Below are 124,388 nucleotides of genomic sequence, written 5' to 3'. Positions count from 1 at the left end.
GAGCCGTATGGGAAATTGAGGATTCCCAACCTTTAAGTATGGCGCGGAGCCGTATGGGAAATTGTGAGGATTCCCAGCCTATGGCGCGGAGCCGTATGGGAAATTGTGAGGATTCCCAGCCTATGGCGCGGAGCCGTATGGGAAATTGTGAGGATTCCCAGCCTATGGCGCGGAGCCGTATGGGAAATTGTGAGGATTCCCAGCTTTCAAAGTTTGAGCTAAGACTCATATTTTTGGGCTAAGGCCCTGACGTTTTAGAGTTAAGACTCGTCAATAGCGTTTGAGCTTGGAGCTCACGCATGTATGTTTTACTTCGCTTTCAATATAATGTTGTTATATTGCTCAAATTAGTAAAAGGAAGTGCGAAACATGTATGGGAAAACTTGTATGCGGTGGCGCGAATGCAAAACTGCTGCGCGCTGTGGCGCAGAGTAATTGCCTGGGCGCGCGCAGCGACCCGCTGTGGCGCAGAGTACTTGCCTGGGCGCGCGCGCACGACCCGCTGAGGCGCAGAGTAATTGCCTGAGCGCCGCTGCGCAGCGACCCGCTGAGGCGCAGAGTAATTGCCTGGGCGCGCCGCGCGACCCGCTGTGGCGCAGAGTAGTTGCCTGGGCGCGGCGCGCGCGACCCGCTGAGGCGCAGAGTAGTTGCCTGGGCGCGCGAGGCGCAGACCCGCTGAGGCGCAGAGTACTTGCCTGGGCGCGCGCGCGACCCAAAGGTTTTGAATATCCACATCAGGTAGGTTTTATGTAAAACCAACAGATCTGATAGCGTACTTGATGCTTGAGCATGCTTGCTGCTTGAGCATGCTTATTGCTTGAGCATAGCTTGCTGCTTGAGCATGCTTGATGCTTGAGCATGCTTGCTGCTTGAGCATTGCTTATTGCTTGAGCATGCTTGATGCTTGAGCATGCTTGATGCTTGAGCATGCTTGATGCTTTGAGCATGCTTGCTGCTTGAGCATGCTTATTGCTTGAGCATGCTTGCTGCTTGAGCATGCTTGCTGCTTGAGCATGCTTGATGCTTGAGCATGCTTATTGCTTGAGCATGCTCTGCCTTCATGTCTGGGGGCGCGCGCGACCCGCTGTGGCGCAGAGTAATCGCCTGGGCGCGCGCGCCGCGCTGTGGCGCAGAGTAATTGCCTGGGCGCGCGCGCCGCGACCCGCTGTGGCGCAGAGTAATCGCCTGGGCGCGCGCGCGACCCGCTGAGGCGCAGAGTAATCGCCTGGGCGCGCGCAGCGCGACCCGCTGAGGCGCAGAGTAATCGCCTGGGCGCGCGCGCGACCCAAAGGTTTTTGAATATCCACATCAGGTAGGTTTTATGTAAAACCAACAGATCTGATAGGGTTTATAAACCTATGAATATGAGGTGTGGCTGCTGCTCGGACGAACCCAGATCTGAAAACCCAGATCTGAGGGTTTTCCTCAAAAGCTCATTTTTCTTCCTGTTTCTTCCAGATCTGGAGGTATTTTCCAGGTCTGAAAACACAGATCTAAGGATTTTCCCCAAAAGCTTGGTGGTTTCCTCCTGCATCTTCCAGATCTGGAAGTATTTTCCAGATCTGAAAACATAGATCTAAGGGTTTTCCCCAAGAGCTCGGTGGTTCTTCCTGAGATTTTGATGAACGGATCGGAGGGCCGAGAAGAGAGGCCAGTGTGGTTCATTGCCGTCCCACGGATGGCGCCAATGTCGAAGCACGAAATGGAATCTGACCTGACTCATGACGGAGCTTCCACGGATTTCGAGATGAAATGAACCGCATCCTGGTCTGCTGATCCTCTCCACCGGCTGCTCGCGATCTGCAGTGGCGTTTTGGGGGTGTGGAGGTGATCGCTAAGAGATCTTCAGGATCTCTTGTTCACAGACACAAAAACTGGTGGTGGCACCTACTGAGCATGACCTCATGATAAGGAGGTGAAGACCTCCTTATATAGAGTCTCATGGCCACCATCATGATACCCTAATGGGCCTAGCCCAATTAGGGCTACCTCCACAAACCTCCTCAGCCCAATAACAAATGTATTAGCCCATATAATAAAACAAACCAAATATAATAAATTTAGGATTGTAAACCGGGTTTAATACCATACCCCTACAAAGTAGACATAGAAAGAGAATAGTTGAGGGCCCACAAAACAAGAGAAATGACTTGTTAACATGGTGGCAGTGGCACCCCTCGTCCACAATGTTTCTTTTAAAGCCTCGACGCCCCTACTCATAGTCTTATTAAAGACGATATGAAAATGAAAATATGTGCAACCTCGTTACCATGAAATGATGGAAAGAAACGAGGAGAAAGATCAAGGAGGCGTTCAGATGGTGGTTTGGACAGGAGACGGACTCTCAGATCACTAAAAACTATAAAAATACAAGGTTTTCTTCTTTTTTTTTTTTTTTTTATTGTTGTTGTTGTTGTAATGTTTAGTTTTTGTGGTGATTTTCAAACTTCAATAATCATTTTAGATACTAAAACAAAACTACAAATCATTTATTATAATCAATACCTATAAGACTATAAGTAAATATTTTTACTTAACTTTTGGTATGATGCTTATGACTTTCCTTGGTGACTTTCATTTTCAAACTTTGATTCATCATTCAAAAACCAACCTTTTTTTTCTTTTTTTCTTTTCATTTATATGTTGAGTTATGTGACATTGTGAACATATTGTCTTCTTATATATCCTATCCTCATCCCCTATAAAACCACCAATATCTACCATAAAAAAACAAGTGTATGTATATGTGTTTGTGACTTTGTGTAAATTAATCTCTATGGCTTCTAACCAACAAAACAAGCCACATGCCTTATTCATCCCAGCTCCAGCCCAAGGCCACCTCAACCCAATGTTAAAACTAGCCAAACTCCTTCACTCTAAAGGCTTCCTCATAACCTTTGTCAACACCGAATTCACCCACCGTCGTCTCCTCAAATCACAAGGCTTCGAAGCCCTTAACGCGATCCCCACGTTTTCGCTTCGAAGCCATTCCCGATGGCCTTACACCGCCTGAGAACACCGAGGTGACACAAAATGTGTATGACATATGTAGGTCCACACAAGAAAATTGTTTAGGGCCATTTAAAAGGCTTGTTGTTAAGTTGAGTGAGACGTTTGCACCGGTGACGTGTATAGTGTCTGATTTACTTATGGGGTTTACACTTGATGCTGCTAAAGAATTTGGTATTCCTGAGTTTATATTTTCTACTGGTGGAGTTGGTGCTTTGTTATGCAGTGAACAATTTCCAAGTCTACTTGAGAAGGGTTTGATGCCACTTAAAGGTAAGTTTTGAACTTTTTAATTTTTTAAAGGTTTTTGTATTATGTTATAAGTTGTGGTTGATAGGTATTGGGAAAAGTCATAGTATGGCTTGTATTATATTATTTTGATGGAAAGACAAGCAAATTTTGACTAGGCTACCAATATCTATAATAAAATGGTGAAAAGGATAGAAAATATACAATATTTTTTAGGTTTTTTTTACCAGCTCGGTTTTAAATAAATCTTATGTCGGCATGCAGATAAAAAAAACACGTCTCAATGATGTATTTGGATTTAGTAGAACTTTATATTTTAAAAGTTATAAAAGAAAAACTAATTACGAGTAAAATTAAATATAATAATATAATATTAAGAAAAATACAAAAAAATTCATAAAAACTCGTCCAGGCTATTTTTTTTTACCTAAACTCGTCAAAATACTCATCTTTAAATTTTTCTTAGCCTAAAATAGTCGTCGTGACTAGTTTTGTAAACTACTCATTGACACCAAGAAACTAGTCATCACGACTAGTTTAAAATACATAGTTTGAAATTCTTTATAAATGATACCTAAAACTTAAAATTTGTTTTTAAAAATACTTATTTTAAGAATTTTCCCTACTAATATTGTTGTATTTTATTATTTACAGATCCAAGTTATCTAGTAAATGGTTATTTGGACACAACAATAGATTCTATACCAGGCATGAAAGGTATACCTCTAAAATATATCCCACCCTTTATTAGACACATCAACCCTGGAGATGAATTCATGGTCGAATTCACAAATACACAAATCAAGAAAGCGAAAACGGCTTCGGGCATTATTTTCAACACGTTTGATGATCTAGAACGCGACGTTTTGGACTCACTAGAGTCGGTATTTCCACCATGTTATGGAATCGGTCCGTTACATTTACTAGAAAACAACATAGCTGATAAAACCCTAGCATCCATCGGGTCAAATCTTTGGAAAGACGAGCCCGAATGCTTAAAATGGCTAGACACACAAGCACCGTCCTCGGTTGTTTATGTAAATTTTGGTAGCATCACTGTCATGACACCTCAACAAGTGGTCGAGTTTTGTTGGGGCCTCGCGAATAGCAAACACCCCGTTTTTGTGGATAATGCGGTCGGGTCTAGTGGGTGGAGAGTCGGACGGGCTTGGGCTTCCACTAGAGTTTTTCCAAGAGACGAGTGGTCGAGGAATGCTGGCGGGATGGTGCCCACAAGAACAAGTTGTTAACCATCCGTCAGTAGGAGGGTTTTTGACGCATAGTGGATGGAACTCGACTGTTGAGAGTATTTCAAGTGGAGTGCCAATGATTTGTTGGCCGTTTTTCTCGGACCAGTACCCGAATTGTTGGTTATGTTGCACGAAATGGGGAGTTGCGATGGAGATCGATAGTGATGTTAAACGGGATGAAGTCGAGAGGCTTGTGATCGAGTTGATGGCCGGAGAAAAGGGGATGGTGATGAGGAAGAATGCTATGGATTGGAAGAACAAGGCTAATGATGCAAGTAGTGTTCCTAATGGTTCTTCTGTGATTAAGCTTGAGAAACTAATTCATCAACTAAAGCTAGCTCAATATTGATTGATGTTTCATTTATATAAGTGTCCTTAAACTGTTAATGTTGGCATCATGTTATGTTCTTCTTGTTCATGTCCGTTCATTAATAAAATGAGCGTGTCTGTGTTAATTTATGTTTGTTCATTAACGGTAGATTAACTGAGCTAAAACCAATTAAAAGTAAATTAACGTGAACAGTTTATTAGGCTCAAAGAGTTTAAAGAAGTAGACTATGTTGTAATGGGATAAAAATGAAAACAAGCGTAAACTAGCAAACATAAATGAACGTAAACAAACGAACTTACTTGAATGAATGAGACATATGCTCGTGTTCGTTTGTTTAAATAAATGAACAAAAATAATTATTTGTGATAATTTGTTTGTTTATTTAATAAACAAACGTAAATGAACGCTTCATGAACGTTCAGTTCGTTTAGAAGCCTAAACGTGGCATTTAAACATGCCTTTTGATAATTTTGACTCATCCTATATGTTGGCTTTGAGATTATGTTGCTGAATAGCAAGTTCAAAACATCAGCTCTAATTAATTTCCAGAAATCAATCGATTTCGAGTTCCATGCTGGTACCAGTTCTTGGTTATCAAAAGGCAAATGTTGAACATTCAAACACGCATTGAAGCCACAATGAGGTGGATGAGCGGGACATGGTGCGAAGAAAACCCATCCAGCGTTCGGGTTGGGTGGTTCATGCATAACCAAAGACCGAGGCAAGTGGTGTGATTTGTCCCAGAATGGAGATTAAGAAATTCGAAGACCTATTCGGTTTTCCCACAATAACAATGGTGGAGGTAGGCGACGCTTGTAGTGCTTGACTAGCTGACCCATAGCCGCTTAAGTAACCATAAATATTGTTCGCTTGGGTCGGTATCAAGCTACTCGTATGTTGAAATGTTGTTGTCTTAAAACTGTAGTGTTGCATTATACAAAAAGTTATTTGATGATTACCAACATGTTTCTTATCTACTACTTGTTTTAAAAAATACCTACATAAACAATGATTAATAATCAACACGTGATGTTAACTTATTATTTCTAAATGAAAAGATGTTTAAAGAAGATCAAATGTGAATGAAAAAAGAGTGGAAAGTACGATGTCATTTTTGACATAAATGAAGTTTACGGGGTCTTGGATAAGTCGATTATGCCGTTAACCCGTTAGAAGAGTCCTTATACCGCAATCCGATAAATGTGACATACATATAGAAGACCTTATTACTGGTTTTTGTGTTTTAAGGGAAGCGACGACAAGTAGCTATGTGAGCCAGCGAAAAAAAAGTGCGCAGGAGAATGATTGAATGGTTTGTGAAAATTAACCACACATAAGTGATATTAATAGCAAACTAAATAAACTTTAAATCATAATAAGATTATCCTTTTTGAGCTTAGCACTACTTTAGAGAAGAGTAAACTCACTCTGAAGTAGGTAAACAAGTTGTTCTAAACTGCATTATTTTTTGTATTTAGATGTTGAAATGTTAAGAAGATAATAAAAAAGAAGTCTTAGCAAGATGATGCTGTTAAGATGTCCTTTTCTCTTGATTAAGGTTTGATGGTTTATTAAAAAATAATATTCTTAAATTATTGTATATGGATGGATGGGTTGTTTGTAATATAAAAGAAGTTATACAATCACTTACCAATTTTAATCTAATAACTCTTTAACTAAATGGGTTTTTTTTAACACTATGTACAGTTGGATTGAGATTATCATGTTTGTGACTGATACTGGTTTCTTTAATTAGTTGTGTTATAGAAAAAAAATCATTCTTATTCTAAAAAAGATTAGGCTATAATCAAAATAAACATAATAATATATTATACTAAGTTTTAAAAAAACTATTTTGAAATAATGAAATCTATGTACACTTATTTATATACTAGGGCGGTCAATTTTACCCGAAACCTAAAACTCAATCCGAGAAAACCTGTATCCGGACCCGAACTAACCCAACTTGAGAAAAGACTAACTCAAACCCGAAGCAAAGTAATCTGGGTTGGTTATTGGGTCCGAATTCTAGGTTTCGGGTCAACCCGAATAAACTTTTAGTTTTAAAACCATATATATTTTTAAGTATTATATGCTAAGCCTTAGCCGCTGAGATTATCATAATTTAGTCCAAATTGATTGTTTTCATTCCACTTATTATGAATCAATGGTTTATTATTTATTAATATTTCAATTTATGACTAAAAGCAACTATAATCTAATACCCTAATCACGGCATACTGAAGACGATCATGTCTGTCTTGTTTGTTATGGTTGAACATTGTTAAATTTTACTCTTTTTAGGATGTTTTATCGGTTTATTTTTGTTTTGTTATTGGTTTATTTACATTACGAGTAGAGAAGAATACACTAAATTTAAATTTAGCAATGTAGTTTTTTTCCTAAGATACTCGAAACCCGATAACCCAACCCAAAAAAACCCGAACCCAAATTACCTGTAACACCCCGACCAAAGGCGGATTATACATCGGGGCGCCACATATTGTTTCATTACTCGTGACACTATTGGTGTCAATATTTATTAATACACATTTATCACGCACGCGCAGCGGGGTAAATAAATAACATAAATCAAACATAAATCAATATATTATAACATTCGAACAACATTAACTTGTCTTGATACATTTTAATTCTAGGTCCAAAAGTAAAAACTTCCTACGTGTCCACAAGCTCCAAAACAGCTACTGCAAACCTGAACATGTGTTAAAATAAACGTCAAACACTTGCGTGTTGGTGAGAAATCAAGTTTAATACAATACATAGATAACAATAAATCTGCGCGCAACATGTGTATGTCTGGTTTTCAACAAGGGTGTAATCTGATCGGGACCAACTCTAAGAGACAAGACTGCCAGTGCTCACAATTGAGCTCACAAACAAGACTAACTGTGCAAGTGTATACAAAAGAGAAAATCATAAACGATAGTTCTCCCGTGTTCATCTAATGGTACCATGAAAACTGCGGAATAGACCGTCCATACGGTTAATGATCCACACATACAAATAAACAGCCAAGTCTACGTCCTCAACACATGGGATACTGCGCGACTAAAGTTCATAAATAGTTTAAGACTCAAATTTTGTATGAACACATGAACATCCCAAAGCATTTAAAATAAAAAGGGATTAGATACGAGATAACTCACTTGATAAACGATGCGGTGAAAGATATGCAAGAATCAACTCTTAAACAAGCAAAGTTAACCTATAATTAAGATTATTGTTTTAATGATTTGTTTTAAGTCTTGATTATAAGTTAGCATAATTAAATAAGTAAATTATAATATATATTACCGGAAAAGCAGGAAGAACAAGGAGGAAGACGGAGGCAAGAGAGGAGGCGGCAGGAGGACAACGGCAGAGAGCAAAAAGGGAGGAAGAGATAATAAGAGAGATTAAGTGTTTTGTGTGTGATGTGTTATGAAAATATTATTATTATTTATAGAGAAACCCTAGGAGACATAAATCCAGAAAAAGGGGAAAAGATTCCAAGACAAACAGAACAAGACAAAACAAAAGATAACAAAAGATATCAAAAGATATGGCAGCTGCAGGGGGCAAGATAAAGCTGTCAGGGAAACAGTAAAAAGCATGGGCGGTTCAGATAAAGGTACTGGTCAAGCATGGCAAAAGCAGATCTCAAAAGATAATGTCAGTCACTTTTTCTACCAACCAATGGGGGTTGGTACGCATGCTGCGCCGAAAGTAACTATTCAGACATTAGATAGGTTAGGTCAACAGCACAACAGATAAGACAACACAAAAGCAACGGCTAGATTCAACACAAGAAAACTCAAAGGGGTACAGCGCGAGAAGGCTGAGTGCGCGAGCGCGAAGGCTGGCACAACAATCCTTAGCGCACTGCGGGAAGAATCACAAATCCTTAGCGTGCTGTGTGAACTAGAATTCTAAGCGCATCGCGGGAAGAACATACATTCTTAGCGCATCGCGGGAAGAACATGCATTCTTAGCGCGCTGCGAGAAGAGTTCTCTTCACGCATCGCAGGAACAAGATGTCTTCACGCAGGCTTCCATGTAAGGAGTCTGGCGCGTGGAGCTGCAGACATCCTTAGGCGGAAAGAACCAAAGGACAAGCAAAGAGTTGAGGGAAACAAGGCTTAAGGGTGGGACGGCGACAAGAGGGAAAAGAAGGCGGAAAGAGAGAGGGAGAAAGAGGCGGGCAGGAAATATATATTATTATTAAAAATAAAATACAAGTATAAATATTAAATAATAAAAGAAAGAGATCGGGTCAGAGAAACGGGTACCTGGGTCGGGTCGGATCAGGGCAGATGTCACAGTCTCCCCTACTTTAAGAAATTTCGTCCCGAAATTTATCTCGAAGTAGGTTGCGCAGAGAACAGGTGCGGGTACTTGATCTTCATCTGATCTTCCCTTTCCCATGTAAACTCGGCTCCGCGCTTGGACTCCCAACGAACTTTCACGATAGGGATACGACTGCGCTTGGTTTGCTTAACCTCGCGATCCATAATCTCAACAGGCTTCTCAATGAAATGCATGGATTCATCAACTTGAACTTCATCAAGTGGAATGTGAAGGTTCTGGTCAGCTAAACACTTCTTGAGATTGGATACATGGAACGTTGGATGCACATTACTGAGCGCGGGCGGCAGGTCAAGTCTATAGGCAACTTTTCCCACACGCGCGAGAATCTTGAATGGACCAACATAACGAGGAGCAAGCTTACCCTTCTTCCCAAAGCGGACAACTCCTTTCCAAGGCGACACCTTGAGGAGAACAAGATCACCAACTTGAAATTCGAGAGGCTTTCGCCTACGATCTGCGTAACTCTTCTGTCGGCTCCTGGCAGTCAGCAGATGATCACGGATCTTGGCGATTTTATCGGTTGTCTCTTGAACAAGTTCGGGTCCTGTGATTTGAGTTTCACCCACTTCGCTCCAACAGATCGGGGAGCGGCACTTACGACCGTAAAGTGCTTCAAATGGGGCCATACCGATACTGGAATGATAGCTGTTATTATAAGAGAACTCAATCAAAGGCAGGTGCGAATCCCAATTACCTCCAAAATCAAGAACACAAGATCGGAGCATATCCTCAAGAGTTTGAATAGTTCGCTCAGACTGTCCGTCAGTCTGAGGATGATATGCAGTACTCATGTCCAAGCGAGTTCCTAGCGCAGATTGGAGAGATTTCCAAAAGCGAGATATAAAACGGCCATCGCGATCGGATATGATGCTCAAAGGAGTACCATGGCGGCAGACAATTTCCTTGACATAAAGCCGCGCGAGCTGCTCAACACGGTAGTTTTCACGAATGGGCAGAAAGTGAGCAGATTTAGTCAATCGATCCACTACTACCCAAATGCTATCATGTTTGCTTGCAGTCAAAGGTAACTTGGTAATAAAGTCCATCGCTACACATTCCCATTTCCACGTAGGAATTTCTGGTTGTTCGAGCAAACCAGACGGGCGTTGGTGTTCAGCTTTTACTTTAGAACAAGTCAGACATTTAGCTACGAACACAGCAATATCCTTTTTCATACCGGGCCACCAATAAGTAATGCGCAAATCCTTGTACATCTTATCAGCGCCAGGATGAATAGAATACCGAGATTTGTGCGCTTCACTCAGGATATCAGCGCGAAGATTCTCATCAAAGGGGATCCAGATGCGATTGAGATAGCAGAGAATTCCACTCAGATTAGGGACAAAGAGTGCTTCCGCGCCACACGCTAACTCGGCGCGAAGGTTACCATTACTGATGGATGCGCGCTGCGCGTCACGAATACGCGATTCAAGGTTGCTTTGAATCGGCGCGAAGTGAAGCTGGGTGCGCGGCAAGATACAGCTAAGTTGGCAGGGTTTTCGGCTGAGCGCATCGGCTACCACATTAGCCTTACCAGGATGATACCGGATCTCACAATCGTAATCGCTGATGAGTTCGTTCCATCGGCGTTGCCTCATGTTAAGTTCCTTTTGATCAAAGATATGCTGAAGGCTTTTATGGTCAGTGTAGAGGATACACTTAGTACCATAAAGGTAGTGTCTCCAGATCTTCAAGGCAAAAACAACTGCACCAAGCTCGAGGTCGTGAGTTGTATAATTCCTTTCATGAACCTTGAGTTGCCTTGATGCGTAAGCGATAACCTTGCCTCGTTGCATAAGAACACAACCGAGACCTTGGTTGGATGCATCGCAATACACGACAAAATCATCATTACCCTCAGGTAGTGCAAGAACAGGAGCTTCACACAACAAACGCTTGAGCGTTAGAAAGGCTTCTTCTTGCTTCGAGCCCCAAATATACGGTTTACCTTTGTGCGTCAGAGCTGTTAAAGGCAAAGCGATCTTCGAGAAGTTCGAAATGAAGCGCCGGTAATAACCAGCTAAGCCCAGAAAGGAACGGATCTCAGAAGGAGAGGATGGCGTAATCCAGTTCTTGATTGCTTCAATCTTGGATGGGTCGACATGAATACCCATCTTGTTTACAACATGACCAAGAAACTGTACTTCATCAGACCAAAATTCACACTTGGAAAGCTTAGCATAGAGTTGCTCGGTTTGAAGCTTCTGCAACACCAACCGGAGATGTTGCTCATGCTCGGCCTTGGTCTTAGAATACACCAGAACATCATCGATAAACACGATCACGAATTTATCCAAGAAAGGCCTACACACCCGATTCATAAGATCCATGAAAACGGCGGGTGCGTTGGTTAAACCGAAGGACATGACCAAGAATTCAAAATGGCCATAACGAGTTCGAAAAGCAGTCTTCGGAACATCTTCATCGCGGATGCGCAACTGGTGATAGCCAGAGCGGAGATCAATCTTCGAGAAACAAGAGGCACCTTGGAGTTGATCAAAGAGGTCGTCAATACGCGGTAAGGGATACCGGTTTTTAATGGTGAGTTTGTTCAACTCGCGGTAATCAATACACATGCGAAACGATCCATCTTTCTTTTTAACGAACAACACCGGAGCACCCCAGGGCGAAGAGCTAGGGCGAATGAATCCTTTAGCAGTCAACTCTTGAAGTTGGCTTGCCAATTCTTGCATCTCAGCGGGCGCAAGACGGTAAGGAGATTTAGCTACGGGGGAAGCACCAGGGACAAGATCAATACGGAACTCGACTTCACGAGCGGGAGGGATACCAGGAAGATCATCAGGAAAAACTTCAGGAAAATCACGCACAACAGGGATATCGCGAAGCTTCTTTCCTTCATCGGGTTTAACCACATGGGCTAGAAATGCAATACACTTCTTCCGCATGAGTCTTTGGGCTTCGGCGCAAGACATAAGTTTAAGACCACTGGAGGGTTTTTCGCCGTAGATATGAAGATCACCATTTTCTCGAGGTATGCGAATCAATTTCTTGGCGCAAATAACTTCGGCGCGATTCTTCGAGAGCCAGTCCATACCAATAATAACATCAAAGCTCCCAAGAGGCATGGGGATGAGGTCGATCAGAAAATCGTTTTCGTTAAGGTTAAGCGTACAATCTTTAATCACCGAGTTAATTAAAACAGTTTCACCGTTAGCCAATTCAACTGAAAAATCTTCTTTTAAATCGTTGCGCGGTCGCGCAAGCTTCTGCTCGAAGGCGCGAGAGATAAAGCTTCGATCGGCGCCAGTATCAAAAAGTACAGAAGCATAAAATCCGTTAAGTAAAAATGTACCATTAACTACGTCATTATTCGCTTGCGCTTGGTGCGCGGTTATGTTAAAAGCTCGTCCACGCGTCACTTGGTTCGAAATCTGGTTCACCGGATTCGCTTGTGTGATTTGCACTTGCAGTCTCGGGCACGCGTTCCGGAAATGACTGGGATCACCGCAGTTAAAGCACGATCTGGGTCGTGGGTTTTGGTAGGTTGGTTGTGGGTTCTGCGGGTAGACTGGTGGTGTTGGCGCAATTGGATTGGCGAGAGGGACTCTACAGTTTTCTACAAGGTGACCAGTGCGGCCACATCGGGTACAAAGTCGACACGGGGTCTGGGTTGGGTGGTGAAATCTACAGGTTGGGCAAAAGGGATGGTTTCCTGTGTAAGGTTTCTTAGGGGGCGGGGCAGGGAGTGCGGGATTGGTTATGGCATAGTTGTGGCCTATAGGAGGTGTTGGGTAGGTTGACAGAGGTTGAGGGGCGTATGCTAGAGGCTGGTAAGCGGGTTGCTGGACTATGGGCGGGTTGGTAAGCGCGTAAGCTTGTCTGCGCCTACGTTTCTGGTTATGGTTTGAGGGTTCAGGTTTGGTTTCTGCGGGTTCAGGGGCAGTTTTGGTGGGTTTGGTCTTCTCAGATCCCCGCAGGAACAGGGTTCCTGCTCTGACATGGTTGTCGCTGAGCACAGCGGCCAACTCGATGGCGTCAGAGAGGGTAACTGGGTTTCTGGCCCATACAGAATCTTGAATTTCCATGGGGAGACCCCCAAGGAATTTCTCGATTGCTCGGCGTGAAGGGGTAACAAGGTGAGGGACCAGTAAGCTTAGCTCGTGGAAGCGCGTCGCGTACTCGCGCGCTTCACCGCTGTATTGCTTCAAGTTCCAGAATTCTTCCTCCAGGCGCTTAACTTCGTTGGGAGGGCAGAATTCTCGCGTAAGAATTTCCTTGAATTCCTCCCATGTCATGCTAGAAGCAGCTTCTGCGCCACGCGCATGGGCTACTCCATTCCACCATGTAAGCGCTCTGGATTCCAGGACACTGGAAGCATATAGGGTTCGTCTTTCTGAGGGGCATTGGGTGTGAAGGAAAGTGTTTTCTATTTTCTCAAGCCACTGGAGCATCACGGTGGCTCCTTCAAGACCTGTGAACTTTGGAGGGTTACCCGCGTTAAAGGATTTAATGTTATAACTCGAGGTGTTGGTATTGTTTTGGCTCAAAGCTTGGGCTATTGCGGCGGCCATTTCCTGTGAACGTTGCTGTCTACGCATGCGCGAGGCTTCTCTTCTCTGAAATCGGCGAGATAGCGGAGGCATTCTATAAAAGTTTTAATTTTAGTTAATATCTTGGTTTTATCGCAAAGTATAACTTTATAAAGCTTGGTTTCACGGAGTTAGATGCTATCAAAAGTTAAAGTAAAATAAATGACCCTAAATGCAGACTTAATAAAGGTAACAAATTCGAATCAGAAATCGACAATTCATGTATCACCATGACTTTCCGAATTCCCAATTTAAAATATACGAGTAAACGAGTATTGGAGATTGACGATTCATGTATCACCATGACTTTCCAATCTTCAATATAAAATATACAAGAAAATGAGTATTGGAGGTTGACAATTCATGTATCACCATGACTTTTCAAGTCTCCAACCTCAGAACATAATCGTAAATGGAAATTGAAAATCAACTATTCATGTATCACCATGACTTTTCGGATTTTCAAACCCAACAAACGAATATGTAAGAAAAATCAATAAAATCGAAATTCAACAAAAATCGAAACATCGCGAAATAAAACATAAAATCATATACTGCGCAAGCGCGAGCATATTCATAAATAACGAGTAATTAACAATAAGCGCGCAAACATGAGATTTCTCTCATGCGCGAGAAGGGACTCTTAGGTATTCTAGGCCGTTACGTCTAACCACCTATCCTAAAGTCAACGAGCTCTGATACCATTCTGTAACACCCCGACCAAAGGCGGATTATACATCGGGGCGCCACATATTGTTTCATTACTCGTGACACTATTGGTGTCAATATTTATTAATACACATTTATCACGCACGCGCAGCGGGGTAAATAAATAACATAAATCAAACATAAATCAATATATTATAACATTCGAACAACATTAACTTGTCTTGATACATTTTAATTCTAGGTCCAAAAGTAAAAACTTCCTACGTGTCCACAAGCTCCAAAACAGCTACTGCAAACCTGAACATGTGTTAAAATAAACGTCAAACACTTGCGTGTTGGTGAGAAATCAAGTTTAATACAATACATAGATAACAATAAATCTGCGCGCAACATGTGTATGTCTGGTTTTCAACAAGGGTGTAATCTGATCGGGACCAACTCTAAGAGACAAGACTGCCAGTGCTCACAATTGAGCTCACAAACAAGACTAACTGTGCAAGTGTATACAAAAGAGAAAATCATAAACGATAGTTCTCCCGTGTTCATCTAATGGTACCATGAAAACTGCGGAATAGACCGTCCATACGGTTAATGATCCACACATACAAATAAACAGCCAAGTCTACGTCCTCAACACATGGGATACTGCGCGACTAAAGTTCATAAATAGTTTAAGACTCAAGTTTTGTATGAACACATGAACATCCCAAAGCATTTAAAATAAAAAGGGATTAGATACGAGATAACTCACTTGATAAACGATGCGGTGAAAGATATGCAAGAATCAACTCTTAAACAAGCAAAGTTAACCTATAATTAAGATTATTGTTTTAATGATTTGTTTTAAGTCTTGATTATAAGTTAGCATAATTAAATAAGTAAATTATAATATATATTACTGGAAAAGCAGGAAGAACAAGGAGGAAGACGGAGGCAAGAGAGGAGGCGGCAGGAGGACAACGGCAGAGAGCAAAAAGGGAGGAAGAGATAATAAGAGAGATTAAGTGTTTTGTGTGTGATGTGTTATGAAAATATTATTATTATTTATAGAGAAACCCTAGGAGACATAAATCCAGAAAAAGGGGAAAAGATTCCAAGACAAACAGAACAAGACAAAACAAAAGATAACAAAAGATATCAAAAGATATGGCAGCTGCAGGGGGCAAGATAAAGCTGTCAGGGAAACAGTAAAAAGCATGGGCGGTTCAGATAAAGGTACTGGTCAAGCATGGCAAAAGCAGATCTCAAAAGATAATGTCAGTCACTTTTTCTACCAACCAATGGGGGTTGGTACGCATGCTGCGCCGAAAGTAACTATTCAGACATTAGATAGGTTAGGTCAACAGCACAACAGATAAGACAACACAAAAGCAACGGCTAGATTCAACACAAGAAAACTCAAAGGGGTACAGCGCGAGAAGGCTGAGTGCGCGAGCGCGAAGGCTGGCACAACAATCCTTAGCGCACTGCGGGAAGAATCACAAATCCTTAGCGTGCTGTGTGAACTAGAATTCTAAGCGCATCGCGGGAAGAACATACATTCTTAGCGCATCGCGGGAAGAACATGCATTCTTAGCGCGCTGCGAGAAGAGTTCTCTTCACGCATCGCAGGAACAAGATGTCTTCACGCAGGCTTCCATGTAAGGAGTCTGGCGCGTGGAGCTGCAGACATCCTTAGGCGGAAAGAACCAAAGGACAAGCAAAGAGTTGAGGGAAACAAGGCTTAAGGGTGGGACGGCGACAAGAGGGAAAAGAAGGCGGAAAGAGAGAGGGAGAAAGAGGCGGGCAGGAAATATATATTATTATTAAAAATAAAATACAAGTATAAATATTAAATAATAAAAGAAAGAGATCGGGTCAGAGAAACGGGTACCTGGGTCGGGTCGGATCAGGGCAGATGTCACATTACCTGAACTCGTAGAAACCATAAGAGATTTGGATTGGGTTTCGGGTCTAGGTTTTCAAGTCTCGGATCGATAATCAAACACAAACTAAACGAATAACTCTCGTTTATATTAATCAGAAAATATAACTCAATAAACTGATTACAACTCTCAAACCCTAACTCGGTTTGACTCTTGATGAACCCTAACCGGTTGCATCTAGATAAACCCTAACTCGGTTACGTCTCGCGTGTGTCTCTAGATGAACCCTAACTCGGTTGCAGATCACACCACAGACTCTATAATGTCTAACCTATCTTGGTTTTATATAGACTAACATAACTTGCTAGCCAAAACATTACCTATTATAATTACAATACAATTAGGAAACATATTATAATTAGGAAATATAACCAACTATGATCAGCTTGTCAACATTGGTCCTTCAAGTTCACCGATTTGTGACTTGGTGTCTGAAATTACTTCCAACAGATTTAAAACTTCAAAACCCGAAACCCGAAAAACTAACCCAGAGAACACCCCTATCACATATATGCGAGTTTCAATTAGTTACACAATTAACTCTCACAAATTTTAAATATGACAACCTCTAAAAGTTTCATTAATTACGCAATTAACCACATACACATCTACATATGGTACCCTTTCCAAGTTTTAAATATGGTACGAAATGATATTACTACAAACTGAACCGAACTAATACCGACGGACTGAGTTTCTGTTACGTCCCTATCACAACACGCGAGTTTAAATCAACTAGGTCTATTAATAGTCATGCCATTAATTCCACCACATATTATTGTCCTTCTCATTTTTAGTAATTTACCATAACATCCTTCCACCTAACCCTCTGCTCTATATCATGCTTGTTTCTTTGTGATTATATTATGACTATGATCTCTTATATATTATTATGATTTTTTGCAATTTTTAGAGTAGTTTTAATATTGCATAACTTTTAATATATTATGATTTTAAAATATTATACTTTTATTGGCAGCATGTTAAATTATTTAATGTGTTTAGGGTATTATAACTTTTCCACTTGATGTATATGTCCACCTACTCATTAAAGGGGTTTTGAGAAAAAACTTAATAAGTAGGGTGTGTGATATGGTTCGGTGCAGTTTTAAGCTAAACTCAAATTCAAAACGAAAACTTTAGATTTTGGATTTTTTTGAAACCGTTCAATTTTGGTTTTTGGGTTTCGTTTTAGCATGTACAACTTATTTGTCATAAGAGACAAATATATAATTTGTTGTTGTCAGTAGGTTAAAAATAAAAATTTACTTAGCCTAAGTATTTAAGTTATATAGTTTATTAGTTTTTGTAAGGGTTTAAGTTATATTTATAGAGTAGATAACCTCTCTACTTCGTTTCTTGACTTCTTCATTCATGTGAGACAAATAAATAAACAATGAGTAATGTTTTAACTTAAAAAAATAATAATATGTGTTTGAAGCATGACTTTAATTCTAGTTTTACATCCAAACTATGTACCAATTAATTATGATTAATCTACATTAACTGTTAGTAGGGTTGTAAACGAACCGGACGTACTTTGGTGGACATCGGGACGTCCGTTCAGTAAGAAGTTCATCCGTTTAATAAACGAACTGGACATGGACATAAAAAAATTTGTTCAGTATGTTTAACGGACGGACACTAACAGAGACCGCGTTCGTTCAATAGTGTTCGTGAACGTCCGATAACGTTCGCTAATGATTACACTTTTCGAAATTAATATGTAGTCGTTTATGTTCGTTTATTCGTTAGAGTCGCTTATGTATGTTTGTCCATTAGTGTTTGTTTGTGCATTAGTGTCAATTAATGTTCGTGTGTTCATTTCTCCATTTCTGTCCATTAGGGTCCATTTACAATATTAGCATACAGACACAGACAAAATCAATTCCTTAACGAACGGACACATACACGAATTTTCGTTCAGCGGAGTGTTTGTAAACCGTCCACTTGTCCGACAAAAGCTTAATAGACAAACATGGACAAGGTCTCGTCAGGTTCGATTTGATCCGTTAACAGCCCTAACTCGTCAAGTCAGATAATATATTTGAATGACGGCTAAATAGGATGTTAAAGTTATAATCACAAAAATATATGGTCATCAAAATTTTGTGTCCAAAAGATTGTCTAATAACCGACAAACATCCAACACATACGGCACGGTTAAGATGCTATATGGCCGTATAGCTCCGTACTAACAACTCAAATGACGTGTAAGGATCTAGTTGTGTGGAGTGCCTATAATAAATCAATATTATATAACCCCTCACTTCTTCTTCTTCTTCTTCTTCATCAGGCTGCTTCAAAGCTATAGCATTTGATCACACAACTTCTTCACAAAATGGCACTCACAACCACCAATTCTCTATTACCCGCCAAATCCTTCCAAACCCATGTCAGACCAATCAAACCCATCTCAGCCATCCACTCACCCACCCCATCATCCACCACCACCACCCCAAAACTCACCACCAACTCAAACTGGACAGTTGACAGCTGGAAGACCAAGAAAGCCATTCAACTACCAGAATACCCGGATCAAAAAGACCTTGACTCTGTCCTCCAAACCCTTGATTCTTTCCCGCCAATTGTGTTTGCAGGAGAAGCAAGACACCTGGAGGAAAGACTGGCTGAGGCTGCCATGGGCAATGCTTTTTTATTGCAGGGTGGTGACTGTGCTGAGAGCTTTAAGGAGTTTAATGCGAATAATATTAGGGATACTTTTAGGGTGGTTCTGCAGATGGGTGCTGTCTTGATGTTTGGTGGTCAAATGCCTGTTATCAAGGTTGAGGTTTTATTTTTTAATTTTTATTTTTTATTATGATAATTGAGGCCGAGCTCGGATTTTTCTAAACTTGTCTTTTCAAGCTTGGGCTCGACTCCTAATAATATTATTTATTTTCTGATTTCAAGTCTTTTTTTCTTTGAACTGACCCTTTTTAGTTTTATTGTAAAGTTGGAATCTTTTTATGATTCTGAAATGACCCTTTTTAGTTTTCTTGGTAATTTGTTTAATTTGATGATCGTTAGGCATAAAGAACATAAAGGGATTGTAAAGCTAAAATCTTTATGTATGTGTTGATGGTAATTTAGGGGTGTAAACGAGTCGAACTTGGATCGTTTTGAGCTCTTTTTCTAAAGCTAGAGCTCAACTCGTCAGCTGTTTTTTCAAGCTCGGGTTTGGCTCGTTTATTATTTATTAGCTAATTTATCTACGATTTTAATTATTTTTATATATTTTGAGAAAAAAAAATTAAATGAGCTCGTCTAGTACCTTAAACGAGCCATTCAGCTACGCAGTGTGAAATTAATACATAGAAGTTCAAAGGGGATATTGTAAAGTTGTAAAGTTAAAATTTTTATGCATGTCTTGATGGTAGGGGTGTAAACGAACTGAGCCCGAGACCGAGCTCGACTAGGATTGAGCTTGGATCGTTTCGAACTCTTTTTCTAAAGCTCGTCGGCTCGAGCTCGACTCACATTATTTATTAATTAATTTATATACGTTGTTTTTATTATTTATATATTTTGAGAAAAAACATTAAATGAGCCTAAGTTCGGCTCGAACTCGTGTAGTACCTTAAAACGAGACAAAGTTCATCTCGAGCTTGGCTTTGCAGTGTGAAATTAGTATATAGAAGTCCAAAAGAGGTTAAACTTAAAAATACACAACGCTCAGGCTCAGGCTCGATAACTAAACAAAGCTGTATTTGAGGCTCGGCCCAAGCTCGAAAAAGCTCGGCTTGTTTGCGAAAAAGCTCTGAATTTTTTATCTGATTTTGGATTATCTTGATTTGATGGAAACAGGTAGGAAGAATGGCGGGTCAGTTTGCGAAGCCAAGATCGGATCCTTTCGAGGAAAAAGATGGCGTGAAGTTACCAAGTTACAGAGGGGATAATGTAAATGGTGATGCTTTTGATTTGAAATCAAGAACACCCGACCCGCAAAGGTTAATTAGGGCGTACTGCCAATCCGCAGCCACTCTTAATCTTTTGCGGGCTTTTGCCACTGGTGGTTATGCTGCTATGCAAAGGGTTACTCAATGGAATCTTGATTTCACTGAGCATAGTGAAGCCGGTGATCGGTATGTCGTTTTATATATTATTTCAAGCATTCGAGTCTTTGAAAGAACTTTAATAAGCAATCCAAATATCCCCTTAAAAGTTCATGAAATATTTCTATTAATAAAGAAAACTCCGCTCGTTTGTACCCCTGTTTATATATAATAATAGCTATTATATAATTATATTAAATTATAGTTATATAACTAAACACCCTGTTTAGGCTCGCGGGCCAGCTCGAGCTCGGTATGTGAAGCTTGGGCTTGAGCTCATTTATTAATGAGCCTTTATAAAAGCTCGAGCTTGGATCAATTTTAGTTTTTAACAAGCCGATTTCAAGTAGCTCAGTTTGTTTACACCCGTTGTCATAAAGTTTTTTTTTTTTTTTAAGTGTAGAATAGACGGTTAAGATCTTTTATTGAATCTTGGAGTCCCAAAATTTGAAATTGATGAAGGGTATAATAGGCATGCAAGATCTTTTATTGCAGGGTATAATAGACATTTAAGTGATGGAGTGACCGAAACCGCCAACCTCTATATGATTTTCGTCTCTTGCTTATTTGTATGATTTGGACATATTGATGATAAAAGTTTTGTTTGGTGTCATAGGTATCAAGAGCTAGCTAGCCGAGTTGACTAGGCACTCGGGTTCATGTCAGCTATCGGGCTTACAACGGACCACCCTATTATGACCACCACCGATTTTTGGACATCACATGAATGCTTACACTTGCCTTATGAACAATCTCTTACTAGATTGGATTCAACTTCAAGCTTATACTATGATTGTTCGGCCCATTTCCTATGGGCCGGTGAGCGAACTCGCCAACTTGATGGCGCACACGTTGAGTTCCTTAGAGGAATTGCCAATCCACTCGGGATTAAGGTAAATTTTATTTTTTGATTCATCTTTCTTACACCCTATTATTTGAAAAACATGAACGCGTCGCTAAAATATCTGTTTTGGTCGTGTAGGTGAGCGACAAGATGGACCCGAATGAGTTGGTCAAGCTTATTGACATCTTGAACCCGCAAAACAAGCCGGGGAGGATTACGATCATAACAAGAATGGGAGCCGAAAACATGAGAGTCAAACTTCCACATCTTATTAGAGCCGTTAGAAGGGCGGGTCACATTGTCACATGGGTTAGTGATCCTATGCATGGCAACACCATCAAGGCTCCGTCTGGACTCAAAACTCGTCCGTTTGATGCTATTAGGGTACCTTATCTCGTTACTCATATCCGTTTTACCTTTATATGAATTTTTTGTTAATGTGAAGTATAAACGTGTAATAACAAGTTTATTATAACAGGCGGAAGTGAGAGCGTTCTTTGACGTTCACGAGTAAGAAGGAAGTCACCCGGGAGGAGTTCATCTTGAAATGACGGGTCAAAACGTGACTGAATGTATCGGTGGTTCAAGAACCGTGACCTTTGATGACCTTAGTTCACGTTACCACACCCATTGTGATCCTCGGCTCAATGCATCCCAGTCGTTAGAGCTCGCCTTCATCATAGCCGAGCGGCTCAGAAAGCAAAGAATGGGAACTACAAAATCTTTGTCCCCTTTCTAGTTAATTTTGTTATGTTAAGTTTGTTGTTATATAAGTTGTTTTTAATAAAAAGGAATCATGATCTTGTGTTGTATGTGTATACTTGAACAAGGCAGAGGCTTTTTAATAAAAACTTTACAATTTTGTGAAGTTTAACTTTGGTAGATTAAGAAAAATACATAAATAATATAAAAGATTATAATATTTAATCAGTCAAGTCTTTTGTCTTGTATACACATAATAATACCTTTGATTTAATTTAGGCTTTATGTTGTTTGAGCATACCATTTGGAAGCAATCTGCCTTCTGGTCTAAAGACATTAAGTTGGTAGTTAAAACTTAGAGATTTTTAAGGTCTCATATTCGAAACCTTTTCCCATAGTGAATAGTGATTAGTTTTCTATTTAACCTGGTGTCAAAATCATCAAAGAACACATTGAAGTAAACATGCTTGTTGGCTAAACACCTGTATGTGATGACAAAATGTATCTCTTTTCAAGATCATTTGTTCTATGTTGAGATATGATATCTACTTTTGTCTTTCATATGATCTAATGATACAATTGTTAGGTAAGAATACAATTATATCAATTTGTGTGTTTAGGCAGGTATGATCAAAGAATGATTTCAAAATTTAGTTTGTACCAAGCATTGGAAGTGAAGTGAAAATCTAGGCGCAAGACCACAAGGTGTCAAATTCGAATCGGATCTTGACCAACATTTACTGCAGTGGTCTTCGGGTAACGGGCTTCCTCGGAACAGGAGATTGCAGGCTTAGACTATCCAGCACTGTACGCAATCGTGGCATATGGGGTCGCCTTTTGCCTTTGGGTTACGTTAAAAAATGGTTCAAAAAACAGATAACAAATGCATAAAGAAAAAAAAATAGCAAATAACAAAATCCATCAAATAAAACAGCCATGATCCAGAAACACAACAAAATCATATCTATAACAAAAAACCAAACAATAATCCAACTTACCACCACAAAAAGAAACATAAGCACCATCAATCCTTTCATATCCAAATCATTATCAAACTATCATTTCGAAACTCGTTACCTTATGCTGCAATAGATGGTTTCGATGCAGCTGAAAGCCGAGACCTTTTCTTAGCCAAGCTCTCGCTTCGCCTTTCTCTCTGTTCCTTCAATCTTGTAGCCAAAAGCTTCTGGTACTCCGCAGCCTCGGATTTCGCCTTTGCAATTCTCTTCTTCTTATCAGCGATTCTTGCCCTCTTTCTTTGTAAAGTCAACGGAGTCACCAATCTTTGAATCTTCGGTGCTTTGCTAACTTCCTTTCCTGTCAAAGAAAAATTGAAAATCAACAATTTATCACCGAGTTTAGTTGCTGATGTGGCGCTAATTGAGTGAAAAAGTTACCAGCTTTGTTTGTGAAGGTTCTTCGGTATGTGTTAACATACTTTCTAACATCATCTTCTTTAGAAAGATTGAAAAGCTTGCGGATTTTTGAAGCCCGTTTTGGACCTCTCATCCTTGGCTTTTCAACATCGGTCAAACCCGGAAGATCATTTTCACCTTTCTTCACAATCACCAAGTTCAAAACCGAAAGGTCTTGGCTTACGATACAACCGCGAACCGACTTTCTCCTCCTCTCACCATTCCTTCTTCCGTACCCACGGAAGCAGGGCGTTCCTGTAATTTGCTAACTTGAGTGAATCTGGAAATTTAAATAAAGAAAATGAAAAAAAATATTGATGATGATAATGATATGAACCTCGAACGAGAAGAAGGCGAACACGCCCTGGAGTTAAGACTCCCTGTTTCATTGGGAAACCTTGCTTGTCACATCCGCCCATGATCTTAAAAACATACCCTTTGAATTCCTGGAAGATATAAAAATGATGAAACTTAGTTATTAATTAAGAAATGACTTAACAGAATTTAATTATGTTTGGAATAAACGGTTTTACCTCGCCAAGAGCATCTCCGCTAACTTCTTGTGAGATCCTCTTGTCGAAAAATGCTCGGCTACAAAATAATAAAAAAAACAACTTTAAATATGCTTGTTTAACATAATAAAACTATAACGAAATAAGAAAACATCAATTTTATGAACAAACAAAACAATTTGTGCTATGTACAAGCTTCATGATTAAACATAATAATTTGTGCCATGTACGGGCTTCATGAACAAATAATTTGTAAACATTATATGCCCTAACTATAAGTGAAATAAAAGACAACAAATATAAACAAAAAATCATTTTCATACAGCATGATTCTGACTATTTGAGGGTCAAATTCATCAAAACTAGTAAACAAATAGGATGTAAAAGCTGATTACCTAACTTCAATCAAATGATTATCTTACTTCTTAATTTATGACGAGTGTAAACGGAACGAGCTATTCGGGATCGACTAGTTAAAACTAAAGTTGATCCGAGCTATTCGGGATCGGCTCGTTAAAACTCAAATTGATCCGAGCTCGAGCTTTTATAAAGGCTCATTTAATGAACGAGCTCAAGCCCAAGCTTCACATATCAAGCTAGAGCTGGCTCGCGAGCCTAAACAGTCTTGTATAACTATTAATTAATATAATTATATAATAGCTAATTATTATAAATAAACAGGGGTGCAAACGAGCCAAGCTGCTAATAAGCAACTTGAGCTCGGATCAATAAGAAGCTCGAAACAAGCCGAGCCTTTTAAAGCTCGAGCCAAGCCCGAGCCTCTAACACAGCTTGTTTAGTTACTGATCCCGAGCTAAAGCCTTGTGTATCTTTAAATTTGACCTCTATTAGACTTCTGTATATCAATTTCACACTGCAAAACCAAGCACGAGCCAAGCTTTGGCTCGTTGAAGGTACTACACAAGCTCAAGCTGAGCTTAGACTCATTTAAAGTTTTTCTCAAAATATATAAAAATAATTAGAAACATACATAAACTTATTAATTCATAATAAACAAGCCATGCTCGATCTTAAGAAATAAACTCATAAGAGAAGCTCGTACTTCAGAAACTAAGCTCGAAACAAGTCAAGCTCTCATAAGTCAAAACAAGCACTAAAAATAATAATTATTAACATATAAGCAAATAATTATAAAAGCTATATATAAATAACAATTAACAATAAACGAGCTCGAACCATTTTAAACTTAAACCAGCCAAACTCGAGCCTTAACGAGTTCGCACTCCGCTCGTTTACACCCCGAGCACATATGACAGTCAATTAAAACCCTAAGTATATGTTCTAACATCTAAAAACAGTACAGATCGACAACTAAACCAAAACAGAATCTAAACTACAAATACAAAACGCTAACTTTCAAAACAATACACAATATACATCTTAAAACTAATAAATTCAGTAAATTCAATACGCAAATGCTCGTAATTAAAAATAAATCAACTCGTGAGCCGAGCTTGAGCTCTCATAAGTCAAAACAAGCTTTAAAAATAATAATTATACATATCTGTAAATAACATAAATTACTTAATACATAATAAACGAACCGAGCTCAAGCTCGAGTAAATCAAATGAAGCTTTAAAAATAACACTTTATAAACATACAAGTAAATTAACATAAATATTATATATAAGAAACAATTAATAATAATAAGCGAGCCGAACTCGAGCCGAGCACATATAACAATCATTTAAAGCCCTGAGTATATATTCCAACACCTAAAACCAGTACATATCTACAGACACACCAAACACAAAACCCTAATTTTCAAAATAATCCATAATTGGTAAAATTAAGATGCAAATGAATGAAATTAGAAGCTTAACTAGGCTTACAGCTTCTGATCATCGTCAATTTCAAGCTTCTTCTGGCATCCAGTGGTCGGATTAGCAATATTGAACTGCAATTACGTAAATTGATTAATAAGAAATTAAGAATCGTATGTGTTAGTGAAAACAGTAAGCTAATTGATGCAGATCTTGAATAATAATAATAATAATAATAATAATAGTAATAGTAATAGTAATGCATACCTTCATCTTCTTCGCTCAATTGGCGGCTAAGAGAATAATAATTAGGGTTTACTGCTTACCAGTTAAAAAGTGTGTGTTTGTATGTATATATAAATATATATAGTCTGTATAAGTCCTTGTTTTAGTTTGTAAGTGCAGTTAGACCCCTTGCAGTTTATTAACGTCTGTTTTGTATAGGATAACAAAAGTGGATACTTTTAGGTGCGGCTGGTTTTTGCGGGGGTAAAATGTTTGAGGTTTGTGGGTTAACTACGTAGACATCTGTGAAAGAAAAGGTGGAACAAACCTCAATAGTCTGCAAGAAGAAGACTGTTTGTTTTTTAATATTTGTAGACTGCTAAAATATACTGGTGGTGGTGTACAAATTGTTGTAGTGGGTGGTGGTGGTGGACGGTGGTAGTGGTAGTGGACGATGGTGGTGGTAATGGACAATGGTGAATGTGGTGGTGGTGGTGGACATTGGTAGACGGTGGACGGTGATGGTGGCAGTGGGTTGTGGTGGTGGTGGTGGCAATAGACGTGGTGGGTGGTGGTGATGGCGGACGGTGGGTGGTAGGTGATGGCGATGGTGGACAGTGGTGGGTGGTGGTGGACAGTGGGTGCTGGTAGGTGGTGGTGTTTAACCCTTTGCAGACCTTAAAAGATCTTAGAAGTGGATGAGTTAAGTCTGCACCAAGAAGAGTCCGCATAGACGTTTTTTAGTTGAAACATATTCGAAAAACCAAACAGTCTGCAGATAGTAATGTCTGCGCGACGCAGACAAAAGAGCATGCGCAGATTTTTTTTTATAAAATCAAACAACACCTTAGTTACCAAAGTGATTATAACTTATTCAGTTAGTTAGTTAGAGTAACCCGATGTTTTCTTTAACGGCCAATGAATTTTTTAAATGGGCTACTGGCTAAATTCATCACATCGGGATACACTAGTTTTTCGATCCGGGGAAAACCCTCACCTAAGGCCAACATTCGTGAACACTCGCTCGAATGCACGACAACACGGTGATATAAAACTCGTTCAGTTCAATGATCCAACTAGTGAACGCCACCTACTCGCCTCGTCTCCTATCAATCACCCTGATGTTGTTGAAAATATATGTTGGGGGCAGGAATCGAACCTGAGTCACATGGAACACTAAATCTCTCCTTTACCACTCCATCAAGTCTCACCAAGTCACCCGATGTGCATTATGTTTTCGCCTAAAAGCCCTATTTATATAGCATATATTTTATAACTTTTAGTTGTATGGGTCGATGCCTCATTTGCAATTCTCAATTTGGCCATTTTTTTTACATTTCATATTAGTTTCATTATTTTAAGAGATACATTATATGGTTATTGTTATTGATTGGGTTAGAACCTGAATAAGTATCGTCAGACACCAAAAACAGGATCGTCTAAGGGAATTCGATTTTAAGAATGAAGAGCCCATTATGTGAACGCAGAATTCGATTTTGAGAATGTGATTGAAGAAAAAGAAGCGAATCCTCATCTTCCTCTTCTCGCATTCTCTATTACATGCAAGGGAACGACCTTCCTTGGTGGCAGGCTAAAAAAATAACATGTATCTACGGTTGAAATAGAGCAACAAGCCAACAACCAACCAACCTTAGTGACAGGCTAGATAATTAACACGCATCAAGTGAAGACATGCATGAAACAACAATAACACACTATTCATGGTTTGTAATAAATGAACAGTAAAATCAAGACGCATAACAACATTATCATTTATAATTTATAATAATATATATAATGCTATTTTGTTATCTCATATATTAATTAAATTATACTTTCAGGGGCTATAAGTTATCCTGCACTATCTTCTAAATTCAGAAAGGATAACACAATGAATCTTAAAATATAACACAATATTAAACAAAATATAGCACAATGTTGACTTGTTGAGTAATATAACACAATGTCGAAGAAAAAAACACGATGACGAAAATAAACAAAAACACAATGATAAATAAAAAGACACAATGATTTGAACAAAAATTTTAAAATCTACAAGCTAGAAATCGAAAAGTGAAAACATAAAAATCTAATATGGTAGAGTTTGACGAGACGACTCCAATGCTACTAGTTTGAGTTAATTCAGAGCCCGTTTGATGCCCTGCCTATGACTCTTATTTTTTGATTTCGACGTACCCGATACTGATTATAAAGAAGCCATCGGGCTGTGTGGTGGTCAAGAGATTTTCCCAAAGGATTTCCTTATGGGGTGGTTCTGGGTTAGAATCTTTGGAGCGTCAAACTAATACTGGCCGGTTAAAATTCCGTCTCAGAACTCGAACTCGGGTACTGGTGATGAACATTAATATACAATAACATCCAACAGACAAAATAACATGTACAACAGCCAAATCCATCTTTGTTTTAGTAACTCTAAGTCACTAAATCTTAACTATTAATACCCAAGAAGTAAAACAAAAACAGGCCAAGCAATATATGTTATATCTTTTCTGTAGGTTTAATCATATAAATCAACCACCAAAATACACATATAATGAAATATAATGTGCAATGTGAATCTAGAACTCTAAGCAATGTTTTTCTTGACTTACTAATGGCTATGAGGATGCTGCTGCTTCGGCGTTTCACAATACTAATCGCGATACTATCAGGAGTGAAAGCAGAATCCCGAGTAGCTCAATCGTTGCCCGGCTGCTCAGATAAATGTGGGAATATTACTATTCCATATCCATTTGGGGTAGAAGAGGGCTGCTACCTGGACAAATACTATCGGGTAGATTGCACGAGTCTAACGTTGTACAGCAAGACCGAGTTTACACTTTTAGACATATCACTAGACTGTTTTATGCATGTCGTTTTGCCAATGGCGTACTCGTGTTACAATAGCACTCATAAAGTCAAGGGGTCAGACACTCAACTGAGGGGAAAGTTCTTTGTCTCGAGCACGATGAACCTTTTAACTACTGTTGGGTGCGACACTAGAGCCGACATCATGACAATCGACGGTAGAAGCTACATAGCAGGAGGTATATCAAGGAGCGAATGCGACAGGTTAGATGACGGTTTATGTTATGGCTACGGTTGCATGCAAGTACCACTCCCTTCTAGCATGAGAGCGTTTCGTATTCGCTCACAAAGAAACACGACGAAAGTAGGGAACTGGAGCTTTAATAACTGCTCGTATGCGTTTATTGTTCAGAAAGGTCGGTACACGTTTCACCAAACGGATTTTGATAACATGTTAAATCGGTCGTTGCCAGTGGTTCTTGAATGGACAGTTGGGCGTGATGATTGTAAACACGCGCAGGAGGATAAAAGGAGTTACATGTGTAAAGAGAATAGTGTATGCATTGATTCTTATTCCAGACGCGACGGGTATAATTGTCGTTGTGCTCCAGGGTACCGAGGTAACCCGTACATCCCAAATAGTTGTCAAGGTAATTGTTGTACGTGTTTAGTCAATACTATTAGAAGATTTCATTAACTAGCAACACATATGCACTTTTTAATGTTTTTCAGATATCAATGAGTGTGAAGGAGCTTTGCATGATTGCATATACGGCTGCGTTAACACGAATGGGAGTTACAATTGCTCATGCCCCTTAGGTAAGAGCGGCGACGGTAGTAAACATGGAAGTGGTTGTTCTTATATACAAGCAGCTAAGTCACTTGGAAATTATCCAATATATATAGGTGAGTATACATAGTACATTTTTTTTACAACTCCATGAATTTTTGGCGGTGGTGCCGAAAATGGGTCGGATTACTTAATAACATTTGCATTAGTTGTATCAAATTTGATAACTAAGTGAGGCCTGTTAATAAACTAGAAGTGCTGAAAAGACTCGAGGGTTAAACGGGTCTTAAAAGTTTTTCATGAGCTATTGACGAATAACGAGTTCATGTTTGTAATAACTTGTCACGCCCCAAAAATTTTCATGGTTCGACGCATTAGATCAACCCAAGTCATGTTCTAATAACTAGTACATCTAAATTAGGTGTTACAAAATTGTTTTCTAACTTATAATCCTATCTATTGGTAGGCATAGGCATGGGAACTACAACTTCGTTTATGTTAACGCTTATACTATATTGGGACTCAAACATAGGAGGATCGCGAAGACAAAGGAGATGCTTTTCAAGAAAAACGGCGGCTTAATTTTGCAGAAAATACTCTTTGAATCTAAGCAATCCACCCACAAGGCCAAGATTTTTGCAGCAAGAGTTCTTGAAAAAGCAACAAATAACTTTCATAAAACCAATGTTATAGGTCAAGGAGGCTGCGGTACGGTTTATAAAGGTACGTTAGAAGATAAGACAATGGTTGCCATTAAAAAGTCCAAGTCTATTGACAACAACCAAATCGAGCAATTTATTAATGAGGTGATCATGCTATCGGAAACTAGCCATCCGAATATTGTAAGGCTCTTGGGTTGTTGCCTAGAAACACCGACTCCTCTTCTTGTTTATGAGTTTGTAACCAATAAAACCGTCTTTCACCACCTACATGAAAAGGACTATGCATCTTCCATGACATTCGAAAGGCGTCTTAATATAGCCACACAGACGGCAGAAGCCATTGCTCATATACACTCAACCACACAAATCATTCATAGAGACATTAAATCGTTGAACATACTTTTATCCAATGATTACACTGCTAAAGTTTCTGATTTTGGGATCTCGCGGTTCATTCCTATGGACCAGACTCACATACAAACAATGGTGCATGGGACTCTTGGGTACATAGATCCCGAGTACTTTCGATCAGGAATTTTGACAGAGAAGAGTGATGTTTATAGCTTTGGCATGGTTCTTGTGGAGCTGCTCACGGGTAGAAAAGTCTTTTCATGTGATGGAACCGAAAGTGATTTGGGTTTGGCAATGTTTTTTGTCTCGTCGTTGGAAAGGGGTTGCTTGATACAAATTCTTGATGATCAAGTTAAGAAAGATGGGATCAATGAGCATATTAAATACGCCGCCAAGCTTGCAAAAGAATGTATTGAGCTAGAGGGAAAGAAAAGGCCGAGCATGAAGGTGGTGAAAGAGGAGTTTGTCCAACTGAGACGGTCGATCATTCATCACGATATCGATCAGTGAACCGTGATCATTGTTATTTGTATTTAAGTGAAGCACGACGGTAAAATTGTTGACCTTAATCAAGTTGCTCAGCTCGTGTCTAGAGTGTGAGGGCAAGTCAAGGCCTACAATGCAAGAAGTGAAGGAGGAACTCTTGGTTATGTAGGCAAATCTTGGTTTGGCATATGAGTTACTATATGTAACCTTCCTACAAGTAGATAAGTTAAAAGAGCAGTCATGTAATCTTTAACTTCTAGTAGTTATAACTTATATAAGTTGTTAGTGATAAAGCATGTTATTCTTGCATACGGTTGCCAAATTTCTATATTTAAGTTGTGTGCTTATTTATTTATTTATTTTTTAAATATGTTACATCTATATAACCTTCTGTTAGTTCACCATTGTCTTTGCTTGTTCATAATATATATTTCGACAATTTCATAGTACTTGGATACTGATGATTACCCTTTCAAGATGCCTTGACGATAACATTATGATCTTGATTTACACACACACACATAGAGGGTTTAAATCAAATACAAATGAAATTAGCATGCTAATTGTGAGAATCAAGTAGAGTAATTATATATACAAGTAGAGTAATTATATAATTACATCATAAAGCAATTACATAATTACTCTATGATGCAATTACATAATTACTCTACTTGATTATCACAATTAGCATGTTAATTCATTTGTACGTTAACTTTCCCCCATATAAATATATAACATTTTATTAAGTAATGCTGCTATGATCTAATCATGAATGAGCAGACAAATTTTCTCCTTAAATGCATTTGGGACAAAAGATTCATGTCCTTATATCTTCAAATTGATACCAATGCAAACTTATGCCTGATCGGCAACAATAATATTAAATAACATCCAACACACAAAAGAACATGTACAATAGTCAAATCCAAGCCACTAAATCTCATCAGTTAATATCCTAGAAGTAAAACAAAAAAACAGGCCAATTAATGTATGTTATATCGTTTTTGAACCACTGATGCGAGACCTTGTAACTCTAGGCCGGTTACCCTAAAACAATAAATAGTGTGTAATGTGAATCTAGAACAAATGTATATAAGCGTTGTTTTTCTTGACTTACTAATGGTGATGACGATGCTGCTCGTTCGGCATTTCACGGTACTGATCGCGATACTATCAAGAATGAAAACAGCTGAATCCCAATTAGTTCAATCGCTGCCCGGCTGTACGGATAAATGTGGGAATATTACTATTCCTTATCCATTTGGGATAGAAGAGAATTGCTATTTGGACAAATCCTACCAGGTAAATTGTACAACACTAACGTTGTATCGCCACGATGGGTTTAGACTCTTAGACATATCACTAGACGGCGTTATACATGGTGTTTTGCCAATGGCCTATTCTTGTTACAATAGCACTCATAAACTCAGCGGATCAGACTCGATAATATGGATGAAAAAGTTCTTCATATCGAAAGTATTGAACCTCTTAACTACTGTTGGTTGTGACACTAGAGCAGACATCATGTCTTTTAGTGGTAAAGACTATGTAGCAGGAGGTACATCATGGGGCAAGTGTAGCAAGTTACATAATGGTTCATGTTCTGGCTTTGGGTGCAGGCAGGTACCACTCCCTTCGAGAATGTCAAAATTTCGTATCCGCTCACAAAGAAACACAGGGAAAGTAGGGACTTGGGGTCACAATAACTGCTCATACGCGTTTATTGTTCAGAGACATCAATACACATTTCACAAAACTGATTTCGATAACATGTTAAATCGGCCTCTGCCAGTGGTTCTCGAATGGTCAGTTGGGAGGAATGATTGTGAGCATTCACAAAAAAGTAAAACAAGATATATGTGTAAAGAGAATAGTGTATGTATTGATCACTATTATTCCAGAAAGAAGAGAGGTTATACTTGTCTTTGTGCTCCAGGGTACCAAGGTAACCCCTACATCCCAAATGGCTGCCAAGGTAAGTGTTATATGTGCTTTTTGTTTAGTTAATATAACAAACAAACAAACAAGTGTGCATAGTAAGATCTCATTCATAACATAAGCTACTCGTAGGGTTTGGGGAAGGTGGGACGAGGGGTTGAGGGCATACATTTCCTCTGATAGATAGGTTGCTCCCGCTGAGACCCTGATTCTACTGTTTAGTTAATATCATTACAAGATTTCAATAAACAAATGCACCATTTAGGATGGGTTTTGAATTTTTGATGTTTTACAGATATAAATGAGTGCGAAGGAGCGCTAAATGATTGCATATATGGGACATATCGTTGTGTTAACACAGACGGTAGCTACAACTGCTTTTGCCCCTTCGGGAAAGAGGGTGACGGTAGAGAGCATGGAAGTGGTTGTTCTTATTTAGAAACTGCGAGGTCACTTGGAAAGACCTTATATACTGGTGAGTCTAATCGTGTTCATATAACTTTTAAAGGCAAATCCAATATATCATACACAAGCACTTGATAACTTTAATTTGTTTGATGGTTAGACCATTAGTAGTAGCTTGTGCAAGTTCATGAGTCAATCTCTGGGGTATCTTCACCCTTTGTTTCCCGTCTGTATCTCCTATTAATCATGCGCTTATATTTTTTTAATTCTTTTCATAATCTTTAGTTTATTGTCCGTCTCTCTCCTATTAAATAATAATGTTTTTTTTTATAAAAATTTTTTGTTTTTCCAAAAAAATTAAGTTTGTTAATAAAACAATTTATAAATTGAACATTTTATTCATTATTTAACCCATGTGATATGAATTATATCGTTTTTATAAGAAACCTTTACATATTTATAAATCATATTGTTTATGCTACATGTGTAATATAAGGATCTATAACCTAAAATTGAGATGTTACATTATTTTGGTTACTTGAGAGCAAATTAATATTTGAATAAAATCTAAAGTTAATCTTATTTAGTTAGATTAAATAAAAAGTTGTCCTGAATGATAAAGACTCATCTGAATTACACGAAGTGGCTCATATTATGAGCCTCAGAATCTAGTTTTTAGCTTGGGATATTGTCAACTTAACAAAAGCAGCCAGAATAGTTAGAAAGGTTAGCCTTGGGTGCATGTCATGTATATATTCCTGGTTGCTCATGTCTCAAATAGTTTCATACAAGTTACACTAGCTCAATAATTATATAAGGGTATCAAAAGCTTTTTATGATGATCACTTAACTACATTGTGATGCACTAACTGTTTTTAGTTGGAACGTTTATCGATTTGCAGGCATCGCCATGGGTACTACTACTTCAGTTATGTTAACACTTATTGTGTATTGGGGACTCAAACAAAGGCGGATCGCGAAGACAAAGGAGATGTTTTTCAAGAAAAACGGCGGCTTAATTTTGCAGAAAATACTCTTCGAATCTAAACAATCCTCCCACGTGGCCAAGGTTTTTGCAGCAAGAGTTCTTGAAAAAGCAACAAATAACTTTCATAAAACCAATGTTATAGGTCAAGGAGGCTACGGTATGGTTTATAAAGGTACGTTAGAAGATAAGACAATGGTTGCCATTAAAAAGTCCAAGTCTATTGACAACAACCAAATCGAGCAATTTATTAATGAGGTGATCATGCTATCGGAAACTAGCCATCCGAATATTGTAAGGCTCTTGGGTTGTTGCCTAGAAACACCGACTCCTCTTCTTGTTTATGAGTTTGTAACCAATAAAACCGTCTTTCACCACCTACATGAAAAGGACTATGCATCTTCCATGACATTCGAAAGGCGTCTTAATATAGCCACACAGACGGCAGAAGCCATTGCACATATACACTCAACCACACAAATCATTCATAGAGACATTAAATCGTTGAACATACTTTTATCGGATGATTACACTGCTAAAGTTTCTGATTTTGGGATCTCGCGGTTCATTCCTATGGACCAGACTCACATACAAACAATGGTGCATGGGACTCTTGGGTACATAGATCCTGAGTACTTTCGATCAGGAATTTTGACGGAGAAGAGTGACGTTTATAGCTTTGGCATGGTTCTTGTGGAGCTGCTCACGGGTAGAAAAGTCTTTTCATGTGATGGAACTGAAAGTGATTTGGGTTTGGCAATGTTTTTTGTCTCGTCGTTGGAAAGGGGTTGCTTGATACAAATTCTTGATGATCAAGTTAGGAAAGATGGGATTAATGAGCATATTAAATACGTCTCTAAGCTTGCAAAAGACTGTATCGAGCTAGAGGGAAAGAAAAGGCCGAACATGAAGGCGGTGAAAGAGGAGCTTGACCATCTGAGACAATCGATCGTTCATAAAAATTTTTATTAGTGAACCATGATCATTGCTATTTGTATTCTTTGTATGCGCACATTTATAGCAGGCATAACTAAACCATCTGGTTTGTTTTGAATTAACTACTGTCTACTTGGTTTAGAATGCCATATAATACATAAAAAGATAATGTATGATAGATATTTTTAAAAGCCTATAAACCATATAATGTATATATCATCAATTCATCATATACTATTGAATGAAGTTTATGAAGGATAAATCTTTACACGATACCGAAATCAAGACCGCTAACAAGATATTATAAATCCAAAAACAATTCATATAAGAGCTCACAAGATATCCTCACAATGAGCAACCATAATCATCACTTATGTCTATGTCTTCAATATCTGAATCATCCAAATCATCAAAGTCCATACTATCACCAAGAAGTTGAGGTGATCCATCATTTAGCGGCCCAGGACGCGTTCTTGCCTCTTGTATTATCGACAATATTTCATCAACATTTTGACTTGCATCATTTGAACTTGTGCTGTGAGAGCTTGCACCTTCCATTAAATCTATAGGCAAGTTTTTTAAGAACCATGGGTGCATTTTGATTTCTTGAATGGTAATTCTCTGCATAAAAAAATATTAAAGATATATGAATACTCTCTAAAGTTGAAACATTTGCTTTCATTATCTTTAATGATATTTGATACATTAATTAATTATATGAAGTTAAAAAAGAAATGAATAAGAAATGCATGAGATTCTACCTTTTCAGGGTTGGCAACGAATATCCGATAAAGAAGATGTTTGCATTCCAATGATATTTCTACACTGTCCGGTATAACGTATTGAACACTAAGTATCCGCTGTCATAAACCAAACCGAGTTTATATAATCAAATAAAGATCATGATATGAGATTTTTGGAAATCTGTAGTATTTTTAATATTACTCACACAAATAGTTGTTCTAAAGTTCTTTGGATCATCCGGATCTCCAAACGGATACTCCCCAACTAGCATCACATATAAAGTAACCCCACATGACCAAACATCTGCAAGCTACAAATGAAAAAAAAGAAAAAACTAAAATTATAAAAGTTCAATAAAAAAGTCTTAGACTTTATCTTTATCTTTATAAATATGTATTAAATCCCTATATATATAAAGAATCATCTCATTGGCTTTTTAAAAGTTTAAAGATTTTATTATGAAAAATAACTTTAATGTCTGAAACCATATCAAGAAGAATGATGTTTGTAAGGAAAAGTCAACTATGACCGCTAAAATGGTCAACGGCCCGTCTATTAATCAAGTAAAAGCTCAAAGGCAGCACCTTTCCATCATATTCTTTTCTTGAAAGAACTTCGGGTGCAATGTAAGCCGGTGTTCCAACTGCTGACTTCGGTTGCGAATGTAGAATCGACGACTGAATTGATTTAAAAGTAACTTAATCACTAAATCTTATAATTCTGGTATGGAAATTAAATATGAAAATGAGGTAAATTTGTTACCTTTGAGTACCCGAAATCACATATTTTAACACGTGGCGCTATGCTTCCGTCTAGCAATGTGTTTTCAAGCTTAAGATCTCTATGACAAATTTCCTACAAAATAATTTATCAAGAATTAAACTAGAGGTGATATAGTTGACAATAGAAAGGGCAGAATGGTAAATTGAATGAATAAAGTTATTTACCATTGAATGACAATAGCTAACTCCTGATATAAGTTGTTGAAAGAAAAATCTTGCCTGGAGGAAATGACAGGAAAAACAAAGTCAAAATAACAAATCTTGACCATATTTGACTTTTAATACGCAACTTATAGGTGTATAATATATAAAGTTTATTCAATAACCTCTAAAATTATTAAAAACTTATAAAACGTGCCTCGTTCTCGCTGAATTTGCCCGCATTGCATATTCTTTGGTAAAGCTCTCCTCCTGCAGCATACTCCATGACTATTGCTAAATGAGTAGGAGTTAGCAACACCTGAAAAAGGAAATGTGTGCAACTATAAAATATATATAAAATTCAAAAATTGCATATTTTGTTTACTATTTTAACTTCAAAATCAACAAAGAATGTCTTTTATATATGTAGAGAAAAATGATATGTACATATTTGGATTCTGAGTTTGAAAAACTCTTGTTTGAGCTTTTGAATATTTTATATAAAGTCAAACTTTGACTTTTTGGGATTGAGGATGTAACTAATAGAACCAAATATCAGAAATTAATTGAACCTTTATTTTAGGGTGTTATCTTTAACAAGGGGACACAATAGGTGCAAAACTGTGGAATTTAAATATGAAAATTGCTATGTTTAAATTCTAAAGTCAAGTTTTAACCTTGTGGGATTAAGTTTTAATAACAATGTAATCAGTGGATTCAAATCCACACACACACAGTGAATAAAAAGTTTTTTTTTTTTTAAAGGCTGAATATATTAAAACAAAAACATGAACCTCCTATATCCAGGAGCCGGAATAAAGAGGTGTGTATCTTATATAGAATAAAGATTTACCTCTTTGAATCTGATAATATTGGGATGCCTCAAGGATCTATGATTTAGTATCTCCCTCTCTACATGTTCATCAATCTGAAAATGTTCAAAAATCTTGATCAAGCCCAGAAAATATTTGCATCAAGCTTAACTTGAATTGCATAAAAACATTAAATGTAAAATTTCAAAAATCTTGGTCAACCTCATAAATGTTATGCATCAAAAACATCAAAAGGTTCATAAAAGAAAAACAACACTGTACTAAATTGCAAACTTTCAAAAATCTTGATTAAGCCCACAAGGTATTCTGCATTAATCAAGAAATAGAGTGCAATAAAACATCAAAAGATTCAAGAAAAATCAAAACTTTATCAAGAAATGCTGAATATTTTAAAAATCTTGATCAAGCCCACCAAGTATTTTGCATTAATCAATACATCACATCCATAAAAACATCACAAAGATTTAAAAAAAAACTCAAAACAAGTGCAGAATTTAATAAATTTTCATGGAACCTACAAATTTTGCTGCATAAAAGCATTCAAAAAAAAAACTATTTTTTTCAACAAAAAATGGACAAACCTTTTGGCCTATTTCAATAAACTTGACAGCAAACAACTCATTGGTCCCCTTGTCCCTAACAAGCTTTGCTACCCCAAAATTACCAGACCCTATCTCTTTAACCAATTCATATCTCTCCATGTTTGCCTTAATATAATCAAGAAACTCAAACCATAAAGACCCACAAAGTTTTCTTGTTTGTAAGTAAGATATGAGCAAGCAAAAATGGAACTTGCTAAGGTTAGGTGGATGATGAAGTGTTTTATGGGTTAGTGTGAGTAGACTTCAGTGGTGACTTGCTATATATAGAAAGCAGATGGACAAAAAGAATTCTTGGCAGAATTTTTTTCTTAATATATTGGCCCATACCTTGCTATTATTGGATGATAAAACTAGGGGTACAAACTATCCTAGAGGTAGAGGTGTTAAAAAAACCAGCTTGGAACTGGTTAACCGGAAACTAAACCAAACTGTTGGTTCGTATAGCGGTTCGATCTTTTCACAATCAAACCGGTTTTAAAACTGTTTCTTTTTTTTTCCTAAAATTGGTCTTAACCGCTTCTAAACCAAACAGAACCGGTTTTGATCAGTTCGACTTGTTCTACACTGAAACCGATTTCTAAACAGATTCGATTTGTGTCAAACCGGTTTTGACGCCAAATCGGTTGTGTACACCTCTACTATCCATCACTTAGGTTCTCCTGAAGAGCCAAGTTCGATTCCCATTTGTATCACTTTTGGTAGATTATGACAATGAAGGATTTGAGCTAGGCCATGTGCAAAGTTGTCAGTTCGAATCCCAAGCCCATCCGGGTTTTCGTCCCACGATGTGTTACGCTAGAGAGTTTTGCTCTTGTGGCGGCACAACGACTGTCAAGTGGCAGTCAGGGGAATGTTCAAGTCAAACTCCGAAACCAACGTGGACACAGGTAAGACAACATAGTTTAACCAATGAGACAACATGACTTCCTAAACTTGAAAATACGATAGCCTAAACACAAAAAAGTCTTCATTTAAAAAAAAAAGAGTCTAAAATCCACTACACACTAACTGATTTTTTAGGATATTATATTAAAGGGGTTTTCTAGAAACTTTAATAGTTTAATAGCTAAATTATGAATTATGAAGTGTCACTCACTTTATCATCTTAAAAGCAAATTAGGTAAGATAGAGTTGGTGCTTAATTGCTTTTTATATATATATATATATATATATATATATATTTACTTTTCGCTTCACATTTTCCTGATGATGAAACTTTTGTTATACATATCAAGGAGCTGATTATGACAAGTTTATATTTTATAGTGTTGGTTTTAATTTTGTCTAGGTTTTTATTTTACACAACGATTATGGTATTTGTGAAATTCGTTTATTTGGCGTGTCATTATCTTTGTTAAATCTTATTATGTCAGCATTGACGATATATAAAATAAATTGATTAATTAAATTCGCAAAATCAAAATGTTTGTGTTTTTTTTACTTTGACAAACTCGCATGTATTATTATGTCATTTTAAAATTGGTTTTCGGAATGTAGCATATAGGTTTTCATTCGTTTATTTTTCGAATGTCAAAACTAAAAAATCAAGCCATTAGAATGATAATAGTGTTCTGAATGTGTGCATAAAAGATTGCAAAGTTGGCCACAGGTATTAGACACAATGTATTAGCCACATATGTACTTGTATTGTATAGTATGAACGAAAGAGGTAACATAATCTTTTAGTTTGCATATCTCTAACAATGTATTATGTTGTATTAATGAAAGGTATAATCTAACATTTTTAGTTCTCATACCTTTAGCAATATATTACCACGCAAATTTGCATGAACATAGTTACGCGTATTCTTTTCTGTAATGTAACTAAAGTAGGACGTAAAGGTGATTTAGGTCATGTACGTGAACTAAATTCAATACACAACTATTTATTCTCACAAGGCATGGCTATATTTGTGTATGTGCTCTAGCATGACTACAGAGGTATTATCACACGCATAAAAGTGTTGACTTTCGTGATTACTATAGAAACATTTGTTATTACGATATCATTCCTCTTGTAAATGTGTGCAACATAACTTGGTATACTTTAGTTTATAATCTATAAATTAAAAAAAAAATTAATAATTTTTTAAAATACTTTTGAGTAGCCTAAAGATTATGTGGAAAGTGTTATGAAGGGGACAAATTAACTCTTTGGAAAGAACGAAGGAGCACACATGACACAACCTACAATTATGGAGGAATTTGTTTTATTATATGATAAGTCATTTCATCATTTTAATCATTTTGTGATATTTATGTTACACGCGTAGGAAGAATAATAAATACCCTAAACAAAATATGCTTATTGTTTATCCCATTAGTCATGATCAATTGATAACTAAAAAGGCAGATAAATGTTCATAGAAATAGACAAGATAAATAAGCGTACCAAACGTTCGACTTAATTAAAAAGAGAGAGAGAGAACAATAAATAGAAAAACGGGTTGTCATTAGTCGTTACTCATGAGCCATGGTTACAAAATCTTGCCATATTTGACTATATAGTGTTGCCTATGAATGATACCTGGATTTGAACTAAAGTTGTTACAAGATATTTAAGTTTTGAAGATTTTTTGTTTCCTATTATTCTTTGCATCCTACTATACAAGTGCTCTGAGAAATGGTTATTATGTAAGTTAAATACATGTCTGGCTCTTTAAATTTAGAAGTAGAGCATCACTTATCATTTAATAACAATAATCGTAAAAACAAAATATAACTATTTGGTTGTAGCTTGTAAACGTAAAAGAAGTAGAGCGTAACCTATAACACAACATATCGTGAAGCGATTCGGCATATTCATAGGTCATGCGTAAACGCGAAAACCTAGTGCACCGAGTACGCGCTCTTGTAAACGCAAAAGATAAAAGAGAACATTAATTTTTAAAATACTAAAAAAGAATTGGGCATTGGTTGTGTTGTCTCTAACTGGTGGGCCCACTTGCCAGTTGCAAGTTGCCAAGGTGGTACTTGGTAGCAATGGTCCTATGTGTTGGCAGTCAAACTCTCTAATGCATACGTGCCAACACATCTTAGTTGCACGTGCCATCAAAACAAAACATGTTCTATCAATATAGGACAAACTTTGTTGTCACATACATTTAACGCAGGTGATGAGGTGTATAGGAAAATTTATCTATATATGTATCCTTAAACGTGTTGTGTCATTTATCTTCAACTATATTTTTCAATATAGTAATTGATTTGATGAAGTGTACGTGTAACTTGTAACGAATGTCATTGATTGTCATGTCTCTGTTTGTTTTGTTTTTCTATAAGGCTTGTCTCGGGTTATGTGTGTGCTCATTCGACTTCACCCCTCCGTCTCTTCTTCACATTAGACTGGCGTCCTGCAAGAATTTTGATTGACTCGAAATAATGTTTGCACTAACGTGTTATTGTTTTACAAATGTACACCAATAACTAGAGATACGAAGAGTGATTAAGCACAGTAAAAGACTTAGACACACGTTATACGATGGTGTAGATCTTGTATTCAACATGTTTCGCTTGTAGAATCTTGTCAGCCATTTTTTGGATTTTGTTTAACTTGTTAGAGCATTCTTAGCAGCTTCTCTATAATTTGTGAGATGAAACTCTAAACCTTTTTAAAGGGTTGTAAGTGGTTGTGAGTGGAGGAGGGAAAAATTTTAAAAAGATGGATAAATTTGAAGAAACACTGTTTATCGTCTAATTATTTTTTAATACATTTAAAAGTGGTTGTGAGTAAGTGAGAGAGAAAAAATAATGATAAATAGGTAAAAAAAAAATATTATTTATTGTATATGAGACAGAAAATGTAGTATTTTTTAGAGTAATTATAGAGATAGAGAAGCTGTCAGGAATGCTCATATGTATTTACTCAAACAGTTATATTTGATACATAATGTGCATGATACCTCTTTCATTATTATTTCGTCACACTGTTGTATTGATTACCTACAAGATAGTTGTGGGGCCAACACTATAAAAGAAGACTACATATTTTTTGTGCGCGATTTACTCAAGAAGTTTGGTATATAAGGGTCACCAAATCTTTCTAACGTGCATGTGTTTGTGAAGTAATGATAAATTCAGGTATTAGCGATTAAATCTATTTAAGAGACCAATGAAAAGAAACCAGCCCGAGTGAAAAGAATCATTGATTGCCACCACCTAAAGGTATGTCTTCTTCCTATGCTTCTTTAAATTTAGGAGTGGTAGTGAACATATGTGGGTTGTCGAAACGGGTTGGAGGTGAAAACACGCTTTGTAGTTTGTAGCATGAATCAAAGCTGATAGAGAACAATATGATTACCGTAAAAATTATCCAAATCAACCTATATCTAACCCTCTTATTGTGTATCCAATTCATTGATGTCCCCGATATTTTATATTTATTTATTTATTTGTGTTGTTCCTGCTTAAGGACCTTCCACATAAATTTATGTTATTTATGTTTGCAATTTAGGAATTCCAAACCTTTATGCAATACTCTTTTTTAATACGATTATTGTAGTAAAGTTATTGAAATTGTGAAGTTTGACCAATATGACAAATTAGGGATGAGCATTTGCTACTTGGTACCGGTATCGGTACCGATTAGGTACCGTCGGTACCGAATTGGTACCAAAGTTTTGAGTTTCAGGATCGGTACGGTACCGGTATTTCTCAAATTTTTACCTTCAATACCGGTACCGAACCACATATTTCGGTACCGGTGCCGATACCAAGATTTGACAATTTTTGGGATCAATATTTTCGGTACTGGTACGGTACCGAGCTCATCTCTAGGACAAATGATTTATGACAAAGGATCACTTGGTATAGATTTTTAAGTTGTGTGCACACCCTTATATCTGGGCGGGCCTAGACCCAACACACAATTTCAAACCTTTTGGAACTTTGAATTTGTTGAATACTTGGTTACTTTAAATATATGTTTACCAAATAAACTAGCTAAACGTGTATTAAATATATAGGGTATTTAGTATTTGGTTACAAATTATTAAACCGGAAATTAAGCAAACCAAAATCTTCTTCAAACGAACCGAATTACATTCGGTGTTCAACCAAACCTAATTATTTGAAGAATTTGGTTGGGCTCAAACGCTAGTTACTAGTTAGTGCTAAAAATATAGATATTTTTATAAATTGATAGTTTATAAAAAAATACAAAAGCTCGCAACCATTACACCTTAGAGCATTGCCCTACCTATCATCTAAACCTTCCATAAATTCACACATATTACATAAATGACAAGGGAATTAAGGACGACGAACTTAGGGCTCTACGACTGGTTACGTTTTGTAATTGAAAATTCTCACATATCGTTTTTAAGTAAGAAATCTTAAGTATTATACGCTATTATTTTATATGAAATCTTTAAGTAAGGTAATCCTACCAAGCATTCTCTATAATTTAATTTAAAGTTATTATCGTCCATAATTTGTTGTATAACTAAACAATTATAAGCAATCAACCTTTTCTAAATTTATTAATAATCGTCTTCTTAATCGTTTTAATTACACATCCACGTTTTAGTTACACTTTAAAACAATGCAACAAGTAGATGTTAACTGCCTAACTGATCCATTGCAATACTGCATCAAAACTCATAACATAAATCTATATAAATAAACGTCATTTATGATTTATGACTAATTCTTCACAAATCGAATAACATATATATTTCCCTTATTACAATATTAGATAACTTTGTATCATTATCAATGATCATTCAAATCGCATCCATAATTGTAATTCTTTCTATTTGGAAAGCAATATTTCCCTTAATACTATATTATATTATATTTCTTATCACTATAAGTTTATAACCATCAACTACGTCCGTGATTGCAACTAGCGCTAGTAACTAGCCTATCATCAATTCCTTAGGAAACTCACTGCCTGGTGGTGGGTAAAAACCCTGTATTGGACCCAACCCAGTGTACCTGACTTATGGGTACAAACGGCGTTTCAGTTCTTTAGAAAAACCATACCCGGATCCACCAAAATCAGTTCCACCCCAACCCGAACCGGCCAACACCTGATATAAAACCCGACCATACCTAGAATCGGTTCCTCCTGACCTGGTTCTTGACTTTGTTGACCAAACTCGAAACCAATTCCTACCCGGCCCATTTCAGGTTCTAGAAAAACACCCGGCTTGCACACCTTTATCACTTCCCAAAGACCCGCTGTGGTAAACCTCAATCTAGCTTACGAAAATTTGTCACGAATAAGTTAATGGCCAGTAACCTCTTATATTATTATTATTATTATAGTTTATAGCCATTTTCGTCCCCGTGATTTGCTATTTTTGCTATTTCAGTTCAAAGTTTGAAATTTTGTCAATTTAATCCTCATGGTTTTAAACATTGGCCAATTGCGCCGCGCCCGTCTAACAACATCCAACTATGACGTTAGTTTAAGGGTATTTTTGTCTTTCTCCCTTTTAATTTTGAGATAATGGTCATTTTCGTCCATGTGTTTGATACTTTTGCCGCTTCAATCCAAAGTTTGAAAGTTACTTTAGATTGGGGGACGTAATTGGCTAACGTTTAAAACTATGAGCACTAAATTGGCAAAATTTTAAATTTTGGACTGAAGTGGCAAAAATAGCAAACTACATAGACAAAAATGGTCATTAACTCTTATTATTATTATTATTATTATTATTATTATTATTATTATTATTCCTAATTTTAGGTTATAAAATCTCCACCTTTCTCACACAATTCTCCCATCGTCAACTTCCTCTCCAAAACCCTAAAACCACCACCAATGGCATCACCATCACCATCACCATCACCATCACGTGAAGAACACGTATACATGGCCAAACTCTCCGAACAATCCGAACGCTACTGAAGAGGTAGGTCCCAGCAAAGCCCAGTTGGACCCGCAAGACTCACCTTGAAGAGGGACGTCTGACCAAGGACCAACTGGTTCCGCAGGACCCACCATGCTCAGAGATGAAGACCTTACACGCAGTACGCCAGCTGTTCCCACAGGGAAAGCCTCCCAATGGTGAAGTACCCCGCCTGTCCCCGCAGCTGCGGATACAAGCCATCAGGGAAGGTTACCCGCACTAATAGCAAGGCTACACGCACAAGGCACTAACTCTCAATAATTCAGTGTCACCTGAAGGAATGAGCAAGGCGGGAATACTCCCGCCCAAATGAGCCTGTCCGTATGCTTCTGGAAGATCTTTTGTACTATACCTGCCAAGGTATGGACAAAATAGACAAGATCTGACCAAAGCAGCCCATGAACCAATCACAGGGTGACAGCTCACCGACAACAGTACGAGGAGCATGCTCTAGTACTGTTTGTCACTATTAGCCGCTGCCTACTCACCAACCCTTGTCGTGGCACGCACATAGCCTGCAGTTGGTGGAAAGGGAACAGTACACAGCCGGCCTTGTCACTATCAGCCGCTGCCTACCCACCAACCAGCATGGCACGTGCGTAGCCCATAGTTGGTAGAACAGGAATATTATAGAGCTGGCTGTACCTGCTTGGAAACCTACCTTCGGCTATAAATACTCCAACATCTTGGAACGGTAGGATCGTCGTTTAACTCTAGCTCATCACAAATTTTTTCTATTAAAGCTTCAACACCACCAACATTGATGCAAGGGTTTAACGCAGCAGCACATGTCAAAACAGCGGGTAGTTCTTGAAAATATTTTCTAAATTTTTCTTTCATTTTTACACCCATATCAAAATAAGGTGCACCCCTACAATGAAGTTCACTCAACTTTGTGCACATGACAGCAATTTTTGGTAAAGCAATGGGGCTTGTTGGATAGTAAACCCCGGATAAACTAGTTGTGCAAGATTTAAAAATTTGAAGGACCTCCGTAACGATCTCAATCAATAACCAGTTTCTAGGATCGTACGGTGCACATTTACCCCTACTTGACAAAATTTGATGAAACGCAATTAATGATTCTTTTTGTTGGATGGCTTTCTCAAACATATTACAAGTCGAGTTCCATCTTGTTGGACAATCCCAATTTGGCCCCAACCATTGACAATTAGCTTCTACACAAAATTTTTTGTACCTTGAAAATGTTTTATTGTTGCTAAAAACATCTCGTAACATTCTTTTAAAATTGTTTCTTTGCGTTTCGATCACGTTTAACCCATCTTGCACGGCCAAGTTGATAATATGTGCAATGCATCGGCTATGAAAAAACGCTCCATCACAAATAGGTTTATACTTTAATTTTAAATGGCCAAGCGCGGCCGTATTGTTGGATGCGTTATCAAACGAAATTGAAAAGATTTTATGTTCAATCTTGTATTGTCGAATGACTTTATCCAAGATTTTAAAAATATTTATACCCGTGTGCGGGTAATCAAACAATTGAAACGCAACGGTTCGTTTCATCATTTGCCACGACTCGGGGTCAACCCAATGAGCCGTCACACAAATGTATGAGTCGGGCGAACCATGAGGTACCGACCACACATCCGTTGTTAAGTTTACACCAGTTTGTAAGTTTGAAAAGTATGAAATTAGTTCGGATTTAGCGTTTTTCCATGCTTTAAGACAATCTCTTCTAAGGGTCGAACGACTTACGTGTTGGTAGCGTGGTTGAACATACTTTTGCATCATCTCCGTGAATTGAGGGTTGTCGAAGTGGTTGAAAGGAAGTGTTTGTTGAATCACAAAGTTTGAAAACTTTTGACGTACCGCTTCAAGGTCGTACGTAAACACCGCTCCTTGATTCGTCATCTCCGGCTGCGAACTACTTCCCGATTCGTCCTTCAAGGCCTTGCAAAAGGGCCTTTGTACATGCGCTTTTAAAGTGGAGTTTGCATCTTTGTCATAAAACTTCAAACAATGTTTGCATCGAGCTTTTTGGCCACCGTTAGACATTTCGCATAGGTCGAAATGTTGCCAAACATCATGGTTTCGTTTCGTGGGGATGACCCGAACGACCGTTTCTCCCGTGTTCGAGGCACCCATGTTGACGGATGAAGCAGCACTTTGGGAGGCCATGATAATCGACTACGAAATAAGAGCGTATGGAGTGGTAATGTGGTATAATTGAGCGTGAGATAACAAAATAATCGCGTATGAAATAAACGTTTAGAGCGTTTGGAGTTGTATAATCGAGTGTGATCTAACCAATACCCAACCTAAACTATATATAGATGTTTGTGGGGGTAAAATGGTAAAAAAAAAACGGTAAAAAAAAAACGGCCATATAGCCGTTATACAACGGTCAAAAACCGGTTTTTAACCGATTAACCGGTTATGGAGAAACCGGTTAACCGGTTTTTCCACAACGGTCAAAAACCGGTTTTTTTATAAACCGGTTAACCGGTTTTTCCATAACCGGTTATTAAAAAAAACCGGTTTTTTCATTAACCGGTTTGTTAACCGGTTTTGGATCTAAAACTTGTAACCGAAATACGAACCGGCGGTTTGTAAACCGGTCAAACCGGTTTTTAAAAAACCGGTTTTCGTAAAAACCGGTTTCCGGTTTAAACCGGCAAACCGGTTCCCCAACCGGTTTTTTTGACCATCTCTTCCAACCAGCATGGCACGTGCGTAGCCCATAGTTGGTAGACAGGAATATTATACAGCTGGCTGTACCTGCTTGGAAACCTACCTTCGGCTATAAATACTCCAACATCTTGGAACGGTAGGATCATCTAGTATTTTACCTTCACTAGCTATTTCTCTCAATATACACTTATATTCAGAGCAATCTAGTCTGATTCTCACGCCGGAGGGTGGTCACAAGGAGGAACCCCCCCCCCCCCTTCTCAGTGACGAGCTCACGGTGTCTGTTTTGCAGGTCATCTGAAGAACATCCTTCTTTGCCGGACCTAACCCTCGTGGGAAACATTACTTAACCCCCAGATTATCCATAATCTACTCGGGGTCACTTAGTGTTTCTTCATTGGCGCCATCCGTGGGACAAAGCTAGAACTAATTCAGTTTTTTCAAAACTTCTGAAAAAATGGTTAACGTTACTCCGGTCCCAAGGCCAGTAAGTGACCAAGAAACCCCGGTAACCACAACCCCAGCTACTGGGGGGAACACCGGCGGTTACACAAATTTTACGAACACTACCCCGGTTACCCAAGCCGGGGCAAGTGCAGTAAACAATATTTCACTGGGGTTCACTGATGCCCAGTTGGAGAAACAGACGAGGCTCCCTCGCCAAACACTCGATCAAGTTAAGGCGTGGGCCGAAGCACGTCAGAAGGAATTCCAAGCTTAGTTGGATGAACGCTTGCGTTCACTCCAACAGGCTGACGAATTCGGAAGCACTCGACAACAGCTCAACATGAACAGTGAGTGCGAGTACTCGGACGATGATCGGGAGGAATCCGACACTGACGCGAACCCTCGCCGTAGGGCGAAAGGGAAGCGTAAAGAAACGGACTTCCAACCAAGAAGGAATTTCGGAGAAACCTTCAAACCAAGGAACGCGGGGGGAAACCCACGCGACTTCTCCAAAACCTTTAGACCAACTGCTGCAAATGCGGGAACATCCAAGTTTGCAAGGGACATTGCGAAAGCAATCGCCCCGAGAAGTGCCAAACAGATGTCCAACATCGGCACTTATGATGGTCTATCCGACCCAGACGATCACTTGAACAGATTCATAGCGTGGGCAACCGTCAGTAACTGGACGGAACCCACGTGGTGTTATATGTTCCTGATGACGCTGGTTGGAGCGGCCAGGGCGTGGTTTGATCGTTTACCAGTCCACCACATCTATGATTGGGCAGACTTTCAACACAAGTTCAGCCAACACTTCAGTCAACAGAGGAAATATACTGAAGAGCAGTGGACGATCCTCAACTGCATGAGAGAGGAAGATGAATCTTTACTAGACTCCATCACTCGCTTCAACTCCAAAAAGCTGAGTCTGGGCAACATAAGTGAAGATCTTGTTCGCGCCGCTTTCATCCAGGGCGCCGAATACCCAGAGCTTATCCGCACGTTGACGGGTAAGGCGGCATGCCATCCACATGGGATGCCATCATGACGGCGGCCAAGCACTTTGCCGAGACGGAGAAGCAACTGGGTAGGGATCTTCCCCAGAGTACACACCTCTACACGCAGAGGACCAGAGAAAACAATGTTCGGATCGCCCGGCAGAACAAAAAGAGGAAGCTAGGTATTTGGCAGTCAAGGGTAAACTTTGACACCTCATCCAGCTCTCGCCTTCTTGTTGGCGGAAGGGATAACACGCACCCTTCAAGCCGAAAACACCGGTGGACGCCACTCACCAACAGCGTCACGGAGATATTTGCCACCGAAAAACTCCCATGGCCAAAAGCTCCAATGATCCGACAGCGACCTAATGCGGATCAGAGCAAATCCTGTGACTTCCACGGGACAAAGGGTCACAATACAGAGGAGTGTACATCCTTGAAGGATATTGTTGAAACATTCGTCAAGGATGGAAGACTTGCACACCTTGTGGCATCAATCAAGAATGGAGGAATGAATGATAACCGGTATAAAGGCAACGGACGAAAGCCCGTTGACATCAGCATCCACATGGTTCATGGCAACATCAGAGGAAGAAAAAGACGAACGACAGAACCATGCGAATGGAAGGAAGCTGAGGTGCGCTTCCCGCGAGTGCCAGGAGGACCCAGCAAGGAAGGCCCTATCGTCATCAAAAGCCAGCTGGGGCATTACATAACTTCCCGCACTCTTGTTGACAACGGCGCCTCGTCAACGGTTATGTACAGGCAGTTCTTTGACAAGCTAGACGACGAAGACAAAGAACGCCTGGAAACGGTTTACGCCTCAATGGAAGGGTTCGACGGCAGCACAAACACACCCCTGGGTATCCTATCTTTCCCCGTCATTCTCACGGACGGAAAATACTCCCCACAGAAGACGTGGACTTCGTCGTAATGAGGAAGCCACATCACACATACGACATTCTCTTCGGGAGAGACGGGATGGCAAGATTCAACGCCGTGGTATCTTCAGTCCACGGCATGATGGGATGGCCAACTGCTGAGGGTGTAGCGATGATCACCGGTATCCCCCAGGTATGCATCGCATCCGTCTCGTCTAAACCCAAACCAAAGATGGCTAAATCAACCATCACCGAACTAGAAAAATGGGCCCTCAATGGCAAATACCCTGACCAGGCTGTTACAATTGGCCCAACAATCACTGATCCTACGCGCACCTTACTCAAACGCTTACTATAGAGAAACGCTAACATCTCCGCGTGGACACCAACTGACATGACTGGTGTACCTCGAAGTAAAGCAGAGCATAAGCTCAAGTGTGACCCGGCTTTTACGCCAGTCATATAAAAGCGCAGAGTAATGGGGGCGGAACAGGCTAACGCGTGTAGAACCCAAGTCAAGGAACTCCTTGACGCGGGCATCGTTCGCGTTAGTAGATATCAAACATGGGTTGCAAATCCCGTTATGGTACCGAAGGCTAACAAACAATGGCGCATGTGTATAGATTTCAAAGATTTAAACAAAGCATGCCCCAAAGATTGTTACCCGTTACCCGAAATTGATCTCAAAGTGGATTCATTAGCACCGTTTCGCCTTAAATGCTTCCTTGACGCATATAAGGGGTACCATCAAATCCACATGGCTGTAGATGATCAGGACAAAACCGCATTTCGGACGCCCGATGGCACATTTTGTTATCAAATGATGCCATTCGGACTTAAGAATGCAGGGTCCACATACCAACGCCTGATGGACAAAGAGTTTCATGCCCAAATTGGGAGAAACTTGGAAGTCTACATGGATGATTTGGTCATCAAAATCCCTGAGCCAGAAGCGATGTTGAAAGACATCGAAAAAACTTTCAACACGCTCAGAAAGATAAACATGAAGCTCAACCCGAGCAAGTGTTCCTTTGGGACGGAAGAAGGGAAGTTCTTAGGAGTCATTGTTACTAAAGATGGCTTCAGAGCGAACCCTGAAAAGGTCGAAGCCATTATCAAAATGGAATCACCTACTACCATCAAGCAAGCCCAGACACTGAATGGACGCCTAGTCGCACCTAACCGCTTTTTGTCAAACCATGCGGATAGGTCGTTCCCATTCGTGTCAACATTGAGAAACTGTTTAAAGAAAACGCACTTCCACTGGACACCAGAAGCGGAAGCAGCTTTTCAGGAAATTCGGTCACGCTTGATCGAACTCCCAACGCTCACAGCACCAGAAGCGGGGGAGGAATTAATCATATATCTTTCTGCCACAGATAGAGAAACCGGGGCAGTCCTGCTAGTAGAGCGGAAAGGTATCCAGATGCCTATTTACTATGTTAGCCGTGTCCTAACAGACGTAGAAACCCGGTACTCTACCCTGGAAAAACTAGTCTTAGCACTTGTACAGGCTTCACGCAGGCTAAGACGATATTTCCAATGTCACCCAATCACCATTCTCACCAGCTTCAAACTTGCAAACGTTCTAGGCAAACCCGAGTTATCGGGACGTCTAGCCAAATGGGCAATTGAGTTGGGGGAATATGCGATAAAGTACAAGCCAAGACCAGCCATAAAAGGCCAGGTCCTGGCCGACTTTATAGCATAAGTCCCCGCTTCGCGGGAGAAAGAGTGCCAGGAGGAGGCTCAACCCTCCCCAGCACAGGACATCAATGATGTCTGGCGACTCTACACCGATGGAGCAGCCAGCAACGAGGGTTCAGGCGCAGGGTTGAAACTAACCAACCCAGCAGGCCAAGAATACACTTACGCTATTCGACTGGATTTTCCAAGTACGAATAACGAAGCTGAGTATGAAGCATTCTTGGTCGGGCTGAGAATTGCGCGTAAAATGGGAGTGAAAAACTTGGAAGCCCACGTGGATTCCATGTTAGTAGCCAACCAAATAAACGGAACGTACACGGCCGTGAACGACACAATGGCCCTGTACCTCGCACAAGCAAAAACCCTTATGCGCGATTTTAATGATTGTAAAGTCATACACTTCAAGCGTAGCGAAAACAAATCTGCGGATGCGTTAAGCAAGCTTGCATCATTAGCCTTCACCCATTTGGGAAAGGACATCCGCATTGAACTCCTTGAAACACCATCAGTCCCGCACAAGGAAATTTGTGTCATCCAAACCGGCACAGAAACGTGGATGACACCGATAATAAATTACCTTGCAGCGGGTATACTACCAGAGTCAAAAACACAGGCAAGAAAAATACGTTGTAAAGCATTAAACTATCAACTCATCGATGACATCCTTTACAGACGTAATTTTCTTGGCCCACTCTTAAGATGCGTGGACAACCAAGATGCTGACTACCTCCTAAGGGAAGTACACGAAGGCATCTGTGGAGTACATGCATGTCCACGCGCTGTTGTAGCTAAGTTAAACAACGCGGGATACTTTTGGCCGGGGATGCATACGAATGCGCTGGCATACATCAGAAAGTGTAGGTCTTGCCAGCTCTACGCACCCAACACGCATCGCCCGAAGAATGAACTTGTTCCAGTCACCTCTTCATGGCCATTTCAGAAGTGGGCCATCGATGTGACAGGCCCATTTCCTACAGCAGCAGGAAACGTTCAGTTCCTAGTGGTAGCCATCGACTACTTCACCAAGTGGATAGAAGCAAAACCCTTAGCCCAAACAACCGCAAAACATATTAAAAAATTTATTTGGGAATTTATTATTTGTCGTTTTGGACTTCCACAGACTTTGGTGAGTGATAACGGCACCAACTTTGCTGACAAGAAGCTACAAAAGTGGCTGGAAGAACTTCAAATCACCCACACCTTTACCTCAGTGGCACACCCGCAAGGTAACGGTGAGGTGGAAAGAGCAAATAAAAGCATCGTCGAAGGCATAAAGAAAAGACTCCTGGAACACAGATCCGGCTGGGTAGACGAAGTTCCACACGTCCTTTGGGCAAACAGAACACTGAAAAAGGCCAGTACGGGAGAAACCCCGTTCAGCCTCACTTATGGCACTGAAGCCATGGTCCCAGTCGAAATTGGTTTGCCCTCACCAAGGGTCTTGATTCAGCCAGAAGACAATGATGCGGAAAGACGGTTAGACCTTATGCTAACCGAGGAACGCAGAGACTTAGCCGCAGCGCGTGAAGAAAACTACAAGCGACAAATGCAAAAGTACTACAACACGCGGGTAAAACTCTGCAACTTCAATGTAGGAGACTACATATTGCGTAACAACGAGGCTTCAAACCAAGAGCGCCCAGGTTAACTGGCACCGGTCTGGGAAGGACCGTACATTATCAAAAAAGTTTTGGGAAAAGGCGCATACCGGCTCGAAAGGCTCGATGGCACTCCTATCCCAAGAACATGGAACGGAGCTCAATTACGCAAATGTTACATGTAGATCAATTCCAAACTTGTAAAGAAAAGGCCTAGAGCCACTTCTAATGGAAATGATTCTCCTTTATCACATTGTGTTGATAGCCTTACCTTTATACTTATGAACTTCCCACACTGATGCCGGTATTCACCGCATAAATATGGGAAGAAGTAAGTCGTTGCGTGTGGAAGGCGGCAAAACCCGCATAAACACATTTAACGGTAAAAATTTCTAAGGAAAACCTTCACGCAGGTCAGCTATAGGTGAAGTTTGGTCATCCCAATAAATGAAAGTGACGGTCTTACCCGCACAATCATGATAGAGGAAACTGAACATTGACCTATTGGCAACCGCGCGTCGAAAGGTTAACTTATTCAAAATACTTAGAAAATTTCAAAGGAAAAGATGAGGAAAACTTCCACGCAGGTCAGATATAGGTAAAGTTTAGCCATCCTACTAAGTGAAAGTGACGGTCTTATCCGCACAATCACGAAAGAGGAAGCAAAACTTTAACTTATTATCTGCCACGTTGAAAAGTTAACTTATCTAAGTACTCAAGATATTGCTAAGTTAAAACAAAATATGCGTGAAATAAACAAGGCAAGGCATTAACAAATAATCTTTATTCCATCAACATTCAAACATTAAAAGAATTGCTGGGTACATACCCGCATACAAGATTAGAAGTCTTTAAACATAAAAATCTACTCTAATGGTGGAAAGGGATCTAAAGTATCAAGCTTCAGGACCACTCCCACTTGGACCCGCACCATCAGTAGAGTGTGGCGGTTCAAGGAAAGCTTTGAGGATAGTTAGCCCATCATCAGCAGCAGCAATCTCGTTTACCTTCTCCACCACCGGATGCGGGAAGGCGGCATACTGATTCACTGCTTGGTCATACGCAGCTTCAGTATCCACATTATAAAGAGGGAAATTGGAAGGCGGAATGCCTTGTTCAACAAACCCTAGACCAAGCAAGAATCCAGCCTTTTCCCCATCCTCATGAGAAGCGTTGAGGGCTGCGCTCATCGCATCGTCATATGATGTGTTCGTGAACACCCGATGCACAACCTAAAAAACAGAAGTATATCAAAAACTCTTCTAAGTGTAAGGAAAAGCGTAAAGAAATTGTGAAACTGCGCATACCTGCGACAACGCTTCTCGAAGAAGCCATTCCTTGGTAACCAGAGCCTCCTGGAGGGCAGCTTGAGCTTCATTACGGGCGCGTTCGGCTTCGTTCTTTGTAAGGTTGGCAAGCAACACATCTTTGGTTGCAGCCTATTCGACGCCCTTTAGCTTACGCTCAGTTTGGTCAAGCACCCCCCTCTGGTCCAAGATCTCTTGGAGCTTCTTGGCATCTTCCATGGCCAAAGCATCATGAGCCTGCTGGAGCCTCTCTAATTTGGCTTTAAGTTCCTCATTCTCGATGCGTAGAGGCTCAGCAACAGCTTCAGCCTTGGTGGCCCTTTCGGTTGCATTCCGTGCAGTTTCCTTGGCCAACCGAAGCTGTTCGTTAACAACTTGGGCAGCCTTGGAACGGGCCTCGAGCCGGGCCTGAACTTCAACCTCGAGGGCCTTGAAGGCCTTCTCCTTTTCCGCAGCAACGGCGGCAAGCTTCGCACTCTCCTCCCGGATAGCCCGCGCCCGAGCCACTTCAAGGCTACGCGCCGTCTTTAACTTGTCGTTTTCACGACAAAGTAGCTCGACGCGCGGCTGCATCCGGGCGAGGAGGATTCGGAGCTCGTTGGACAGCCTACCTTACTGGTAGCTGGCCATGGCCTCCCCCAGCGCACCGCTTGGGGCGGCGTAACGCGCCCATTCGACGAACTCCTCAGCAGTCCGGAGGGTCGTTCCCCGGCGGATCTTCCACCGAGGAGCGTACACCTCGTTGGAATCACGAACTGCAATAAAACAAAAAACAGTTAAGAGAGAGAAATGATGAAAGGGATATAGGCCAAAATAACCCTACGCACCTGTAGGGTCGACAACAGGCCGATAGCCACCAAACCCATCACCTGAACCTAAGGGATATCCGTCCAAAAGGTCAAGGAGACGGGAAGGAGGCAAGGATTGGCTAGACGCCCCAACCCCAAACGTACCTGAAAGACTGGCCGTAGTCGCAGGCGCCGGAGGAGGCATGGTGGAGGCTGCCGCGGTGGAAACCAACGGAGGTGAACTCACCGGAGGTGAACTCACAACCGTGGCCGCGGCTGCGGAAGAACCCGCAAGAGAAATCACCGCCGGCTCAGTGATGGATTTTGTGAAAATGGCACTGACAGCCAGCGGGGATAATGTTACAGCTGGAACAGTTGGCTCAACGGGATGAGCAACTGAACCAGTACTGCAAGCAGGCGTAGCCGCCTGGGTCATCGCCTCGGGTAGGTTGACCAAACCTACCTTCATGGGTCCAGAGCTGCTCCATCCCGCTCCACTCTGGAATGCCGTAGCATCCACGCCTACACGAAGACAAGATATATTAGTATAATAGCGGAAAGATATGAAGTTAAAGTTATGTACACTTACGGGTCCTTTTGAGCTTGAAGGTGCGAACAGGCGGGAACGAACCCGATGGAGCCGGCCTCTTCGTACCGGTCACCGTCGTCGTCCTGGGCTGCTCGGAGGTGACAGCCGTTTCAACCTCCGGAGCAGTGGTCTCAACACCACCTGGGTTCCCCGCCGCTTCTTCACTCTCGGTCTCCGACTCAGACCGGTTCCCCTGATCGGCAGTGGAGGCAACCTTCGCCTTGCCCTTCCCGCCGACAGCCTTCTTCTTCCGCGCAAGAAAAGGACCATCTGCGGATTCCTCATCAGAAGATGACAAGATTAGAGGAATTCCAGCAGAGGTTTCAGCATTCAGAGGGCGAGGGTTAAATAGTCTTTTACCTGGCCGCGTGGCGCTCAGTATTTCGTGGCCTGGCGGGTAGGCCTCCACAAACCAATCCGCAGTCTGCGCAAGGATGGGCAACTCGTTCTCGTCAAGAGCACGAGTACCCAACCGAGCGGGACCGTCAGCTTCCCGCGGATGCAGTAGGGACTGCAGGTCATTTCCCTCTGAAATAAAAAGAAAAACAGTTAGAAAAAACCTTAAATCAACAAAGAAGACGGAGCATACCGTAAGGGATAAAGTTCAAACCGTATTCAAGTACGATGGGAATCTGTGGCGCATCCGCCCCAGCATCCTTCCACACCCTGCTCATACAGAGCATCACCATCCCGGACTCCGGAAAGCGGTAAACCGGAGTCTGGATCCGGGAAATCTTAGAGAACCATTCCGCCTCCTGGTAGTTGGAGGCGTGAAGGCTGGGGAGAGCTCTCCCGTTCTTACATGTCATCACTATAGGGACGACACGGGCAGAGATGTAAAAGAACTCCCGCTTCCAAGACCGAAGACTGCGCTCGGTAGCGCAGATCTTCTAACCCTTGATCCGGGTGACCAGGGTATACCAGCCTTGGATACACCTCCAGGAGTAGAAGGTCATCAGGCGGTCGACGTGGGGATCCACGCCAAGAATGAGGCACACCCACTCAAAATGGCGGATCTTGGCGATCGCCATTGGGTGTACCTCGGTCAGGTGCACACCGTGTCTATCCAGAACACGGTATACAAACTTCATAAACGGGAACCTAAGATTCCCATAGACGAAGAAAGCGGCATATACCCCTATTTTGCCCTTGGGGACATCGTACACCGTCTGGTGTGGCTCCGGAAACTCAGGCTCGAACGGCTCGAGCATGAACTTCCGGACGATGTACCGGTAAAGCTCGATGGGAAGAGCACACTGGCATTCGCCAGCAGTGCTCTTATCGTCCTTATCGGACGTAGACGTCGGGTTCTCGACATACAAGTCAGACTCCTCGACGGTAGCTTCTGGATCATGAGTAGATGACATGTTTTGGAGGTAAAGAACGATTTCAGGAGAATGCTCGACAGAAAGTTAGAGTATTCGCCAGAAATCGCTTAGAAGAAGAAGAAAGAAGTGAAAGTGTGGATTACCGTGAACCCTCTCCCCCTTTATATACTCATCGCAATGAATGCGATGAATTTAATACGGAGGAGAGAGAAAAGAGCAGGTGCAATGAAACTATGACACGTGGAAAAAGCAAGCTGGCAACAGCTGTTGACGGGACGCGCGCCGTAAATTCCGCAGCCACGCGCCCGAAAAATCGCGCCCACGCGCCTGAAAAAGCGTCTGGAATGACTATATACTGTCACGTCGCCATAACTTCCTGCACGTCCTGACACTGTCAGAAGAAACCGTCGGACAACGTTTCAACAGTTTGGACTGTTCTTATCCTTTCACCAACTCTTCGAATTTCAAAAAGATTCAAAAAGATTCAAAAGTAAGCGGGACTATACCCCTTACCTTGGCAACCAAGTAACTATAAGACAGGTGCGAGTACAGTGTCAAGGCAAAATCCTTCACATACTTAGCACCCGCATGGAATGGACGCCAAGAATACCTTGGAAGTAAGATAACTATAAGACGAGTGCGGGTACAGTGTCAAGGCGAAACCCTTCACATACTTAGCACTCGCAGGGAATTGAAACCAAGAAGGATCTTCTGGGCCATGCTTGCGGAAAGGGAAATAACATCCCCGCATAGCGGGAACGTTGAGAACTAGATTGTTTGAAGCTCCAGGATGGAATTGGGTCTTTAACATAATTGATCACTATGTTTAAATCTACCGAAACCTCATAGAGAATCTACACAAGTGAAACTCAACGCTCCTGACTTGCGAGGAGGTTACACACCTACCCGCATCATACCCAAAGATCAAGCAGAAAAGTCGGGAATTTCTGCACGTGACATTAGGGAAACCGCGGGAAGAATCCCCACGGACAACCTAAAAACTAAATCCTTTTCAAAACCCCTTGCTTAAGTCCAAAGTTCACCTCACTTATTAACAATTCATGAGAAGAACATTGGACTGGGGGGACTTGAAGAGGTAGGTCCCAGCAGAGCTCCAGGATGGAATTGGTTCTTTAACATAATTGATCACTATGTTTAAATCTACCGAAACCTCATAGAGAATCTACACAAGTGAAACTCAACGCTCCTGACTTGCGAGGAGGTTACACACCTACCCGCATCATACCCAAAGATCAAGCAGAAAAGTCGGGAATTTCTGCACGTGACATTAGGGAAACCGCGGGAAGAATCCCCACGGACAACCTAAAAACTAAATCCTTTTCAAAACCCCTTGCTTAAGTCCAAAGTTCACCTCACTTATTAACAATTCATGAGAAGAACATTGGACTGGGGGGACTTGAAGAGGTAGGTCCCAGCAGAGCCCAGTTGGACCCGCAAGACTCACCTTGAAGAGGGACGTCTGCGCAAGGACCAACTGGTTTCCGCAGGACCCACCATGCTCAGAGATGAAGACCTTACGCGCAGTACGCCAGCTGTTCCAGCAGGGAAAGCCTCCCAATGGTGAAGTACCCCGCCTGTCCCCGCAGCTGCGGATACAAGCCATCAGGGAAGGCTACCCGCACTAATAGCAAGGCTACACGCACAAGGCACTAACTCTCAATAATTCAGTGTCACCTGAAGGAATGAGCAAGGCGGGAATACTCCCGCCCAAATGAGCCAGTCCGTATGCTTCTGGAAGATCTTTTGTACTATACCTGCCAAGGTATGGACAAAATAGACAAGATCTGACCAAAGCAGCCCATGAACTAATCACAGGGTGACAGCTCACCGACAACAGTACGAGGAGCATGCTCTAGTACTGTTTGTCACTATTAGCCGCTGCCTACTCACCAACCCTTGTCGTGGCACGCACATAGCCTGCAGTTGGTGGAAAGGGAACAGTACACAGCCGGCCTTGTCACTATCAGCCGCTGCCTACCCACCAACCAGCATGGCACGTGCGTAGCCCATAGTTGGTAGAACAGGAATATTATACAGCTGGCTGTACTTGCTTGGAAACCTACCTTCGGCTATAAATACTCCAACATCTTGGAACGGTAGGATCATCTGGTATTTTACCTTCACTAGCTATTTCTCTCAATATACACTTATATTCAGAGCAATCTAGTCTGATTCTCACGCCGGAGGGTGGTCACAAGGAGGAACCCCCTCCCCTTCTCAGTGACGAGCTCACGGTGTCTGTTTTGCAGGTCATCTGAAGAACATCCTTCTTTGCCGGACCTAACCCTCGTGGGAAACATTACTTAACCCCCAGATTATCCATAATCTACTCGGGGTCACTTAGTGTTTCTTCAGCTACGAAGCCATGGCCAAACACATGGAACACCTCACCACCCAGGGGTGGACCGAACACAATGGCAGGGGTAGCACCCGCTACCCCTCAACTTTTCCGATGAAGTGGAAATTTTTGCATTCATTTTACGTTTTATGTCTTACGTTACCCTTGAAATTATATTATGCTAGCCCTCAAACATCGACGGAACCAAGGGAATAGTTTAGATGAAAAGAACTTTGAGAAATCGGAATTTTTTTTATTGACAGAATGAAAATGAAGCACCGGAGGATTCTTCATACAATGAAGAAGACGGCTTATTGGTTTATTGGGCCCAATATGTATAATATATTATACATATTTATTTTGTCTTTTTTCTAAAAGTGCAAAGCATTAGTCACATAAACATTTAATAATAATAATATTATTATAGTTTTATAATTTTCTTTGTCCATTTATTTAATATAACATAAAAAAGATTATAGGTCTTTTAATTGTTTCGATTAACTTTTTTTATTTGATTTGTTTAATTTGATTATAATTTATTTACATTTTAATAAATTTTACACATGAGTTATGCTAATATATTTTTGTGTCGTTTCAATTTTATCGGATGTCAAACGAGTACTAAAAGCAAAAAAATCATTCTTGCATTATACTATATCGATTGTTAAAAAACTATTTAAATGCGAATGTAAATTCAAAATTCTATTAGACCCTCGATAAAAAAAACTTAACTTCTGTTACTGCCCACAAATGTTTTTAAAAGCCCAACACCACACTCTCAAAGTTTTATTAAGAAGCACAAGTTAAATAAAAAGCCACAACTAGTTGATAATTAAAAACCCGCTATTTAATTAAAACATAGTAACCCGATTTAGATTAAAAAAAAAAGCCCAATATTATGAGGGTTTTGAAAACTGAACCGGGAAAAAAAAAGGACATAACACAACAACCAAAGAAATCATTGGTCTATCGGTAATTAAGCTAGCATTGGTTTACCAGTTGCAACGACAACCGTTGAAAGATGTTTCTCTAAATTGAAGTTTATCAAGAAGGATTTACGTAATTGAATAGGTGAAGAGTATTATGTTTTTTTTAATGTATTGTTAAAAAAATTGTGCTACCCCTGAAATTATTGGCTAGATCCGCCACTGTCACCACCACACTCCCAGACTCCGAAGAACTCACAACCGAAGAGCGCAACCTCCTATCCGTAGCCTACAAAAACGTGATCGGTGCTCGGCGTGCCTCGTGGCATATTATATCAACAATCAAGCAAAAAGAAGAGTCGAGAGGTAACACTGATCACGTGGAAGTGATCAAGGAGTACATGTTGAAGATTGAGGAGGAGCTTACGGATATATGTGTCAGGGTGTTGAGGCTTTTGGACGTGAACCTTGTGTCAACTGTGAGTTCGGGTGATTCGAAGGTGTTTTATTTGAAGATGAAGGGAGATTACCATAGGTATTTGGCGGAGTTTAAGACAGGAGGTGAAAGGAAAGAAGCGGCTGAGAATGCGCTTGTTGCTTATAAGGCGGCTCAGGTATATGCACTTGCTTATTTGAGTTGTTAATGAGTTAGTATATAATGTATACATGTGTGGTTCCTTATTGGGTGGGAAAAAGTGAAATTGCATTGACGTTATTTTACTTATTTTATGAAAATTACGTTAAAAGTGGTGGAAGGTTAATCAGCCATCATGTGGTGGTGTTAATGGCCAAAACAAGGGTACATGCACCAATCAGCCGATGTTTCAATAGTTGAGTGTTATGTGCTTTATGTTTTCAAGACTTGAAGCAAAACTACTATCGAGTCAGGGTAGAAAGTAGTTAGTTAGACTTCGTTATATGATTTGCATATTGTAACTCGAATTAGGTCATATCGAGTTATGATTTGTGGATCTGCTTGTATAACTCTACTTGACCTAGACAATTGATTTGAATATGAGTAATGTACATTTGCTTATGTTAATTGTTAAGTCAGGCTTCAGATTTGATATAGAGATTAGGTTATTTCGAGTTTTGAATTAAAGAAATGCGAGAAAGAATCCGCTTTGATTTTGTGCAATAAGATGTGTAGATGTGCTTGTATTTAGAGCATACTTGACTGGACAATTGATTTGCATATGATTAATGTGGACTTGCATATAATAAGTTATTATAGGGCTTTAATAATGATTGTTTTACTAGAAATTAGGTTCTTTCAAGTGTGTATCTGTTTGTATAAATCCATGCTGATTTGTTGTGATCTAGTTAAAATATACACAGTTTTTAATCATGAAAAACCAATACACAAAACTCTGTATTATCTTTGTTGATTGATCTGTAATATGAATATTAATTGTGTAGGATATTGCAAACGCTGAACTCGTTCCAACCCACCCAATCCGTATAGGATTGGCTCTTAACTTCTCACTGTTCTACTATGAGATTTTAAACTCACCGGACCGTGCGTGTAGTCTTGCCAAATAGGTATAAGATTAAAAAACTTGTACAAATGTTTGAGAGTAAGAATTAATAAGATTTTTTTCCTGGCGTTCGATGAGGCCATTGCTAAGTTGGATACCTTGGGTGAAGACTCGTACAAGGATAGCACTATGATCATGCAACTTCTTCGTGATAATCTCACGTTGTGGACGTCTGATATGCAGGTATAACTTCAAATTTGAATTTAAGTTCTAACCGGATGACATCATCGGAAAAGCTTAATTAATATCTATTGTAATTGAATGTTGATACAGGATGAAGGTGCTGATGAGATTAAGGAAGCCAAGCCAAGTGAGGAACAAGAGGAATGATAACCGAAATCAATTTCATCCGTTTTATTTTTATTAGAAAAGGACGATTTTATTTGCCTCTTTTGAGTCTTCGTTGATTTAAATTTGTTACTATTTAAGTTTGAATTGAATAGTTTATGCCTTTTCAAGTTGCTTTTATGTTGGTGGTTTCGTTCAACAAGTAAATTTCATAGACAATGTTTGGTTGTCGTATGAGAGCAACATGTCTGCGACGGGTAAATCTTACTCATGATTATAAAACCACGTCTCATATGTGATACTATACCTATTACTCAATACATGTTTGATTGTATGTGAAAAAAATGGAACAAAACTCTAATATGCTGCAGCTGAGAAACACTTACCAACTAGAACAAGACTCGTGTCTAATGCTTCGGACTTTTCATTGGGTTTGGTTTTATTGCCATCATTGTTTGGCTGTTTCTTCAATTTCAATGTGACTAGCACACTGAGAGGTGTACCGTCAAGAGGGGACTGAGACTGACCGAGCATATCTACAGCAAACCCATACAAACCGTCACATTATCGCCACATCACATTTCAAACCTTTCTCAATAACTCCAGTTTCTTCGACAACAACAAACGTACCCAAACCCCATTAAATAATATCAAATGTGCGTATATATTATATAATATATATGTGTGCATGTGAGAGAGGAGAGAGAATGGATGCCACCTCACCTAGTTCTTTTCAGGTTTGTAGATAAAAACTTGTTTTTATGGACTTTACTCCACAACAAGGAGGCTTGCGTCCTCTAAGTCTGTCCATTGCTAACTAGATCCAGATCTAGGGAATTGGAGTCTGTTGTGGATGCTCTAAGCAAAAGTGGCGGATCAAAACACTTGTTCTTGATGGCAAAAGAATTGCACATATGTTTCTGCAAAGAAAGACACACTAACAAAACTTATATGAAACTTTCCATCAAGAAAAGACATACTAACAGCTTGCAATTGTCAAGGGGATCGGTAAGTTATTCATATCACAAGACTTGCATTAGAACCAGTTTCAGGTCGAGCTGTATTTATATGAGTTTGGACGTACGAGTTGTGTTGTCATTCTTCGTATTCCAAGCAATTCGTCACTTGCATTCGGCCATTCTCAAACTTCTCGAGTGTTACCAACTTTTTGAAACATTCTCAAACGCTCGATGGGCCACTTTGTTCGCAAATTCAATTGATGACGGTGATATTATTCCAAATTCAAACAAAAAACAAATGATATTAAAAGTCCAAAATAGCCATAAAAAACCTTTGGCCTTTTGGTCATGATTGTCCATCAAGAGGGGACCAGTCAAAGGCTAGAATATATTGCTAGATTTGCTTCAATCTGTATCATGTCCGTATGTGTAAAGTTACACGACCGGGTCTATGATGACATAACAAGGCTATCTTTAGATTGTAGTTCATTAAATGTTAGCCACTGCCTTAAAAAGATCACAACAAGGCCAATATTGACCACAAACTGAAGTAGAGAATAGTCAACAAATCAATCTTACCATGGATATTCAAACACTTCTTGAATGTTTATTCCATGATGTTGAAACATGTTTTGACCAACCTTAATCTTGTAACAAGATTCTTAAACTTTTGATTATGGAGGTTAAAATGTAATAAATCAACTATTGACACTTAAAAACTACCCAATAAAAAGTATGGATACTTCTTACACATTAATGTTAATAACTTTATTTTAACCAGAAAATATATAAATTTATGCGATGATAATCATCTGATTCCCTTTGGTCTCAAATTTCGATCTTGCATTCACTAGTTTTTTTCATAAAACACATCGAATGACACATCTCAACCCATGATGTGAACATGCAATTTACCTTTGAATTTTCCATAACAGGACCTCATGATTACCAAAATTAAACCATGCCCTCTCCAATAACGATTCCTGTGATATTTTTTGATAACAGGATCTCATGATTACCAAAAATAAACCATGATACTTTCAATAACAGGATGTCATGATTACCAACCATAAACCGCCAAAACTAAAATAGTAAAACCACATTACAACAAATCTAAAAACTTGGATTACACAATTGAATCAAAGAAACATTCAAAGCATATAGATCTAGAAATGAAAATAAAGATGCATGAGAACATAAAACATAAAATTGTCTACCATTTCATGTAACACATTTACCATCCCTGAAGAGGTAGGTCCCAGCAGGGCCCAGTTAGACCCGCAAGACTCACCTTGAAGAGGAACGTCTGCGCAAAGACCAACTGGTTCCGCAGGACCCACCATGCTTAGAGAGATGAAGACCTTACGCGCAGTACGCCAGCTGTTCCCGCAGGAAAAGCCTCCCTGTAACATCCTAAAAATTTTAATGATGAATAAAGAAAGTTATGTTTAGTGATTTCGCGTAATTAATTAATATCAGGTAGGGAGCGGGTCTTGGACGTGGATTAATTGAGATGGGTTAAATGAGAATGGGATTTCAGGGATATAAATACCCCCAAAATCCCAAAATATCTTCATTTTCACCAAACTCCCTAACACCCCAAAACACACACACACACCACACGCATACCGCCGCCGGCCGGCCGAGCCAAGGGAAGAGTCGGGCAGGTCCGAGAGAGAGCGATTAGTGTACTAGCAAGTAAACGAGATCCAAACAAGCCCAAAAAGGTATGATTCTTGATCTTTGAAGTTTAAAGATCCAAGCTTTTTTAGTGTATAAGCGACCGAAAATGGTCGGGAAGCGTAGTGGGTGATATTGAACCATAGCAAGGGTGTTAAAATCGCTCAAAATGCTGGAAAGAAACCGAACAGCGGCTGTCTGGGCAACTTCGCCTGCATCTGGGCAACTTCGCCTTCAAAGCGATGAACTTCGCCTGCAAGCTAAGTTCGCCTGATGAACTTCGCCTGCAAGCCAAGTTCGCCTGATGACAACTTCGCCTAAAACTAAGTTCGCCTAAGGTTTAACTTCGCCTAAAGCTAAGTTCGCCTAATGTTTAACTTCGCCTAAAGCTAAGTTCGCCTAAGGTTTAACTTCGCCTAAAGCCAAGTTCGATTAGGAAGTAAACTAAAAATCTAATGAAAAATGTGTTAAGACAGTTAATGGAAATAAAATTTTTCCAAGCTGACCTGGCAGCTCGACCCCAGCCAGGGGCTCTGCCCCTTGGACCCTGCTAGGGGCTGCCGCCCCTAGACCCTGCTGCCAGGGGCGCTGCCCCCGGACCCCCGTTCGTTGTGGGTCATATAAAGATAGAAATACATTATGAGAAGTGATAGTTAATTGATACGTATACTTGTTATACAGTCAGCCGTGCACAACTGAAGAAAGGAATTACGATTAACGGTGAACGTAACGGTGTTCAGGTGAGTTTCTAGCCCCATTCCTTGTTATGTTTTCGGGGCTGTGTGCATACTTGATGTGTTGTTAATACATTTATCCTAAGTGAAAAGTGTATGCCCTATGTGATATATGTGTTATGTAAGAATGATTGCTTGATGGTACGTGAACGATCTTCGGATATTGCACGTACTGTCAGGTTGTAATGCTATGTATAAGGTAAGTATAATATGAATGCTTATGCGTATGAACGTGATAGAGATAATAAAAGAAGGAAATAATAATGTATGGTCGTATGGTTACGAGAAGGGGTACCGAGCCCTAATAATACTCGAGGTATGATGTATGGTTGTATGGTTACGAAAAGGGTACCGAGCCCTAATAATACTCGAGGCATGATGTATGGTTGTATGGTTACGAAAAGGGTACCGAGCCCTAAAAAAAATACTCGGGGTATAATGTATGGAACGAAGAGGGAATCGAACCCTACTAATATTCGAAAACTAGGGACCAGACCCTTATAATATCTGTGATGTTAGGAACCAGACCCTTATAATATCTGTGATGTTAGGGAATCGAACCCTTCTAATATTCGAAACTAGGGACCAGACCCTTATAATATCTGTGATGGTAGGGACCAGACCCTTATAATATCTGTGATGTTAGGGAATCGAACCCTTCTAATATTCGAAAACTAGGGACCAGACCCTTATAATATCTGTGAGGTTATATGGCGAAAGGCTCTTTAAAACGTATGATTATGTATGTAAAGAAAGTATGAAGGTAAAAATGAAAGTAAAAGCACTTAAGTGTGTATGAAAGAAAGTTAAGAGGTTAAGTATGAAGTGTAAAGAATGTATTGTATGATTATGTGATTAACTAGAACTCACTCAGCGTAGCTGACTTTTAGTGTGCACGCAGGTGAGTAGGATGAGACAGCTGGCTTGAGCGGGGACACATGGCAGAAGAATAAGAGCCTGGCATCTGAAGACTTACGATGTTTTAATTTTAATGTTTTAATGTGAAAGACAAAGGACGTTTTGAGACAAGTTATGAAATATTGTAATGTTTTATGAAAGTTTTATATTCCGCGTAAATGTTTTAATTAACTCTGATATTTAGAACTGTGTTTATGAGTAAATCCAACACGAAAGTAGGGTTACCGGTAACGGGGCCTTACAAGTTGGTATCAGAGCAAAGTTCGAGAGATTTAAGCATCCTACATGCTTAGACTCGAACAGAGTATGGGATATAAGTAAGAAATGAAAGAAGATGCCAGTCCAAGAATGCCTTGTGTCGCTCAAGCAAGATCCGTAAAGGTAAATTGTATGATTAAATGATATGTGATAATGAGAAAGAAAATATACGTGAACAAAAGGGATAGGAATAATTGATTGTTGATTTGACTAATTGCTTAAGTAGAATCAGCACAAATAGACTCATAAAGGGAAGTGTATAGGACACGGAAAGCAATGTGATCAGCTAGTCACAGCTGGCCACTGTTATTACCTGTTAGCCTTGCTATCCTTGTACTAAATAGTTCCTTGAATGATGATGTCTGTGTTTTCCCTTTTAGAATACAATGGCTGGAGCCGGAGACATTGTTGGAGCCGGAGGTCGCACTGGACGACGCGGCAGGCCTCGTCGTGTCCAGCAACCTTCGGTTGAGACCGCTTCCAACACTGAAGCTGAAGGAAGCGCAGCGGGAAGGAACCCGGAAAACAATGAAGGAGTTCAACTGGATCCTGCAATTCAAGCAGCTATTGTTCAAGCTGTAGCCACTGCTGTGAAAAATATTACCCCGGGAAGGTCTGCTGGAAGCCGTGAAAGAACTGTTGAAGGGGCGGGTGGTAATGGTAGGAAGGATAACGAGAGGGAAAGGGGTGACTCAAGTGAGGTAAGGTCTGTGAAAGATGATGATAGGAAGAAGGGCCGAGGCGGTTGCAACTGTAAGTCCTTCAAAGGTTGTGACCCGCCTAAGCTGACTGGTTTAGGAGACGCAATCGCTACTCTTCAGTGGATAACCGCCATGGATAAGGTTATCCGCATTAGCGAGTGCCGTCCCGATCAAGCGGTAGGTTATGCTACTCAATCATTCGAGGATGAGGCTATGTATTGGTGGGAGAGTGTGGAGCAGAGGAAGACCCGAGAAGAGATCAAAGAGATGAGGTGGGACGATCTGAAGGAGTTAGTAATGAAGAAGTTCTGTGCTGACGCCGAGGTTGAAAGGGCGGAGATGAAGTTCCTAAACTTGAAAGCTGGGACGATGACACATCGTGAGTACACTACAGAGTTCAATCGAATGTCTAGGTTGGTACCCGATATGGTCAGCACTGAGGCTAAGAGAATCAAGTGTTATGTGAGGGGATTACCACAGAGAGTCCGCATGTTAGTCAGGACAAGTAAACCTGCTACTTTCGATTTTGCTGTCGAACTCGCAGAGATGGTCTATGCAGACCTGGCTGCGGATGATGTGGTGGTGGGAGACGAGAAAAAAGAGAAGAAATGGGCCGCTCCTGCTAAACGACCCGGTACTCAGTTATGGAACCCCAAAGATAAGAAGCAGAGAGTGTGGGATAAGAGATCGTGTAAGACCTGCGGAAAGATGCATGGTGGTGAGTGCAAGTGGGGTAAAAGTTCTGGTGTTTGTCTCAAATGTGGAAAGGCTCACGGTGGGGAATGCCGGATGGGGTCTAATGTGTGTTATAAGTGTGGGAATGTAGGGCATTATGCCAATGAGTGCAGTGCAAAGCCAGCATGTTACAAATGTGGCAAGACAGGCCACATGACGAGAGAGTGCACAGATGGTGAAGCTGGAGGTAGTGGAAGGAAGGATGCCGATCAAGCTAGGCCAAGAACTAGAGCCTACATGCTGACCCAAGAACAAGCAACGCAGATTCCGGATGTCGTCACAGGTACGTTTCTAGTGAACGGTGTTTCCGCTTCTGTATTATTTGATTCGGGCGCAAACAAAAGTTTCGTAGCCACACCATTTAGTAAACTAGCTAAAATGAAATGTTGCCGAGTGTCTGAAACTTTTGTAGTAGAAACCGCCAGTGACACTTCGGTTAAAATAACAAAAATGGTTAAGAACTATAAGATAGAATTGGAAGGACATGAGTTCCCGGTTACCTTGTACGTTATGACCTTGGGAGGGTTCGATGTGGTTTTGGGTATGGATTGGTTGTCTGAGTTTGAGGCTCAGATAGTATGTAAGAGTAGGATGATAAGGTTAAAGTCATTGGATGGTAGTGCGGTAACGGTTTATGGTGATAAGGAAAGTTCTGGGCTTAATGTCATTTCGATGATAAAAGCCGAGGGTTTGCTAAGGCGAGGGTGTCGTGCCTACCTGGCGTATGTCGTCAACGCTGCGGCCGAGACGAAAGAATTGAAAGATGTTCCTATTGTACGCGACTACCCAGAAGTATTCCCTGAGGATCTTCCGGGGTTGCAGCCGGAGCGAGAGATAGAATTTCAGATAGATTTAATACCAGGAGCCCAACCTGTCGCGAAAGCGCCTTACCGTCTAGCACCGTCCGAGATGAAAGAATTGATGTCACAACTGCAAGAACTCCTCGACAAAGGTTTCATAAGACCGAGTGTTTCCCCGTGGGGCGCACCAGTGTTGTTCGTGAAAAAGAAGGATGGAAGTATGAGAATGTGCATAGACTATCGTGAGTTGAATAAGCTTACGGTAAATAATAGATATCCATTGCCAAGGATTGATGATCTGTTTGACCAACTGCAAGGTTCAAGTTGGTTCTCACGAATAGATCTCAGATCAGGCTACCATCAGCTGAAGGTGAAGGAGGCAGACATCCCTAAGACAGCGTTCCGAACGCGGTATGGACACTACGAGTTCCTCGTAATGTCGTTCGGTCTAACAAATGCTCCTGCAGCATTTATGGACATGATGAATAGGGTGTGTCGGCCGATGTTGGATAAGTCGGTTATCGTCTTCATTGACGATATATTGATTTATTCAAAGGACGAGTCTGACCATGCTGAGCATCTGAGAGAGGTATTGGAGACTCTGAAGAAAGAGAAGTTGTATGCCAAGTTTTCGAAGTGCGCGTTCTGGTTAAGAGAAGTGCAATTTTTAGGTCACGTGATTAATCCGGAAGGGATTACCGTGGACCCAGCTAAGATTGAAGCGATAACGAATTAGAAGACTCCGCAGAACCCGACTGATATACGAAGCTTCCAAGGGTTAGCTGGCTACTATAGGAGATTCATCGAAGGTTTCTCCAAGATAGCCGCACCGCTGACCGGTATGACCCGAAAGTCGATAGTATTCAGTTGGGGAAAGTTTCAGGAAGAAGCCTTTGAAGAATTGAAGAAGAGACTCACGCAAGCTCCAATCCTTACTCTACCCGATGGTGACGAGGATTTCGTTGTTTGTGCTGATGCTTCGCATCAAGGATTAGGTTGCGTGTTGATGCAACGAGGGAAGGTGATAGCTTACGCGTCTAGACAGTTGAAGGTCCATGAAAGTACTTATCCGACGCACGATTTGGAGTTAGCAGCTGTAGTGCATGCTCTTAAGATATGGAGGCATTATCTGTACGGTACTAAGTGCACTATCTATACAGATCATAAGAGTTTAAAGTACTTCTTCGAGCAGAAAGAATTGAACATGAGGCAGAGAAGATGGTTGGAATTGATAAAGGATTACGACTGTGAGATTAAGTATTACCCCGGTAAAGCTAACGTGGTCGCTGATGCGCTAAGTCGTAAGAATGAGGAAGTCCTTGCAACAGTGAAGTCATACAAGTTGATCATGAACTCAAGTCTTTTTGAAGAAATCATCAAAGTGCAGTCAGAAGTGTTAGTAGACGAAGGGTTAGTAAAGAAAGAAAGGATTTATGGCCAGCAAGATGGGTTGATGGAAAACACTCATGGAGTTAAAACTAGGTTCGACCGTATGTGGATCCCACGCCATGGTGATCTTAGAAGTCGAATCTTATATGAAGCTCATAAGTCAAGGTACTCAATCCATCCTGGAGCTACAAAGATGTACCAAGACTTGAAAAGAGATTACTGGTGGCCAGGAATGAAGAACGATGTAGTGGATTATGTTGGTAAGTGCTTAACTTGCTTACAAGTCAAAGCCGAACACCAAAAGCCTTATGGGAAGATGCAACCGCTAGAGATACCTGAATGGAAATGGGAACACATCACCATGGATTTCATAACTAAGCTACCTCGTACAGCTAAGCAACATGATACCATCTGGGTGATTGTGGACCTTTTGACCAAGAGTGCTCACTTTCTGCCCATACGAGAGGCCATCTCGTCAGAAACGTTAGCAAGCTTGTTCATCAAAGAAGTTGTAACCAAGCATGGGGTACCGTTATCGATCGCGTCTGATAGAGATACACGGTTTACTTCGAGGTTCTGGAAGAAATTCCATGAAGCTATGGGGACGAGGTTGAACATCGGTACGGCGTATCATCCTCAAACTGATGGACAGTCTGAAAGGACGATCCAAACCCTTGAGGATATGCTACGTGCTTGTGTTTTAGATTTTTGTGGAAGTTGGGATGATCATCTGCATCTGGCAGAGTTCTCTATAACAACAGTTACCATTCAAGTATTGGTATGCCACCGTTTGAGATGCTTTATGGCAGACGATGTAGAACCCCGGTGTGTTGGGGTGAGATTGGTCAGAAAGAAATGGGAAGTCTAGAAGTGGTTCAAGAAACGTCTTCAAAGTTCGATCAGATCAAAGCAAGAATGAAAGCCGCGCAAGACAGACAAAAGTCTTATGCAGATAAGCGGCGACGACCAATTGAGTTTAACGTTGGTGACAATGTGATGCTCAAGGTCTCGCCTTGGAAGTGGATTATCCGTTTTAGGAAAAGAGGAAAGTTGAGTCCGAGGTACATTGGACCGTTCAGGATTGTAAATCGTGTGGGTGAAGTAGCTTATAAACTGGATTTACCCGATGAGTTAGAAGGAATTCATTCAACCTTCCATGTTTCTCATCTGAGGAAGTGTCTAGCTGATGACACGTCTCACGTGCCATTAATGGACATCGAGGTTGATGAACAATTGAACTACATCGAGCAACCGATAGATATCGTTGATCGTAAGGAGAAGCAGCTTCGTCACAAGACTATACCTTTGGTAAAAGTGATATGGAAACACCGCAAAGGATCGGATGCTACTTGGGAAGCCGAGGATGAGATGCGCAAGTTTTACCCTAGTTTGTTTATGTAATAGTTAGGTTTCGGGGACGAAACCTCTTTAAGGGGGGAAGACTTGTAACATCCTAAAAATTTTAATGATGAATAAAGGAAGTTATGTTTAGTGATTTCGCGTAATTAATTAATATCGGATAGGGAGCGGGTCTTGGACGTGGATTAATTGAGATGGGTTAAATGAGAATGGGATTTCAGGGATATAAATACCCCCAAAATCCCAAAATATCTTCATTTTCACCAAACTCCCTAACACCCCAAAACACACACACACACCACACGCATACCGCCACCGGCCGGCCGAGCCAAGGGAAGAGTCGGGCAGGTCCGAGAGAGAGCGATTAGTGTACTAGCAAGTAAACGAGATCCAAACAAGCCCAAAAAGGTATGATTCTTGATCTTTGAAGTTTAAAGATCCAAGCTTTTTTAGTGTATAAGCGACCGAAAATGGTCGGGAAGCGTAGTGGGTGATATTGAACCATAGCAAGGGTGTTAAAATCGCTCAAAATGCTGGAAAGAAACCGAACAGTGGCTGTCTGGGTAACTTCGCCTGCATCTGGGCAACTTCGCCTTCAAAGCGATGAACTTCGCCTGCAAGCTAAGTTCGCCTGATGAACTTCGCCTGCAAGCTAAGTTCGCCTGATGACAACTTCGCCTGAGGCCAAGTTCGCCTGATGACAACTTCGCCTAAAGCCAAGTTCGCCTGATGACAACTTCGCCTAAGGCCAAGTTCGCCTGATGACAACTTCACCTAAAGCCAAGTTCGCCTGATGACAACTTCGCCTAAAGCTAAGTTCGCCTAAGGTTTAACTTCGCCTAAAGCTAAGTTCGCCTAAGGTTTAACTTCGCCTAAAGCTAAGTTCGCCTAAGGTTTAACTTCGCCTAAAGCCAAGTTCGATTAGGAAGTAAACTAAAAATCTAATGAAAAATGTGTTAAGACAGTTAATGGAAATAAAATTTTTCCAAGCTGACCTGGCAGCTCGACCCCAGCCAGGGGCTCTGCCCCTTGGACCCTGCTAGGGGCTGCCGCCCCTAGACCCCGCTGCCAGGGGCGCTGCCCCCGGACCCCCGTTCGTTGTGGGTCATATAAAGATAGAAATACATTATGAGAAGTGATAGTTAATTGATACGTATACTTGTTATACAGTCAGCCGTGCACAACTGAAGAAAGGAATTACGATTAACGGTGAACGTAACGGTGTTCAGGTGAGTTTCTAGCCCCATTCCTTGTTATGTTTTCGGGGCTGTGTGCATACTTGATGTGTTGTTAATACATTTATCCTAAGTGATAAGTGTATGCCCTATGTGATATATGTGTTATGTAAGAATGATTGCTTGATGGTACGTGAACGATCTTCGGATATTGCACGTACTGTCAGGTTGTAATGCTATGTATAAGGTAAGTATAATATGAATGCTTATGCGTATGAACGTGATAGAGATAATAAAAGAAGGAAATAATAATGTATGGTCGTATGGTTACGAGAAGGGGTACCGAGCCCTAATAATACTCGAGGTATGATGTATGGTTGTATGGTTACGAAAAGGGTACCGAGCCCTAATAATACTCGAGGCATGATGTATGGTTGTATGGTTACGAAAAGGGTACCGAGCCCTAAAAAAAATACTCGGGGTATAATGTATGGAACGAAGAGGGAATCGAACCCTACTAATATTCGAAAACTAGGGACCAGACCCTTATAATATCTGTGATGTTAGGAACCAGACCCTTATAATATCTGTGATGTTAGGGAATCGAACCCTTCTAATATTCGAAACTAGGGACCAGACCCTTATAATATCTGTGATGGTAGGGACCAGACCCTTATAATATCTGTGATGTTAGGGAATCGAACCCTTCTAATATTCGAAAACTAGGGACCAGACCCTTATAATATCTGTGAGGTTATATGGCGAAAGGCTCTTTAAAACGTATGATTATGTATGTAAAGAAAGTATGAAGGTAAAAATGAAAGTAAAAGCACTTAAGTGTGTATGAAAGAAAGTTAAGAGGTTAAGTATGAAGTGTAAAGAATGTATTGTATGATTATGTGATTAACTAGAACTCACTCAGCGTAGCTGACTTTTAGTGTGCACGCAGGTGAGTAGGATGAGACAGCTGGCTTGAGCGGGGACACATGGCAGAAGAATAAGAGCCTGGCATCTGAAGACTTACGATGTTTTAATTTTAATGTTTTAATGTGAAAGACAAAGGACGTTTTGAGACAAGTTATGAAATATTGTAATGTTTTATGAAAGTTTTATATTCCGCGTAAATGTTTTAATTAACTCTGATATTTAGAACTGTGTTTATGAGTAAATCCAACACGAAAGTAGGGTTACCGGTAACGGGGCCTTACACTCCCAATGGTGAAGTACGCCGCCTGTTCCCGCAGCTGCGGATACAAGCCATCAGGGAAGGCTACCCGCACTAATAGCAAGGCTACACGCACAAGTCACTAACTCTCAATAATTCAGTAATGTCACCTGAAGAATGAATGAGCAAGGCGGGAATACTCCCGCCCAAATGAGCCAGTCCGTACGCTTCTGGAGGATCTTTTGTACTATACCTGCCAAGGTATGGACAAAATAGACAAGATCTGACCAAAGCAGCCCATGAACCAATCACAGGGTGACAGCTCACTGACAACAGTACGACGAGGAGCACGCTCTAGTACAAAATGTCACTATCAGCCGCTGCCTACTCACCAACCCTTGTCGTGGCACGTACATAGCCTGCAGTTGGTGGAAAAGGAATAGTACACAGCCGGCCATGTCACTATCAGCCACTGCCTACCCACCAATCACCAGCATGGCACGTGCGTAGCCCACAGTTGGTAGAAAAGGAATATTATACAGCTGGCTGTACCTGCTTGGAAACCTACATTCGGCTATAAATACTCCAACACCTTGGAACGGTATCATATCTTATCTTATACCATCATATATCATCTGATATTATCTAGCTATTTCTCTTAATATACACTTATATTCAGAGCAATCTAGTCTGATTCTCACGCCGGAGGGTGGTCACAAGGAGGTACCCCCCCTTCTCAGTGACGAGCTCAAGGTGTCTGTTTTGCAGGTCACCAGAAGAATAACCATCTTTGCCGGACTTAACCCTCGTTAGAAACATCTACTTAACCCTAAGATTATCCGTAATCTGCCGGGGTCACTTAGTGTTTCTTCAAAACATATAGATCTAGAAATTAAAATAAAGATGCATGAGAACATAAAACATAAAATTGTCCACCATTTCATGTAACACATTTACCATCCCCTAGCAACCACCCAACCTTGATAATAAAAAGAAACAAATAGAAAACCTAAGGTTCCTTTTTACATATTCCAATCATGTACATATCCCATCATTAATCAAATTTTTCAATAACTCAAAACCCCTAATTTTCAAACTAACACATTTGCCCCAATTAATTATTATTATTATTTTAAAAAAAAACTTCCTTTTTATTATTTTCACTACCCGTCTTAAAACAAAGCCTTATCCAACACCATAATAATATTCATCCGACGGGTTTCCACCTAGGGCTTGGTGCCGGTGGCGTCGGTGACAACGGCGTTAATTGTTGAAACCTGAATTCATTTGTTGGCGAGAACGGAAACCTCGGCGAGGGGAGACACCCGAACGCCAGCGGCGACGCCGGCGCCGTAAACTCCGGCACCGGCGGCGGCGGAGGAAACCCGGCGACTTCGGTCTGAAAACACCGCATGTAGGCGGATATCGGCGACTCCGCCGCCGCGTGAACCGCCGGAAACGGCGGCAGCGGCGACAACGGCCGTTGTCTAGCGAAAAAATTCCCAGGTGGGAAATTAACATTAGGGTTTTGCGGCGGCGCTACGGCGGTTGACGGCGGCCGGAGACCAATATGTTGCAACGGCGGCGGGCGGATCTTTTGCAACCGGGAGCTTTGTGGCCTCACCGGCGGCATGACCGGCGGTGGCAGCCTCTCATGCGCCGGAGAGCCGGTGAGCTTCTGAACAACATCCCGGAAGTCACTCTTGCTGACGTTATACACCGGCGGCTGGTTGTGTTGATGACTGGACGGCTGAGATTCATCCAGAGGCTGGTGATGATGATGGATTTGATGAAGTGGGTTTTCAAATTCAAAGGGTTTTCTAAACTGGGGTTTTGAAATCTTGTGTGATAGCTTATGAATTTGCTTCAAATACTGATCTTTGCTGTTGTTGTAAGTACAAGAATCAAGATTAGGGTTAGAGTTTGTAGCAGAAGATTCTTCACCAGTTGAATGACAGCTTTTATAATTATTATTATTATCCATCATTCACACACTCACTCAAGAATGAATATTATCTCTCTCTATATATGTGTGTATATATAGATATATGTGTGTGTGAATGTAACAATCTGTTATTATAATAATAATAATAATAAGTTGTTTGGATTAGATAAAAAATTAAATTAACGTACTAACGGTGATAATCAAATAGTGTAATTATATATACAACATAGTTAATTATAGTGTAGTGTGATTACATTACGATATAATTACATAATTACACTACTTATATTTGTAATTATACTATTTGATTATTACAGTTAGCACACTAATTTAATTTGTACATTAACTTTCCCCTGATAATAATAATGTCATGTCTTAGAGCGAGTGTTCACTGGCGATAATCTAAGATAAGAGGTTTTCTGGAATCGAAAGACGAGTGTACCCTAATGTGATAATTTAGCCAGTGATTTATTCAAAAAGTAATAAATAATGTGATACTATTATCTGAGAAGATGAAACTTTAATAAAAAGAGTGATATGTGTTCAAAAACAGAGACAATGAAGCAATATTATATAAATCCAGACATCTTTTAATGTTGTAGATATGTTTGAATGGAGAGATAGGAGGGACATCACATGGACTATGTAGACTTTTGGACACACCAACCTTCTTTTCCGAATGGAACAAATTTGTTGATGTATCACTGTTTTTATTATATGGGTAAATTGGTAACTTTATGTTGAGTTGTCATGTTACATAAAGGAAAGTAATTAATACGTAACTAGTTGCTTGTCTATGTGCTTTATGACGGGAGACCTTTATTATAGAGTGAAAAAACACTATGCATAAGCCATATGATGTGGTGGGACTTTGGTCGGTAATTAATATGGTTTCAGTATCATATTATTAATTTGGATTATCATGTTAAAAATTTGGGTGTTATGTAACTTAATGGAACTTAAAGGATATCATATTTAAAAAGTGCGTTTAATTGTGTATTTGATGAAACCACTCCTTTAGGGTTATCATTTGAAAAATTATGCAATTAATGAAGCTTTAGAGGTACAATTTGTAATTTGTTTAACATGATTTTCACCTCGGTACTTACAATATGTATTATAATTATAATAAGTTTTAAGTAAAAAAAATGTGAGAATTATATAATGCATTGTATGTGGTAATGTTTTATAAATATAATTGAAGTCTCAAAGAAAACGCTTTATAGATAAGCGTCTTATACATCACACTTAAAATAGAATGTAGAGATACATTATGTGTTAAACGTCACTCTCTATGTATATTAAAATATGTTAGCAAGTTTGGATTGGTTGAATAGTTGTCATGAAGAATGATTATAATCTAAATAAGTAAAGAATATGAATTACTTGACTTTTGAGTCCAACCAAAACACTTGAAAACGATGATTAGCTCTAAAATATTATATTTTTATTATCTAAAACATAAAAAAGAATATATGTTTGGCTCAAATATGGAAAAGAAACTTATTAACGGGAATTGGGGTAAAAAAATTAGTAAGGGACAAAAATGGGTCAAAAAAAGCAGTTAAAACTTAAAGTAGTATCTGAAAAGAAGCCAAATGAAGAGTCATGACTCACGATTTAGTTGCCTTTTAACTCCTCGGGAGTATAATATTTTTATTATACTTTTCTTTTTCATGTCTTTTGTTAATTCCCATAAATATTGTGTAAATACATAGACAATGACAAAGGAAAAGGTATATTTTAGTCATTCACAATTTATACTAATTTAATACTTGAGAATCATTGTGTATTATTGGATTGGTTGGTATTGAGGTACTTAAAGCCTAAATCAAACAAGTATTCAATCAAAATATATGTATCAAAATATAGAATGAGTTATAGCAAATAAGTAGAATCACATTGTTGAGAACAATTACTTTGTTGAGAACAATTCCAAGCATTACATCATTGATCTCTTTACTAACTTGGTTATAGAAACGATTTTGTTGTTGAAAACTTAGTCGTTTTGACGTTTGCCAGATACAATAACATGTAGTACGGAAAATAGCATAGATCGGTTTCTTTTAAGCATATTTCTTGTTATAAAGTTATGATCTTCCGGCAATTTTGAAAGAAAAAATATATATATATGATACACCAACATGTAGTACGGAAAATAGCATGGAGGTAACATGCACCATTGACTTATGAGTTATGATGTTCCTAACCGAGTTTGTCAAATTACAAGATACTAACAGGCAGCATGGTGTCTCTTTGTATTCGCCACATAATGCAAAGTCTTGAAATTGTTTGAATATTTATTATAGATAGAGCTTCAAGTGTTGGTATACTCTCTATTTTCGCTTTCTAACTAAAAATATTATCTTAGATAGAGTTTCCACGTTTTTGTAACATGTCTCAATCATGCGCAACTTTATAGTTTTCAAATCAAATAATTGCGAGAATCGATCGCATAGGGGTACTTTATGCGCTCAACGATCTAGCCAAACCCTAATTTCTTTACTACAACCCACCACGTGTGTTCCCTAATATACACTAGGTCACTTTGCACCTGTTAAGGCGTAATCAAATTTTGTTATGTTGTTCAACGTGCTCGGTAAACTAACCTTTGAGGGAATTGAGTGCCACAATCTTGACCTACAGTGTAGAGCCCAAATGATTTTGATACAAAGACTTTTAGTTTCCATCTTGAGTCATCACCGTTCTTAGTAAGTAATCCGAGATTAGTTGCTTTTGACGATCCTACATCTAGACCATCCGAAGCTTTTGAGGCAACTACTTTCTCCCAAGCGACCTAGTGTCACTACAAGAAATTAACCCTATAGCGACGAAGGCTATATCGAGGACAAAAGTCGTCGCTATTACCAACCTTTTCTCGAGGACATTTCGTCGATATAGGGTTGGTCAAGCTTTTTCACTTTTGGACCTTATTTCAACGACATATCGTCGAGATATGCTGCAGCAAACTTTTGGAGGGACACCAAAAATAAACGCGCCAAGTTGAAATCCTATTTCGACGACATGTCGTCGCTATAGCCTAAATTAAATTTTATTTAATTTTTATTTTATTCCGAGTAGATAAATAAATGAAAAAAATCAATAAAATAAAATAAACAAGCTATTGCGACGACATCTCCTCGCTATAGGCTAAATTAACTTAATTTATTTATTTTTTTATTGATGATAAAAATAACAAAAAGTATAAAATAAGTTTTTTTTAAAGAAAATTGCCAACCCTATATCGAGGACAAGTTGTCGATATAAGGTTAATGTAATTTTTTTAGTTAATCTATATCGACGACATTTCCTCGACATAGAGTAATTAAAAAAAATAATTATTTTTACTTTCTACTTTATTATATGTGTGTGTATTAATTGTTATTACTACTTATTTTCTTTTGGTATTGTATTCGCCTCGTATGTACGTATCTATGTATGTACGTGTTCATGTATGTATGTATGTGTCTTGTATGCATGTATGGATGGGTCTGTGCGTCTATGTATGTATGTGTGTGTTTGTGTATGTATGTATGTGTCTATGTGTCTCGTATGTATGTATGTATGTATGTATGTAGGTATGTAGGTATGTGTCTCGTATGTATGCATGTATGTATGTATGTATGTATGTATGTGTGTGTGTGTCTGTATGTATGTATGTGTCTATGTATGTATGTGTCTATGTGTCTCGTATGTATGCATGCATGCATGCATGTATGTATGTATGTGTGTGTGTGTGTGTGTGTGTCCGTATGTATGTATGTATGTATGTGTCTATGTCTCTCGTATGTATGGATGGGTCTGTGCGTCTATGTATCTATGCATATATGTATGTATGTGTCTATGTACATACGTTGGTATGTTTGTATGTATATATGTGTCTATGCGTCTATGTATGTTTGTATGTATATATCTGTCTATGCGTCTATGTGTGTAGGTATGCCTGTATGCGTCTGTATGTGTGTATGTATGTATGTATATATATATGTATGCACGTATGTGTCTATGTATGTATGTATGTGTGTGTGTATGTATGGTCTATATGTCTCGTATGTATGTATGGATGGGTCTGTGTGTCTATGTATGTATGTGTATAAGTATATTTATACATATAATTTTTATTTTATTTTTAATATAAGAACAACTATTAATAATATAATTGTTATTATCATTAATATAATTAATGTATATAAAGAAAAGAAAAAAATTATTGAAAAATAGCCTATAGTGACGAAATGTCCTCGCTAAAGGTAAAATAAATTATTTTCATTTATTTTATAATACTGAGTGATAGATAAATAATAAATAAAAAAAGAAATTGACCTGTATCGACGACATGTCTTCGATACTAAGTTTGGCGGTATGGAGGGAAATTTAGCCGCATGAATGAAAATTTCAATATTTTAACATTGGCCTATATCGACGAAATGTCCTCGCTATAAGTCCCAGCTTTATATTCTAATTTCTTTCTCAGTTTGGTTCACAATCTCACTTCCACTCCTCCAAACTTATTTTGTGCCACTGCCATGTCCGGTTTTGCAGCTGCCGGTATCTTTCACCATCACTCGTCCCTCCGCCGTAGTTGATAACTTTCACCACCATTGATTTCACCTCCGCCGGCCTTCACCACCACTGGTTTCACCTCCGCTGGCCTTCACCACCACCGGTTTCACCTCCGCCAGCGCAGCCACTCGCCGATGTATCCCAACTCTGTTACCGCCGCCAGTCCCGATTCACAAATTTGGTACCACGCAATTGTTGTATTTGTGTATCTTTGTTTGAACTATAGACATAATTTAGTTTTAATTATATGTTTGACTAGTATGTTTGATAATAGATATTTAGGATGTGATTTTGCCCTAAATTTAGGATGTGTATTAGGGGTGTTATCCGGGTAAAATGTTGGGTCGGGTTACTCGAGTTAGCGCTTCACGGAATTTGACTTAAAGAACAACCCGTTTATGAATGGATTGTTCGGTTTTGGGTGAAGCGGGTTGAGTTTAAACAAGTTGGGTTTCTGGTTGGTTTTCAGGCCGATATTTCGGCCCATTAGCTGTTGAACATTTTACTTTCTGCTGGACATTTTAGTTTGACTTCATCTCATTTAGTTTTATTGTAATTTGTCATCTTATTATACAGATACTTGGTCTTCTACGGATAATAATAGTGGAAGCATGGCTAACTACATAAGAAATCATCAGCTGGTAATTGTCTCATTTTATCCTTTTGAATTGTAACCTTTTCTTTGAGCTTTATTCTTGGTTAGAGATCAATTTGGTTTCATACGTTTTTTCTATTTTAATTGTTGATGAAACGCACACATAACTTTTTGATGCTTTATGTGGATCATGATAGATAATCAACTTATCCTCATTAATAGTTTACATTAATGCCTATATCGTTGCAAGCTTAAACTGAAATCAAGATTTTGGTACTTGATTTTTTTCGGATTTTGGTATTGATTTATATGTATGTCTTTGTATGTGTTCGACACATTAACGTACATAATTTACTTTATATATAGACTTATGTCTAATAATCTCTATGTCTAAACTAGGGTCAATCCATTAAATTTATCGCCATCAAAAATCAAGTAAGTGTTTTACCCTGTAAACCATTTTATACATATTATTATGTATGTATGCTTGTTCATAACATATATAACTGTATTTATTTTATCGTATTAGATGGAAGGTCGATACTCGTGATCAAGAGAGGATTGTGATCGGCTTCATGTATGTATAAAACTCTATATTTTTGGTTATTTTGAGAACGCTTGTATAAGATGTATGTTCTTTTTGTTTTTTTTTATTATTTTGCTACTTATTATACTTTTATTAGTTTTGGTAATTTTGACAATTTGGTTGAAAAAACCAGGTAAAGAATGATATATAATATATATTTTTTTTAATTTTGGTAACCAATCTCGAGGACATATCGTCGAGATAGGGTTAATTTAATATTTTTATTGTAAGGCTATATCGACGACAAGTCCTCGAAATAGGGTGATTAAAAAACGATTAATCATTTTTTAATCACCCTATCTCGAGGACATGTCGTCGATATAGGTGACTCTGTATCAACGACTCTATCTCGACGACAATTTTAAGCTATTACGACAATTATGTAGTGACGACGGATATATCGAAGACAAGTCGTCGACAAAGGCTATATCGAGGACAAACAGGGCCTATCTCGACGACTTTTGTCTTCGCTAAAGCCCCTGTTGGTTGTAGTGTGTATATTTCATGTCCCCGCATTTGAAATAAAAACCATTAAAGCAGTGCTGATTTTCGGTTGCTGTTTTAGTCATATCCTTTGCAACCTCAAATACAAGAAAGTGATGCCAAATATTTACTTTCTAATTTAGTTATGTTGCTACAACTTTGACCACATGATTATATGTTGATAGCGATAGGGAAAAGTTAAAATACAAGGGAGACAAAAATGAGAAGTGTGAAAAATATTTGTGACCATACAAAAAACCCATCAAATAAAATTCCAAAAAATTAATAAAAAATTTTAACTCAAAATATAAATAAAAAATAAAAAAAATGAAAAAAAAATGTTTCCCTATTCTCGTTCAAAAAAAAACAAAAACAAAAAAAAAACTCTGAAAAGACACAATGCAAAGACAAAAGACACAATGACGAAAATGAACAAAAGACATAATTATGACTACAAGAAATAGGGGCGACACTATTAGCGGCAACCTTGAAATTTGAGCCGCTAAAAGTAAAAGCGGGATCGATCCCTCTCTTTCTCTCCCAAAATTATTCAATCTGAAATTTCTTTCTCGGCTCCTCTTTCTCTTCTCTTCTCTTCCAAAATTTCTGAAAAACCCTCCCATCTCCGATTAACCACCACTGGTGACCACCTCCGCTTCTGTATACCTCGCCACCACCACCTTAATTCCAACCACAACCACAGCCGGCCGCTTCTGACTTCCGACAACAACACTGCTTCCGTTACCAACCTATGGGTTTGACATTGCTGCTGTTGACCTGTGGGTTCGACATCGCCTGAGTACACCTGATCCATGGTATGCCAAATGATCCTTCTAATTTCTTTACTTTTTTTTCATGTGTTTAGATTTAGTGTTTGTAATGGATTGAGGCTTATGAGCTAATACTTGTGCAAGGTAGGTATTTCTTTGTTCTTGCTTGCTGAGATTCTATTTGCAGCTATTAGTCTTGTATTATTGCATCGCATGAACTTACTTTTGTAGATACATAAGGTATCATTTTAGTTTTCATTTTAATATCTTAACTGTAATGACTAGGGGTGTTCATGGCTTGGTTTAAAACCGTGAAACCATCCAAACGGTTTCTTATTTTTATTTTCGCTTGGTCAATTTAACAATTTTTAAACCATAACGAATAGTTTGGTTTGTAGTTTATACGAAAAATAAACCCTATAAACCGGACCAGACTGTTTCTTATGTATGCACGTTGAATACAAAATGGACTAAGTAATTGCAGGTTGCAAAATCTCAAATGGGCTGTTTGTTGACAGTAAATGTTATATTTTTCCCTAGTATATGCAGTATGGTTAAATTTAATGCAATCACTAAATAATTTAGCACTTAGCAACTAAATTTAAATATCATCTATGGGAAATCTAAAAATAAAAAGTGTTGAAAATTTCTGATATGTAATAAACTGCAGAAAGGAAAATTAAATTGAAAGATCAAGTATAAAACAAACCAAATAATTCCAAGCGGTGAAACCAAACGAGAACCACGAGCTGGGCCAAACTTGGCTTGCGCTCGGCATGTTTACAGAGCAAGCCGGTTCTACCTGATTTGTTTACTAATTAACCAATTTTGAGCAACTTTGAGCTTTCTGAATTGTCTTTACAGGTAGCCGATTTGTGGGGACAAAGCTGTGAGCCAGGTAACTTAACCAAAGTTAAAATTTTTATTCCACACAATAACATATACTGTTTCATCAAGGAAAAATGACTAATTAATGATGTTTTTTTGGAGCATGTAATAATGGAGATTGCTGGAGGTGGTGCAGACTATTGCTTTGAGTGTGTTGGTATGAAGTCAGTGGTGTGTGAAGCTCATGCTTTTTGTAGGAAGGTAGATTTTATATTTATTTTATTCTGCTCATCATTTTTAATAGGGCTGGTAATGTTGATTTGGGAAGAAAAAAGTGTTTTCAAATGGTTTGTTAATAGGGCCTATAGTCATTATTTTGGAGATATTTTCTCAACTTTTTTCATTCATTGATGCGCAGGGTTTGAACGAGTCAATTTTAACTGGCGAAGTAGGTAGCGCGTTAAAAGGCGTATGGATTTTAACATCTGTTCATCAACTAATCAATGATTTTCAATGCTTTTAGGTAAATCAAATGTTGACTTTCCTTTCAGTAATGGTTTACCTTGTCCGTAAACAAACCGAACATTAAGTGAATGGATATGAACACATGTTTCATTTGTTTTTTTATGTTCGTAAATGTTTGTTGTTCATTCGTGTACTACTTTCAGTTGATGTTTCTTAACTATAATTGAACACAAAAACGTTTATTTTCTTAACAAACGGACACAAACAAGAATGCCTCGCTCATGGGTTTTTTTTTTTTTAACTTCTTGCAGATTAAAACGTACATGAAAACGGGGAAAGTTGGTGCTGAAATGCAGGCTATAGAGTGGGATGAAGAATGGGAGGATGTAGATGGTGCTATCAAGGAGTTCGCTAAACTGTTTGACAAGTTTTTTGGGAATGAGTTTGAGCCGTGGGAAAGAGCGAGGAAAATTCAAAGATACCACATACGGGATATTTGAAGAGTTAATTGTTTGTTTTATGTTTAACTTAAACAAAACATTTGGAACACTTGACGTTTATGTACTTTTGTTTGCTTATAAAAATCTGATGGTTGTGGTATGCGTTTTGAAAACATCTGCACATGGTTGTTCTAGCAGCAAAAAATTGGAAATGCAAAAAAAAAATAAAAGGTTTGCCGGAATCTAACGCCGGATTCCGGCAACATCTTTAGCGACGACACCTTTAGCAGCGACATTAGACTATTAGCAATGACATAAAGACTATTAGCGACGAAATATTAGCGGCGACGCCGCTTAAGTATTTGCGGCGAAATATAGGGTTATTAGCGACGACTTTGGTCGCCGCTAAAGCTCAATTTTTTTGTAGTGTATAACTAAAAAAAGACACATAAATCGCAAAATATAATACAATGTTGAACAAAATATAACACAATGTTGAGTAATATAACACAATATCAAGGAAAAAAGACACAATCAATGACGAAAATAAACACAAAACACAATGATAAACAAAAAGACATAATGGTATTTTTCACTCAACATTGTGTCTTTTTCGAGTTTTTTTTTAGAACGAGGAAGACGGTGGAAATATTTTTGTGTTTTTACTTTTTTTGTTTTTTATTAAATTTTGAGTATTGATTTTTTATTTATTTTGAAGGGTTCTTTTTGTGTGACTATAAATCCTTCTCCCTTTGTAGAATAACCTGACCCGATAGCGATATTGTATAACCTTGATTAATGATTACACAATATGAAAGCTATTTCGATGATTAATTTTATTGCCTTATATTCGTTGTCTAGGAACATAGTGTTTTTTAATTTTGAAAACATTCTATTACACACATCACGACCACTATTTTAATCGTCTTAACAACATTACGTTGAATGTGGTGATAGTTAGTGTCATCATGTCTCGTGTTTACTCAAAACACATGCATTATTATTATTATTATTTTATGACTTTATTGATAGATGCTAGAACATAAAACAACCTTGGTGGTACAACACGGTTGTAATACATGTTCCCTAAATGGCGTACTTCAAAAAATAGACTTGATTGAAAAAAATACTTTAATGTGTTTGCATGCTTAAAAACGTGATTACTTTCAACACTGTTTACCAAGTTCATCGTCTAATAATTAAAAAAAACGTAACAATTCTTAAAATCAGACCTAGCACCACCACACATGTAGTTCAAGAAGACATTACGAAGTAATACCGAGCAAAGATTGATGTTATTAAAAATCCTTTGAAATTACTTTAAGTGATGTTCATGTCAGATACGACGATCTTCCTACAAACCTACCAGACATCATGATCTATCACTCTTTGTGTGTGTTTGTGTAACTATTTGAACGAATCCCATGAACGTCATTGACCGGTGTCTTTGTATAGTAAATAAAAGTTCTCATGATACACAAGTTATGTTTCATTATCACATAATTATGTATATTTATCGAAGAGTTAAATATAAGTTGGAATGTAAATTGTAGCTGTGTATATATCACATGCATTAAGTCATTGCTTGAAAGAAAGTTGTCATTGCTTAAAAGAAAGTGTAATATGCATAAATAAATTATTTATTCGAATAAAGATGTATACTCAATAACATGCATATTATGGCTAGATTTTTTTTCTTAAATATTTTTTAACGACAACTATCATTAATATATCACTAAGAAGGCAAACCTAGCAAGAAGCTAGAGCCAACAAAACAAACAAAACATCAAAACAAAAAATTACACAAATCGTTCCAATTTGACGCCTTAAACAAAGATTTATTTTTTATCCAAAGATACGCCGAAGATTTAATGCTTTTTATGATCACCGTAGCATCCGAAATGGCTTTACCATCAAAGTGGCCTTCATTACGTGCTTTCCTAATACACCAACAAGCCGCTATAATAATCCCTCGCAAAACGTTTTTTAATTAAAGAGAGGGGCAATTTTGTGTAGAACGAGTAAATCACGGACCTAGAAAACAAAAATCAGAGGGCTTTTGCACTACGTACTAACGAAGTGCCATATCTGATTGGCAAGTAACTGGTGACAAACTAATAAGTGATTAATAACTACCTGCTAATTAGGTAAAAGGTTTCAATGGACAAGAACCTGTATGATTAAAGATTACAAATATAAATTGAAGTACAATGTACTATTAAAAAAACACTAGAAAAATATTAGACGTTTACAACAAAATGACCATCTATCTCTTTGTATTTATTTAATATTCATGATGGTGACTAGAGAGAGCAACTTACGGTGGATTTGAATGTACATTCCAAAAATTATGATTTGATTAGCTATAATATTCTTATAATATCAGTAGCTTTGAATGTTTAAATTATTTAATTACGTACAACTAATTGATTTGATAAGCTATGGCTACAAGAGAATGAGTATAAATATGTAAAAGACTAAAGGGGAAGTATAAAATGAAAATCCACTTGAGTTGTGAAAACCTTATGTAACATTGTTTTTTTTGTTACACACGTAACATGTATTGTTACATTTAATACAAAACATCGAAAAATCAAAAAAACATTTTTTTGCTATTTTTTAACATTTTTTTACTAATTTTTATATATATTTTCAGGAAAGAGAAAATGTTATATATATGTTTACATTTTTTATTAACTTTAACTGTGGATCACAAGATTTAAACTTTAATTAAAAACATGTGGTTGAGAATAGATTTCTAGAGTTTTCACAACTCAAGTGAGTTTTTATTTTAACCTAACCCAAAGACTAAAAATGTAAAATTAAGTAACATATCTATAATCTATCTATTCTTACACAACTTTTTTTTAGTTAGTAAAATATTATTTTTCCTTGCAAGAATGTTTGTTTTTTTATCAATTACTTTTATTGTAGTGTTTGGTAGTAGTAAGTACTTAGTAACCATGATAGTGAATTGGTGATCACTTGTAACATCCCGAAATTTCTAAAGTAATATTTAATATATTATTTTTTCGGGTGAAATAAACGAGTTAGTGGAGCGATAATAATAACAACAAATATGAATACTTAGTAGGATAATTAGATGGGATTAGATAGGAACCAAAAGGAAATATGGGCCTTCGGCCCATGAGCTTAAGAGAGTATAAATACCCCTTAAACCTCAATCCTTTCCATTCCATCCATTTACCCATCTTAATCTCTACACACACCCAAAACACACACGACCCGAACCAAGATCCAAAGGCGAGGACCCGAGCTTGTTGGTGCTAGATCATCGTGACGAACCAAAGCAACAAGACCAGCTCGTGTTCGTAGTTTGACTCATTTACGGTACGTTTATATCGAGAACTTGTTCGTTTAGGTTTGGATTAGTATAGAAATGATAGATCTGTGTTTGTATGGTAAAAACGAATCCAACAAAGCTAAACTTACTGAAAATGGTTATGATTTGATGGGTTAATTGATTGATAAAAAAACCCGTAACCTATATGCCCAAATCGCACCCTTTAAACATCGATGTTATGTCGATTTGATGGTTGGGGTTTGTAGGCGCTGGTCAGACGATTCCGTGGATACCTAAATCGAGTTATTTGGTTAAGAAACGAAGGATTTAAGAACGAACAGTAGCTGCAGCCGACAACTTCGCCTGCAAGCTAAGTTCGCCTGATGAACTTCGCCTGCAAAGCTAAGTTCGCCTGATGACAACTTCGCCTAAAAGCTAAGTTCGCCTGATGACAACTTCGCCTAAAAGCTAAGTTCGCCTGATGACAACTTCGCCTAAAGCTAAGTTCGCCTGATGACAACTTCGCCTAAAAGCTAAGTTCGCCTGATGACAACTTCGCCTAAAGTTAAGTTCGCCTGATTACAACTTCGCCTAAAGCCAAGTTCACATAAGGTTTAACTTCGCCTAAAGTCAAGTTCGACTAGAAAATAGATTAAAAACGATAAATAAAAGTAAGCTAATACTAGGCCACCAGATTAGATCAGGCGAGTATTGATACGTGTAACTTATACAGTCAGCCGAGCTCAGTTAAAGAAGGGATTTACAACTATCGGAGGAAGAAGCAGAGTTCAGGTGAGTTTCTAGCCCCATTCCTTGTTATGTTTTCGGGCGATGTGTTTGTTAATACATTTATCCTAAGTGATAAGTGTATGCCATATGTGATATATGTGATGGATATGAATGATTGCTTGTCGGTACGCGAACGATCTTCGGATATTGCGCGTACTGTCAGGTTAAAAAAATAAAGGTACGAATATTATATATCGAAGATGTATGAATATTACAAATGAATACTTGTCGGGGCGTGAACGATCTTCGGATATTGCACGTAACGACAAGGGGTATGGTTGTTAAATGAAGGATGTAAAGAACGCCTAGAGTGTTCTTATGCTATAATGTAATTATTGTATATGTGAAATATGTGTATACAGGTACACGAATGGTATGTGAGTTCTACGTTCGACATAGTAAGTTAGGATGGCAAATCCCTCTAGCTTCTGTCGGACATAGACTCGGCTGGTGATGGCGTAGTTAAGGACTGCGGGCCTTATACGTAATGTAGATGATAGATGTAAACGTAGATAGGGACGGTGGGCCTTATACGTGTTACAGATAATAGACGACAACGTAGTTAAGGACTGCGGACCTTATACGTATTATAGATAGGCATCAGCATAGGGAAGGACTGTGGACCTTATACGTGCTGTGGTAGCATAGGGGAGGACTGCGGACCTCGTACGTGCTATGAATTAGGTTGCAACATAGGGAAGGACTGTGGACCTTGCACGTACCATGAATGGTGAACATAGGTAAGGACTGCGGACCTTTTACATGTTCACGACCTTGAGTACAGGTATAGACGGCGGACTATGAACGTATTCTCGGTAGACTGAGGTTAGTGATTGTAGATATGTATGTATGTATGGTAGTAAGTATGTATGTAGAACAGAAGGGTAACTAGTTAAGTACGGATATGTATCTTCGGATATGTATGTATGTGTATGTATTGTATGGCGTCTGATTAACTAGAACTCACTTAGCGTAGCTGACTTTTAGTATGCACGCAGGTGATCAGACCAAAGAACTAGCATGAGGATGGCACATGGCATGGGTTGAACGGCTGGCATCTTAAGATGGAAGAAAAGATGTTTTAAATATAATGATTTGTTTTATAATATTAAGGAAGAGATTGAATGTTTTTGTAACGAATGCTTCAAGTAAACGTTTCCGCGAAAGTTTTAATGAACTCTGATTTGTAAGAACTGTGTTTATGAGTAAATCTGATGCTAAAGTAAGGCTACCGGGTTCGGGGCCTTACAAGTTGGTATCAGAGCATGAGTTCGAGAGATTTAAGCATCCTACATGCTTAGACTCGAACAGAGAATGAGATTTAAAATGAGAAAGAAAGAAGATGCCAGTTCAAGATAGCCATGTGTCGCTCAAGCAAGATCAGTAAAGGTAAAGTGTATGATTAAATGATACATGTTAATGAGAAAGAAAAGATACGTGAACGGCAGGGATAGGAATAATTGATTGTTTGATTTGACTAACTGCTTAAGTAGAACCAGCACAAATGGACTCATAAAGGGAAGTGTATAGGACACGGAAAGCAACGTGATCAGCTAGTCACAGCTGGCCACTGTTATTACCTGTTAGCCTTGCTATCCTTGTACTAAATAGTTCATTGAGGGATGATGTTTGTGTTTTCCCTTTTAGAATACGATGGCTGGAGCTGGAGAAATTGTTGGAACTGGAGGTCGCACTGGACGTCGTGGCAGGCCTCGTCTTGTCCGGCAACCCTCGGTAGAAGAAGCTTCCAACACCGAAGATGAAGGAAGCGCAGCTGGAGGAGACCAGAACAACAACGAAGAGGTTCAACTTAGCCCTGCAGTTCAAGCAGCCATTGTTCAAGCTGTAGCTGTTGCTGTGAAGAACCTGAATCCCGAAAGATCTGCTGGAAGCCGTGAACGAACTGCTGAAGGGGCGGGTGGTGATGGTAGGAAGGATGGGGAAGGAGAAAGAGAGGCCTCGAGTGAGGATAAGTCTGTGAAGGTCGATGACAGGAAAAGAGGCCAAGATGGGTGCAACTATAAGTCCTTCAAAGGATGCGACCCGCCAAAGCTGACTGGGTTGGGAGACGCAATCGCTACTCTCCAATGGATAACCACTATGGACAAGATTATCCACATTAGCGAATGCCGTCCCGACCAGGCTGTGGGTTATGCTACTCAGTCATTTGAGGAAGAAGCTATGTATTGGTGGGAAAGTGTGGAGCAGAGAAAGACTAGGGATGAGATCAAGGCGTTGAGATGGGACGATCTGAAGGAGTTGGTGATGAAGAAGTTTTGTGCAGATGCCGAGGTTGAAAGGACGGAGATGAAGTTCCTGAATTTAAAGGCCGGTATGATGACGCATCGTGAGTATACTACCGAATTCAATTGACTATCTAGGTTGGTGCCTGATATGGTTGATACTGAGGTCCAGAGAATCAAATGTTATGTGAGGGGATTGCCACAAAAAGTCCGCATGTTAGTCAGGGCAAATAAACCTGCTACTTTTGACTCTGCTGTTGAACTTGCAGAAGTGGTTTATGCTGACCTGGCTGAGGACGATGTGGTGGTGGAGGAAAAGAAGGAGAAGAAATGGGCTACCTCTGCTAAGCGGTCTGGCAAGATGGTGACAACAACTGATGAGAGGAAGGCCAAGGTTGGGAACAAGGATGCATGTAAGACGTGTGGGCAAGTGCACCGGGGGGAATGCAGGACTGGGACAGACAGGTGCTATCGGTGTGGAAAGAGTGGGCATTACTCCCGAGAATGCCCTGATCGTCCAAAGTGCTTCAAATGCGGAAAAGCTGACCACATGGCTAGGGATTGCAAGGAATCAGTGGCGGGAGGTGCGAAAGGATAAAGACTTGGGGAAACTGCAGAGAGGAACACTTGATGAAGGAATAATTGCTCATGCAATGGTTTTATTAAATTACATTTGCTTAAGAACTTGTTTTGTGTTAAGGTTTAAAACTTATGTTTATCAGTGACGTGTAATATATTGAGTTTGGTTATGAATGATTATTATGTTATGATGAAATGTTGTTTTAGACAATAGTGTTAAAAGTACTAATCGAAGCCCTTGGAAGGATGAGATGAGTCTTGGTACATCGAGGGTCTCATGGACAAGCTACCTTAAATAGCTAAAACACATGACCACCACTCGATGGCTGCAAAGTCGGGAGTAAGAAGGATAACTCAGAAAGCAAGGTGATTCAATAAAGTGTGCGATTATAAAGAAAAAAGGTATTCCTTTTACAAGAAATAAGCTAGGTTTCGGGGACGAAACCTCTTTAAGGAGGGAAGACTTGTAACATCCCGAAATTTCTAAAGTAATATTTAATATATTATTTTGTCGGGTGAAATAAACGAGTTAGTGGAGCGATAATAATAACAACAAATATGAAGACTTAGTAGGATAATTAGATGGGATTAGATAGGGACCAAAAGAAAATATAGGCCTTCGGCCCATGGGCTTAAGAGAGTATAAATACCCCTTAAACCCCAATCCTTTCCATTCCATCCATTTACCCATCCTAATCTCTACACACACCCAAAACACACACGACCCGAACCAAGATCGAAAGGCGAGGACCCGAGCTTGTTGGTGCTAGATCGTCGTGACGAACCAAAGCAACAAGACCAGCTCGTGTTCGTAGTTCGACACATTTACGGTACGTTTATATCGAGAACTTGTTCGTTTAGGTTTGGATTAGTATAGAAATGATAGATCTGTGTTTGTATGGTAAAAACGAATCCAACAAAGCTAAACTTACTGAAAATGGTTATGATTTGATGGGTTAATTGATTGATAAAAGAACCCGTAACCTATATGCCCAAATCGCACCCTTTAAACATCGATGATAGGTCGATTTGATGGTTGGGGTTTGTAGGCGCTGGTCAGACGATTCCGTGGATACCTAAATCGAGTTATTTGGTTAAGAAACGAAGGATTTAAGAACGAACAGTAGCTGCAGCCGACAACTTCGCCTGCAAGCTAAGTTCGCCTGATGAACTTCGCCTGCAAAGCTAAGTTCGCCTGATGACAACTTCGCCTAAAAGCTAAGTTCGCCTGATGACAACTTCGCCTAAAGCTAAGTTCGCCTGATGACAACTTCGCCTAAAAGCTAAGTTCGCCTGATGACAACTTCGCCTAAAGCTAAGTTCGCCTGATGACAACTTCGCCTAAAGCCAAGTTCGCCTAAGGTTTAACTTCGCCTAAAGTCAAGTTCGACTAGAAAATAGATTAAAAACGATAAATAAAAGTAAGCTAATACTAGGCCACCAGATTAGATCAGGCGAGTATTGATACGTGTAACTTATACAGTCAGCCGAGCTCAGTTAAAGAAGGGATTTACAACTATCGGAGGAAGAAGCAGAGTTCAGGTGAGTTTCTAGCCCCATTCCTTGTTATGTTTTCGGGCGATGTGTTTGTTAATACATTTATCCTAAGTGATAAGTGTATGCCATATGTGATATATGTGATGGACATAGGTAAGGACTGCGGACCTTTTACGTGTTCACGACCTTGAGTACAGGTATAGACGGCGGACTATGAACGTACTCTCGGTAGACTGAGGTTAGTGATTGTAGATATGTATGTATGTATGGTAGTAAGTATGTATATAGAATAGAAGGGTAACTAGTTAAGTACGGATACGTATCTTCGGATATGTATGTATGTGTATGTATTGTATGGCGTCCGATTAACTAGAACTCACTCAGCGTAGCTGACTTTTAGTATGCACGCAGGTGATCAGACCAAAGAACTAGCATGAGGATGGCACATGGCATGGGTTGAACGGCTGACATCTTAAGATGGAAGAAAAGATGTTTTAAATATAATGATTTGTTTTATAATATTAAGGAAGAGATTGAATGTTTTGTAACGAATGCTTCAAGTAAACGTTTCCGCGAAAGTTTTAATGAACTCTGATTTGTAAGAACTGTGTTTATGAGTAAATCCGACGCTAAAGTAAGGCTACCGGGTTCGGGGCCTTACATCACTCACCAAAATTCACCACTCATCAGTCATAACTTATACAACTGTTTAAAGAACATTAAATGGAAACTATTTGTCTCATCTCTAGTCTTGTTCCAGAGGTCGCTTTTTTGGGTTAGTTTGTACATGCCTCGTCTAGTTTCTTGCTAGTGGGATTTTCTTTATAATATCTATGCCGTTAAAAAAATGAAAACTACTTATAAATATTAAATTACTTTACATTGTTGCTTACATCTAACAATTTATAGTTAATTCTATATGGATATTAATTACAAATTGCATCTACACTATTAAAGATGCATAAAAAAAGCTAGATTGAGAACCAGATACCAAATTGAAACCATTTTAACAAGAATCGGTTAGGAACGGATCCAACCTACCAATTTATAAACCTATACTTTGAATCTGGCAAACCCAAACCAAGCCGATACTTCCCCTTTCGAAAACCAATTTCAGTAAAACCATGTTTGACCAAGTTTGACTTAGCTTGAAACTAGCTACAATCCAAACAGGTTCACGAAAAAACCCTATTTGTGGACCTCAATACACTAACACTAATAGTGGTGTACAAAATTTAGTTTGGGTTATAAACCGAACCAAGTTGGCCAACAAAAAACAAAAATTAGATTGTAAAAAGCTATTCGAGTTATATACCAGTTTAGAAGGAAAAATGTTTGAACATATCAAAACGGTTGGGGCCGGGTCCAAACCAGTCTGGGAAAAAAAAAACAGTTTCAGGTAACAAAACTACGCACGAATACAAGAGCTTACGGGTTGGGCCGGGTCTAAATATGTATGGCCCGAACCTTTTTCGATTGTGAATCAGGTTGGGGCATAAACTAGTTTGACAGGTCCAAAAGGTTTGTTTGTACACTAGAGTTTGCACAAAATAACCGGTTTGGGACCGGTTCACCACAATCGACCCAATCTGTTGGTTCTAGTATCGGTTCCGCTTTTGGAACTACCAAACCCATTTTAAACCTGACAGATTTGAAAAAAAAATGATTTTAATTTTAAACCGGTTTATAAACCAAACCGAATCGGTTCCAACCAGTTATAACATTCATGCCCTTAGTGTAATCTAAAATATAAAAGTGGCCCAAATAGTTGAAGCAAAACTTAGCCCATACATCCCAAGGCCCATGGCCCAATATAAAAAATATAAAATACTAAAAAAATTAATCTTCCTCTTTGTTTGCCGACTTTATCGATTTGTAAAACCTAATCCCTCAAATCTCGTCTCCAATGGCGGAATCCGATAATAAGACCAAATCTCTCTCTCAGGTACACTATTATTATTATTATTATTAATCACAATTTTAATTTCTTATTACGTAATTTAATTCAATTAATTTGTAACTGAACTCATGAAACTGTTTGAGTTGAATCGGATTCGGATCCGAGTTCAGTGTCCGTGTCGAATGCCGATTTATGCTTATATGTGAAATTTGTAACGAGTTTAGTTTTATGTGTTAGGTTATTGAATGTAATTTGACTTTACATATTATTTTTTGAGACATTTGTTGACTTCAAATAAATTGTTTGGTTGTTTTGAAATTATGCATTTCCATCACTTGATCGTTTTATTAAAATTGAATGAGCTTAACTAAACGAGTTTTATTTATCCGAAGCTCGAGTAGCTCGCGAGTAGCTTGGATCGTTTGCAGTTTGCACCCTTGGATTTAACTTCAGTTATCAATATTGAGAAGTTTGTTAACGTTTAATGAATTTGACTTTAGATATTAGTTTTTGAGAAATTTGTTGACTTCGAATAAATTGTTTTGAAATTATGCGTTTTTATTAGTTGATTTTGTTTTGTTAAAATTAAACAAGCTTCCCGTACGAGGTTCTAGCTTGGGCTCGATAACTAAACAAGCTTTATTTGAGGCTCGTAATTGGGTCGAGTTCGAAAAAGCTCGGTTCTTTTCGAGCTTTTTATCGATCATGTATCTCGAGTAGCTTGGTTCGTATGCACCCCTAGATTTATCTTCGTTTATGAATTGTTGAGAAGTTTGTTAATAACAGATTTTATGTGTTACCTTTTTAATTTAATTTGACTTTAGATTTTGAGAAATTTGTTAGCTTTAAATAAATTGTTTGATTGTTTTGAATTTCGAAGTTATGCAATATTATTAGTTGATTGTTTTGTTAAAATTAAACGAGCTTCAATACAAGGCTCGACCTTGGACTTGATAACTAAACAACCTTTATTCGAGGCTCGGAATCGGGTTGAGTTTGCAAAAGTATTCGAGGCTCGGAATCGGGTTGAGTTTGCAAAAGTATTCGAGGCTCGGAATCGGGTTGAGTTTGCAAAAGTTTGGTTTTTTTCTAGCTTTTTATCGATTTAAGCTTTAGTAGCTTGGTTTGTATGCACCCCTAAATTTAACTTTAGTTATCATTATTTGAGAAATTTATTGTCATTGCTTTGTTACTTTGTTAATAAATGAAGTTTTATATCTGAAAAGTTTGTTATGAAATGAGGATTTAATATGCTATAAGCATTAAGATGATATTTTTAATAACTGTTAGTGCTTGCTTCTTGCAGTCAGCTTTTAATAGTGGAACAACTAGATAATTTGGTTTATTTATGAGGTGATAATAGGAAAGCTGATTGTAATATTGAATTTGGTATACATTTAGTTGGTTTTTTGTAACCCAACGAAATTTTGAAGAGGTAAAAGACTCGACTTTCTTAGTGCTTTATCGGTGACAGTCTTACTTCATGTTCTAGTTTTATTTGTGGGTGAAAGAATGGCTTTCAAAAGTGTCTTATTAGTAAAAAGAAAAATATCTTTAGCTTATCTGCATGTGGGCAATTATGAAAGTCGAGTCTTTTCAGAATTTCCCTCATTTCGTTGGGTTGCTTATGCATTTGGTCATGAAGGGCACTAAGGCCCCCTCACGAGTCATGAGTAAGGGTTGCTGAGCGGGTACAATGCCGCCACCTATGCGACTACTTGCTGAAAGTCAAGGATCGGGTATTGCAACCTGTGGAAAGAAGAAAAGTGAGAGAACTTATGTGAGGAAAGGAGTGAGAAAGATGCATGTGTGTGCGAGTATTTGCGGGTAGATGGCGCTGGTGTTTGTGGGTTCTGGCGGGTTCAAAGGGGGTGGGTTAGATGTCGACTGCAGATTGGGGTTTGGCTGGGTTCGTGAGAGGAACGCCCTGTTCCCTTAACTAGTTTATTTTGTTAAGTCTGATAGGTAGCATAAATAGGTCTTTAATTTAGATTTCTTTTCAAATTCGTCTGTTTAATTATTTTTACTTTGTGTCATGGATTTGTGGCAACTCTCACAGGGCTTTGAACTTTTATTATTATTTTCTCAGCTTTATGGCAGTCAAAATTAAAAAATAAGTTTTTTAACGCCTTCAGCTAGACTTGCTTTTGGTGATTTTAAATTTTTAGTATAGTTTGACTTTTGTGTGTAATCTGTGTTTTTGGCGTCTCTGGATCTTTGTTTATCTTTTATAGTTGTTTTTTGTTTCTCTTATAGAGCAATTGTAAAAACCTTGATTTGCATAATTTTTGAGTGGCTTATTTAGTTGTTGATTATAGTTTGGTAAATTTGGAGATCAAGAACATGCTACTCATGAATTTGTATGTGAATTATTGAAGGTTTTGGGGGTCCTCTACTTTTTACAGAGTCATAGGGTTAGAAGTTTGTTATGATCATACATGAACTTTCCATTGTTTTTGATTTTTTTAGCTTTATCAAATTTAAGAATTTTGAAGATTAGGCTTTTTTTTTTAATAATAATAGGAAAAAAAATAAAGAAGTATCCGACCTGCCGGATTAGACTTTGATTTAAAATTTAAGTCCATTGTCTAAACATACATTTATTTTCATGTAGGATTATCTGCTTAAGGATGCAGAAGAGAAGGTGAAAGTAACTACAGAACCTGAAGTCAAGAGTGCTGACAAGGAAGCTGTTGAAGCTGCCCCCGCACCACCTGCTGCTACAGATCCGGTTGAGCCACCTGTCACCGCTGTAGTCAAAGAAAGTGACCCTAAACCTGCAGATGCTGCCGCTGAAGAAACCGTTGCTGCAACTGAGAAATCTGATAACGATGTCACCGAGGCAGTTGAGACACCTGCTGCCACTGAAGAAAGAGGTGAAAATGCTGAAGAAGAAAACACTGCTGATGAAAAACCAGAGATTAAGGTACGTTTTATTGGACCAGTGTGTTATTCACTCGTAACTTTAATTTTGAAAATACTTTCTTTAAAATAGAATTTTGATAGCTGTGCAATTTGTTTTTTCAAAATCAAAGAGACTGCGGTTTTCTTATTATCTAGAAAACAAGTTTATTTTACTTTTCTTTTTAAACATCAATGGCGATGATATAAAGAATTTCTGTTGTTGCATTATCAACTTAATCTTATACATGAGGTTATAACCTTTTACTAATTAAGATGGTTCTTTTAACAGCTAGAGACTGCACCTGGAGATTACCGATTTCCAACTACAAATCAAAGCCGACATTGCTTTACCAGATATGTTGAGTACCATAGGTGAGCCTTTTAGCTTTTTGTTTATATTATATATGTGTGTGTGGTATCATAAAGTTTGAAGGATGCATATGAATTTGCCTCTTCAAAATTTCTTATTTATTGGTTTTTATTTGTTTTTATTTGTTTTTGTTATGATTTATCAGATGTGTGGCTGCAAAGGGAGAAGATGCTTCTGAATGCGATAAATTTGCAAAATAACTACAGAACCTGAAGTCAAGAGTGCTGACAAGGAAGCTGTTGAAGCTGCCCCCGCACCACCTGCTGCTACAGATCCGGTTGAGCCACCTGTCACCGCTGTAGTCAAAGAAAGTGACCCTAAACCTGCAGATGCTGCCGCTGAAGAAACCGTTGCTGCAACTGAGAAATCTGATAACGATGTCACCGAGGCAGTTGAGACACCTGCTGCCACTGAAGAAAGAGGTGAAAATGCTGAAGAAGAAAACACTGCTGATGAAAAACCAGAGATTAAGGTACGTTTTATTGGACCAGTGTGTTATTCACTCGTAACTTTAATTTTGAAAATACTTTCTTTAAAATAGAATTTTGATAGCTGTGCAATTTGTTTTTTCAAAATCAAAGAGACTGCGGTTTTCTTATTATCTAGAAAACAAGTTTATTTTACTTTTCTTTTTAAACATCAATGGCGATGATATAAAGAATTTCTGTTGTTGCATTATCAACTTAATCTTATACATGAGGTTATAACCTTTTACTAATTAAGATGGTTCTTTTAACAGCTAGAGACTGCACCTGGAGATTACCGATTTCCAACTACAAATCAAAGCCGACATTGCTTTACCAGATATGTTGAGTACCATAGGTGAGCCTTTTAGCTTTTTGTTTATATTATATATGTGTGTGTGGTATCATAAAGTTTGAAGGATGCATATGAATTTGCCTCTTCAAAATTTCTTATTTATTGGTTTTTATTTGTTTTTATTTGTTTTTGTTATGATTTATCAGATGTGTGGCTGCAAAGGGAGAAGATGCTTCTGAATGCGATAAATTTGCAAAATATTATCGCTCACTTTGCCCAGGCGAATGGGTATGTTTACTTTTCACAACTAATATTATCATATCAATCCGTTAAATAGTATGACCGTAAAAGCTCCTATCGCTGGTACTCGCACAACATAATTTAGGTGATTCTAGCAACTAACTTTGTTTAGATGATTCTTATGTTGATACTGCATGTGCAAATAATGCTTTCTTGCAAAAAGAAGATAGATATACGTGTTTAAAAAAGTTAATTCTTTTATTAAAAGTTATCATCTCTAAAAATAGTTATTAAACGTGTCATTGTGACATGTCACATACGGATACATTAACATATAAGATGTTGCATGAACACATTCTTGTCAAAACAAAAAATGTCTATTACAGTTGCCGCAACTTTGCTAAAATCAATATTGTGCAATTTTTTTTCGTCTAATTTAAATTTAACTTATTTGTTAAAATAAGGAAAAAGCGTAAGGATTTTTTATTTTCCATGTATTTCGTCTTTTCAGTCATTACAGAATACTAGCCTTAGCATTTGATAATTTATCCTGTTATAATTCAATTTGTTTGACGATGCAGATTGATAGATGGAACGAGCAAAGGGAGAATGGGACATTCCCAGGCCCGCTATAAGACCCCATATTGCATGCAAATTTGTTACAATGAGAAATGGAACTCAAAACAACCATTTAATAAAACTATTGGTGTTCCGTGAGCCTAGAAACATGTCGGGTCGGCATTCATTGCCATAACTCCCTTCTTTTTTTGTTGCGTGATATTCCAACTGTTTTTTGATGTTCACAGGTTTTGTTAAAAAGATTAAACTGTCATGATAATGATGATAATAATAGTGTTCCTAATGGTCGCTTGTTTGGTCGAGTGCGTCACATGTTACATTTCTAGTTGTCATTTTTTAATTTTGTATCAAGATATATGAAATGCATAAGGCAGCAAGACTCATTCAAGAAACAAACACATCATCATATTATAGATGGCAACGATTGCGGATCAAGTCCAAGCTTGTGTAGTGAACTGAAACTAGCAAGAATCGCACAAACATTTTGTATGTAACACTGGATTAAAATATATGTAATGCATCAAAGAGAATAATGTCTTTTTGACTCATTCAGGAAACAAACACATGATCATATAATAGATTACACTGAGTACCAATCAAGTTCAAACATGTGTAGCAAACCGATACTAAGAGGGTGTTTGGGATTGAGTTTGAAAAATGCTTATCGGCTTATTGGCTTCTTAAAAGGTGTTTGGCAAATGTAAAAGCCCCTTTTGTTTTGGCTTTTTGATTGGCTTGAAAAACACTTTTTCAAAAGCTCCAATTTGAGGCTTTTCAAAAATGCTTTTGGCTTTTTGATTGGATTTTTACTAATCTACCAATCCTTTGCCTTTTTTAGTCATTTTATGTAAATAAGTTAAGCCAAACATTTTTTAAAAAGCGCCTATGGCTTTTCCAACCACATAAGCTAATCCAAACACTTTTTTAAATACTCCTTTTCAAAAAGCCAGAAACCAATAAGCACTTTTGACAAAAAGCACTTTTAAAGTTAAATAAGCAATCCCAAACACCCTCTAACATCAATCGCACAAAAATTCGTGCCAAAAAGTTTCCTAGTTCACCACCGAGTGATGTAAACATTAACATTAGTTATCTGTATCCCATTTCTAATACTAACATCAATCGCACAAAGATTCGTGCCAAAAAGATTCCTAGGTTCGCCACCGACTGATGTAAACATTAACATTAGTTATCTAGATCCCAATGCTACCGATAGTGACATGAATCGGACAAACATTTGTGCCAAAAAGATTCCTAGGTCTGTCACTGACTTGACGTAAACATTAACATTAGTGATCTACATCCAAATTCTACAACCAAAAGTAACAACTTAACCTAATTTATAAACTCATCATCAAACCAAAAGATATTAATAAGTTACCAATTCTTGATCCATGGTGTTCAATCTTTAAACCCTTCTGCAGGCCACCATCTCGGCCACAGGAAAGTCATACTGCGCGCCTTCGCAATCTCCAACAGATCAACATCACCATCTCCACCACCACGCCCGCGTTTCACCTCACCCGCCATCTTCATAACCCGATTCAACGCATCTTTAAATGTCATATCATTAGAACAGTTACTTGTTTGCCCACGTGTCTTAATCGAAACCGGCAACTTCCGCTTTCGAATGCTAGTACTTTCTCGTTCCCTCTTGGGCAATTTATCAAACACTTGGTGTGCATTCACATTACCCGGGTCAATTTCCATCTGATCACCATCATTTCTGTCAATTGTAAGTGAATTGTCTTCTTGGGGGGTGTGGTACTCGTCGGAGCTGTCCGGCAGCGTGACGATTGGTACTCCGGCGACATTTTCCGGCGATGAAGTTGACTGAATGTCGTTCAAGAATACTTTTAAACCGCTTGAGAAGCCGCAAGATTGTAACCTGACCTCATTGGAAGCGGTACGGTGGCAGTTGGGTATGATCAGTGAACTAATTTTGTCGCCGGAATTCGCCATTGTTGATTACAAGTGTTTTAGGGTTGCTTTGTGTTTCCCAATTTCAAACTACAATAATATAGTCTGACATATATATTTTTAAGGGTCCGATAATAACTTCGTCTTTCGATCGGGGAGAAACCCGAAATAAGACCGATGTCTGTGGACACTTGCTTGCACAGCATTACGGTGAGATAAAAACCCGTCAGTTCAAGAATCCTATTAGGCTTGTAAACGAACTAGATTCGGCAAACTCTTCGTGAACCGTGCAACGGGAAGTTCGTTTATATTTGTTTATTTAATAAACGAACGAACATTTGTTTTGTTCATTCATTAATATTCGTATATGTCTTATTCATGTTCGTTTATTTTTGTTCATTTATGTTTCTTTGTGTTCATTTAAATTTAAGTATGTTCATGTATGTTCAATTATGTTTGTTTATCTTTGTTCATTTATGTTCTTCAATTGTTCGTTTAGGTTTTAAATAAACGAATACGGGCATGTTCATTTTTTAAACAAACAAACATGAACACCAAATATATGTTCGTTTAAAGTTAAATGAACAAACATGAGCATACCCTTGTTTGTGTTCGTTCGGTTCGTTTACAAGCCTAAATCCAACTAATGAAAGCCACGTATTCGCCTATTCTCTCACCATCACCATGATGCCACTAAACTAAATGTTGAGGACAAGAATTAAACATAGGTTACACGGAGTACCAAACCACTCCACTAATTATAAATTAGTTTGATTACAATGTACTCTATAGGAAATTGATGAATATATAGTATTTAATAAATAATTGAAATACAGTAAACAATGATCTTATCATAGACTACTAATAAATAATCTACATGATATGATATCATACTTGGATAATGATATTCAAAGTAGAATCGAAGAACAGATTGAAGACGAAGCGGTGGAATGGCGATGATTTTAGTCATTGGAGAGTGGAGAATTAACGTTGGAAAAATGCAGATTGATATCGGCTTTGCAAATGAACGGTTTATGTTCATACGCATAGGCGACTCGTGGAAATAAAAGCGGGTTGGGCGAGACTTGCGTTAGACCCAGATGGAATGGATAAATGAGTTAAATTTCTGAAAGTCATTGTGAGAACGGCACATCAGCAAAAAGTTGTATTTTATTAAGAGCAACGATGAAGAGCTCAATTTTATACCCTTATTTTAAGCCCAAAAGTGGTAATAATAAACATCTTCTCTATTTGTGTCATATACGGTCATACGGGGTCGCAAGTTCGAGGTTTGGCAAAAAGTTTCCCATTCTTTATCCCGAGTATATACATGTCCACATATAAAAAAATACTATTAAAACTAATTAAAAAGGCTTCGAATCACTATGAATATATCAAAATTTTTTAGTAATAGCTAATGTCTGCTCGCGTGATTTGGAATAGAGTACTGTTACTCTATTTAAATCTAAAAAACATGTACTCTATCTAAAAAACATGAAGCAGCTCCAGCTAAGAGGCTCATATACAGAACGTCGAGAAATAATCCCCGGAGCGGATGAAATTTCACCTCTACCATCAATAGGCTTAGCTGGCGGCATACTTAACACATGCAAGTCGGACGGGAAATGGTGTTTCCAGTGGCGGACGGGCCGTGAGTAACGTGTAAGAACCTGCCCTTGGGAGGGGAACAACACCTGGAAACGGCTGCTAATACCCCGTAGGCTGAGGAGCAAAAGGAGGAATCCGCCCGAGGAGGGGCTCGCGTCTGATTAGCTAGTTGGTGAGGTAATAGGTTACCAAGGCGATAATCAGTAGCTGGTCCGAGAGGATGATCAGCCATACTGAGACTGAGACACGGCCCAGACTCCTAGCTTACCTCAAATCACATTTAAAACAAACATCTTAAGTCTTTATTTGTGCATCATTGAAAACAAACATTGAACATAGAGACAAATTAAACAAATAAAATATAAAGTTTACGGACCAAATCTCTAGCTTACCTCAAATCACATTGACTATTCATGTAATTTCTTGACTTAAACCTCACAATTTGGAGAGACAAATTTTTATCCACTGTTGCCATATCGCTACATCAATGACACACACACATATATATATATATATAATAGAAGTATAGTTTGAAAACCCTCTTGAGTTGAGAAAACCCATGAAAACCCTATGTAACATTGTTTTTTTTTGTTACATGTAATATATGTTGTTACATTTAATACAAAACATTGAAAACATAAAAAAAATGTTTTGCTATTTTTTTTTACATTTTTTAGTAATTTTTATATATGCTTTCAGGAGAGAGAAAATGTAAATAAACTTTTATATTTTTTATGAACTTTAATTGTGGAACATAAGATTTAATCTTTAATTAAAAACATGTGGTTGAGAATAGGTTTCTAGAGTTTTCACAACTCGAGTGGGTTTTTATTCTAACCTAACACTGTATATATATATATATATATATATATATATATATAGGGTAAGGATCCTAAGAGAACCCTTGACAAATTAAGAACTTTGAGAACCATTTTGAACCACTAAAACAAACCTCTAAAAAATATTTAAAAAATTATAAAACAAAAAAAAATGAAAATTTTTAAAAAGTAAAAAACTAAAATTCTTATTGTTCATTCTGGTTTCATAAAAAAACCAAAAAAACAAAAAGCAAAAAAATTAATATACACAAGTGTATAATTTCATTTGATCTCTAGTTACGTAATGTACATATATGTACATTATCATTTACCTTAAATTATACATATGTGTATATATGTACATAACTACATATTATACATATATGTATAATTTTAGCTAAGCAGAGAATTTTTTTTTGTTTTTTTAGAAACCGTGATGATAAATAAGAACTTTGTTTTTTTTTTTTACTTTTTATTTTGTGTTTTATGATTTTCTTTATTTTTGGGTTTTTTGTGGTCTAAAATGATTCTCATGGTTCTCAATTTCCAAAACGTTTTCAGATGATCCTGTATATATATATATAGGGAGGGATCTTTTGACAACCATGTTGAGTTGTAAGAACTTAAGAACTCCATTATAGGCCACACATTTAATTAAATGGATTGAAATATGTGGTTGAGATTAAATCTGGCAAAAAAGTCAAAGTAGGAGAGAGAATAAAGATGTAAGTGGTTACACTAATTTTTACGTCCGTTACACATGTGTAAAAAGACGACTCGATGCGTAAAAAATTCTGTAATTTTTTTTACGTGTATGTAACCTATATATATTACGCACGTGTAAAAAAAATCGTTACACTGAGTTCTTTCAAGTTCTTAAAACTCAAAGGGGTTCTCATTTGAAATCTCCCATATATATATATATATATATATATATATATATATATATATATATATATATATATATATATATATATATATATATATATATATATATATATATATATAGGGTAAGGATCCTAAAAGAACCATTAGCAAATTGAGAACTTTTAAAACCATTTTGGACCACTAAAAAAACCTCTAAAAAAATATTTTAAAAATTATAAAACAAAAAAAAATGAAAATTTTAAAAAGGTAAAAAAACCAAAATTCTTATATTTCATTCTGGTTTCATTAAAAAAACCGAATTTTTTTTTCTTTTTAATTCGTATCATACCTATACACATAGGTATACTTTCATTTAATCTCTAATTATGTAAATGATGAAGAGAATCATATTATTTTCAAAGTCTCTAGTTACACATATGTATAATTTAGAGTTTTTTAAAGTTTTCAATTTAGGTTACATTTAATGTTATTTTATTGTTATCATCATTAATATTGTTTTAATTGATTGTTATTATTTGTATAGAAGTAATAGTATTAATGATATCATTCAATTATTATAATAATTATAGTAATTTGTTACTTATTATTATTATTATTATTATTATTATGTGGTTCTATATATTAGTAATGCCGGTTTGGTAGTGTGGGCATGTGACGGGTTTACACTGGACTAAAATAATATTTGCTCTTTTTGTTTGCTTGAAATCTAAAGTTATCCGATCAAGCCGTCGTTGGTCACGTTTATACAAGACGGTACAAAAAAAAGTTTACATGAATTCAGGAATTTACGTACATAGTAACTTTATATTTGTTTTAGTGAAAAAAAATAAAAAATAAAAACATTTAATTAATATGAAAAGAAACATTGCATTCATTGGGTATACGTTAAAATAAAACTAACAACATTTCTTTAACAAAAAATTTAAATATAATTATTATAACAAGCCTTATAGATTATTTGATTCTCCATCAAATTAATGTCCCTTTACGAGATCTTGGCCGGGACCATTACACCCATCAACACAAACTCCGCCCGTAAGTTCACAAAAGACACAACCTCTTTGACCGAAGAAACAATGAGAATCTTTCTTGCAGTATCTTTGATCCCACGTTGCATCCAGCAACATCGCTTAACAGATAATTTATAACCAAAATATTAGATGAAATACAAGACATAACATCCCAAAAAATAAATAAATAAATAAAATATCTAACCAGATGAAATGATGACAATTAACATGAATAGAACTAAGGTATTTTGTGTATTTCTCATTCTTTCTTTCTATGGGTTTCTCTCTAATACAAACTAAATACATGAACTTGTATATACACACATAATAAACTTACAAAAGATATATTACTTTTCTAGATCATTAATTAAAGTGTAATCTTTTTTATTCTTACATTATATAAATGCTATACATTTGATATTTTTAATCTAATATTAATGTGTAATACCAACATTAATTAATGTGTATTACCAACAGGGTTGGTGACTAATTGGTTAAGACAGTTTATTAAACACCTGAGTTTAAGATGGGAGGTCTTGAGTTCGTATTCCACATACGGCAATAATTTAAAGAATTTCGCAGTTAAAAAAAAGTTTATTTTAGTAAAGCAACAAATATTTCAATTATTTTAAAAATATATTACAAGATATTTGTTTGCAATTTTGACATTTGGTGCTTTTTTTCCTTCAGAAAACTTTTTACCTGCCAACAAATTTTTTAAATGGTGTACTGGCTAAATTTATTCGAAAAACAAATATTTCCATTATTTTATGTAACATCCGTTAATTTTTCCGTTCAAAGGGTTTAAGCTTGTAGAGTATGTATATTCCTCGGGATTTAACCGACATTTCTCGAAAACCTTTTCGTCAAACCGGTACGTTAAGTTATTTAAACTTCCATTTCTTGTTGCCATATCTCTCAAATTAGAAGGGCTAGAGTGTAACTTGTTGTTTTATATCATAAAACTAAAAACCCTAGCCCCCTCCCTTCCTTATTCCCGATCGGACAAGAGAGCAGCCAAGGAGTTGCGATTTTTCTTTTTTTTTTTTGCAGCCAAGGTGTGATCATAAAACTTCAATTAAAGGTTCGTACTATGTCCCTACAAGTCTTTTACACCTTAATTGATCATATTAACGCGCTTATTGGTTGTTAGGGTTGAGTTTTGGTTATAACGATTTCTGACAGATTCGTACTCGATTATTGTTTGGTCTGTAACTCGATGAAAAAATATTTTTTTTGATCGATTCTTGTTTCTATGATGTTCTACTTTGAGTCTAGTTTTCAGAAAGGTATAATATGTAATTTTTGGACGACATTTGAATGCTTTTTATGATTTTATAAGATCGCGTGTCAAAGCTGATGCGGGATGACGGATTCTGGTCTGTCTTCCTGACGTCATAATCCTTTTTCGACAAGTCCAAATTGGTTGGTTCCACTTCTGGAAGTTAGTATTTTGAGTTAGGAACCAAACCCAATTGGAATCATTTAATTTGGCTGGGTAATGATTTTTATAAAAATAAAACCATATTGTTGCGCACTGAAATAGCTGCACATACCTTTCTGTGTTGGAGAAATCTTTATGATTTTTGTGTCCACTAGAAAAATATAATAAAAATATTTTTATAAACCTAAAACATTTATTAAAGTCTGGTAAAAATTTAATAATTTATTTCAAAGGTTATCCTATGTAATTAAATGCATCTTCGCATGCTAAAATCTACACGTTTTACTTGTTATTGATCGATAAGTTCGTTTTAGGCTTAACCGGTGGATGTTCTATTGTGTTCTTGTCGGGGCTGTTTGAAGTGAGTTTTTGCACCGCAATCTTCCTAGTATGTCCCATATATCATACTTTAAAATCATGTTCTTTGGTGTTCGTTAGATTGGTCAACTAGTTGTAGTTTGATTGTTAGTGTTCGGTTGACTAGAATTGTAGTTTTGTGCGTTTAATGCAAGGGTCGAAGTGATTAACGACCAATTTAGCTTGGGGGAACTTGGTTTGATGTACAGGCTGTTGGAAAATCATTTTTATAAGTTATGGGGCTGAATTGGTTGTCGGTTGCTCAAACGGGTCGGTACAACGCGCAATTGCGTTTATTGAATAGTTGGTGCGTTGTACTTGCAAGTTACCGACCCATTTGACTCGTGTAGCGTCATGTGGACTTGTTGGCTGTGATTTTATCATGTTGGGTCCACACGGGGCTGATTTGGATGTTAATGGCCTAAACGACTCTTAGACGCACGTGTTAGTGTCACCTAGTGCTTCAAGGGTAAATTGGGAATTCTTTATTCCCGGGAGTATCTAAGGGTCGTGTTGGTGCATGTAAGGCCCCGGGGGCTGTTATAATTGAGTTTGATGAGGTCGAGGTTTTAGGTAACTCGAACCATGTTAGAACATCTCGTAGGATAAATGAGTCCGTTCGATGTCGTTTGTAATGTTTGTATGTAAACCGATAGGTGTTTGAGTTTTGGGATTACTTAGGGATTATCTAGCTCGTGGTGAGTACGTGTCTTGTGTCAGGTGAGTTCATGATGCCCCCTTTTTACTCTTTTAAGATTTTGAGCTAGCATGCACACCTAAGCGATTTTGCTTGATGAATTGTTTAAAATTATTTTGGATGGGCTTACTTGTATAAGGTAGGCCTTGAGTTGATATTATCGTATGTATGTATGTATTATTGTATGGACAATATTTGGCGATGTTAGTAGTCGTTATCGACTACGGATGTTATGTATGCCTACTTGTGTTTGCATATATTGGATGAGATGTTACGTGTTTGGGTTGTACGTGTGCTCGACCCTGATGTTATTACTTGGATGAGATGTTACGTTTTTGGGTTGTACGTGTGCTCGACCCTGATGTTATTACTTGGATGAAGTACATGTAGGTATATAATTATAAGGATGTTTATATATAATTATAAGTATGTTCATATATACTTACAAGGATGTTTATATATAATTATAAGTATGTTCATATATACTTATAAGGATGTTTATATATAATTATAAGGATGTTCATATATGATTATAAGGATGTTTATATACATATACAAGGATGATTACTTATTATTGATGATGACCTAACTGTTGTAACCCGTTTTATTTTTAAAACTCTTGGAATGATTATGACTATTATTATTTTAGATGTCAATTATTAAAACTTGAACTCACTCAGCTCAAGCTGACTTTGTGTGCATGTTAGTGTGAGTTTCAGGTTAGGAGGAGTATGCGTTTCCGTTTGGACGTGAACGAAGCTACTTGGACGGTGGAGAGCATACTTAGTCGGAAGTTTTAATGATGAACACTTTTCTTTTAAAGTTTTATTAAATACATTGAAGTTTGGTTTTGGGCATAATTCCCGAGTTTTGGGAACTTGTTTTAATAATTATAATTTTTCGCTGAATTATACTCTGAAATGGTTTCGAAATGAAATGAATTGTTTTGGGTTTAAGAATTTTGTAAGTTTCGTGTATGATCACCAACTGTAGGATTCCCGGGATTCGGGGTCTTACATTTTAAAAATATATTACAAGACATTTGTTTACAACTTTGACATTTGGTGCTTTGTTTCTTTGAGAATTTTTTTAACTCTCAATGAATTCTTCAAATGAACTATTAACTAAATTTATTTGAAAAAAAATTAACTAGAGAGATGCATGGACATATTTAATTTATTTTCTTCTATAGTAGGATTAAATTAATTATCATTTAAATTAATTACTTTATACGTATGGTTACGTAATCTTCATGTAAGGCCCTGAACCCCGGGAACCCCACAGTTGGTATTGATACAAAACACTTATAGAAATAATTTAACTTAAAAACCGTCTCTTCCATTAAAACAAACGTATCAGAGTATCAATTTAGCGTAAAAACATGAAAAATGAAATAAGTTCCCAAAACCCGGGAAATTTGCCCAAAAACCAAAATAAGTATAACTTTTATAAGTCTTCTGAAATAAAATATTCATAAACAATTCTTCATTCCAGTATGCCCTTCACCAACCAAGTAGCTCCGTGCACGTCCAAGCGATAAGGCATCCTCTTCCAATTCCTGAAACTCACACTAACATGCACACAAAGTCAGCTTGAGCTAAGTGAGTTCAAGTTTTAAGTAAAAGATATCAGTAGTAAAAATCATGATAGTCATACAAAAAGTTTTTAAAAGTAAAAGGGTGCATCCATCAAATCATCATTACCGAACTTAAACATCCTCATACATACATATACAAAATGTATATGTAAACATCCTTTCAATAACATCCCTATATACATAACAGTATATATATATATATATATATATATATATAACATCCACGTATAACATTAGGGTCGAGCAAACATACAACCCAAACACGTAACATCAGTGCATGCAAACACGAAGTAGGCATACACAACATCAGTAGTCGAAAACGACTACAACATCGCCAAATATAGGTCAATCAATAATGTATGTATGTATATATATATAACATCCCAAGGCCTACCATATGCTAGCAAGCCTATATAAAATCGTCCATTTCATCATGTAAGAAAACACTTAGGTGTGCATGCTAGCCGAAAAGTAAAAAGAGTAAAAAGGGCATCATGAACTCACCTGAAATCAATCGAACACCTGCAACGAGCTAGGAAAATCCCTAAGTGCACAATCACAAGCAAGGGCCTGTAAATAATACACAACACGTTACTAAACTAGACCATAAGAACACTCTTGCCTAATGGGCCGTTCAAGCCCAACACTATGGCCCAAGGCCCAACAACTTGGCCCAAGGCCCAACAACTTGGCCCAAGGCCCAAGGGTAATCAAATCGGGTCGAATGCGCGTGTAATAAACCTTAATACCATTTGTTAAACGAATCAGCCCCAAATGGACCAAATTCCATTTTAAATCTTTTCATTAATCAAGATTATGTCACCCGAGTTGATCGGGTTGACGGTTCCTTTTTATAACTCTTACTTTAACATATAAACGAAAATTCGCGCACCGCCGACTCGATTGACGAAGCACTAACCACAACAGCCCCGAGCATCAAAAAAATAATTTTTCCACAGCCCTTAAATCCCCCTAGGGCTGTACAAACTGATTCGGTCGGTCACCCGATCAATCAACGCATCAAACTCAACAATTTGCAATTCTACACCCGATAAACCCTAGTTTTCGAACTAAAATCGATTGACCGACCTAAACACCTCCAATGACCACGAAATTTTAATATGCTGTAAATGCCATACCTGGGGATCTTTCTATACCGAAAAATCTAACTTTTATCCACGGGAAGTGGGTCAATTACACCTTGGCCAAAAATCTGTCCAACGAAAAGTTTCGGCAAAATTGGGCATCAAAACGATTAGGGGTGAACAAAAAGAGCGTTGGGGATTGTGGTACATATCTTGAACTACTTCTAGGAGCTTGGAATCGATCAAAAAGCCGAAGCAATGGAAGGGGGGGCTGGAACCTGCCGATCGCAGCTGATGCAGAACTATGGTTTTAGGTTTTTTTTTATGTTATAATAATAAAACATTTTCATTCTAGCTCCCGGAATTTAATAATAATGCAACTTGGAAGAAATGTTAAGCGATTAGGCGTACCGGGATGACGTAAAGGCTTCCGAGAAACGTCGGATAAATCCCGAGAATTGTACGTACTCTACAATCTTTAATTCTTGAAATCGGAATCAACGGGCGTTACAAGTCCACCCCCTTACAATGGGATTCGTCCCCGAACCCCGATGCAACAGGAACAACTGCGGATAATGCTTCCCCATCTCATCTTTTGACTCCCAAGTAGCCTCGGAACCCCTACGGTGTCTCCACTGCACCTTCAACTGCCTAACCACCTTATTCCTCAGTCGTCTCTCCTGACGGTCAAGGATAGCAATCGGTTGCTCGATGTAGTTCAGCTTACCATCGAGCTCAATATCGTTAAGAGGCACATGGGCCTCCTTATCCGCTAAGCATTTCCTCATATGGGACACGTGAAAAGTAGGATGAATGCCCGCGAGCTCCTTGGGTAAATCCAGTCTATAAGCTACCTCACCAACTCGAGCCAAAATACGGAACGGGCCAATAAACCTCGGACTGAGCTTCCCCCTCTTACGAAAACGAATAATGGCCTTCCAGGGAGAAACCTTTAACATAACCCGATCCCCAACCTCAAACACAATAGGCCTTCGCCTTTTATCTGCATAAGACTTCTGACGATCCTGCGCGGCCTTCATAAATGCTTTAATCTTGTCGAGTTTCTCAGTCGTCGCCTCGACCACCTCCATACTACCCAACTACTTCTGACCAATTGAACCCCAACAGACTGGAGTCCTACATCTCCTACCATACAACATCTCAAACGGTGGCATCCCAATCGTGGCGTGATAACTGTTATTATACGAGAACTCTACCAACGGTAAGTGACGGTCCCAACTACCACCAAAGTCGATAACACAAGCCCGCAACATATCCTCGAGAGTCTGAATGGTCCTCTCGGACCGACCATCCGTCTGCGGGTGATAAGCAGTACTGATGAGGAGTTTGGTGCCCATCTCCTCTTGAAACATTTTCCATAACCTAGAGGTGTAACGCGTATCCCTATCCGACATGATAGATACCGGCACCCCGTGCCTAGAGACGATCTCACGAATAAACACATCAGCTAATTGCTCAGAATTAACAGTCTCTCGAATTGGCAAGAAATGGGCGCTCTTGGTCAATCTATCCACGATTACCCAAATGGTGTCATAATTATCCCTAGGAGTACGAGGTAGTTTTGTTACAAAATCCATAATAAGATGCTCCCATTTCCACTCAGGTATTTCCAACGGTTGAAGTTTCCTAAATGGCTTCTGATGCTCGCCCTTAACTTGTAGACACCTCAAACACTTACTCACATACTGAGCCACCTCAAACTTCATCGCAGGCCACCAATAATTCTTTTTCAAGTCTTGGTACATCTTGGTCGCGCCCGGATGAATGGAATAGCGCGACTTGTGCGCCTCATCCAAAATTTCACCCCTGAAACCTCCATATACATCGGTACCCATAAACGCCCATCCTTATACTTCACCCCATCACCGACGTCTTCCAACAACTTTTCCTGACCCCAAATACGCTCTGACATAATCCATTCCACCTGCAACGCTTCATTCTGGACGTTGGCTATCTGTTTCAAAATGTCGGGTTTGAGAATAAGCTGGTAGGATTTCACACGAATAGGTTTTGGCCTCTCCTTCCGGCTTAACGCGTCGGCCACCACGTTAGCCTTACCCAGATGGTACATGATCTCCAGGTCGTAGTCCTTAATCAATTCCAACCATCGACGCTGTCGCATATTCAGTTCCTTTTGCTCGAAGAAATACTTTAAGCTCTTATGGTCGGTATAAATAACGCAAGGAACACCGTACAAATAATATCTCCACAACTTAAGCGCAAACCCCACCGCCGCCAGCTCCAAATCGTGGGTAGGATAATTCGCCTCGTGAGGCTTCAACTGCCGTGATGCATAAGCGATGACTCGACCTCGCTGCATCAAAACACACCCAAGCCCCTGATAAGAGGCATCAGAATATACCACCAAATCATCGGTGCCATCAGGTAAAGCTAAGATCGGGGCATGCGTCAATCTGTTCTTCAACTCGAGAAAAGCCTCCTCCTGTTCCGTACCCCAAATGAACTTAACACTCTTCTTAGTCAGCTTGGTCAGTGAAGAAGCAATTTTCGAGAAATCGGGAATAAAGCGGCGGTAATACCCTGCCAAACCCAGGAAACTACGGATTTTAGTTGGAGACTTAGGAGCCTCCCATTCATTCACAGCTTCCATCTTTGCAGGGTCAACCAGAATACCACTTGGGTTAATAACATGGCCCAAGAATTGAACCTCACGTAACCAGAAGGAACACTTAGAAAATTTCGCATACAATTTGTTCTTCCGCAGAACCTCCAACACTTCCCTGAGATGACCGGCGTGATCGGATTCACTTTTTGAGTACACAAGAATGTCGTCGATGAACACAATAACCGAACGATCGAGCATCGGTCTACACACCCGGTTCATAAGGTCCATGAACGCAGCCGGTGCGTTGGTGAAACCGAAAGACATCACCAGAAATTCGTAATGTCCATAACGAGTACGGAAGGCAGTCTTAGGAATATCTTGCTCCCGAATCTTTAGCTGATGATACCCGGACCTAAGGTCGATCTTCGAGAACCAATTAGCCCATTGGAGTTGATCGAATAAGTTATCGATCCTCGGAAGCGGGTACCGATTTTTAACAGTGAGCTTATTCAACTCACGGTAGTCAATGCACATTCGCATGCTATCGTCCTTCTTCTTAACGAACAAGACCGGGGCACCCCAAGGCGAGATGCTCGGTCGAATAAAGCCCTTATCGAGCAAGTCTTCCAACTGAGCCATAAGTTCCTTCATTTCATTCGGCGCTAGGCAGTAGGGAGCTCGAGCAACGGGCTTGGCGCCCGGCACAAGGTCTATCTGGAACTCGACCTCGCGGTCCGGCGGCACATCTGACAAATCATCTGGAAATACGTCCGGGAAATCCCGAACAATAGGAACATCACCGACGGTAGCCACCTTGGTATTCACATTCATAGCATACGCCAGATACGCCCCGCACCCCCGCTGCATCAACTTTCCCGCCTTAAGCATGGATATAATATGTGGCGTCGCAACATTCCGATCACCGAAGACCGTAATTCGAGTCTATCCGGGGCTCTTTGACGAACGAGTTTCTAACCACAATTGATCTGAGCGTCAACATTCGCGAGCCAATCCATCCCGAGCACCACATCGAAACAACCAAGCGGCATCAAATACAATCGCATCGGAAATCTATAACCAGACAACTCGATGGAACAACCCTGAATAGCCCTAGACACGGACACGGATTTTCCTACTGCGACCTCAACCTCAAACCCATCGACTATGCGCTCGGGTGATTTATGTTGGACTTGGTCTACCCAAGACACATATTATTATTGATGTGGCTAGTACGTTATAATCCAAGTCGGGTCATACCCAATAACAAGCTAGACAAACACCAATAATATTTGTTTATATATGATATGATCATAACAAACAAATATTAACACTTGAGTTATCTGGAAAGGGGTTTCTAAATACATTGTACTTGTGAAATAAATAAATCATATGGATCATTTATACTTTGAGAGAGAGCATTCCATAGTTTTATTTAAGATGGTTAAATAACAATATGTGAATAATGGTTACCAAGCATGTTACCTATATTGTGTTATATTTATTTTGTGAAATAACACAATGTGAGTTTTATGATATAAAACTTATTTAAAGAAAAAAAATATAAAATTTGAAATGGGTGAGAGGGTGGCCCCCCCCCCCCCTTTTACTCTCTTACACCTTTTATTTTATATTATTATGTTTTCTTTATTGGAGACATGCATTGGATGTGAGTGGGTGCCATGGGTGGTGCTTCCATTAACTCCCTAACTCTCTTTCATTCATTCTTACAACATTTTTGCAAGTAACCAAACATTCCTCTCTTCATTTTCTCTCCCATTTTCGGCCATAAGGAAGAACATCAAGGAGGATTTGGTTTTTCAAGTGAATCCTAGCTAAACAAAGGTGTATTGTCAGAGGCTTGGGGTATGCTAGCTTGAGGAGCTTCCATATTCAAGTTCTTGCCTTTCAATCATTCTTTCTTCACCCGGTTTTGGTTTACTTGAAAGGTAATTTAACATGCATTAACTTATAGTAACATGCATGTATTTGATAGTATGTATTTCATATATGGATCCGGGTTTGGGTTTTGCATGTATAAAATTGGTTTTATACACCATAAACTAACAAGATTTAAAACATTTATCCGCTGCGTTTTTGGTAAATGTAAGGTTTTATGACTTTGATAATCTTGTTAAAACCCAACAATTTATTCAATAAGGAACAGAAAGCGGTAGACACAAAACTTCTACTGGCGCCCGAATCGAATAAGACTGACGCCTGTAATTCATCAAGTAGAAATGTACCTAGGACAATATTATACTATTGCTTAGCTACACCACCAACACATATGATTTCAAAGGAACAAGAAATTATAACGGTGGAATGAAAGTTAAATAAGGAAAAAGTACCTGAAACGACATCTGCATCCTCTTTCGCTTCCTTCTTGGAGATGTTGAAGGCCCTCGCCCTGGCCTTCGGCTTCTCATCCATCTTCCATCTCGAGGAAGTCCCCTGCCCGGACCCCCCCCCCCCCCCCCGCCTTACTGGAATGACAGTTTGATGCCAAGTGACCCGAACCCTTACAGCGGAAACAGGTCAATGTCGGACACTCGAAATGGGGGTGTCCTACCTTATCACAACGAAAACAAGTGCCAGACCTAATCCTACATTCCCCCTTGTGCAGCTTCCTGCACTTCTTGCAATTACCAGACGCTGCATCCCTTTTAAACTCAGAAGTCTCAGTCTTTGCCCTTTTCTCAGACGAGTTAAAATTGTTCCCCCCCGGTCGCTTACCGTACGAATTTGAGTTCCATGCCCTCCTATTCTCGGTAGGTGGTAATTTCTCCCTCTGATCATAAAGCGTACCTGCTAGAGTGACCATCGAGTGAAAAGAGTTCATGTCGGTAGTCAACACACCCCTACGAATATCCACCGGAAGTCCCTTCACGTACTTCTTAATCCTCTTGGCTTTGGGAGTAACCAAGTCGGGACATAAACGAGCCATCTTGTTAAACTTGGTGGTATACTCCCGATGCGACATAGTACCAGCCTCCAAGGTCAAGGATTCCTGTTCTATCTTATCTAATTCATGCGGAGGACAAAACTGATCGAGAACCAATTTCTTCAACTCATCCCATGTCATCCTCCTAATCGCACGATAACCCATAGCTTGCGCCATGTTATCCCACCAACATAGTGCCTCGGAACGGAACGAGGCAGTAGCATAAGTCAACATGTCATCCCCCTTGCACTTACTAACCCTCAGTACAGCCTCCATCTCTTTTACCCACTGGTGTGTTGCCAAGGCATCTTTAGTACCATTGAAAGAAGGGGGGTCACACTTTTTAGAGTCACCATACGAGCAACCCCGGGTCGATACACTAACTGTCCGCGCCTCATCTTCATCCCCACTCAGCACATACATTTCCTCTTCCTCTTCGATATATACCTCCTTACTCTTCCTTCCCCTATCCGAACCCTTACCAACTAGTGATTCCTCCATGGCTCTGACGGCCTCAGCAACGATCTCTGGAATGGTGCTATGGAGCACCTGGTAAACCTCATCCGCGATAGCCGCGCGTAAAGCAGGATCTAAGGCGGGGTTACCCCCCTCCTCATGAATCGGGGTTTCCTGCTGGGGAGTAGGAATCTCATTCTCGGCTTCAGCATGTGGCCTACGACCACGACCACTAGAACCACCTCTCCTAGCTGTTCGAGTATTAACCATGACTTATCCCTACAAGGACAGAATTTTAATAGGATTAAGTACAAGTGGCATTTAGAACATGTAAGGTAAGGGTAAACTGCTAATGACGTTGATCAGGTGTGATTAGTCGTTTACTTTACCCGTCCGTCCTAATCACTTCCGGCCCCTAACCATATTAGCACTCTATCTAACACTTAACAATTAATCACATACGGGAAATCTTAAACGCAAAGGAATGACTAATTAATTAAAGGTTACCTCTTGGCGTGTAGCTACTCGCGGTGGGCATACTGGTCTCATTTATTACAGTTCGAGTCCAAGCATTTGGGGATGCTCGGATCCCTCGAACCATGGCTCTGATACCAACTTGTAAGGCCCCGAACCCCGGGAACCCTACAGTTGGTATTGATACAAAACACTTATGGAAATAATTTAACTTAAAAACCGTCTCTTCCATTAAAACAAACGTATCAGAGTATCAATTTAGCGGAAAACATGAAACATGAAATAAGTTCCCGAAAACCGGGAAATTTGCCCAAAAACCAAAATAAGTATAACTTTTATAATTCTTCTGAAATAAAATATTCATAAACAATTCTTCATTCCAGTATGCCCTTCACCAACCAAGTAGCTCCGTGCACGTCCAAGCGATAAGGCATCCTCTTCCAATTCCTGAAACTCACACTAACATGCACACAAAGTCAGCTTGAGCTGAGTGAGTTCAAGTTTTAAGTAAAAGATATCAGTAGTAAAAATCATGATAGTCATACCAAAAGATTTTAAAAGTAAAAGGGTGCATCCATCAAATCATCATTACCGAACTTAAACATCCTCATACATACATATACAAAATGTATATGTAAACATCCTTTCAATAACATCCCAATATACATAACAGTATATATATGTAACATCCACGTATAACATCAGGGTCGAGCAAACGTACAACCCAAACACGTAACATCAGTGCATGCAAACACGAAGTAGGCATACACAACATCAGTAGTCGAAACGACTACAACATCGCCAAATATAGGTCAAGCAATAATATATGTATGTATATATATATATAACATCCCAAGGCCTACCATATGCTAGCAAGCCTATATAAAATCGTCCATTTCATCATGTAAGAAAACACTTAGGTGTGCATGCTAGCCGAAAAGTAAAAAGAGTAAAAAGGGCATCATGAACTCACCTGAAATCAATCGAACACCTGCAACGTGCTAGGAAAATCCCTAAGTGCACAATCACAAGCAAGGGCCTATAAATAATACACAACACGTTACTAAACTAGACCATAAGAACACTCTTGCCTAATGGGCCGTTCAAGCCCAACACTATGGCCCAAGGCCCAACAACTTGGCCCAAGGCCCAGCAAATTGGCCCAAAGCCCAACACTTGGCCCAAGGCCCAAGGGTAATCAAATCGGGTCGAATGCGTGTGTAATAAATCTTAAAACCATTTGTTAAACGAATCAGCCCCAAATGGACCAAATTCCATTTTAAATCTTTTCATTCATCAAGATTATGTCACCCGAGTTGATAGGGTTGACGGTTCCTTTTTACAACTCTTACTTTAACATATAAACGAAAATTCGCGCACCGCCGACTCGATTGACGAAGCACTAACCACAACAGCCCCGAGCATCAAAAAAGTAATTTTTCCACAGCCCTTAAACCCCCCTAGGGCTGTACAAACTGATTCGGTCGGTCACCCGATCAATCAACGCATCAAACTCAACAATTTGCAATTCTACACCCGATAAACCCTAGTTTTTGAACTAAAATCGATTGACCGACCTAAACACCTCCAATGACCACGAAATTTTAATATGCTGTAAATGCCATACCTGGGGATCTTTCTATACCGAAAAATCTAACTTTTATCCACGGGAAGTGGGTCAATTACACCTTGGCCAAAAATCTGTCCAACGAAAAGTTTCGGAAAAATTGAGCATCAAAACGATTAGGGGTGAACAAAAAGAGTGTTGGGATTGTGGTACATACCTTGAACTACTTCTAGGAGCTTGGAATCGATCAAAAAGCCGAAGCAATGGAAGGGGGGCTGGAACCTGCCGATCGCAGCTGATGCAGAACTAGGGTTTTAGGTTTTTTTTTATGTTATAATAATAAAACATTTTCATTCTAGCTCCCGGAATTTAATAATAATGCAATTTGGAAGAAATGTTAAGCGATTAGGCGTACCGAGATGACGTAAAGGCTTCCGAGAAACGTCGGATAAATGCCGAGAATTGTACATACTCAACAATCTTTAATTCTTGAAATCGGAATCAACGGGCGTTACACTTCATCAAAAATTTTTATCTTTAGCTTACTCTTCATCATAATATATAATATTCACACTCAAATCAGCATCTTCTTCCCACTAGCAAGCCCCCACTCTTCAGCAAGCCACCACTCTTCATCTATTATACACATATGTATAATTTAAGGTATATTACTTTTCATATATTATACACATACGTATAATTACGTAACGTAACGTAACTTAATGTACACATATGTACATTATCATTTGTCTTAATATATATATATATATATATATATCTGTGTGTGTGTGTGTGTATTGGAAAAAAACATATGTGTACATATATGTATAATTTAGCTAAACCGAGATTTTTTTTACATTTTTTTAGAAACCGGGATGATAAATAAGAAATTTGTTTTTTTTACTTTTTTTTGTGTCTTTTTTGTTTATGATATTTTCTATATTTGGGTTTTTTATAGTCCAAAATGATTCTCATAGTTCTCAATTCTCAAAAAGTTTTCACATGATCCTGATCATATATATATAGGTTGAGTTCCATTAATAAATCATATTAGTGTGAGAAGTGTGAGAAATAGTTTAAACCATTCAGATTTTTTCTTTTTCTTTTCTAATTTAATTAAATGTATGGGCATAATGATAAACATCCCAATTTCTTTATATGGTAACTATTAATGGGTTTGAAGTTTTATTAAAAAACAACTATTTTATCTCCCATCTCTTTGTTAATTTAAAAATTCAAAAGCATTAATATTCAAATCATTATTTCGATTGTAGCTGCTCATATCAACATATTTTAAAAATAATACAAATACTTTTCGTACCATATAATTATCTAAAATTGGTCAACACCATTTGTTTTCTTAGTATTCACGTCTCAAGAATCCATTTTTCGAGACAATAATTCATAATATACACTTCTACACATTTGAACAAATAAAACACACTAATTGTGCAAATATTAATTGTTCGTATTTTTACACAAATCCATAATATAGAGTTGTATTTAAATATATCCTACACACTGTTAATCATACTACACACATAAAAACTCTAAATAAACATATAACCCTTCCAACACTAAATTAAAGAATCCATATAACATTTCCTACAAAAATTTAATAAATCCATACATCATGGTATTTGAATACATCCTACACAAGTGTTAATCATACTACACAAATAAAAAATCTATCCTACAAAAATTTGATAAATCTATACATCATGATATTTAAATAGATAACACTTCCTATACAAAATTAAAGAACCCATACACAATGGTATTTGAATATATCCTATGCAAATATTAATTATATTAAACAAAATAATAAAATATTCTCATTAACAATACACCAACATAAGTTGAAAACATCCTGCACAATTAAGAAATCATTCTCACTGATATTTGAATATATCCTACATAAACTAAAAAACACCCGACACAATTTATGCATCTTTTCACATTTGTGAACAACCACATTTTGTTAAAAAATCTACAAAAGGATCAAAACTATACATACACAGAAATAATGCAACCCTACACTCTCACCAAAGCCATTTTTTTGTTATTAAATCGCAGTTAAAGAAAATAAAATTTTTGAAATAACTTGATGAATCACACTATTTTTTAATCTTATTAAAAATGTAGATGTTTTCAACATGAAAATCGTCATTTATTTTAGGACAATGAAACAAAAAAAAATAATTAAAATTAGGACAAATCTTGGTACGTATTGAATTTTGTGATTGGAATATTATGGCAAATATAAGCATTAATTAAGATCTATAAGCATATTTTTAGAAACTCATTTATTGTTAAAGTTTGTTATAAAATAATATGATCAAACTACCCTTTTTATATTAAAAACCTATAAATGATTTGCTTATTTATTACAGGATTGCCAATGTCATTATGAACCATAGATCAAATATAATCAATGATCCAAATTCATTTATCACATTTCTCGCACTAAGATGATTTCTCCACTGAAAACCATCCCCTATATAACTCACTTGAGTTGTGAAAACCCGTGAAAACCCTATATAACATCGTTTTTTCTTTTAGTTACATGTACTATATGTTGTTACATTTAATACAAAATATCGAAAACATAAAAAAAAATGTTTTGCTACTTTTTTTACATATTTTTACTAATTTTTATATATGTTTTTAGGAGAGAGAAAGTGTAAATTAACTTTAAAATTTTTTTTATTAACTTTAATTATGGACCACAAGATTTAATCTTTAATTAAAAACATGTGGTTAAGAATGAGTTTCTAGAGTTTTCACAACTCAAGTGGGTTTTTATTCTAACCTAACCATATATATATATATATATATATAGGGGGCGGTTAACGTACGCTAATACACTCTCGTACATTACGTACGCGAGTATCCAGAATGTACAATTATAGGTGATTAAATTTTTAAATACAATTATACGCCACGATACGCCAGTTATCAAAAGGGTATTTCCGTCCAGAACCTCCAACTATACTCCCCAAATCTATTCTTCAATCTCCCAAATCCCTGTTCTTCAAAATTCATCAATTGATTCATCGAGCGTCCATCCATATTAATATAATTCAACCGTCGATCGGTATTAAACTAATTTGCAGGTCGATATAAAACTAATTGAGTTATATAACCCAAAAAATGTTCGTTACCTGCAAATAAAACCTCAAACCCTTATACGTTCTGCTAATACGTATTCATATTTCCTAATACGTTCTGCTTCAAACCAGATGTTCGTTACCTAATACGTTCTGCTTCAAACCAGATGTTCCTTACCTAATACGTTCTGCTTATACGTTCTGCTAATACTTTCTGCTAATACATTCTACTAATACGTTCTTCTACTAATACTTTCTGCTAATACTTTCGCTAATACGTTTTTCTGCTAATACTTTCCGCTAATACATTCTACTAATACGTTCTACTGCTAATACATTCTACTAATACGTTCATACGTTCAAATCTTAAACGTTCAATGTCAAAAACCCATCATCCATAACTCCAAACTGATCGATTGAACCTTCAAATTGATGATTAATTAAATCGATTTCAAAGATTAACCGATCAATTGGCTCTAATTTCAATTTGTTGATGGCGTTGGCGAGCGGAATGGCGCCGGCGTCGATGATTAAAGGGCGGCTTTCGGTTATGGAATCTCAATTACTCAACAAAAATGGTTTATGAAAACAGAGTATAATAGAAACCATTTCTAAATTTAGTAGCGGCGTTTTTAAAAGACAATTCTACCCTTATGTTAAGTTATGATATCAGATTGTAAATAGTTATGATCTACGTTCAATATACTCGCGTACGTAATGTACGATAAACCATTAGTGTATTATATCCTTTATATATATATATATATATGGTAAGGTTAAAATGAAAACCCATTTGAGTTGTGAAAACCCGCGAAAACCCTATGTAACATCGTTTTTTTTTGTTACATGTAATATATGTTGTGACATTTAAAATGAAAACATTTAATACAAAACATCGAAAACCCTATGTAACATCGTTTTTTTTTGTTACATGTAATATATGTTGCTATTTTTTAACATTTTTTTACTAATTTTTATATATGTTTTCGGGAGAGAGAAAAAATTATATTTATATTTACATTTTTTATTCACTTTAATTGTGGACCACAGGATTTAAACATTAATTAAAAACATGTGGCTGAGAATGGGTTTCTAGAGTTTTAACAACTTAAGTGGATTTTCATTTTATACTTAGCCTATATATATGTGTGTGTGTGTGTGAAATAATGAGCACACTTGAGATGATTGTTTCGGGAGGTTTGATCATTGATTTTTGCTTGAACGACGGTTTTGAACAAAGATATTAGTTCGGTGGTTTATCTTTAAGAAAAGTAATGACTATTTGGGTGATGCTTAATAGTTTACGTAGTGCATTTAGATGTGTACTCTTTATAAAGGTGTTCAACAAAGGCTTCTTGTGGGAGAAGTACACAAGTGATGAACAATATTACAACGTGCATTTGAACTTTCCATTTGTTTATTCAAATTTTGTTCTTTTATTTTATAATATTAAGTCTCAAACTCATCATTAGGTTTCTTTGATTTTAAATAGATAG

General features: G+C 38.5%; 5 protein-coding genes and 6 pseudogenes across 7 annotated transcripts; 8 read left to right on the top strand and 3 right to left on the bottom strand.

Annotated features, from left to right (window-relative positions):
- The first annotated feature begins 2,760 nt into the window (after positions 1–2,760).
- LOC143557336 (7-deoxyloganetin glucosyltransferase-like) lies at positions 2,761–4,898 on the top strand (annotated as a pseudogene). The gene is made up of 2 exons (XR_013139554.1): positions 2,761–3,282; positions 3,913–4,898. The product of XR_013139554.1 is annotated as a 7-deoxyloganetin glucosyltransferase-like (transcript).
- Positions 4,899–18,695: 13,797 nt separating this feature from the next.
- LOC143557348 (phospho-2-dehydro-3-deoxyheptonate aldolase 1, chloroplastic-like) lies at positions 18,696–22,039 on the top strand (annotated as a pseudogene). Its single transcript, XR_013139556.1, has 5 exons — positions 18,696–19,139; positions 20,162–20,439; positions 21,026–21,302; positions 21,392–21,637; positions 21,732–22,039. The product of XR_013139556.1 is annotated as a phospho-2-dehydro-3-deoxyheptonate aldolase 1, chloroplastic-like (transcript).
- Positions 22,040–23,006: 967 nt separating this feature from the next.
- LOC143557335 (small ribosomal subunit protein eS6-like) lies at positions 23,007–25,816 on the bottom strand. Its single transcript, XM_077046436.1, has 5 exons — positions 25,737–25,816; positions 23,904–23,961; positions 23,708–23,816; positions 23,353–23,625; positions 23,007–23,272 (listed from the first exon to the last, which is right to left on the bottom strand). Exons 3-5 carry the CDS (start codon positions 23,787–23,789, stop codon positions 23,034–23,036), a joined length of 594 nt encoding a protein of 197 aa, XP_076902551.1. The 5' UTR covers positions 23,790–23,816; positions 23,904–23,961; positions 25,737–25,816; the 3' UTR covers positions 23,007–23,033.
- Positions 25,817–28,506: 2,690 nt separating this feature from the next.
- Positions 28,507–31,013, top strand: LOC143557347 (wall-associated receptor kinase 2 pseudogene; annotated as a pseudogene).
- A 1,095-nt stretch (positions 31,014–32,108) lies between these two features.
- On the top strand, positions 32,109–35,289 carry LOC143557346 (putative wall-associated receptor kinase-like 16 pseudogene; annotated as a pseudogene).
- Positions 35,290–35,568: 279 nt separating this feature from the next.
- On the bottom strand, positions 35,569–38,676 carry LOC143557334 (serine/threonine-protein kinase SAPK1-like). Its single transcript, XM_077046435.1, has 9 exons — positions 38,335–38,676; positions 37,774–37,848; positions 37,138–37,239; positions 36,945–36,998; positions 36,760–36,852; positions 36,582–36,674; positions 36,203–36,307; positions 36,015–36,113; positions 35,569–35,874 (listed from the first exon to the last, which is right to left on the bottom strand). The coding sequence occupies exons 1-9, from the start codon at positions 38,452–38,454 to the stop codon at positions 35,599–35,601; spliced, it is 1,017 nt and encodes a 338-aa protein (XP_076902550.1). The 5' UTR covers positions 38,455–38,676; the 3' UTR covers positions 35,569–35,598.
- Positions 38,677–60,133: 21,457 nt separating this feature from the next.
- LOC143557345 (14-3-3-like protein) lies at positions 60,134–62,705 on the top strand (annotated as a pseudogene).
- Positions 62,706–75,701: 12,996 nt separating this feature from the next.
- On the bottom strand, positions 75,702–76,478 carry LOC143557344 (VQ motif-containing protein 9-like). The gene has a single exon (XM_077046442.1). It carries the CDS (start codon positions 76,476–76,478, stop codon positions 75,702–75,704), a length of 777 nt encoding a protein of 258 aa, XP_076902557.1.
- A 20,699-nt stretch (positions 76,479–97,177) lies between these two features.
- LOC143557343 (uncharacterized) lies at positions 97,178–98,955 on the top strand. Its single transcript, XM_077046441.1, has 5 exons — positions 97,178–97,288; positions 97,800–97,895; positions 98,096–98,407; positions 98,675–98,757; positions 98,901–98,955. Exons 1-5 carry the CDS (start codon positions 97,178–97,180, stop codon positions 98,953–98,955), a joined length of 657 nt encoding a protein of 218 aa, XP_076902556.1.
- A 2-nt stretch (positions 98,956–98,957) lies between these two features.
- On the top strand, positions 98,958–100,643 carry LOC143557333 (cytochrome c oxidase subunit 6b-1-like; the record flags this gene model as incomplete). Its single annotated transcript, XM_077046434.1, has 4 exons — positions 98,958–99,227; positions 99,495–99,577; positions 99,721–99,802; positions 100,336–100,643. Coding segments are annotated over 4 exons (489 nt in total), but the record flags the coding sequence as incomplete, so codon positions are not given.
- A 3,262-nt stretch (positions 100,644–103,905) lies between these two features.
- Positions 103,906–104,092, top strand: LOC143557349 (18S ribosomal RNA; annotated as a pseudogene).
- The last annotated feature ends 20,296 nt before the right edge of the window (positions 104,093–124,388 follow it).

The sequence above is a fragment of the Bidens hawaiensis genome, unplaced genomic scaffold (assembly GCF_021521415.1).
Source record: "Bidens hawaiensis isolate Kalapana, Puna unplaced genomic scaffold, B.hawaiensis_p1.1 tig00018902_1, whole genome shotgun sequence".
Classification (NCBI taxonomy): Eukaryota; Viridiplantae; Streptophyta; class Magnoliopsida; order Asterales; family Asteraceae; genus Bidens; species Bidens hawaiensis.
This window is presented reverse-complemented; position numbering and strand designations above follow the sequence as displayed.

What these genes read in the sequence shown, in the direction of transcription:
- LOC143557335 (XM_077046436.1), bottom strand. Translation starts at nt 23,789, where the DNA reads ATGGGCGGATGTGACAAGCAAGGTTTCCCAATGAAACAGGGAGTCTTA. An exon ending in TCGCCTTCTTCTCGTTCGAG is followed by an intron (nt 23,626 to 23,707) that starts GTTCATATCATT and finishes AGCAAATTACAG; the next exon opens with GAACGCCCTGCTTCCGTGGG. An exon ending in AACCTTCACAAACAAAGCTG is followed by an intron (nt 23,273 to 23,352) that starts GTAACTTTTTCA and finishes TTTCTTTGACAG; the next exon opens with GAAAGGAAGTTAGCAAAGCA.
- LOC143557334 (XM_077046435.1), bottom strand. Translation starts at nt 38,454, where the DNA reads ATGGAGAGATATGAATTGGTTAAAGAGATAGGGTCTGGTAATTTTGGG. An exon ending in GCAAATTCAGCGAGAACGAG is followed by an intron (nt 36,999 to 37,137) that starts GCACGTTTTATA and finishes CATTTCCTCCAG; the next exon opens with GCAAGATTTTTCTTTCAACA. An exon ending in ACTTTAGAACAACTATTTGT is followed by an intron (nt 36,114 to 36,202) that starts GTGAGTAATATT and finishes GGTTTATGACAG; the next exon opens with CGGATACTTAGTGTTCAATA.
- LOC143557344 (XM_077046442.1), bottom strand. Translation starts at nt 76,478, where the DNA reads ATGGATAATAATAATAATTATAAAAGCTGTCATTCAACTGGTGAAGAA.
- LOC143557343 (XM_077046441.1), top strand. Translation starts at nt 97,178, where the DNA reads ATGCCGCCACCTATGCGACTACTTGCTGAAAGTCAAGGATCGGGTATT. An exon ending in ATGAAAAACCAGAGATTAAG is followed by an intron (nt 98,408 to 98,674) that starts GTACGTTTTATT and finishes TTCTTTTAACAG; the next exon opens with CTAGAGACTGCACCTGGAGA. An exon ending in AGATATGTTGAGTACCATAG is followed by an intron (nt 98,758 to 98,900) that starts GTGAGCCTTTTA and finishes ATGATTTATCAG; the next exon opens with ATGTGTGGCTGCAAAGGGAG.